Consider the following 144,179-nt stretch of genomic DNA (forward strand, 5'->3'; position numbering starts at 1 on the left):
TCCAGCAGTGCCAAACGCCAGGCCCAGTCAGGGTCCAGTTGCCAATTCTGAAGCTGTTCAAGGACAGTCGTCCTTCTGCATGGGGCTCCTTCCAGCCCGAAGCTGGCCTCCCTTCCTCCCTCTGCAGATCACTCTCCCATAGGCTTCTGGGATTTGCAGGCCACTAATTCATTTCTGCCTCTTTGCTTTTAGATTAAAATTACTCACAAGAACCAAGCGCCTATGATGATGGGGCCCCCCCAGAAGAGCAGCTTCTTTTCTCTGAGGAGGAAGAGCCGTTCAAAAGACTAGACACTATGCCCAATGCCAGTTCAACCAAGAGAGAAGACAAGAAACTGAAGCACACACATACACACATACACACCACACACACACACACATGCACACACACACACACACACTCTTCTCCAACCAGTGGAAGCCAAGCCACCCTTTAGCAAGAAGGCTTCACCCTGACATCCATTCTATTTCAACCATGGACACACTCCAACAGAGCCAGTGCCAGCAGGACATTGTGAATGGACTTAGAGCCCTCCAGGGTGCAGCTGGCTCCCACTTTCCCAGAAGACCTTGAGCGGGACTTTCTGAGACTGAAGGAGAAACCCCCCCTTTCTTTCCACCACCCCTGCAAGTTTCCCCGCCGCTCTCAAGGAGCAGGCTGCAGGTTTCCTGTCTAAGGGGAGATCGGATGTGGCCAAGGGAAAGAGCCTGTGTTCCAGGGGACGCTCACAAAGGTCCCTCTGTGAGGAGACAAAAACACCTCCAACTCTCAGATCGCAGCCCTTGGCAGGACTCAGCATACGCACGCTGGTTTCTTGGTTGTCCTTCGAGTGACAGCTTCTCCCGGAACTTGCTGAGGAGGCAGAAAGGCTGTGGAAAGCTGTGTTTCCCTTCTTGGTTCTGCGCACCCTCAGTGGGCACTGGTGATTTTCCTGAAGCCTTCTGCTGGCTGTGTGTTTGTTTAGAGCCGGCTCCAAGAGCCCCCAGAGCTGCCTACATAGCACACCTTAGATGTGGTATTTATTTTCTTAGTTCTGTGAACACCTGGGAGGGAAAGCAGAGAAACTGAGATTTATTTTTCAAATTGGTGTCATAATATTGTGTAAAAAGGGAAGAAAAAAAAAAAAAAACCACCCCCAGCTTCTTTCTTTTTCAAGCCACAGCGTGTTTCCTGTTTGAGTTCCAAGCCCTGGTGGCAGACTATTCCTGAAGGCAAAGAAGATGGGAGGGAAGGGCCTTTTGCTCAGGAGACCGGGAGACAAGGCGTCAGGCAGTTCCCTCCTGCCTCTGCAACGACCACTCCCCAAGCACGACCTGAAGGCCCTACTGAAGGTCTTAGGTGTGTGTACTTATATGTAGCATATATATATTTATATATACAAATATTTATTTACTGGTGGATTTTTCTGGATTGAAAAAAATATGCAGTACAAGAACAGAAAGTGGGAAAGAAAAAGAAGGCTCTGACTCCCCGTTTCTGCCATTTCATTGTCAAGGCACATTGCCTTGTGGTGATCATGAGATTTCAGGGAAATTAAAGTATCTCCTTATCATAAAGAGACTGAGAATTTCTATTCTGGATCCTCAAAACAACATGAAAGCTATGCTGGGCAGGATTTACTCTCCCACTTGTCAGATAAGGAAACTGAGTCTCGGAAAAGTTAAGAGACTTGTCCATGGTATCTTGGCTAATGTGGTTTGGGACTAGGTACCACTAAGAAGATATGTAACAGGGAAAAGAACCTACACATCTTGGAAAAGGGTCATTTCTGGTCACTGAGAAGCGATTCCATTTGGATCCAGGTTGCCAGAGAGGAATGAACGTGTGGCACATGTGTGGACGGGACAAGCCCACATGAGAGAATGAGGCCTCCCAATACTTCCCAGAGACTCTCTCTGGCCTGACCTGGTGAGAAGTTGGTCCAGGGTTGAAGGCAGTGGACAGATCTTCAAATTAAACTCTCCACATGTCATCTCATCATGGTCACCATAGTCTCTTAATCTAGAAACCCCTCTGGCTGCCCGGATGACCTCAGGACAGAGGCACCTCAGCAGGGAGCTGCCAGCCAGTGCCCAGAGGGGCCTCAGCAGAGTTCAGTGGGCTTCATTCAGCTGGCAACAGCATCACCGCCCTCCCCGAGGGCAAGTCTGTGGAGAGCTTTGTTGGTAAAAAGAAACATTCACCTCGCCACCTTTGCTCCTTCAGCCTCCACCCCCTCTGAGATTTCCGAAAAGGAAACCTGGACCCACTCGACATCACTCCACTGAGCTCCCTCTGATCTCCTAACACTGGGTCAGGAACTTTGCGCAAGGAAGGGAAAATTAAGATTGTGTGTACAAACTGATCCTAACTCTGAAAGAAGGAGTCATCTAGGACCGTCTAAGACAGAGATCTAGAACCATCCTGTTCAACCTAACAGTGCAGACCGCTGGGCAAGGGGAAAGCAGGCCACCTGAAGAATGTCCTGAATGATGGGCTCCTTGGGGATGGGACTAACAAGCTCAGAATGACAACAGGTACTATCCTGGAAGCCACTTGATTCTGAAATGAAGGCAGGTTCAGTTTGGGGTCACTGATTCTAAGACATCTGCAGAAATTCTTGAATGTGTTTCAGCCTCAGCCCCCCAAGATTGAGGCTGTTGAGGCATGGCACTATCAACAGGTGAAAGTGATTCTTAGAGACTCACAAGTCAGAGACTGGCCCCTGCCTGCCCACTGTGGTGCACAGGACTGGCAATGTTGCTTGAGAGACATGGCCCATGTCCTCCTTAAAGCCACAAAGTATAGCAAACATCAGTGGAATTGTACTTTCAATTTTGTAACCTCAGTAAGTCTGGTGGTGGTGTTTAATCTGACTTTGCAACTCATCCCTTAACTACTGGGACTGTGGTTTCTCACTGTGGAGTACCTCATCATAGTGCTCCTCACAGCAACCCCTGAGGTTGACAGAGAGGATATTATTAGCCCCATCTAAATAATGAGGAAAGCAAGGCTTACTGTAATTTAGTGACTTCTCAAAGTTAGGCAGTCAAGGGAGAATCCTCCCTTATTCCTCATCGCATTCTGATTCTGGCAGTGCCCCAGACATGTTCTCACCTGCCCCCACAGTTCTACCCCTCTAGCAGTAAAAAGAATGAAACAGGAAGTCTTCAATACATTATGTTGTCCCTGGACTAATGGGCTAGGCGTTGCATCTCGTTATGACTTGGTCTTTGTAGGTTTCCTCCAGTGAGTTGAGAATGGAGACAGACTTAGTAGAATGATTATATTTCAGGTCAGAGACCAGCTCCTCTCAAGAGAGTTCTTTCCACAGATGGAAAAGATATGTTAAAATTGCCAAATAAATTAGGAAATACTTGGCAGAATCTGGAAGAACCTCCAGACTGGCGTTACATAACATGCATATACATTATACATATGGACATTATATAAGGTGACATAGTACTTAATGTGCTGTATATATTATGTAAATTACATATTTGTGAGTAATCATGATAAATATAGAGACCCACTAATCACTTTTTTACACATACCCAGTGACAGATTAGGAAGTTACTTTGCCAGAGAGTCTTAAAACTTACTCTCTCCTGCTGCTTTGGTTCCAACTCCTGCCAAAAATAATTGCATCAACTTTTCCCATCTCTAGCCCCCTCTCCTCTTAGCCAAAACCCTCAGTCCTAGCTAGGCTGTACCTTCCATGGAACACTACCATGATTGAGATCCATAAAAATAGATTCTGGGGATGGGAAGGATCTAGACTCCCAGATTCCCTGTGTCACCGACCTACACCCCAAGGCTCCCAGGCAGGTGGATGTCTAATGCTGATATTAAAGGGAGAGAGAAGGGGAGAGGGGAGGAGTCTACCAACCCTCCAAGGAAGGAAACTTCAGTGTTCCTTGGCCACCAGTCCCAGGATCTGACCATAATCAATCAGGAAGTTATTTCAAAAGTCTAGTTTAAGTTTCTGCAGCATATCTGAAACCATAATTTCCTAAAATGTGTTTCACACAATACCAGTATCCATAAAATGCTCCATGAACAAAAGAGTTCTGTGGTCAAATACTAGATCCCCTTCTAGAAGAAATGGTGGGCTTTGATTTGTCTGTTGACGTCCATAGATTAGAAACACTGCCTTAAGCCCACCATTTCTTCTTTTTGTTCTCCGTGGAGATGGGAACATGGAAGTAACCATCCTCTGCAGCAATATTCCATAAAGTACTTTTCTAGGACAAGGAACTTCTCTTCTTAAGACACTCTTTCTAGTTTCTTCTGTGATTGTTTAACTACTTTTATGGTTCCCCTCTACGTGTCTTCAAGCAAGAATCAAGGATCTGGCCTCTTTGCTTCCTGAGTGGAGAAGGGATTGGGGAAAAATTAAGGGGAAAACAGGATAGCTGCCAGGGGCCAGATTTCATCTGTGTAGCTCTAGAGGACAGAACCAGGTCTAAAGAACACAGTTGTGGAAAGGATCGATGTTTATTCAGTTTAATAACCACTCTTGGAGCTAGCTGGCCGAATATGGACACAGCTCACTTGTGAGGGAGTGAACAGCCACCTCCTCTTATAGGAAGAGCCTTGACCTAGTTGAGGAGGAACAAGAGGTGATTGATCTACCTTGTTTAAAAGCTGTTGAAACTATTTTAGTAGGCATCAGTGTTAAATCAATAGGTCTAGTACTTCCTTTTGAGCAGCAAACCTCAGTGTCCATTGTTTTCTGGAAGAGTGAAAGATGACTCCCAGAGAGATTTCTGGATCCGAAAATAATATTCATAAAGTAGTTTTCTAAAGTACTTTGCTCCTTGTTCTAGAAAAGTACTTTCTGGTCTAACTGGTACTGACCAGTTAGACCACACTTGTACATGGTGGGATTGACCAGAATCATTGGCGCCCTCAAGGGCAGCTAGTGGTGGTGGTGACCTTTCCTTGGCAGCTCTGAAAGTTAAAGGAATGAGTTACAGTGTTAAGCCCAAAAGAGATTTTGCATTTCTGTTGGTGTTCGTATTAGCAGTTTGGAACTGCTCTCCTACTCACGAGTACCAGACCTGCATCCGACTTGCAATAAATAGCAAGGAAAAAGAAACTATCCTACATCTCAAATACCAGTCACGTTTTGCATAAAACAGGTGAACAGAATTGTGTAGGATTTCACATGGGGCCGTCATTTTTAGCGCACCTTAACGTTCCACCATACTCAAGTACATATTTTAAATTTCTACTATAGAAAGAAAACAGGAAAGGGAATTCTCATTTATGGCTTGCTGAGTACAGGGCACTGTGTCAAGGCCTTTTCATGTGCTATCCCATTTAATCCTCATGATCTGGGCATTTGGCTTATTTCACAGAAAAAGGAGTTAGTGTATAGAAAGGTGAAGTACCTTGTCCAAGGTCAAACAGATAGCAACTAGTAGAGCAAAGACTTGACATGGGTCTGTCTTACATCAGCATTTATGCTTTTTCTACTATGTTCTAATGCCTTTAACCTTCTTATCTCACTATTTCCAACCCTACCATCATCCTGGGTGAGATTACACAGCAGTGAAAAATTGATGTCCTACCTGGTCAACCTCTGTATTGGGGATGGGACTAACAAGCTCAGAATGACAACAGGTACTACTCATGTTCCTACTGAAGAACTTCCAGTGCTTGCTCATATGGAAACTCAACAGCCTCTATGGGCAGCTAGAACCCAAAACTTCACCCTTGCAATCAAACTGGCAGCCATCCCTTAATCCTCAATGTTTCAAATTCTAGCTGAATGAGAATCGTTTCCCAAGGCCCGCCTAATAGATTTTTCTATTCAACTCTGTGAGTGGGAGAGCAGCAAGCAGCCTTCTCAGACCTAAATGCCATGGTCAGCAGTGACTGGCCTGCACGGGGAAGGAGAGCTAGGGTTGTGGAAGGGAGCCTCCAGCAAGAAGGCTCTGCATGTGATCCTCATTAGTGATAGACGTGGGCTGGGCCATCTGTGTTCCACGGGAGAACAGAATGGCAGGCTGCCTTTCAGATGCCAAGAGATGCTATCTAATGGCAAGATCCAGAGAGCTCAAAAAGCAGAGAGGCATCTTTCCTCCTGAGCATCTCTGTGGGAAACCAGGGACACAGAAAACCATGGGGTTTTGGAAACTAGCCGCTTAACTTGCAGGGCATTTCACCCTTGCTACCACTTCATTCTTCATGTTCATGGTGGAAGCCAACCAGCAGAGCCCTGCAGCCTTACCTGCTAACTAAACTCCCTGAGATGGATCCCAAGCTGAACCTACGTTATCTTGGAATCTGTAGACACAATGGCAGGTGCATTATAGCAAGGCACCAGGGTTTGCGATTAAGCAATCCAAGTCTCCCAGGGGTCAGGAAACACTACAGGTAGAAGAGACCATTTAATTGGATGCTCAGTGAAGATTCTAGAGGAATAATCAAAAAACTTGGAGTACTCGTCTAAATGGGTCAAATTAGAAAATGCAATTTGGAAGCAAAGAGGATAACATCTAACCCAGTATCAAGCATGTAGCAGGTAATGAGTAAATACTTGTTGAATGAATGAATAGCTAAAATGGGTATCTGTCCTTCTACCCTGGAATGGGTAGGGGAAAGCGGGTAGAAGGGATTAAAGCTTTTTAACTAACAACTCAGAAACTTGAAACCACAGGATGTAGAGGGAGCTCATGAGGGCCTTTAACTACTCAGACATCTGTTGAGTGATGGATACAGCTAAATATGGATCATCAAAGGGCTTTCTAGGTCACATGGAGGGCAGCTTCATGATTCAGAAAATATGAAATTCAGCTTGGACAAAAAGACAGAAATATTTGCAGTCTACTTCTGAGAGTTCAGGTCAGAACTAACAAAACAAAAAAAGACAGCACAGAAGTGGAATTACAACACAGTAAGAGATCAGCATAATAAGATACAGACTCACGAGATGAAAAGAGATAGAGAACTGGGTTTTCTAGCAGGTTTATTTGGGCAAGGGAGATGAGCCTGAACACTCAGTCCAAAAACGGAAGAAAGGACTGAGAAATCCTTTTTTCTTAAAAACGCTTAACGTTGAGTTCATGGTAAAATGGAAATGTCCAGGCATTGATGAAACGGTTGTTAAATAACAGCTATCATTTATTGTCCAGTCCAAAGCCTATTGCTTTTATGACCACTTTTAAACTTCACCAGAACCTTATGAAGTCAGAGTTATACGGTTCCCCATTGGACAAGTGAGGAAACGGAGCAAATCTCATGGGGCAGATCTGGGATTCAGATCGGTCAGGATCTGCCTTTCAGAGCCCATGTTCGTGCCAGCAGTACCCTGGCTGAGGCCACTGAGCTTCAAGCTCAGTGACAGGGATTTACTACACCCAACCCCCCCCCCCGACCCCACCCCTGTGCATGATTACTTCCTTCTCAAAACGAAATCCAAGTCCCTCCCCTCCCCCTTCCACAGAGCCGGAGTGGGAAACGGCATTAGCTTGGGCGCAGTGGCACAGTGGCCAGAGCAGGTCTGGGCGGCAGCAAGTCCATATACGCCTTGCCCACCTCCCTTCTTAGGCCCTCTCTCCCAGGCACAGTGGGGCCGCCTCCTAAGACACCGATCAGAGAACAGAGCACCAACGTGAATACCTTGGTGTTCAGCCAGATCAGAGTATTCACAGAATATTAAAGATCGTATTAAAGGACACACAGAGACCACATCAAAGGTCCAGTGAAGTGAGGTCGGGCAGTCAAACATCAGAATTTAGTACCTCATATCTAAAGGTGGGAGGGAGACTTGAAGTGTCCTTTTAAAAATGTGTTGAGTGAATCATAATTTGGAGTAAAAAGACTGCTTCTAGAATAATGCAAAAAAACTTTTTCCCTTCCAAAAACAAATTATTTTTAAAATGGAATCTTCGCAAGAATTACAAGTGAGGGGCAATAAAAATGGTAATTTCTTTTTATGTTAGATAATACCAAAAAAAAGAATTTATAAATGTCACAATATAAGTGGCAATCCAGAGAAAGATTCCAGAAAGTCTACTGTGGAGGGACTAAACAACAGTACTTTCAAAGTAATTAATGAACTTTATTTTTCTTGTGCTTTCCTTTAAAGAAAAAAAAAAAAAAACTGGTACCAAGTGGTTACCAGAAAATGGCATGATCTTCAAGAAAAGAAAAATTTTCCTGGTGGATATTTCCTCTCTCCCCAACATCCTTGAGGTGAAAAGATTGAGAACTTTTGGTTGGTTGGTTGGCTTTTAACTTAGAGAACCATCCGTGCATGGAAGGTGTTAATGATAGAGGATGTCATTGAATTGCTGTGTGGGGTTTGCTGTCATCACACTGCTACCCCCAGGCATTAAGGTAATGATCATAAACTTAGGAGGACTAAGCAATTCCCACTCCCATCCACCCCATCAGCCTCCTGGAGCTCCCACCCCCAGTTACATACGCTTCCTGGAATTAGACCATCTGGGACTAATTTCTATTATGACAGTTTTCAAACATACAGAAAAGTAGAGCCATACGTATAATGAGAACCCATAGACCCATCACTTAGATTCAATAGTTGTTATCGTTTTGCCATATTTGCTTCATCTTTTTTTCTACTGGAATACTTTATAGATGTCATGACACCTCACACCAAAATATTACATATGCATCATTACAGGGGATCCCTTCTTAAGTGTTAAACGTTGTGTGTATCATCCATGTTGCTGAAGGAAGATTTGAGGGTGTTGTGCATCTGAGCTCAGTCATTTCTCAGCTGACTGAATGCAGTTGTCACAAGTAGATGTTAACCAGGACATTGCTGTGTCACTGATAGGAGAAAGTTTTGGGTGGAACCCAAGGAAGATCTTAGCTGTATTCAAAACATTCCTGATTGATCTGGAAAGAGGAAGGTAAACAGCACGTTAACTACATTCTCAAAAGACACTAAATCGGGGAGTGTTATAAGCACTGATGATGCCAGAGAGAAAACGCAAAGCACTTGGAGGAGTTAGAAATGTACCTGAAGGATGCGTGTTCTTATTTTTGAAATAAATATTGTTTAAAACAGTAGGAGTGGGCTTCCCTGGTGGCGCAGTGGTTGAGAGTCTGCCTGCCAATGCAGGGAACGCGGGTTCGTGCCCCGGTCCAGGAAGATCCCACATGCCGCGGAGCGGCTGGGCCCGTGAGCCACGGCCGCTGAGCCTGCGCGTCCGGAGCCTGTGCTCCGCAACGGGAGAGGCCACAACAGTGAGAGGCCCGCATACCGCAAAAAAAAAAAAAAAATACAGTAGGAGTTACAGGAAGACTAGGCCTAGTACTAGTTGGGACAAATAAAACAGTAATATCATATCTGCAGGTCCGTTTAAAAACCATATAAAAACCGATTCTGGTTATTGCCCCCACCACGTGAGGACGAGGAAGCTAGACTGGGGGAGGGGACCACCTTCTCCTTTCCTGACACTGCTGCCATGAGGAGTGAGAGTCGGTGTTGACTAAGACGGGAATGAAGATTGTTTTCATCCTCCTGCTAGTGGGAACATGTTTTCTTCCCAGAGCACCCACTCTTTTGAAGAACACAGTCTCTTCTGAGCTCCTTCATCCAGCCTAACCCCCGCACCCTGAAGCCCAGGACCCACTGATGGGCGTGAAAACACATGAGCTCCCTGGGGCTTGGAGAAGAGCTCTTGACAGGCCTTCCTGGAGACGACAGCGGGCCGGGTCTGCACACCCCTGCTGCCTCCTCTGGGCAACATGACTTGCCTTTTCTCTGTCTGCTCGGAACCAGAGGCCTGTCTATACTGCTGTTCATGAGTCATTTGGTAGCAGGGAAGAGGAAGCACAGGGTCCCCTCCTATATCCCAGTGCTCAAAATGGACACGGTCTCCTGAGGGGGAGTAACAGAGACAAAGTTCACTTGCATATGTTGAGTCCTCTTCCCGGTGGCGCTGCCCTTTCCTCGGCTCTTTTCCGTGATAAGCCCATCCTGCTTGGGATCTCAACAGAGGAGCAAAGAGAGAAATAAAATGGGATTGGAGGACAGAAGGCTTTTTTTTTTTAACATCTTTATTGGAGTATAACTGCTTTATAATGTATAACAGTTTCTGCTGTATAACAAAGTGAATCAGTTATACATATATCCCCATATCTCTTCCCTCTTGCGTCTCCCTCCCTCCCACCCTCCCTGTCCCACCCCTCTAGGTGGGCACAAAGCACCGAGCTGATCTCCCTGGACAGAAGCCTTCTTGATGACTTGAAGGATGCCAGCTCAAGTGTTCCTTCTGAGATGTTTGTGAGCAGGGTCTGGGGCAGAGGGAGAGAAAATAGATGGGAATTCCTGTCTTCCCCCAAAGGGATGAAAAGAAGGGGATTTATGGAAATCTGTCAGATGTCCCCAGAGGCAGGCCGTCTGCAGGAAATTGCTTATGCCTCCACATGACTTGGGAAGAACTCCCATCCTTGCCCAGCCTCCATGTTCTTGAGGGAGGAGAGAAACTTTTGGGAACTGCACTCTGGAGACTCAGAGACACGAGAGGAGACAGAGAAAGCAAGGGAGGGCCAGGAGCCCAACCTCCAAATCCAGTGGATGTTTCACATGGCTCCCACGAGGAGGAGGGAAGATTTTAGGTCAGGGTTTGGTTCCTCTGTGGCCATCAAGGAAAAGAAAGGGACGGGGAGGGCCTCCGGCAGTAACGCGCTCCACGGGGCTGCCTCAGTTACTCCAGGCCCTCCAGGCCCGGTTAGCCGGAGGCAAAGCCAGAGAAGGCCGGGTCCTCAGCCTGTCTCCTTCAGAGCTTCACAGGCCACGACCCAAGGGCATCTCCTCCCCACGCAGCCTCAGGCAGGGAAGAGCACTCTCCTACCTCTGCTCAGCTCTGCACTGCTCCTCTCGTGGGCCGGTTCCCTTTCCTACCCCGACACCAGTTAGCAGCAGGGACTTGGGCAAGTCAAATTATATCTCAGGTTTTCCACCTGTAAAATGGAGCTAGAGGACTCCCCTGGTGGCGCAGTGGTTGGGAGTCTGCCTGCCGATGCAGGGGACACGGGTTCGTGCCCCGGTCTGGGAAGATCCCACATGCCGCGGAGCGGCTGGGCCCGTGAGCCATGGCCGCTGGGCCTGCGCGTCCAGAGCCTGTGCTCTGCAACGGGAGAGGCCACAGCAGTGAGAGGCCCGCGTATCACAAAAAAAAAAATGGGTCTAGAGAGGATGGTTAATGCATCTATTCATGTATTCATCAATAAGAAGTTTGTGATTAAACAATGTCTATTTGCTAAGCAGGTACTTAACCTCTTAACATGCTTCAGTGCAGTTCTCTTATTTTTCTCCACTTTTTCCCATCACATTCTGCTTTTCTCAACCTCCACCCACCCCCAGGGTCCGCTGCTTCTACTTTTTCTTCTTCCTTTTATCCTCATGATGTTTCTCTTCATTTTTCCCCCCGTGATTCTATTTTTAGAGTGTTTCTACATGAAATCAGAGGGTCAGAGGGATCATAGGAGATACCTACCCACTTTGTTATCTCCAGGCAAGTCTGTGCTTAAAAGATCAGAGGACATAGTCCAGAGCCCAGTCTCAGGATGCATTTCAGCGTCTCACAGCTTCTCTCGTCCTCAATGTCTCACTTACCCCCTGTTCAATACTACACTCCTTTTCCTCTTTACCTTTTGAGTCACATCTCAGCTGTAAAGCACCTTTGTGGGGACAGAACTGTTGGGACGTTTAACCCAAAATGACATAGTTCAACATCCTAGACCATAAGTATATTAGTTTCAGTGTAAAAACAACAGAATCAGGAACAAGAAAGGACAAGAGGCCATGGCAGTTAAGAGGGTTTGAATTCTATAAAAATCAACAAAAAGAGAACAAATAAGCAAAATCCCACAAGCATAACCCTTCTGGAGTCACAATTTGATAGACTATCTCAATTGATCTGAAAAGTCCATTGAACAGGGAGTTGTGGAATCATAGGCCCCTCTTGCTGGAAAAGCCCTTCCTTAGATATCGTTGAGTCCAACCTTTCACACCAAGTTGGTAGCCCGCGTGGCATAATGTTTGTGCTCTGCTGATGGTCGTTGAATAATAGGTGGTGGTCATTCAGCCTTGGTTCCTATGTCACCATATACAGAATTCCTCTCCAAAGCCATTTCCCCAGGCCCTTAGGTAGGGAGCAGGCCAGGTCAATGCTTGGACAGGGCCTGGTGCCCCAGAATGTGCCCCTTTTGATCTATTTGAACCTGCCAAGGTAGCTTGTGGTCTTGATAGAGGCCATGTGCTCTAATGGGCAGGTCACCTGACAAGGAAGCAGATTTCAAAACCTGCAGCATCTTTTTTTTTCCTTCTCCAGATGGCAAGAGGCAGGAGATTCAACTAAAGAGAAGAGGATCTGACAGCAGGTTGCTGACCCAGCGTACAGCACAGCTGCCCTCTCCTGTAGAATGGGAAGAAGTCACCTTGTGTGCCTCTCTGTACCGTCATCCTCAATGCTCGGTAGAGACCTCAGAGGAAGGATTATTGTTAGCAAGTAACCATCATTCAAGAAGCCACCACCTGTTAAGGAGGTTCTGATGGATGCTTTTCTCTCTCTGCAGAAAACAAGACTCTTCTATCTTGGAAAAATCTGGCAAATGTTCCATCGAGGCTGCTGAGGAAGGAAGCTATGGTGGTTTGAAGGAAGAAGCCCTGCCTGGGAAACAAGAGCAACACGGGGAGGGGGCTGCAGTCCTGTCTCAGCCATGTGGCCTTGGACATGTCCTGTAGCATTCTGGGACCTCTCTTTCTCCATCTATCACACAAGGGGGGCTCTGAAGACCTTCCCATTTCACCAATCTTGCCTTCACCTGGAGTAAACGCTGCCATCCTTGTTCTCGTGGGTCTTCCACCGGCCCCAAGGCTCCCCTCAGCCCTGCTGACCCCAGAGGGCTACTCCTAGCCCCTCAGCTGAGAATCTACTTTCCTTCCCTTTTGAGGATTGATAGTGCTCAGAAATCAGCTGATTTGGGGGACCAACATGGAAAAGAAACACTACAAGGAAACTCTTTGATAAGCCCTCCACCTATACAGACATTTACGCACACACACACACAAATACAGACACACATACCCAATCGGTGAAGTGTAAACCTTTTCCCTTCTGTGTATCAGACCTCTTTTACCCTTTCTAATTGCCAGTGTATTCGGAGAAAATTCAGTTCCACCAACAGAAAAGCACTGCTTCCTCTTAGGGAACTTAGCCAAACCTCCGTGTTTGGGGGTGACTCTGGGCTCAGGTTGAATGAAGCTAAAGGTTCTAACACCCCTCAACTGCAGCCCCTAAATGCAGACTCTACCAGCTGAGACTGAAGCAGCAACTAGCCAGACAGTGCCAGGGCCCAGATCCCTCCCTCCAGGCTCGTCCACCTCCACTGCCCACACGCCCACCCATAGATATGTTGTTCCGTAATGGTGGGTGCCTGCTCCAGCCTGCCTGTCTGCCTGCCTAGAGTGCCGTGGACTTGTTCTGTAGTGTACGGTGTGTGTGTATGTCTGACTCTGTGGTTTACTGCAAATAAAAATGGTAGCAGATGGCTGGCCTCTGACCTCCTGGTGGGTTGTTTTTCATGCCGTGGCTTGAGAAATCAGGATTGTCTGGTCAGCCAAGAGCACTGGAGCTGTGCATGTTTCTCTAGACTATTCTGTAGCCTCTCTACAGTTGCCCACTGCTGGGGGAGCCGGGTACCACTGATATGCCAAGACAGGGAAGAAGGGAAACTCTATTGCCACTTTCCTGAGATTGAAGGAGGGGGAGAGGAAGCCAGAAATTCTATTAAAGAAGCACCTGCTAAACGTTTTATGTACACAATGTCACTGACATCTGAAGAGTCCCTTATGAAGTGGTTAGCATTTTATAGATTAGGAAACGATGCAGAAAAAGGGATGCACTTGCTCAACAAGTAACACAATAAGTATCCTAGTTCTGTCTCTCTCATACCCCCAGATTCAGGTTCTTGCCTCTAAACTAGTCTTTCTCCAAGTGTGGCCCACGGACTGCTTACCATCAGAAACGTTTGGGAGTCCAGATTCCTGCACACCACTCAGATCTCCTGAATCACGATCTCTGAGAGTAGGACCCTGAGACTTGACATTTATAACGTGGGACTGTTGATAGATCCCTGTGCCTCCGAAAGCTGGAGAACCTTTGTACCACACCTGCTAGAGGGCAGGACCACTCGGAGGAGCCTGCAGAAGAGCACGCTTAGACAGAAGAGACCAGGAGAGGAAGCTGGTCTGCAATGAAAGGGCGAAGGGGAAGCGAGGCCGTGGACTCCACATCAGAGTTGGCTGCCCCTCGCCCCAGAACTCAGACCCCAAGAACAAGTCCCTCAGCTGGTCTCCAGGTGGAGGCTGTCCTGAGCCAAGGGTCCAAGGTCACACCTGGATGCAGCTGGGCAAGGAGGTTCGGGTCCAACACAGCAGCCTCGGGGACTGGGCACTGCCCGGGGCAGCAGTCCCCGAGGATGGAGCCGAGGACGCTTGTCAGCTGCTCACCGCAGGCTCCTGCTGCCTTCTCAGCCCCCATCTCCCCGCCCAGCCTGGCCTCACTGGCCACTCCCCAGGGTTTGAAGAGCCATTGCTGTCTGCTCTCCAGGCTCTTCCTGCCACGAAAGCCCTGGAACTCACACCTGGAACCCTCAGTCTTCTCCATGTCCCTGCTGTCATCCTCGGGGCTGGGCATGGACTCCAACCTCAGGGAACCTACGCAAAATGTTACTCACTCCTACCCATTCCCTCCCCCTTCCACCTGGATCTACCGAGTTCTATTTTGTGCCTCTTGAGTCTAGATGGAGGTTTCTGAAATGTTGGTTAGGATGTTTGAGGCAGGGCCACTGTGAGACAGATGCATAATTGCTACTTGGGGGCAGAAGGAAATGCTGGAAATAGCTTAGCTGCCCATTCAGCTGGGGAGATTCAGCTATCACCCTCCCAGCTGAAACACTAACTATGCATGAAAAATATTTTCCTCAAGAAAACGGCTTTTCTAGAGGCAAGAATTCAAGAAAACCCCTCTTGGACAGAATTTCATGTTACCAAATCAGCAAAACACTGAAATTATGAATCTGGAAAGTTGTTTATGATACTGAATTCTTATAGTGAGAGTTTCCTTGAATCTCTGTAGCTAACAAAAGAATTGGGTAAACGAGGAAAATGCTGGTGCATTCAAGAACAAAGGCCTTAAGCAGTTGTGTTTGTGTTTTAAACAATAGTGAAGAGTGAGCCATTTGCTGTTAACATTTACAAGATTTTCTAACACAGGGGACCATGTTCCGGCTCCTTCCCCCACGTAACAGGTTACTGTGTGCCCTTAAAAGTAACAAAACTGACTTTGTTTTAAGATGTTCTTCCCTCCTACTTTCCATTAAACCAGACTATCACATATTATTCAGAAATATTTCTGAATCTAAAACTCTAAAGCCATTCACAGGGCGGGGGACAAAAAGTCAAAAGGCAGCAAAAAATGGTGATGGAAGCAGCAAAGAAAGATCCGCGAGATCAGAAGGACATGGTCATGGTTTCAGAATGGGAGGGCTCCCAGAGGGCACTTAGCCCTTCCTCCAGCCAGAGCCAGATTCCCCAGCACTGCATCTGTCTGTGCACACCCACATCTGCTTGAAGATTTCCGCTGATGGGCAGCCCACCACCTTCCCAGGAAGCCCATTTGGGAGTGGTTTTCTGAGCCTTAGATAGGCTCCTCTTGCACCCAAATCCGCCGGCCATTCACTCCCATCGTTGGGCCCTGACTTGGCCACTAGCGACACAAAACAAATCTCTCCTCTCTTCTCCAGGACAGCTTTCAGATATTTGGAAACAGCTCCCTTGTCCTAACTCTTTATTTTTTTTCCCTCCAGACTAAACATCCTCTAAATCCTTGAATCATCCCTTATATGTCATGACTCCCAGACCCTAAGCTATTCTTGCAACTTTCTGGGGAGCGACTGACAATAGTTCGCCAAGGTCCCTCTTAAACTGTGATTCCCAGAACTGAACACAGCACAGAAACAGGTGGACAAGTGCAGAGCTGCATCCTCGCTCTGGATGCCACGTTAGCTTTCTTTGGCACCTGTATCACCCTGCTAATTCATCCTGCTCTCACAGCAGACATCTCCTATCCTCTAATGAGTGCTAATAATGACCATGGGTGTGGTGCTTCACAGATCACAAAGTCCTTTCAGAAACATGGTCTCTTTTACTCCTCACTACAGCCCAGTGAAGTTGATTAAAGATGAGGAAACTATGGTTTTTCCAAAGCCATATGGCCAGGCTCAAGCCAAATCCAGGCTCCTCTAAACACACCCATGTTGTCTTCTCTCTTGAACCTCTGTTAAGGCCAAGAAAGTCTCCCTGGCTTCATTTGTTAATGTCTATTCAAAATCTCTCTTTTTTTTTTTTCTGTTCCACTTTGTCCTGTTAATTTCTTCCCTTCCTTTATCCTATCTCCATCTTTTGACTCCCATTTCTGCCACCCCTGACATTAAAGGGAAGACACCAAGTCAGAGAGAGAAGGCAGCAGAAGAGGACGAAGTGCCAAACAGGGAGAGCCTTTGGGAGGGAGGAGCTGGAAGGGAGCATCTCAGAGAAGAATGGGTAATGTGGGGTGGCAGATGCATGTTGAACAGGGATATTGGGAGAGTGGGTTCCCGGTCCCACCCAGCTTGGCTGGCTCTGTTACCCAAGGCCAGCCACCTAGCCTCTCAAAGCCTCACTTTCTGAGAAGCAAGCATCTCCGTGAGACTAGTCAATTCCCAAGACCTTTCCTGGTTTTATGAATCTAATAGGTAAAAAAGACCTTATCGTTAATCCAACAGTTCCTCTTTTCTTTCAACTCAGTGAAGATATTGAACATCAGACTCAACATATCGCACAGGACTTTCCTCTGCTAAAATAAAGAAAAGCAAAGATGGCTTGGGGTCATGGCAATAAGCAACATTTATTTCATCTGATTGCCAGCCCTGGTTTTTACTGGGGGGAGGGGAGAGAAGGATTACAACAGCTACCTCTCAAGAAGTAGGACCCAAAGACTAAGGAATCCTCAAGGGGGCTGAACTAGAGGCTCTGGAGCTGTCGCCTGACACCCTCTTCACATCAGAGGACTGAGGGTCCCACAATGAACATCCCTCTCCACAGTGGCCACTTAGATGATGTGGAAAAGGAAAGAAACTCCTACTTGTTAAGCAACTCTTGTGTGCCTTCCTGGGGCAGTCACGTGATAAGTGTTCTTAGATTGTTGCACTAAGGAAATATCATCCCATGTCTTTATTCTTCCAGAGTGGAGCCGTTCAATCGAAATATAATGTGAGCCACATCTGTAAGTTTAAATTTCCTAATAGGCACGTAAAAGGAGTAAAGAGGAACAGGTGAAATTCACTTTAATCAAATATTTTATTTAGCTCAGCATATCCCAAATATTGGGTTGGCCAAAAAGTTTGTTCGGGTTTTTCATGTTATAGAAAACCTGAACGGACTTTTTGGCCAGCCCAATATTATCATTTCAACCTGTACTCAATACAAAAATTATTCATGAGTTACTTAACATTATTTTTTTCATACTAAGTCTTCAAAATCCAGCATTTATTTTACATTGGCAGCACTAGCCTGGGGTCAGTGGCTACCAGGTTGGACAGAGAAGCTCCCATAGCATCTTGTGCCTCCCCATCACAGCACTTCTCAAACTACATCGCAATTGCCTGTTTCATGGTCTGCACTATCCATCAGACTGGAACTCTGAGAGGCTAGGGATTGTGAAGTTAACTGATATGTTCCCAGCTCAGTGTTTAACATGAATATAACAGGCCCTTGAATATTTGCCAAGGAAGGAAGGAATACAAGCTCACATACCCAATCAGTACAGGGAAGAGCTTGGGTCTGAAACCATGTCCATCTGATGACAAAATGCACCATCACCTCACTATATCAGGCTGCCACCTAAACTTCAGGAAGCGTTATAAAGAGAGCGTGGTCTTTTATGCCCAACAGACAGGTTCAAGCTTCAGCTAGGAGACCAGTGATGGGGAACTCACTACAGAAGTTACCAGAGTGATTTTGCGCTAGTGACCTTAGTTCTCTTAGCCCTAATTTTCTCATCTCTAAAATGAGGATGATGGTATTTACCTCTCAGAGAACTATGAAGAGGACACATATCTTGCAAATATTACACTTTCTATAAATGTTACTTTCTTTTCCTTGTCTAATTAAATGGAAATAAAACATTCTTATCTGGCCAAGGTTTAATCATGCAGCAGCTTTGACCCTATCTAGAAAGGGGAAAGTAATGAAAAGCAAACCAAAATTTGAGAAAGGGAGCCAGCTCCTACCATCTGCCTCCTTGTTTGTTCTTTAAAAAGCTCCACAAAATGCAGATCCTAGCCCAGGCAGCCCGTGAATTGTGAGGGTGCTAGAGATCCCCTTGCTCTGCTGGCAGGTAGCTACACACTGCCTGATTTCTAACCTTTGCCTCCGGGATCCTAGCATTTAACCCTCCTCTGCCCCGAGCCCAGTAGAATCCACCGTCGCTATCCTGAGGTCTCGCGAGACTGGAAACCGTAAGAAGCACCCGCGGTGCAGCAGTGCAGGTTGAGAAGGGGCCCGGTGAACGCTCGGAGATTCAGTCAGGAGGCCTGACTTCTAGCTGGGGTCCGACCTTCAGGGAAGGAAAAGACTCCTTTAACCCAAGATCCTAGCAGGAGCTTAGGACGAAGGACAGTTGGTGTGTGCCAACTGGTCATTGTCTTGATCAGAAAGCATTTATCAAAACTAAACCCTCCCTCCTAGCGTAGTTCCTACCACCCACCCTCCCCTGGCACATGCCCCCCAGAGCTGTCCCATCTCCGTGGCTCCGTCCTCTGCCTGCCGGGCCCTCCTCCTTCTCCCCATCTGCACTTGCCAGTAGACCTTCCCTCTCTCAGCCCTACCACGACCGAGGACAACGCACGCACATGCGCGCGCACGCACACACACACACACACACACACACACACACCCCTCACCATACACATATACCCGACCCATCTTTTTTCTACCCACCCCACTTTGCCTAAAAGTCTTTCCTACCTCATTTCTACCACCAGCATGATCAACACGCACACATGCACACACGCATACATAACACCTCCACTACCACACACTCACACCCACATTCACTACCACAACTTACTACGGACATAGGCTTACTCCCGTTAACATGCACGCACACACACACACATACACACACAGAGGCACATACACATCACAACCTTCCGCTTGTCCTCCCACCCTTACACATATACACACACAATAATCACCCGCCTCAGAGCATTTGATCTCCTGAGTTCTGAAGACTTTTATCTTTCTCACCTAGATTAGAGTCATTCATATACAAACACCTCTTATCTCCTCTACTTGACTATGAGCCCTTGAGGACAGAATCCGTTTCTCTTTTTATTTCTGTAACCAGCACAGTGCTTGGTTCATGGGTGGGACTCACTGATTATTTCTGAATGAATCGAGGAATCAATATGGGTCTCTGTGGCCTAAGTGAGCCAATAGGGGAGAACCAACTGTGTAGGCCCTGGGGGCTGGGGGGGCTGTCTTTGGTGGCCGGTCCTGCCTGATCCTGTTCCGCTGCTTCAATTTCATTCCAAGGGAAATATTTGCTCTGGGAACAAATAAAATGTGAATATGTTCTAATCTGTTGCAAAGATACACAGAGCCTTCAGCCTGACGCTTAGCTCTCTGAGGGCACTTCAGAGAACTGTAAAAATAAAATGTCCAGGGTGGGAGCAGGAAAAGCGTAACTCTTTCCTCCTGAGAGAGAAGAGCAGATGAAGCCAGGATGGTAAGTTCCCCCTGGAATATCTCTAAATAAAACCTCCTGGGGCCTGTCAGCATCCCATACATGACAGGTGATCAAGATTTTCTTTCCTATCATTCTACAGATTCAGAAGTGCCTGGGATCTGAAAACACACCAACACACTCCCATCAGAAATCTTTACTTGATGTCCATGGTGAGCTAATGGAGAAATCTACCTCCCAGGAATGCGTGGGAGTTGAACCAAACTTTCTCCAGCTCCCTGGCCCACTGAAGCTAGCCTTCCGCCCACCCAAGCATCACATGCCCTGTATCTGTGTGCCTACGTTTTAGCAAACATGCAGCACGGTTGGAGAAGTCAGAAATATAAAAATTCCCAGTGGCAGAAAATTCGGAAGAGATCTTTGTATTTTGTTTGTTTCCTACTAAGGAATTCTTAGAAGTTCAGAACCTTCCATAATAAGCTGTCATCGGATACAGTTGTTTCCGAATAAGGCCTCAGCTTTGATTGCAGGGTTTTAAAGTGTCTGAGGGAAGAATGCAATGTTTCAGCGTTCTCTTAGCCCAGCCCTGTCCCCCACCAGGCTGGGGGGTGCGGGCGTGGGAAGCACAGCGTTGAACTATCAGTTATGGAAACCCAGTGTGTGCAAATTAAACCATTTATTAAACGCCTGAAGAGAGATCGCTTAAGATCCCTGCAGTGGATTCTGAAAATATAACCCAGGACTCCCCCTTCATTTCCGTATCCTGTTAAGCGTGAGTCTTCTGGGTTGGGCTGTCCTGAGGACAGGCACATCTATTTAGAATTCTGGGTCAAGAACATGCCTTAGCAACTCCTCAGGGCTCAGCCTCAGCCACCACTTCCTTCCCCTTACTTGGTGTTCAGTTCCTCTCAACAAACTGCAGGTGAGCCATGACGGTGTCCTCATCCACCTCAGTTTGTAAGTGAGGAATCTGAGGCTCAGAGAGGCCAAGCAACTTGCCCTGAGATAGCTCAGCTCGAGTCAGAATTCTGATTTGCTGACCCCAAAGCTCCTTCCCCGGGGACCGCTTCACCAAGGGAACCGGCCTGCACAGAAGACAATGTCTGCCTATTCCTACCAGTTTTTATTCAAAGCAACTGCTACTCTCTACTCATTAGATCCTCTATCTTTTAACACATGTAATTTAAAAGCCAAGCAATACTAACCCAATCAATTCAAATGACTTTTTGAAAACCTCTATGTTTCCTTTGAAAACTGTCTTTTAGATTCCCCCATTACCAAGTGGAACTGCAAGACCTCCCTGATGTTGATAACACCCCTGTGCTCTGAGTTTTATTGCCTCTCCCAGGAGCCAGATGGATGCCTCTGGCCCAGCCCTTCCTTTGCCTGACAGCTGTCATTCACAATGGGAGGGAGCCTTTGACCCTCATCTGAGATAGGCAACAAAGTATGGCCAGATTTCCAACAGTCACACCTATACTCACACACACACACACACACACACAATGTTCATGGTAGTGTTGTTTCTAACCTCAAAAAATTGGAAACAGCCTAATATCCAACAGCAGGGAAACAAGTAAATGATGTTATAGCCATAAGAAGGTACATTAGGCAAAACTTAAAAATGGAATTTATGAAGAATGTTTAATGCCCTGGGGGACATGTCTATGATATCATGCTAGGTAAAATGCAAAGTTATGTTAAAAAAAATCTCCATTATGAAAAACAGTGCACCCCCCACCAAAAAAAGACGGAAAAAATATGTTTAAATGTCAACAGTATTCATTTCTAGAATTATGGGTATCTGTTCATTTATTTTTAATTGTTTTTTGTATTTTCCTAATTGTACACAATGGGTATATAATGACTTTATAATCTGTAATGTTTTAAAAACTTTTCAAAGATGAAATTCCCAGTTTGGGTGAATTAAGAAAACTCATTTAAAAAATTAAAAACAATTTGAGGGAAACTACTAAGAAAACGAGTATTAAATATCCAAAATTTCTCTGATTGGAATTAGGCCATAAATTAAAAAAAATTTTAAGTATCATGATAGATACGCATGACTGCCTGTTGAAAAGAACAAATTCTACTTCTGATCCCCACTCCCTTAACAAGTAATAATGTACCAAGTCTTTAAAAATAACAAATGTAACAGTGTGCAGGATTCTGTTACATGTCAACGGTGGACTTGGGTGGAAAACAGCTTGAATTGACCTCTACCATTCATGGTCAGGCTTGATGAAGGGCCCCTGGAAGAAATCCCTGGTGTGGGGGGGGTGGGCAGGGAGGCAGGGGGAGGAGCAAACACGAGCCTCCTCCCCAACCTGGCGTGTGCTTAATCACTTACTCACTGAAGGGATTTAGACCTCCTTTCTTCCTCCTCTCTGCCAGCCAGCAGAGGCAGAAAGCAGCAGCAGAAGGGTGTGCTGGGCTGATGCCAGTCATTCTGAGGCACTCAGAGCACCAGCAGCCCATAGACAGCCTTCCCCATCCTTCCTGTGGACTCCGTCCTGTTTATTTGCACTTTGGAGTGATCTGGCCCTGGACAAGAAGGCATCTAACAGATGCTTTTCCGATCCCCCTATCTCTTCATCTGAAAGCTGCATGATTTTCCTCTCACCTCTCTGCTCTGATGCTTCAAGCCACCCTTCACCCATTTGATTTGTCTTCTGCAGATTTCCCCTCTCCACTTGCCCCTCCCCTACTCCAGAACTACTTACCTTGGCTCCCTCTTGCTCAAGGAATCAGATCCAGATTCCTCAGATCACCAACACACAGTCCCTACCCAACTCCCTCCAAACTCACCCTCCTCTGCCCTCCACCTCCCCCACCCTCCCTACCACCCACCCCTGCATCCAGCCCAGCTCTCCGGTATGGCAGGCTGCATTTCAGTGGCCCTCAGAAGTCCCATCCAATGGAAAGAAATGTTCCTTTACTAAAATGGAATAATGGAGTCTTGTCCAAATTGTGCTCAAAGATACAATTTTCCCCAACGTTAAGTTTTCTCCCATCAACTTTTGTTAAACCTTTGGCACCAGCAGCTCTGCCTAGCGCTAGTGAGAGCCTACAGATGGCAAAGCAAAAAAACAAGTCCCTGGTGAAAATTCATGGAAAAGCCTCAGGAAGAGCCCATCACGTGTCTTCAACAGCTTGTTTATTTCACAGACATGTGCTCATGCTTGTGGTTTTATATGTACATGTAAAATAAATTACCATTTTCTACTAATAAAATTGTTATTGGTTCATGTGATAGAATTATATACCACATGCTTTTGTGGTAGTATTTTTAATGATTTTTTATTTTTTGAATTTTATTTATTTTTTTATACAGCAGGTTCTTATTAGTTATCCATTTTATACACATCAGTGTATACATGTCAATCCCAATCACCCAATTCATCACACCACCACCACCCCTGCCCCCACCGTTTTCCCCCTTTGGTGTCCGTACGTTTGTTCTCTACATCTGTGTCTCAGTTTCTGCCCTGCAAACCAGTTCATCTGTACCATTTTTCTAGGTGTGGTAGTCTTTAAAAAAAAAAAAAAATCTTCGTGGTCTGCTAAGAAAATTATGATTGCTATGAGCCAGGACACCTGGGTGACTTTACAAACCATTGCTTCAGACACATGACACCCGTTTTCCGCCAACATATCACACACTCAGGCACATTTGTGCCTTTATCACCCTGTTCCGCCTATGATCTCTAAACCCCTCTGCATTCCGCAAGGTCCCATTCAAACAGCACAGCCTTCATGAAGGCTTTCTGCCCTCTGTCCTGCGATACAACCCGGCTCCTTTAGTTCCTCCAGAAATCAATGAAGAAGAAACACTAGACATCACAGAAAAGTAGTTAAGAAGAAAGCACTAAGTGAAATCTACAAGGGAGGAAATAATACATTGAGAAGTAAAATGTTGGGAACTCTTCAATTTACCAGGGTTGGTGGAGGCGGATACTGAAAGAATCAGTAGGGGTCATGAAAGGTTAGCACCTAGTGGCTGCAGTCATACAGAGAAGAGAGGAGGGAGAAGATGTATTATGTTTTTACTCTATGCCAGACATTCCGTTATGTGCTTTTTGAATATTGTATTTATTCCTCCTCGGAAACCTTAAGGTTTGCATTATCATCTCTATTCTACAAATGATAAGACTGAGTCTCAGAGAGATTGAATTTGCCCAAATTCACCCACTGAGCAAGTGGCAGCGCCATAAGGGAAGTCCAGGTTCACTGCCCACACCTACTAGGCACTGGATATCGTCACTCAGGCTGTCACTGAACAATCCAACAGCTCTGTGAGGCAGGAGTTGTGATTCCCGTTTTTCGAGTAGGAGACTGATGTGCAGAGAAGTGAAATGGGCTGCCAACAGTCACGTAGTTATGATACCGACCAGGGTTCTTGGCCTTCCGCAATCAAGAGAAATTGACTAGAGTCCTTCCGCAATCAAGAGAAATTGACTAGAGTCCGGACAAGAAATTCCGGCAAGGCTCTATTGGGGTCCCTGCTGCAGCAGAGGGGAAGCAAAAACAAGTAATCGGTTCCCTTGCTCACTCCACAAGGGGGTTGGCGAGCTGGTCCCTTATATGGGGCGAGGGTAGGGGTGGGTCCAGGGGTCGGGCCAGAGGGGGGGCTTAGGTGATCTGCCCACCCCTTTGGTGGTGTTGAGTGCAGGGGGCATGCACAGTATGCTGCTTTTGCTCCTGACACCCTGTTTTTGCTTCCAGATCTACAGAAGCGGCAGTTGGGGTCTTTTTGGTCTTTTTGTATCTTGTGTGAAGAATTTGCCCCAACTGTGCGTGCACGCTGTTATCTTTAGTCCCTTATGGTTTCTTTGTATTTTGTTGCTCGAGGAGACATTTGTCCAGGTGCAAGCACTGCAGCAGAGGGTCCCAGATCCCAGCCTGTGTCAGTAGTGATGGAGGTGAGCTAAGAAGTGGGCGTTTGGCTTCATGTTCAACCTTGATTCACCACACAAGGAGTGCAGATGTAACTTAGTAACTGCAAGAGAAGGCTGTGAATCTGGGAAGCAGGGGGAGGTAGTTTAACCCACTGAAGATCTTTGAATAAATCAAGAACTGGTTCCAGAAGGGAGGCTATAGAGCTATTACCATATTACCATATGGATTACCTCGTTACCATTTACATTTGCAAGGTGTACACATAGTTGTAAATGAATGCTGCCTGCATTCCAGTCAGGATGCGTGGGTTGGAAAGGATAAAACATGGATCCCGTAATGAGAAAGTACATCTTGTCATTGAAACCAGTTTAACATATAGGGAGGAAGAGGAAGACCATATTTAGCTTTTATATCCTATTGTGGCTGAGACAACCTTGTCAGGACAAACCCTGAGGTCAGTTTCTTGGTTCAAGATGAACATTCCTAGGTGGGAAGGTCCAGCTGAAACCCAGATAAATATCCGAAGCAATTAGGTTATGGAGAAAGGAGCAACAAGAGTGAGGAAAGGGGCTTCCCTGGTGGCGCAGTGGTTGAGAGTCCGCCTGCCGATGCAGGGGACACGGGTTCGTGCCCCGGTCCGGGAAGATCCCACATGCCGCAGAGTGGCTGGGCCCGTGAGCCATGGCCGCTGAGCCTGCGCGTCCGGAGCCTGTGCTCCGCAACGGAAGAGGCCACAACAGTGAGCGGCCTGCGTACCGCAAAAAAAAAAAAAAGAGTGAGGAAAGATTTCAAAGGTAGTTCAAGTCAAAGGGCACATGAACTCCTCCCAACCAGGATGCTACCTGATGAAGAAAATTCCTCAGTGGTCAGACTGAAATGTTGATCTTTCTTGCCTGCCTGAAGGATATGGTCTAGGTGCCCTGGAGTCTATCCCAGAAAGCTGGCCACACTTAGGAGGAGCAGGCAGGCCCAAGGAGAAACAGAAAGCTGTTCAAGATTGCCAGCCCAATGGGCAAGGGGGCACCTATCGGGGAGGATGTGGGTTGAACAAGTCGATGAGGAGGCTGAACCCCTCCTTCTGAACAAGGCCTGGATTTCCAAAATGCAAATGGGAGATTGGGGTGTTCTGGTGCGGTATGAATTGCTCTGGGTTGCTAAGGGCCGTGATGAGGCTGTAGGGTCCCACCAAGTTCCATGCCACCCCAGATCTGGCTGAAATGAAAGGCAGTGTCCCAGGGCCCAGGTGTTGCTGCTAAGAAAATGTAGCACCTCTCTCAGCCCACAACCTGAGCTATGGCAGAGCCCAGGTCACATGCTTCTCAGTCCTTGCCTACCAGGTGGGCAGGCCGAAGCAGGCCATACAGAAAAACAAATCCACCAAGAAAGGGTAACCCAGCCACCCCCTTTCTCGAGCAGAGGGTTTGCTGTTCAGTAGAAATCACTTGCATTCTCACATGTTCATTCATCCTTTGGTGACCTCTTGCTAAGTGCCAGGTGCTATGTTTGGGGCTGGGTAATTCAGACAGGCGTCCAAAGGGTCCCTATTAGAGGAATTTGTCCCATGGGTGACTCGACACATGAACAATGTGATATATGCTGTAATGGAGGGCAATACAGAGGTATGATGTTGGAAGCAGTCTTCGTGTGCCTTTTGGTTGATATCTGTAAGCATCTATGAGGTGTATCCCATGATTCTAAAGTGTGAATGATCGCCGCTCGAATGACTATATAAGACGCCTGACACCCTGTCCCCAAGTATCCATTCTAGCCCCCTCTCAGTCACATCTCCTTCCAGCCGGACCCTCCAGGGACCGCAAGGCCTCGCTGTGTGTGAACACTATTCTCTGCCTGGAAGGCCCTTCCCTCCTCACTCTGCCCAGCAAAGTCCTAGTAATTAATCACTCAAGGGTTGGCCCAAATGTCAAGCCTCTTTGGTGCCTTCCTTGACCCGAACAGGATGTACTCACTGCTCCTTCGTTTGTACTCCCAGAACCCATTTACAGGCCTCGGTTACGACACCTGTAAACATTGTATAATAGCTATTTGTTCCTGTGCCTTTCACCCACCTCCCACCAGACGGGGAGCTCTTCTCGGACAAGCCCCACGCCGAGGACACCGGCCACTCAACAAATGTTTTTGGACGTGGAAATGAAATTTACAGCTGTGTAAACTCCCGTGCGTCTTACCTTAATGAGGTAAGGGCCTATTAAAAGTGATAGCCCAGCCTAGTCTAACAGGTGGGAAGGGCCGTTTGCCTTTCATGGCCAAACACTCTCATCCACTTATTACCTGGCCTCTACAGTGCTATGGGTGGCGGGAGCAAGGGCAGGGGGCAGAAAAACAGTGTGGCAAAGTCCAATTTGTGTTTTTTTAAAGGCTATAATGCATATACTTAGATATGATTGTCTAGGCAGTAGAACATATTGAGAAACTGTTAATAGTGCATGATTCTGAAGAATGGGTAGGGCTAGGAGGTGATGTGGGGTGTTTATTTTCCATTCTGTACCTTTCTGTGATCTTGAGATTTTTGTCATGAGTCTCTGCCACTTTTCAAAGAAATAAGACAAGAAAATGAATTCTGTGACTATATCTTAAGTGAACAATGAAAATCAGGTTGCAGTTTACCAAAGGACATATACTAGAGTCTCACTAGAGTGTTCAAAGCAACGTCATTAATAATAGCAAAAAACTGGAAACTGCCCAAATGTCCATTAACAATTAAATGGAAAAATCAGTTGTAATATATTCATACAGTGGGACACTGTACAGCGAAGAGAATAAACAAAACACAAGTACACACTACAAAATGGATGAGTCTTCCAAACATAATGTTGAAGAAGCCAGTTACAAAAGAGTATGTACTGTATGCTTCCATCTGTATAATATACAAAGCCAGGCAAAATTGATCTGTGATGCTGGAAGCCCAGATGGTGACTGCCCTTGTAGAGCCGGGGGACGGGCAGTCACTAGACTAGAGGAGGGGATGAGGGGTCCTTTGAGGGCGTGAGCTGAAAATGTTCTGTAATCTGGATGCTAGATGCACAGAGGAGCTTGCTTTGTGAGAATTCATCAAGCTCCACACTTATGATTTGTTTACTTTCCAGTATGTATGTTGTACTTCAGTAAAAAGTAAACAAACACGCGAAATAAGCCACAAATGAGATGCCTGAGCATTCGCTTACATCAAGCGGATAATCCCTCTTAGGAGTCAGATGCCGAACTTCTAGCCTCCTAGATACCCAGCGATGGCCCAGCAGCGGGAGATGGCCTCTAAACCATGGTCCCTGATGGTTTTACGAGCACCGAGGCAGAGCCTGACTGCAGAGCACCCGGCACCTCTGTGCTGCCGAGCAGCCAGAGCTTTCCTGGGACGAGAGGCTGTGCTCAAAGTCTACCTTTCCGGCCAAGTAGTTTGGCTTTTTAATGGGCGAGAAGGCAAAAAAGGGAGAGGAACAGGGGTGCGGAGAGGTTTTCCGGTGGGCTCTGGTTTAAATGGAAGCTGCCCTACGTCCCAGAGTTTGGGGGCCAGAGACAGACTATTCGCAAGAATCTAGGTGGGGAAAGGTTGGCAGAAGCCACCTACTTGTTTTAAACACACTGATTGTTTGGCTTCAGGTGGCAATAGGCGGGAAGACTGCCGCAGGGTGAACGGGCGGGCTGGACGCCCCATCTGAAGCCTTGTGATAGAATCCACACGGGTGGAGCATTTCACCTGAGGGCTCTATTACCAGTTGGGCAGAGTTGATCTTCCCTTTGTCCAACTCCAAATAAATACAGCCCCCTTGACAGGCCTGACAGAGTCCGAGCCGGGGTGGGCACTCAAAAGCCAAGCCAATAGCTGAAAGAGCCACCACCCGCTCTCCAGCTGCCACCGTGAAGCGGGCCCGTGAGAGAATGCACCTCCCAGCCCTACCATCCCCTCAGCCTGCTCGCCCAGTAGGATGGTGGGGCAACGCCACAAGCCTTTCACAGCTGGAGGAGGGCAAGTTCTAGGTTACCCTGCTACTCAGATTTCAGGGGCTCAAATCTGAGCACATCCAAGCAAGGGTTAACCCCTGGCCATAGGAAACTCTCCACTAACGGCACAGAAGGAAGCAAAAAGAGGACTCCAAAAGGTCAAAATAGATTTTGTCAAGTCTACACATTCAAGTTCATCCACTTCCTCATCGGAGGGGCCCTTTAGCTCTCACTCAGAACCCGTGGACGCCCGTTTCAAACTCCCTTGGTTTGTTGATTTCCAAGCACGTGGTACTCGGAGGCAGAAAATCCCAGCGAACATGAAGGGCTGCTGGAAAAGCGTGTTCTTAATGTATTGAGAAGCTCCGCTTGACAACCTACTATGGAAAAGGAGCCGGAAAACTCTAAAGATCAGACATGGGATCCCCCAGAAGCCCAGCAACCTGAGGCTCTTTCATGCAGGGACCCTTCACGGGCCTCAGAGGTAGAGCAGGATGCTGATGGGTGACGTGCTCAAGGAACAGGCAGCTCTGTTCTGCATGGCCGGACCCAAGGTCTAGAAGGCTCGGGAGAGGCTGCAGAGTCACCAGGGAGCAGTAAAGATCCTGTTCTGGAGCTGGACTCCTTTCTGAAGGCAATAAGAAGCCATGGGAAGTTTCCAAAGATTTTCACCCTACGGTTCTGGTAAGTGTTGGGGCTTAAGGAAGAAATTCCTCAGCAGTCAGGAATCTATAACATGTGTCCCCAAGTTTTCTTGATAGTGGATGTTTTATAAAATCTAAGAATTGAGAATTAGGAGAAAGAGGTAGGAGAGGGGGTGTCCTCAAGCTCAGGAAATGAGCCGGGAAAGAATGAGGCCCCACTAGGCCAGTGGGTCACAGGGTCAACCTATTGGATCAGAGGCTTGGCTTGTTCCTTCCTGACTGTGAAGCCTCAGACATGGTTTTTTAAATCTCACTTTGACCCTCTGTTTTCACATCTGCAAACTGGGTATTATCACCACCTCCAAGAAGGAATGGGAGCACTAAATGACAATGTATGTGAAGTGTCTTAGCACAGAGCCTGGCATCTAGGGGATGCTCAGTACAGGTAATTTCTAGTCTCTTTCTGACATGGCTCTAATGAAGACAAATTCGAGCTGGCCCAAGATAATTATTCAGAAATCTGCCTGGATTTGCTGGAGCACGTTCCCAAGGAAGCACAGTGACTCTCAGGGGAATGGCAAGGAAGCAGCCAGAGCCCCAAAGGCAAGATGAGGGAAACCGACAGAGTTGGAAGATGGCTGGAGCTAAGACTTCATAGTAAAGTGTTTCGGAGCAAGGACTCTGTACAAGATCTGCGATGGGCTCCTGACTCCAACTCTTACTGGCTATGCGATCTTCAGCAAGTTACCTAACTTCTCTGTGCCTCAGTTTCATCATGCATGAAATAGGGATAATAATGGTATCTACATCACAGGGTTGTTAGGAGAATCAAGGGGGTTAGTATAGGCAAAGCCCCTAAATGGCCTGGTACAGTAACATGACTTTTTGGGGTCAGCTACTGTCACTAAGCACACACACCTTCTCTGGAGCTGAGACAGCCCAGCAGAGTGGTTACTGGCAGGACTCTGGAGGGGGTCCCGGGGGTACAGTCTCCCTCTGACTGTGTGCTAGCCATGTAGCGATTTATGTAACCTCCCTGCACCTAACCTTCCTCATCTGTGAGAAGTGTAGGTGATAATAATAGTACCTCCCTCAGAGGGCTGTTGTTGGGACTAAACGTGCTAATACATGTGAAGTGTTTGGAAAAGCGTCTGGCTCATATTAAGCACTCAGTAAATGTCAGCTATTATTACTCCCTGACTACAAAGAACCCTGAAGACAATATGGCACCTATTCGTTTAAAGAGACGTTGAATCGAAAAGATTTTCTTTTCTTGCCTCAGTTTTTAGGGTATTTATATCTGAATTTTACAAAGGAAGGTGTGCCAACCAGATAGAATCCTTTATCCCTTGAAGACAAGAAAAACGCTGCTGCACCTCTTTGACGCAGTCCTCGAGTCCCTTCCCCTGTATTATACAAGAATGGGAAAGGACCACCCCCGCCAGGGTCATGTAGCCCACACCCTCACCTCCAGACAGGGCCACACTCCCTGCAGCATTTCGATCAGAGGAAGGGGAGGCACTGTCCCACTGTGAGAGAGACCAAGATCACCATGCTGCCACATTTCCCACTGCCATCTTGGTGATAGCTCAAGGCAGGGTTACCTGAGTTATACTTTAACTTGCTTTTGGGGTTTTAGGGGGAGACTTTAAAAGCAGTCCTCTAAAGGGAAACAGAAGCTTTCAGGTTGGGGGCAAGGGACTTGTTTTTCTATCCTTCTGTGTTATTCCTCTGAAAACACATTGCAAATCGAAGAACAAGGGGCTAGTTATCCTACTGTGATTGAGTTTTGCTGTTGCCAGAGAACAAAGGCTAGATTGACATGAGATGAACGTTCCAGAGGGCTGGTCTCTCTTTTTGTTATCTTTTCCAGTCCCGTTTCTCTCCTGAAGGAGAGGGAATGGTACATCAGAACAGAGGCTGGACAAATCCTCCAATGTAAGTAATGTTCTTAGGAGGAAAGACTCGGTGTACTAAACAAAGAACTTCTAAATACCGACCCTTAACTCTTTTTAAAGGCAAAGATAATTCAAGAAGACGAGGAGTGGGATGGGGATGGGAGCGGGGGAGGTAAGTCACTAAGAAGGAGAAGCAGAAGAAAAGAAGGAAGAGGTGTAGGAAAAAAAAACATCATAAACACTTAACAGTAAGGAACAAACTCTGGGCCCAGGCATCAGTCTGGCAAGGTAGTTCATCATGAGTTACACCCTCACATTTCACAGCAGAGGCAAGGTGCCTGGGCCCAGGGCCTGAACCCCTGTCCAACACGAGTCATATTCTCAGAGCTGGAGCAATCCTGAGTTCATCTACGCCACCCAGTGCAGTAGTATCTCTGCACTAAATTTTTCTGCATAAATACCTCTTGTGACAGGAGGCTCATTACCAGCAGCAGTATTCCTTTTGGGGCCACTCCAAACATTCCAAAGTTCTTCCGAACCCGATACTGAGCTAAAAATCTGCCTCCCTGTGACTTCAACCAGTTCTGCCCTCTACCATTTGGGGTTCAAATGATATTTCCTGGTGGCTTCCTGAGCAACAAAGGCACATGCTAAGTCGGCCACTTATGGGCTCTGGAGCCTGCCTGCCTTAGTGCTTATCCAGGTTCAGAAACCTACAAGCTGTGCAACTACTGGCAAGTTACTTAATCTCTCTGTGCCTCTGTTTCTTGTCTATAAAGTGCAGATATTAACAGTGGAGACCACTTCAGTTCTATTCTTATGAGGACTAGATGAGATAATCTGTAGAGAATTGTGCCTGGCATGAACAGGTTATACATTAAGTAAACTTCAGCCGTTGAAATGGTACAATAGATGGTGGGCTCCTCCAAGACAAAGACTGGATCTTACTCATCTCTGTAACTTTTTTGCTGAGCACAGGGTTTGGCCGAGTATTGAGCACAAAATAAATGTTTACCGAATGACTAAATAATTAATTGGCAAGAGCTTTACTCTGATGTAAATCCCTCTATGATCTGGTGTGTGTGACAATCTTCTCATAAAAACCCCTCCCTCAACTCCTCCCCTCCCCCCAACTAAGCTGCTATTTATTACTACTTAATCCAGAAATATCAGCTTTTCTTCCCAAGGTGGGATGGAGAGCCTTGGCTCAAGGCAAAGGTCATCCAAGTCACACCCCAGGCCTCAAGTTCAACCCCATGGAGGAAGTCGCTGTGAAGTGTCCTGCACTGTTTCCCTATAGCCAGTGTGATGATGCACCAAGGTTTATGTGGCCCCATGGGCTGCAGGCCTACCAGGCTGAGGCCTGAAGACAGATTGAAGCGAAGAGGAATTCAAAACCTCTTCTGGAGAAACTAGATCAGAGAGCAGGATGAGATGGGATGAGGTGGGGCAGGATGGGGGCAGACAAGCTGGGGAGGAGGAGGACTGGGAGCTAATCTGGGCCCTGAGTCTAGCCAGGGAGACAGCCCTCAGCAACACACTGGGAGCACAACTGGGCTAGGGCTGTACTCTAGCCGCCAAACAGAAATGGCACTACCTGGAGAGGCACTAAGGGAAAACTCCACTGGAGCTGGGGTAGGTAGCAAATTGCTCTCCTAGGAAATTAAATATCATGGAACTGCTTGTTAAAAGTTCAGAGCGCTTTCCCACCCACCCGCTCATGCCCACCCCACTCTCTTGCAAAGTCTCATGCGTGGTCAGCACTGGGCCTCCGAACTCCCGGTTTCCTTTGGTGAATTCCAACATTTCTTGGCTATAAACGACAGACCAAGAACCCATAAGTGGAAGCAGAAAAGAAAGTGGGCAAATTTTTCCTTAAATTTTTTTTCCCAGAAAGCCACACTGCATTCCCCATGGTGGTGGTGTGAGGCAGCCCCAGAGTTGCCTGGGGCTCCCTTTTCTAGGCGCACTCCCCTGATACTTGGCGTCTTTCTTCCCCACCGCCGGCACACGGGGGTGAACGGCAGGGCACACGAACAGAACGAGAACGTAAGAGCTCCCTCACAAGCCCCAGCATCCCGGGGGAGAGCACAGAGCTGCCCCACGGCCTTGCAGGAGGGGGCAGAGGGGGCGGAGAGGGGAGAGGACTGCTGATTTGTTTCCTGGAACACCCTGTTAAGAATCTCAGCAATTGCAGTTAGTGCCCAGTCGTTTGGCAAGCGGAGCAGCTTCTCGTCGTTCCCAGCTGCACGGGATCTAATTCGCAAACACACCATCTTGCATTCAACACTTAAATGGAAAACAGCAGCCCCGGGAGGGAGGCAGGCGATCTAACTCTGCAAGCCCGTTTCGGAGGGCTTTATGTTTCTATTTCTAGGTCTGCGGACTGGTTGGTGCAGTCCTCGGAGAGGATTTCTTTGAGCGCCGACCCTCCCTCATCTCGGATCCAAAACCCACTCTGGCGGTTATAAACCGCAATTAGACGTGGGGAGAAAACGGGATTTGGTTGGGCCTTGGCCGGCCAGTATAAAATAGTAACTAAAATCTGTTTGAGAGCTCAGATTTTAAAGGGAGATGCTGCTAATTCTTCCCCCACTGGAAACCTAATTAAAGGAAATTAAGGCCTCTCTTAAAGGTAACTAAGATTAGAGCGCTTGGTTTCCGTTTTCTGTGTTTCTATGGGCCGAACGCCCAGGTCGGTCAGCGAGTTTCTCTCCGGGTGGAATGACGGATTCCTGTCGCCCGAATTCTAAAATGATAAATTCGCTTGGTGCTGCAGCTGCAAACGACTGGCGCCCAGCGGCCCAGTCCTGGCAGTGGTGTTGCTGGGGCGGGGGGGCGGGGAGAGAAGTAGCGGTGAATGGGGAAAGGAAAAGAGCCAAGCCTCGGTAAAAAGTTGGGAGAGCTGCAGGGAAGGAAGTAACTGCGGCTCCTCGAGGCCCTCGGCCCCTTTAAGTTCTTCACTGACTCAGCTAAGCTTCCCCCTCAGGTCGCGTTTTTTATGAATGAAAAACGTCCTTACATTCATTATATAAACAAGCCTGTGCTGATTGGCCAATGGGCCCCGGTGCATAAATTATGTAAAACAGACCCCTGAGAGGTGGGGAAGGACGCGCTGTTGACCAATGGGGACCGGAGTTGATGGGGCGGCTTGGCTGGATTTGCCCGCAGACAGGGTAAACAAGAGGTGATGGACAGCCGCTGGAGCGGCCTCGGGCCAATGGGAACGCTACTGGGCTATAGCCGCGGGCCAATAGCAGAGGGCGGAGCGGCAGGCCGCTGGGGGCCGGGCCAGCGCTCCAGCCTGGTTGGCAGCTGCGGCGCAGAGTCCAGCGGCTGGTGCGCGGAGCGGTTCAACGTCCCCGTAGCGGTTCGGCCCAGCCATTAGCCTAGGCGCCCAGGCCCGGTGCGCGCGTGCGTGAGCGCGCCTGCGCCCCGGGGCCGCTGCAAGGGGAGGAGAGCCGCTGCCTCAGGTGAGGGGGCGTCGAGGAGACAAGGGGGCTTAGCAGGGGGTGTCCAGGAAGGGTCCAGCCGGCGAGAGTTCACTGGCTGATTCAGAATCCTCAGAGTCTGGGTGCACTTTCTATTGGGGTTGGGTCCCCTTCCCTCCCGAGGCTGACCACCCCCTCCTCCCGCGGCCAGGTCCGGTTCGGTTCCTGGGAGGCGTCGGGCGGGGGCGGCTAACGGTTCCGGAGCTAGCGGAGAGCGGGTTTCCGCACGTCGCGGGGGAGGCGAGCGGGAGCGCGAGGTGCGGAGGCTCCCGGGTGGAGATGGAGGGGCGGGGAGTTGCGGGCTTTAGTCTCTGGAGACCTGAGAGCCCCGAGGGGACTTGGAGGCTCGCGAGAAGAGGCACTCGGCAGATCTTTGCAGGGGGGAGGAGAGGGCTGAAGCAGCGTAGGGGGAATGTTTGAGAGTGATGCACCCCCACCCCAGCACCTGGAGGGGTTAAGTGACATAGGCATGTGCAGCCTCCGGGGTTGGGGGTCGGCCAGGAACTTATGAAGGCCTTGCAAGTTTCAGGATGTGGAAAGCGGACACCCAATCCCCCCACTCCCACCTCCAGCAGACTGAGGGCGTCAGGCTGCATGGCGATTCTCGAGAAATAGGAGAGCATCAGAACCGAGGCCTGGGGATGGTGGAAAAGAAAAAAAATGGGTGCGGAGGGCGGGGGATGGAGAGATGCTGGAGCCTCGCGCTGGATTTGGGATCTGACCGCATTTTCAGAGGGGAGGGGACCTCTGGGGGATCCGAAATCCTGATTGTGGAGGGGTGCCAAAGAGAGATGTTTGGAAGGGTGTTTTTTTTGGGGGGGGGGCCGATTGGAGGCGGTTGGTAGCGCCTGGCGCCGCAGCTCGTTTTTATGAATGTGGGTGACTTTATGAATGAAGTGGGTTTCTTTCGTTGGCTCGCCGCTCCCTGCGGCTTTTTTTCTTTCCCTTTTTGTGAATGAAGCATTGAGCTTTCTTCCTAGGACGCTGGGGTGAGGGGCCTGCGTCGGAGGCTGGGCGAGCTTTGGGAGTGGGGGCGGGGGCGCATCTGAAGGAGTTTTCTTGAATGGAGAAGGCTGGGAATTGGGTGGAAGTGTGTCTTGTTTTGTGAATGGGGCCCAGTGAGAGGGATCCAGTTACAGCCTTTACCTGATGTGGCTGCCGCGGCTCTCTCTCATTCATAAAACCGGGCCCGCTGCGCGCCGCGGGGGAGGGGCCTCGATCGCGCCGCTGCGCTGTGTTAAAGTTTTTCCTGGGGGCCCCGGGAAGGGGGGGGGGCACAAAGGAAGTGGTTTAAACTCCTGGATGAACTCGAGCCTTCCCTTCAGGCTTTAAAAAAAATTAACACTTTGAACACGATTTTTCTAGCCCTTGAACTTTGAGAGCTGCGTTAAAGATCCTTGATCCCTCTTTTGGGTTCGCTCCTTTCTTTCATTTAATTTTTTTAAAGGTATTTTTGCTTTTCATGGTGAAGTATTTTTGCAACGTATTTCATCATGAGACTGAAAATATCTCCCCCTCCGATCTCCTACCCGTTGTCCCCTTATCCCGATAGACATTTACAGAATTTCTAAGGCCACGATTTATTTTATCTGACAGATTTTTGAAGGCTGCAGAGAACTCATTTTCTTGCCCCTCAGCTCACTGCTGATGCGCCTCAGATTTTGTTTACCGTTTGGTGACATGGGAAAGAAGCTTTATTCTGAACGTTTTAGCGCTGTTTGGAAGGCACGCAGGCAGGCTAGCCGAAGTGTTTTTCTAGGAAGTTATGAAGTGTGCAGTTTTGTCCCTCTCCCTCTTTCTCTTTGACTTGGAAAATATCTTATTACTTGGACCAAAGTGCTGAGAGGAGGCTGGCCGTGAAGGGTTTCCTCGTATCCTGCTAACTTACAAAAATTGGATATGTTTCACACAGTGTGAAAAACAAATTGGATGGAATTGCCCACTGAGAAAAAGTTCCCTATCTAAAATTTGTATACAAGTTAAAGAAAAGATTTATCCTGAAGTGTTTCACATTGCTTAGAGCTGGGATGAGTGAAATGAATGTTTCCCCCATTTTGTTGACTTAACTGCGTTTTTGTTTGAAGAATAAAACAGTGTTCGGGAAAATGGCACTTTCCTAAAATTGTTAGTTTATACCTCTCAAATTAGAAAAAGTTCCTCCTCTCCATTCTGACCCCCAACCTCCCTTCCTAGCCCCAACACTTGACAGTGCTGAAACAAGTTTAATTTTATTTTTTGGTCATATTTGAGAAAAAATGATTTCATTGTAATAAACTCATTTTTCTTTCCATGGATCTTTTGCTTTTAATGCTTTTTAAAGATCTGTGGTAGAGATGCATTTAAAATATGTACAGTGGAATTCAGTTAACTTTATGTGTTACTTTTCATAGCTACTTTATTCTTTAAGAAGTTGGAGATATCACAGACATCTCTGTAAGTTGCCACAGAGTCGGTGACATTTACAGACACTCCAGCTGTTTGGACAGAAGGTTTAAGTTTTAATAAAAAGCTGTGTGTGAAGTTAGGTATACCACTGATCGTTGTATTCCTGGAACTATTTTTAGTGTTTTACCACTGACCTACAAAATACTTTTAGAAACAGTATGTATGTCAGATTCTTAATTGCAAATAATTTGGAATGCTTAAACCCAGTTTTTCTCCTTCCTGTCACTGTACTGTCAAAAATTAAATTATGTCTAAAAAAAAAAACCCTAACACTACAAACGCCCTGGGGAATATTCTTATGGAGAGAATCTTGAAATCGCCCTTTTTAATGAAAATAAGGTCTTTTTTTTTTTTTTTTTGGTAGGGGACAGGTAGTAGTAAACCTATAGTTTTAATGATTAAATAAAAAGAGAGAGAAAAAGATTAAAAGACTGACTAGGTGAATGGATTTGGCACTAAGTACACCATGAATCTTTGATGCCCTTAATCAAGCCCAGCGTTAGTCTGTAAAGCTTACACCTTGAAGTGGGCTTTAATTACCTCAGAGAAAGGTAGTGATTTTGCACAGGCCCTAAAAGGACAAGCAATATAAAATTACTTCATTTCTCTTTCTTCCCCCCTCTCGGTTAAAATCTCCCAAATTCGTATTACAGGAGGACCCCTTTCCCCCCAGAAATTACTCAATGCTGAGACCTTCCAAACTGACATTAGAGACATTGGAAGCACCATGGATGGTTTTTATGATCAACAAGTCCCTTTTATGGTCCCAGGGGTAAGTTTATGTGGCTTTTGGTTTGTTTTGTCTTCCCTCTTCGAACATGAGTCTTCTCCTTATTGGTTTATGGCACAACCCCCTTTGGACCCCTTTATTACACTTGAGTCTTCACTGTCTGTTGGCCTCTTTCAGAAATCTCGGTCAGAGGAGAGTAGAGGGCGGCCTGTGATTGACAGAAAGAGGAAGTTTTTGGACACAGATCTGGCTCATGATTCTGAAGGTAGTGAAGCTTTCCCCTCTGTTGTGGCTTGTTCACATGGCTCCCTGCAAAAGCTGCATGCAGCCAGCTCTTCCCTCTTCTCCCTAGCAGAAGAATTCTCCTCATTCTGGTGTCTTCTGTTTTAAATTCCAGAGTTGTTTCAGGATCTCAGTCAACTTCAAGAGGCTTGGTTAGCTGAAGGCAAGTTTCTTGGCTGTCCTATTTTCCACATAAAACATTTTACTGTGCTTTTTAATAAAACTTAAAGGTCTAAAATAAAAATCTCTTTTCCAGCACAAGTTCCTGATGACGAACAGTTTGTCCCAGATTTTCAGTCTGATAACTGTAAGTACCTTTCTGGTGGTGGCACATGTGTTCTAAAATTTTTTGGTCTTGGATCATCCAAGTCTAGAATACTCTTTCCAGTTGTAGCCAGCATATTTGGACAGTGGAATGTGTTTGGTTTCTTTTAATAATTCAAAGTTAATCCCCCTCCGAATTTGTTTCATTCCTTATGGAAATTATTTCTAAAGTGCTTTTACTGTATTGCAGGTGAGATTTACTGAACATGATTTTATCTTAAAATGTCTTTTTGCCTAAGAATTTTGCAAGGCTTCAAGATCCAAATGATTAATTAATTGAAATATATAAGTTGTTGGACCAAGCATCCATAAATCAGTCATCCTTTTACAGTGGTTTTTTGGGGTTTGTTTTATAAATTAAATCCTTGATGCAAATCATGAGCCTGACTTTTTTTTTCTTTTAAAGGTGCAGAAAATAGTTAATGGAAGATTCCAGTTAATTGTTGCTTCACCAAACATGTTGTCAATTTTGTTTCTAGTTCAAAGTTGACAAAAGGTGGTCACAGAGTGACCTGATTTACATTTATTTTTCATGTAGTTGTCAGGACTTTATCATTCAGAGAAGAGTAAAAACTTTCTTAAAATGGTCTTTAAGTGCTCATATCACTGAGATAACAAATGCAGTGGGAGCTCAAAAGGCGGCTCTTGGTGCTGGCACAGGCACAGTTCGCATTACACTGGTCTTTTGGGGCTGTCCTCAACAGGTCTGGGAGATTTTATGGTCCAGGAAGCGCTATCAAGGACAAAGCTGGCTGATGAAATTTGAGCAGCACAGGGCAGCTCTAGAGAGCATTAGTTACTGGCGAATGAGCAGGTTTAAGAGAGGCCTGGAGAAAAATGCTGCCTCTCTTGAGAGTTGCATCATAGAGAAATTTGTGTCTTAGTCATAGTTTATAATAGCAAGCACCTGAGCCAGGCAAGGATTCGATTTCTCATTTTGCACCAACACATTCTTCCCAGCTTTGTTTTATCTCGTGTGTGTGTGTGTGTGTGTGTAAAATGCCACGGGGAGAGAGCATATCTTTTGGTGAAAGTAAAAGTTGGGTGTTCTAAATCAATAAATGAAAGACCAGAGGTACCAGCTAATCTTTAATGATAGGCCTCGTATTCAAGGTACAGTGCTGGGAAACTTTGAAAGGGAACAAACTGTAACCCACAGATGCATGGTTACCTTAGCTTTGTCACAGCTTGCTGTGAATGCTTTCGATAGGAGAGTAAATGCCTGTTAATTATTGCCCTCTGATTGCTTTCAAGTGACTGCGAAGCTTGCCACTAAAAGACTAAATAAAGATAACCTAAATTGTGTGTGTGTGTGTGTGTGTGTGTGTGTTTGTGTTTGCAAGATAAAAGACAGGATTTGTAATCCTACTTTGTTCCGTGCTGACAATTTGGCCCAGCCTTTCCGGTTCTTGCTCAGAGCAGCATAAACTGCAGTCTGGGAGGTGGCTTTCTTGGCAGAGGTAATGCTTTTATGACACTTGTTTCTCTGTAACCCAAAAGAGTTAAAAGGAAGGTGAGATGACTGCATTCAGGTTGATTTCATGTGCTGAATCAAAGGTATGTTCTTTAGAGAAAGATGTTAGCAAACAGGATTTATATTTGGAGAGATATTTATCTGCAGGAAGAAGCTAAAGTGAAGGAATCAATAAATGTGTTTTGGCTCCTTAGAAATAATTCCTGCTCAGCAAATAGAATGTGCTAACTTCTTTAATTAAAGTGCCATACCTAAAATGGAGCTGCTTTGGGAGATGTTTCTGCTTACCAAGTGTGATGTGTTTCTTACTTTGTTTGCTTTTTGCTTTAACTTCTTAAGGTTGAGCTTTTCTGTCTTTTAAGGATAAAGCAGATGGTTGAGTAGCCTCAAAAAGTCTCTTAATAATTCTTTCCCCCTCTCTGACTCTTATTTCTGGAGGTGGAGCTTCAAGAAGGATAGATTCAAATAGAGGTTAGGCAGGAACACAAATGTGGGGAGGTGTATCCTTGAGCCATTTATCCTTGCTGTTACATGTGTAACTGCTTTGACTGCAGTTGAGACAGGCAGTGTGGACTCATGGGAGCTGGCAGAGCCCAGGGCTGGGCAGACTCTCTCTGAGTGCATCTCACAACCTCCTGCTGAGGATCAGCTTCCACTCCAGTCACCTTCTGGAAGAGCCCATGATTGTTCCAGGGGAGGGGGAGAAGCTCATTTAAATTTAATGAAATCTTATGAACTGGTTTGAATCACCCGATCAATGAACTATAAACCAAACTCACACTTGCTAGGTAAAGCAAACCTCTTCCTTAGGGTAGCAGAAACGTTTGTGTCTTCAAATATTCTTCTGTGGCCTGCCACAAGTAGTAGTCTACCTTTCCTGTTGCTGGTGATTTAATTTTCCATCTTGTATGTGTGAGAGTTTTTGTGTGTGTGAGAGAGAGAAAAAGAAATACCAAGTAATGTGGGCAACGTTTTATTTTAGAACGTCAGGTTTGAAGATTATGGCTTACCTTTTTTTGATAAACACTGTAAGCTCAACTTCTAAAGAGATTATATTTTGTAAATTTTCTAGATTTGGGTTCCTATCCATAGGCATCCATCTATAAGTGATTTAAATAAATGAAACCACTGTTCTTATAAGTCTTATAGAAATGCCCAGCCTACTTCTGGTTGTATAGATTTCCCCTTACATCACAAATTCAGACATTAGTAAAGTATCCCCCACCTGGAAACTCCTAAAGGTCACATTCAAGGGAATAGAAGGTTTAAGCTATAGACATAGGGGTTCTGCCAATGCTGTCCATCGTCCCTTGATCCTGATGAATAATCCTGAAGATCCCACATTGTTTGAGCTAGAGGTCCCTTGTAGAGATGGTCTTGCCTAACCCTTTCATTTTACTAAAGGGTCTCGCCTAACCCTTTCATTTTACTTATGACAAGGTCCGGATAGCTGGGGAGACTGACTAGTGATTGGGGGCAAGTGGGAGGGGTTAAGTGAAATGAGGGGGGAAAATGTATAAAATCATATCCTTGAAGAAGCTCTCACAAAGCTGCAGAGCCAGGGAGCACTGTCACGCTCAGGGCTGCTCAGGGCTCTCCCTCATTATTCCAGATACCTGGACCTGGCCCTCAAGAAGGCCTGGGAGAGTGCTGGCTGCCCAGTCTAACCCACAGTTCTCTTCATTCTACAATCCCAAGAAACCAATTCAATATCTTGGTGCTTTGAGTTTTTTCATGTAGGATTTGGAAGAAAGAGAAGTTATAAAACGGAAAAATTACGAAACAGACATGTTTTCTAGAAGACATTAGTGTGTATACAGATAAAACTACGAATATGTATCTGTATATTATAAATGTGTGTGTAGCTACATGTGCCTTAACACACAGAACTACCAAACCACAGAATCTGGGTCAGCAGATAGATGTGTACTACACATTTTTACTACACATTTTCACAGAATTAGCTGCAAATCAAAACCATGGATAAGAATGGAACTCAAAGTGCTTAGATTTGGGGCAGGGGTGGGCATCTTAGGGTAATTACTAGATTTTAGTATATATAAATGGTTTTTTTTAAATGCAGGTTTCAGTTCTGATTTTTAAAAATCTCACTCATTTGTTTGAATTGAGACTGTTTTATCTGTCGGCATTTTGAATAACTAAAATATTTTATGCTGGGGAGAAGGTGTGGTAAAATCTTATTTTAAAAGATGGTCTCTGTACCAAATATAATTTGAAGAATTGTTTTAAAATCTGAATGACCTTATTTTACCCTGGAAGTGTTCTTTTTAGATCTGTGCTTCAAAAAGAATGGACCGACTGGAGGAAGTAAGGGTAATTTCCTAAGGACTGGCTAATTAACTGATAAAAATCGACATTTCATAAATACATTGCAATAGATGACTGGGGAAATAGGATTAACTGTTATGGCAGCCCTTGAGCCTAAAATACATTGATCTTAATCCTGTTTCTATATGATATTCATCTGGTTTTTTTGTTTGTTTGTTTACTGCATAGGCGGTTGATATGGTAGAGGGAGTGCTTTCCTTTGGGGAGAGGGCACATGATTTTGGCCCCAGACATGATGTAGCAAAACTGTACATTTACTTGCTCTCTGTGTCCTTGGGCCATTTCTATATGAAAGGAGCATCCTAAAGTCTTTTTGTTATAGAAGGTAAGAGAGAAAACAGTAGGCACTTTAAAAATAAGACGCTTGAGGGAATCAAGACTATCATTTTATCCTTATCCAGAGCCGGTAGCTCTGAAGGTAGGGAGAAGAAACAAGCATGCTAAAGCAAGAGGATGAAAACTGGAGGTTATTTGACTCCAAGTTTTACAAACTTTTCAAAGCCTTTGTTAGCTATCCCACTCACCACCTTACCACTGAGAAGGGACTAAATGATTTGAAATCCTTCCTGTTTTGATAGCCTCCAAGATCCCTAAGATGCTGGACTCCTAAGGACCCAAGACCTAGTGTTCCCATTTATCAAACAGAGCCATATGTTTACACGAAATCTCTTTTCATCTGACTTTAATTCAGTTAGGCTTATTAAAAACAATAGATTTTTTTTCTCTTCCTCTTCTATGTCTCTCTGCTCTCAGTCCTCTAATAAAACCCAGTATCCTTTCCAATCATTTGTGTTTGGCGCAAAAGACTTGGAATGGGGAATTACATCTGCGTCTGCCGGGTACTGGGCAGATCACTTTTGTAGATTCCAGAGGTAACAAAATCCTGGCATCAATCAAGAAATTACAGTCTAGCCCTTGTTTTTCAGCATTCTTCGGCTTTATAAGATGAAGACATGGGTAGACTGGTAAAGCTGAGGATTTGTACTATCTACCATTTCAACCATCTAGTAGTATCATTGTTTTAATTTCAATCCTAGAAAAAAATATAACCTGGTGGGGTAGGTGGGGTGTGTAATTCTCTACCCAGAGACTCTTCCCTCCACGTGTTTCTGCAGTTTTCATGGTGGTAAAGCACATCCGGGCCCAGAGGCTGACAGCCCCCTCTCGGGCACATGGCTGCCCTTGAGGCAGCTTGGGCCCCATCTGTGCCCTGGCACACAGTGCTTCTCCGCTTGGAATCCAGGGAGCTCAGAGTCTTGTCATGTTGCAGCTCCCAGCTCTTGGACAAGTGCCAGGCATGTTGATGCCAGTACCGGATTAGGTTTCTTTTTTAAAAATTCATTTTGTGAACTCATCAAGCTCATTTAACAGAGGCTTTGGTCGTCAGTTTCTATCATTGTCCCATCCCTCTAAGAGGCTCAGCTTAAAATAAAGGAGAGACAAGACACTAAGCCCCGAGTGTGTCAGTGGGTGGATGCCCGCACAGGGGTGTGTGTGTGTGTAATCACAAGGTAAGCACACCTTTGGGCTTGGCAGGTAAATGACAGATGTTAGCAACTCAGATGTTAGAGCCCCCTCATGAAGGAGGCTCCCCTGCCTAACAGAAAGAAACATCTAGAGGAAAGTTGCAGCCAAGGGTGAAGATTCCAGGGAGCTGGATAAGGTCTAGCTATTAAAAGGCCAGGAGTTTTGAGCCTGATCTGCAGAGCACTCCAGGCATTGAATGGAGAGCCTGTAGTTACAAAGATGCAGAGAAGTGCTTCCGGTCACTATCTGAGTTCACTGGCTGTGGGAATGGGGGCAGGGGGCAGGCAGTGAGAAGAGGTCCACATAAGACATTTGAAAATAGTCCAATATGTTTCGAAAAAGAAGGAAAACCCATGTGCTAAAATTTATCTTTCCTAAAGTAGTATATTCTTCCTTGAAATAAAGTCTAGTTGTCACACTGGCTTCATAAGATCTCCCTTAGGGTGATAATTGAAGGCCTGAGAAGAATAGAAACCCAACCAGTTTTTAGCCTTGTACTTTGCGTTGTCCTTGGAGTAGATTTCACTCCCACCCCCCGCCCCCAGATCTCCTGCCCTTCTCTTTTGATGTCTCCTGAGCATGCCCGGTGGGTATTATAAACTTTTCAGGCCGGATGCAAAGCCAGGAAAAGGAACTGTGAAACTGTTCATAATAGGTAGCTCGACCCCTCCCCCTCTGCAGCCAGAATCTAGTAGTGGGTGTCTCCAGAGACCCATTCCCTTGGGGAGGAAGCCAGGTGGCTCCCGATACAGCTATTGGCAATGAATGGAAAAGCAAGGAGTCTGGAAAGGCTGGCTTCCATAGGGAGCTGTCCTCTAATGCAAACCAGTTCGTCCCTGAGGGCAGGAGAAATACCGCTGAAGTCAGTTTCTCTCAGCTGGTAGCTACAGTCAGAGTCTGAAGTGGGCCGCACAAGACAGATTTCTTTTGCCAGAGGGCACTTGCCGACCTCACTTGGAGCTGACTTGCACACCCTTGCGGATTTCAGCCAGCGTCTTGGCCATCTGAATCTTAGGGAGTGCAGAGCACGCCTGCAGGGTCTGAATTTCTTACATAAACACAGCGCGCTGGGCGAGCAGGCGTCCCTGCGGCGACAGCTGGTCTCTGCCCCGTCGGCCCCAGCGAGCTGAGCGGCTGAGTCCCCCCCACCCCCACCCCGGCCTGAATGGAGCATTCCAAATTGGTTGTGAATGGAGGGCCGGGCTCCCTTGCAGACTTTTTCAATGAATAACCAGACCCCATTGTGCAGGCTGTGGAAAAACAACCAACTCAAACAACACTGGGACTGTTAGAAATATGCTGGTGATTGGCAGTTTGGAGAACCTCCAAAATTAGTTTCCTTTGGCTTCCCTGTTGCTCCCTGTTCTCCAAGCCTGGGCTTAATGGGGTTTGAGTTTTCTTTTACGTGCTGACTTTAACCCTCCAACTGCCAGGCTGGGGGGCCTGGGCTTAGGCAAAGGGCTGCTACTGACCCATGGGCCTGCCCCCCGCCTTGCTTTGTCTCCCATTTTAGACTGTAGCTGTCTAAAGGGAGTGATAATAGGAGAGGGTGGTTTAGCTTCCCTGGAGAGAGAGGTGTTGAGACTTGATCTGAGGATATTACCCTTTTATCTCTTGGTTCCCGTGGGGCTGTGGCTTTATCTCCCCACTGAAGAGTCCTGCCTGCTCTTCTACTCCAGTCTTTACTAGGCCTGAAGAATGGGTGTTTTTCTGCTATAGCACTTTTACTTAACATTTTAACATGGGAGGGGCCTAGCTGTAATTTCTCGACTCCTTGGCCTTCTCTCTCCCATTTAATTTCCCACTGTGGTCAGATACCTGTCATTTTAAAATGACCCTTCCCAGACTGGTCCTCAGCTCTGGGGGAGCCTCACTATGGCAGCAACCCTCCCATGGGGTACTCATCAAATGCCTTTTCTCCTCAACATCCCAGGAAGTACCAGAAAGAACCCAGCCTCTGAGGAGCCCCAACACCAGAGTGGCCTCCTCACCCCCAAACTAGGCCAGGTTCTAGGGGTACACTTGCCTCAGTATCGCCCACCCTAAACATCTTCCAACCTCTTGGCTAACAGCTCACAGACATACCCCCCCTCCTTCCCCACCTCAAAGGGCTGTGTGGGCTAGACCAGGGCTGTATGATAAGCATAAAAAGGACAATCCGTTAAAAAAACAAAACTTAATAGTAATGATCCGGTGCCATTTCCTCAGGGTTTTAAATTAAGAGTTCTTCTTAGTCCCTGCTCGTCATCCTCACCACCTAACAAGGCTGTTTGCATTTGTGCTTTTGCTGTAAGGATTTTTTTTTTTTCCTGTAATGTTTCCTTTGCTGTAAATTGGTCTTGCAAGAGTGTCTTCCCTTCCCTATTAAAAAAAGAACAGGCCTGGGCAGATTGTCCTTTTGTGAGAGAGTTTGAAACCTCTCAGGAGGTAACCCTAGATATGGGTTGTGTAAGAGGATGCTGGTACTCGTGCTTCTCCAGAGGGGCTGAGGAGGACTTGGCTTACATAAACACTTCTCAGCTGAGTGCCTGGAAATGCTTTGTAATTGCCTGAAAGGGCACTTAACGAGGGTCTTTTATACTTTTCCCATAGAAAAGGTAGAATAGAAGAGGGGGGATGTCTCTTCTACTTGGCTGCGCACAGTAAAGATCAGATCCTGGAAGTCCTACCCCAAGTTTCCTAATCTGAATTTTAATAGAGAATAATTCAGTAGGGATAATGTCACTGTGCTGAGGGTACCTCAGCAGAGTCAGAACATTTCTGCTTCTCCTCAGCTTTGTTCTCTTTCCTTTCCTTCCCCACCAGCCTGGGATCTTATTTCTTGGGGAATAAAGAGAAAACAGCAGCGTAGGGCTTTAATGTATTCTGTATTTTGACATATTAAACAAGGTCCCTGCTTTCCAATTTCCATTCCTGTCGAAACAAGCAAACAGTTTCTCTTAGGCTCTAAGTGTGTCCAAAAGCAGAGAACCCGTCATGTGTTTCTTCACGTCTGCCTGAGCAGTAGCATGGTGCTCTGTGCGCAGCCGACACTTGGGGAGTGTGTTTTGCACACCACGGCTCTCTGTTCTGTTCCCTCCCCGCCCTGTTGCTCAGCAGGCCCCAACGCCAGCCTCCAGCCTGTAGGGAAGTAAGTTTGTAATGTGAGTTCTGAAAGCCCCTGGGATGACCTTAGTGATAGATAGAAAAATACTAGCTAGGGCTATTTCTCATTTTCTGATTCCTCTCTCAAACACATACACTAGCCAGGTCTACCCAGGCTGCATCTAGACTTTGTGTGGCTAATGCTGTTCTCCAGTAAAACTGTATGTGTGAGGGGACAAGTCACAGTTTAGGTACCCTTGACACACTTGGTGCGTTTCTGCTTTTAGGAACGTTGGGGTTATAAATAGAAGGGAATGGTTCTCTCCTACGAGAAGCCTATTTCTCTAGGGTTTGAGTTTTCTCCCGTCAGACTTTTAAGATGAACTTTAAACTTGAAGGTAAAATTTTCCACCGTGATTAAATCCCACTTCAAATATTCTTGATGCTTTAATGCCAGTTTAGATGAAAATCAAATAAACTGGGAATAAATTATAGAAGGGGTGTAAGGTTTGGTCTTGCATTTTTTTCCATTCAGGAGGAATGCGCTGTTTCCTCCTTTCCTGATGGTGTGTTCCGCTGTGAGCAGCCCTTCGTGGTAGAATTTGCTGTGGCTGACGGAAAGCCCACAGTGGGGGGAGCCAGCCTTTCACCTCTAACCGAACCCGAGTTGGGAGAACAGGGCCCTATTTAGGCCTCTCTCTCAATGGTAAAAGTTAAGCAAATAAGTTGTCTATCATATTAGTTTCTCTGTGGCCTAGAGTTTTGGGATGTGACACTGATGCAATTAGAAATATTCATTCTGTATAAAATATTTTCATGGCAGAGCCCCATATTATAATACACAAGCCCTACCTCAGTCAGAGTTGGGCCAGATCTTTTCTAAGCTCCTTTTTCTCCCTTTCATTTCTAACTCTTATATTCAAGGCCTCTGGGTTTCCATTTTTGGAATTCTAAAATAACAATCCTAAATTGTTAGGATGAATGAGTCCCTGAAAGAAAATGAACTGCACAAATCCAAGCTGTTTCAAGAATAATACTAAAGTGTGGAGAGAGTGTGAACTTGAAGTAAATCTGAAACTAGTTCATCTGGGTCAAAAAAAAAACACCCCAAAACCTCTCTACTACCATTGGCATTAAATTATCTTCCTTATTTGAGAAACCAGTTTTCTATTTAGAAATGACTGTTTGAAAGATGCAGTTTCAATGAGAGGCAGCTGTTCCGTGATAGGCCCTCTTTCTGACCTGCAGTTCCCCTCTGAGTCAGGACATTCCTGATTTAGTACATTCAGCCAAGGTGGGTTCCTCTTACTAACATGACCACTTCTTTTGGGAGGAGAAAGAAAGCATTAATACAAAGAATCTTTTTCCTTCTATTTTAGCCAGACTTAGAATAGAGGCCCTTAAAAAAAATCGCCTGTCATTATTGTTAGTACCGGTAGAGGTGAAGAAAGGATAAGGCCAATGTCCTATAAATTCCATTTAGCAACTGTTCTTCCTAGTTGATGACCAAGGACATGACCAGCCAACCTCTTTACCCTGGCAAACTTGCCACTGGGCCATAGGTCCCCCTTGAGGACTCTTTGGCCCCTAAGCCCTCCCTGTGTATAGGCCCATCATCCTGACCTCTTCCCAGCACCTGCCCAGCCTTTCCAGCCCCTTGTTGCAGAAGAGGCAAATAGATGGCCTTGAGGACCACTTCTCTTCCTAGCCAAAGCTATCCTCGCTCTGTCTGCGCTTTAGGACCTGGGCATCACCCTTGTCTCGGGTCACGTTTTCTCCTCTCCGGAGGCAGAGTAAAGAGGTAGGGGAAGCCTGGAGCACCCCCTGGAGGCTAGAGTGCCGCCCACATTTTGAGTGGTCAGCCTGGGTGGTACTGTTCTACCTTTTGGCTTGCAATTGTACATTATACAGTGACCTGCCAAACTGATTTCCATGGGCAAAATTTAGTTTTTCATCTTCTGCCCAATAGTATTTCAGCTGGTGATTTGATTTTGAGATACCGTGTCCTGGTTGTGCCACCAGTGGCTGCCATTGCTGGAAGAGGCAGTGGAAGAGGGGGCAGGGGAGGGAGGAAACTTTTTGTGGGATGATACCATGGAGCTGGGCCTAGCAGAAGCAAACCTCCAAATCACCCACCTCCCCTCCCCATTCTATGAAGTTACTAGATAATATAAACATTCTAGTTCATATAAGGCCCCAGCAGTGTAAGAATGCCCCCAATAAAGCCCTTTCCTATAAAGTATAACCCCCTTGTCCAGTCAGTCCCTCTTTTCCACAGAGAAATTTAAATCCCTTTTTTAAGTGTAAAACCACCATTTTCATCTCTTCCTGCTTTTACCCTAGCCAGAAGGGCTTTGTTTGGGGGTCTAAAGAAAGCTACAACCTCGGGCCCCCTTAAGCTGGAGCTTTGGCTTCTTCGGAGCTGGATTTCTCCATTGTTGAATCTATCTGGTGTCATATATTCCACATTCCAGGGAGCAGTAAGAGCATAAAATACCATAACACCAGGCCCATCCAAACAAAATTTAGCAACATTTCACTTTCCAGAGCCAGTGTGAACACTGCAGCTTCTTGTCATCGAAGCACCAATCTCACATACAGCCAGCCTTTCCCCCCTGAGAAAGCAGCATTCTACAAGCCCAATACTTGATCTGGGGCACAACCTAGACCCATGTTGCTCTTGTCAGCTCGAGTCCATAACAGAGATTTAGGGTCATCCTAGGTAAACAAAATGGAAGAGAGGCCTACAGAGCATGGCCTCATGGTTTTAACTTGTTCATGGTATCAATTCTGTTGTCTAATTTACAACCCAGGTGGGAGACATTCTATCAGTAACTCTAATTCCTGTCTCCTGGGAGAAATTCCACTGCCTTTGCAGGTGACCTCTCAGAAGTTTCAGATACCACTCTCTACTAATGCTATTTATACCTTTTCAAAGTTGGGCCAGTTTTTTTTTAAGCTCCTTTTCCTCCCTTTAATTTCTAAACTCTTGTATTCAAGACCTCTTGGTTTCCATTTTCAGAATTCTGAAGTGATCTTCTCATGTCCCTGCTAACAGTTTGTCTGCCACTCCATTTGTGCATTGAGAGGGGTCTCTCTGGAAACAGTCTCCATACCACCTTTTAAAAAATTTTTTATTTTATATTGGAGCATAGTTGATTAACAGTGCTGTATTAGTTTAAGGTATACAGCAGAGTGATTCAGTTGTACATATACATGCATCTATTCTTTTTCAAATTCTTTTCCCATTTAGGCTGTTACAGAGTATTGAGCAGAGTTCCCTGTGCTATATAGTAGGTCCTTATTGGATATCCATTTTAAATATAGCAGTGTGTACATGTCAATCCCAATCATCTTTCAAGTAAGTGCCTATCATTTTTTATAGGAACTCGCCAAAAAATATTCCTGGGCTTGCATCCCCCAAAGTTTCCAGCTGTAGAATTCCAAATACTTGATATAACCTCATTTACTCTTATGAGTAAGAAAGGTGTTTTCTTCCCTCGCCTCTTTTCCTACTGTAGCAAGACCTGGCTCTAGTTTTGTAGGTTATTATTTCACTCTGGTATTACCCAGCCATCTTCATGCAGGGTCATCAAGATTTGAATCTCGCTCTTGGGCTGGTCCTGTTCCAATACCAATGTAATTATAACCCTATTTGTTGGATCTGACGGTCTTTTCCCATAGTCCATGTCATGATAAGTTCAAAGGCTTTTTTCTTGAGCTGATTATGTTACCCCAAGTTTCTAGCTGTAAATCATGAAAAACAGAGTGGGTTTTTTTGTCCACACACCAATTCCTGAAGCCTCTCTTCTGCTGACTGTAGGTTTTTCCCACTGCTTGGGAGAAATCTGATTCCTGGAGCCAGGTGTTCCAGGAACTAGTTTTATCAGTTCCTAATTTGGCTCCTACCTTATTTATTGTACGGAAGATGATACTGGCCATCCATATAGAGAAGACTTCTTTAATTGTTAATTGATGAATTCTGCTACTTCCTGGTTGATCTTACGTCCTGGGGCCCTGAAATATATCACCAGGGTGATAGTCAGTCCTTTGGTCCTTACTGAGAAACAGGACAAGTAAGGAAAGAATAAGCTGGAAAAATCAACATATCCCCCCACCACCATGATTAGTCTCCAATCTAAAACCCTGAATACTATCCCTGTTACTCATCACCATAAACCTTGTAGTTCTATTTGATTTCTTAGACTATGTGAATTTATTAGTGTGATGAAAACAGAAGTTACTTTAAATAAAATCTTGAATACTGCCACTGTGACAATTGTGAAGAGATCTTTCCCTATACCTACTGATACCAGATTCTATCCCAGAACAGAAGCCTTGCTTTCTCCACGTAGGACTTTGCCCAGGACAAATGCAGCTATTCTTGCCATTTGAGATTCAGAATGAACCTGCCCTGAAATCTCAGCCCCTGTATGTGGTATGCTCACCCAGATGTTGGCTGTACCAGATGTTTATCATATTTCCCATGAGTTATGTGGAAAGCCTGTTTCCGTACCAGAGTCCTGCTGCCATTCTTGATTCCCAAAATGTAAATGCACAGGGGATTCTCCAGACCAACAGGCTTGAACACAATTTAGGTCTCCAGCTCCACACTCCTTTCTGATCTCTTAGCCTAATAAGCTAGGTTGGACCAGTTGTAGCTCCCAGAAACTCTTGTGCCTTTTTCCTCAAGGCTCAGGGCACCAAAAGTCCAGGCAACCCATTTCAAGCTTCCTCTCCTGGCCCTGGCCCTGCTCAGGCTTTATGGGCAGAAGGAGCCAAACCAGGTACTTGGAGGGAAGAATGAAGGAGAACCTCGAGGAAGAGAACTTTAATTCCTTTTAATTCTGCCAGCCTTCACAGCTTGATGATGGCTGCATTGTGCCCTTCTGAGGACTCGGGATGAAATCTAATGAGTTGTTCATCTGTTCCGGTAGTGTTCTAAATCTGTTGTGCATATACATTCACAAGGAGTGGACATTCTCCATTTTTTTTTTCCAAAAATGCTTTGTGATCTTGAGTTGAGCTTATGTTTTAGTTCCTGTTATATGTGTATTAATATGTATATGGAACTACTGACCAATTTTACTTTTGTTAATATTTTGTACTTGTGTAATTGCTGTCTTTTTACCCAGGCCATAGTAGAGGTGGCACTGGGCAGTAGTCATGGTGATAGCAGTGGCAGTTTTCATTTTGCCCTCTCTTGGGTGTTCCCTTCTCCTTTCTAAGTGGGCCAGGGCCAAAAACATATTTGAGAATCACTGGCTTAGATGTTAAGAGTATGACGACATTTGTCCTTGTGTAATTTTAGATTCCCAGGGCTGTATTATCCAAACATGGTAAAGGTACGGTATAAACAGGGCAGTCTCCTTCCAGTTTAGTAATAGGCTAGGGGTGACTTCCGTCGTGTGTAAATGCATGGTTTTGAAGTTCTTAGCACGTCTACTGACCTGTTAGTCAACCATAAGATAATTTTTTTCTCCAAGTATCTTGGAGGAGATGAGATATAATAGCTGTTTTATCGATTTATTTTTAAAACATATTGCTACATTTACTTCATTTCTCTGTGTATAGATATTTTTTTTTCCAAGTTATTGGAAAGTAAGTTGCAGGCATTATGACATTTCACCCCCAGATACTTTAGCGTGCATCTCCGAAGGACATTCTTCTACATAGTCAAGAAAATTAACTTTTATTCAGTATTCCCCAGCTGTCTTTTATAACTGATATTGACATTGTTATTGATATAGGATTTGATTAAGAATCATACATTATGTTTATTGTTATGCCTCTTTTATCTTCAATCTATAACAATCTGCCTACCTTGCCGCCTCCCCCCAATAACACTGACCTTTTTTAAGAAATGAAATTGAGTTATTTGTAATGAGGTGGATGGACCTAGAGTCTGTTATACAGAGTGAAGTAAGTCAGAAAGAGAAAAACAAATATCGTATGCTAACACATATATATGGAATCTAAAAAAAAAAAAAAAAAAACGGTACTGGGCTTCCCTGGTGGCGCAGTGGTTGAGAGTCCGCCTGCCGATGCAGGGGACACGGGTTCGTGCCCCGGTCCGGGAAGAGCCCACATGCCACGGAGCGGCTAGGCCCGTGAGCCATGGCCACTGAGCCTGCGCGTCCGAAGCCTGTGCTCTGCAATGGGAGAGGCCACAACAGTGAGAGGTCCGCGTACCGGGAAAAAAAAAAACAAAAACGGTACTGATGAACCTAGTTGCAGGGCAGGAATAAAGAGGTAGACATAGAAAATGGACTTGAGGAGGTGGGGTGGGAGGGCAAAGCTGGGGCGAAGTGAGAGTAGCGTCGACATATATACACTACCGAATGTAAAATAGTTGGCTGGTGGGAAGCAGCCGCATAGCACAGGGAGGTCTGCTCCGTGCTTTGCGATGACCTAGAGGCGGGTAGGATAGGGAGGATGGGAGGGAGGCTCAAGAGGAAGGGGATATGGGGACGTGTATGCCTATGCCTGATTCGCTTTGTTGTGCAACAGAAACTAACACAGTACTGTGAAGCAATTATACTCCAATACAGATTAAAAAAATAAAAACTGACTTTTTTTGAAGGGTCCTGGCCAGTTGTTTTGTAGTTGTTGACTTTTTTAGGGTACATTTTTAAAGGATATGTAGAAATGCAAACAACATACAGAAATGCTGACCTTAGGCCTGGAAATTCCCTGTGTTTTGGGTTTTCTCACCTCTCATATCCATGTTATAATGTTGACCTCTAAACACTGGTAGAAGAACAGAGTGAGTCAGATGGAGAGAGACTGTGCATGTTTACTTAGTTACATGCGTGTTTAGTTCCTGGAGAGAACTAAGCATGCATATAACTAAGTAAATGAATCCCTCAAAAGGAGAGGGCTTTTGAGGGATTCATTACAATTTTTTAGCAAAGCTTACTAAATAGTTGATTTTACTATTTATGGATGATTTTTTGCTGTATTCAATTTTTGAATTTACGTTTACAAAGGTTAGCTGTATCAGATATTAAAGAAAATGGCACAGTCCCCCGTATCTCCACCAATTCTGCTTTTAGTACTTGTGCCCCTTAACTAAATTTGATAACATTTCAAATTTTTATTTTTGGAAACTGTCTCCAGGCAGAATCAATGTTAACCATCCATTCAAACGGGTTTGAGCATGTCTCTTATTTGGTTTAGAAATCTAAAAGGCATCTCCTTTTCCAGATACTTTTTTTATGTGCCAGAACCTGTCCACTTATCTCATCTCCCTTAAACCTCTTTGGTTCCCAGAACAGGGTATTATCTCCTGTCCTTGTCATTTGCTATAGCAATTGCAAAGAATATTGAGATTAGGAATATATTTTATGCTTGAAATGAATTTCTAATCTACTCAGGCCTAAAATAAAGACATATTTCTGACCCCTTCTAGTAGTATGGTAGAACTTAAAGTAAGCCTCAGCCTGCCTACCCCTTTTTTCTTACTCACTAGCTATCTATGCTTTGTCTCAGAATTTGTCCAAAACAGGCCAGCACTAAGGAAAGGTAGCAGTATGTTGGAAAGTAAGCCTTTTGGTTTTGTTGTGCACAGAACTCAAGGGACACTGCACCTGGTGACTTAAAGCCCTCTGGTCTTTGCCAACTGGGTACCCTGACAAGTTAAGAGTCATCAGGGGAGAAGAGGCCACACCTGCTCCTTCCAGACGGCTTTTGCATTTCTGTTTTGCCAGTGTCATTTTTAAGTTCATATGTCCCTCTGCCCTCTTTCCTTGAGTTCTACTGACAGCCACAGTCAAAGAGCAGTACAGGCAGGTGTCTCGGGCTTCCCCCCACCATCATTCTTTTTTTTTTTTTTGCGGTACGCGGGCCTCTCACTGCCGTGGCCTCTCCCGTTGCGGAGCACAGGCTCCAGACGCGCAGGCTCAGTGGCCATGGCTCACGGGCCCAGCCACTCCGCGGCATGTGGGATCTTCCCGGACCGGGGCACGAACCCGCGTCCCCTGCATCGGCAGGCGGACTCTCAACCACTGCGCCACCAGGGAAACCCCACCACCATCATTCTTGAACTAAACAGTATGTATTCCATACTATGGAGGGAAATGAAGCAGGATGGTAGTGGCCTAAGACAGGAACAGTGACCCAAAGCTGGTGGCACAGGGAGTAGTAAGCTTAGGAATGGACCTTCCCTTTAGGATTATGGCTCTGGAATCCTGAGAAGTCTCTCAGCCATGACTGTGTACATCCACACCACATTTGTTCATGAGTGCTGTGAGCGGCTCTGGAGACACGGGCTGGCCACCTGGGACATAGCCTCATGGACATGCCATTTGGAGGCAGGTGTTGGTGCTCTGGTCAACCTTCCATGTATGGTAAGAAGATCGTCCGTGTCAATCGTGACCAAATAAGGTCCTATCCTGAGGTCATGCCTGCACAGCTGATTTGGGAAAGATGAGTCTGTTCCAGATGCAAGTAATGAAACTGAAGAAGGTGGAGAGGAAAACCCCAAAACAAAACCAGAACAGCGGCACCCAACAGAAAGCAGGCAGAGCCTGTGTGTGATGCAGGAGAAGTAGGATGGTCTTAGTCTCTCTCCCGCGCAGACCGCAGTATAACTGACTGGCAATTTCTTTAACACTCAGTGACTACATAAACGCTGTATGTATTCACAACAAAGGCTGTGGCGAATTGAAATTTTGATGATCACGAAACACCAAAGGAAAGGCTTATTATTAAACAAGGTGGTTTTTGTCTTTCTGAAAAAAATTCCTTTTGACTCAAACTGTCGTGCATCATAACATTCAACAAAAGTGTTTTCCTTTGTTTTGATCCTCTGTGCTGTAATAGTGAAGTTCACTGCCAGCACTGGCATGGGGTAGCTGCCTTGGACAGAATCCACAGGCCTGTACTTGTGGGCAGGAAACAGATTTTGTCAGCAGAGGGAATTATTATTTCTCTTGAATGGACTAGTTTGTCTATTTTTTTTTTCTATTTTGAAACAGTTGGGTTATATCTTTGAAAGACTGCTTCTACACCATCACAGAAGGAAGATTTTCTAAAGTTTGAGAAATCTTAGTATTAACTCAGTGATGCTATTTGACCAGGACAGGGCTGTGTTTTTTTTTTTAAATAGGAACAATTGAAATAACACATAGCAATCATAAGAGTACAGCTTGATAAATTTTCATACTGTATAAGCCTTTAGATCAAGACCTAGAACTTATCAAAATACAAGGAGACTCCATGTGCTCCCTGAACAGGCACCACCCCCAGACTCAGGAGTAACCTCCATCCTGACTTTAAACACTGTAGAGTAATTTTGTTTCCTTCTGAATGTTATTGTAAATGGGCTCATGTAGTGTCTGGCTTTTTTTGTTGTGTCTGGCTTTTATTTATGAGCCCGTGTTGTTAAGTGTGATTGTAATTTCTTCATTCTTATTTCTGTGTAGTATTGAAATTTTGTTTGAGATTACATTGAGCCTATACATAAATTTGGGAAGAACTGATATCTTTACAGTATCAACCTTCCACCCTATGAACATAATATATTCTTCATTTATTGAGAGTTCTTTGATTTTCCTCAGGGTTTTATAGTTTTCAGTTTAGATATCTTGCATGTCTTTTATTAGGTGTGTTCCTAGGTATTTGATGTTATCTGTTGCTATTGTAAATGTATTTTTTGAATGTCACATTGTTTTAGTTACTGTGTATATAAATCGTTCTTTTTATGTATTGGTCTTATAGCCAATGATCTTGGTAAATTAGCTTATTGATTATTATACTTTGTGGATTCTTTAACATTTTCTGTGTACCCAACCAGGCCATCTGTGAATAATGAGAGTTATATTTTTCTTTCTAATCTTTTTGCCTTTTATTCATTTTTCTTAACTTACTGCACTGGCTAGGATCAGGCTTGATTTTTGATCACTGTGTCAGATAGAAAAATATTCCAAGGAGTTCCCTAGTAAGAAAAGCAACTGTGAAGTTAAGTTGATTGATCTGTGAACATCGTATCTAAATTTTAGATGGTATTATGATGGTCTACAAAGCAGCACATTGTACTTTGTAATGCATACCCACAGATATGGACTTAGATCTTGTCAGCCAGCCACCTTGTCTTTCCTACCCTTGACAAGCAGAGACTCTCATATATTTGTGCATGGATCCTTAACAAAGTTTCTTATAGTCAAATAGGGGTCCAGACAGCTCACTCAAAGTGTTCTTGCCTCAGAGGTGGCATTAAGAGGGAATGTCAAGAAGCAGTTTCAGGAGGGGTGGGGCATTTGGGGTGCGAGATGGTATCCATGGCAACAGTGTGGCATCTGGCTGATCAGTGACTGGCTGTAGAAGATGCCAGGCCTTCCAAAGTGCCTGCAGCTATCTGAATGAGAAGATTTTGATCAGCAGGATATAGAAGGGAGAATGAGATCTTCTAGATGAAATACTAGGTTGGGAGGCAAGGACTGTAAGAAGTAGAGGCCACTGGAGTCAAGAGATGTTAGTTGCCAGTAGGAGTGAGGCAGGGATCCTGGGTATTTTGGTGGCCTAGAGATGGGGAAGGTGTAAGCCCTTGAGTGGATTCAGGTGTATCAGGTGTGCCTCCAGCTGGCGAGTGCAGAGTAAACATGAGGACACAGACCCTGATAATTGGCAAATAGTATTCCTTCATCTTCTTCTCTGGTGTTGTCTTCTTTCTCGACCTCTTTCTGTATTTCTTTTAATCCCTTTTTGATGTAATCTTTTTCTCTCAGATTCCCTCTGGGAAGCAATGTGATGGAATGACTAACAACTGTTTGGGACAGTATCCTGATCACTTATAGCTATGAGACTGTGGCGGATTACTTACCTTTTGATTCTTGATCTTCTCATCTCTAAAATGGAGAAAGTGAAAGTAGCTTTCTCACTGGGTTGGGAAGATTGAATAAAATAATGTATATAAAAAAACTGGTCAAAGCCAATGATAAGGGATCTGTCTGGCTGCCTCTCTCTTGGTCTACCTGGTTCTTTTCCAGAGGTGTTAGTTCTTATCCATTGTTCCTTTGTTCTAGAGCACTTTCTCTCAACCAGATGTAATGTGGTATTTTTGTTGTTTTCATTGAAAACAAAGTCTATGTCCTCTATTTTTGATGTACAAAGTGGGTGAGTGCAGTATCTCCCATTGCTGTCAATGTGGTAGATCACTGAAATGACAGTGGGGAGCTCTTGCCTCCTTTCCCCTCCAATATCAGAAGCTCCAAGACCTTGAGCAATTCCTTTAACTCCTCTGGGCCTCAGGGTCCTTATCTATAAATGTAAGGGCCTGAATTAAGTGGATCGTGAGGCCCCAGTCCAACTCTAATTACACCTGTGGGAAGATGCTGAAAGTCAGACCTCTCACTAAATTATGCATGCCCTGAAGAAAGGACTGCCATGTCTGTTTTGTTTACTGTCGTATCCCCAACACCTTCAGGATGCCTGACCCATGGAAGATGTTCAATGAATGAATGATTGGATGAATGAATGAAAGAAATTTTTACAACAAGGAAGGCGGCCCACGTTTGCCAGGAATTGTTCTCAGGGCACTGTTGGCTTTATGGGCCCATCTTCTATAACTGAGCTTAAACTCAAATTTTCTAACTGTAGAAAATGTTTATCAACTCAAATAGTCAAGTAGCATCTCTTTTCAAACTTCCTAAGGAGTTCATGCTCCTCTTTGTTTTTGTTTTTGCGTGTCGTTTTTTGCGGTATGCGGGCCTCTCACTGTTGTGGCCTCTCCCGTTGCGGAGCACAGACTCCGGACGCGCAGGCTCAGCGGCCATGGCTCACGGGCCCAGCCGCTCCGCGGCATGTGGGATCTTCCCGGACCGGGGCACGAACCCGTGTCCCCTGCATCGGCAGGCGGACTCTGAACCACTGCGCCACCAGGGAAGCTCTATGCTTCTCTTTTAATTGCAATTCATTGCCGTGCTTTATAGTCCTCAGTCTCTGTCATCGTTTAGTAAGTTGCCCATGCGAAGGTAAATACTCTGTTTTTGAAAGCACAGTGTATAATTACACAACATCATAGCACCATCTGCAAGGTGCTGTGCCATTTTCTTTATTTCTGAAGGCAGCATCACATATCTCATTTTACAAAGAGGGAACAGGCTGAAAGCAAGGAGCATTCCTTGGACTTCTAAGTTCCTGCTTAAAATACACGACTAGCTCTGACTAGTGCATACCACCGTCAGGCACCTTCATACATCCTCTGGCCCAGCAGTCCCTTTGGAGACCAAGCCTTCGTCATAACCCCTCACAGGGCCCCTACTGGCTTTCCTGTCAGTGATCTGTGAAACTTCTAATTCTCGCTCCTGCTCTGTACCACTCTCCTCTCCCTCCTTCGAATGGTTGATTCCTGAGGGAAAGAATATTTATGACTAACATCGTGTCTAGCCTTGAAGGGTAAATGTGGTCCCTGCCTTCAGGGTTAAGAACTAATTGGAAATATAACCCATTCAATCACTTATTATCGTAGTTGATTCAGGCTGCTATAGTACCACAGACTGGGGAGCTAACAAACAACAGAAATTTATTTCTCACTGTTCTGGAGGCTGGAAGTTTGAGATCATGATGCCAGCATGGTTGGGTGAGGGCTCGCCTCCAGGTCACAGACTTGTGTCCTCAGATAGCTGTGCCCTTGTGACCTAATCACCTCCCCAAAGCCCCTCCCCCTAATATCACATAGGGCATTAGGATTTCAGCATATGAATCTTGGGGGTCACAAACATTCGGACCGTAGCACTCATCAGCTATTTCTTGAGCTCCTCCTTTGGTTAGAGAACATAAGATTCCAGGTATAGGACAGTTTGGTGTGGTGGAAGATACCATACAATCAAAAGCCAAAACGGTGTAGTACACACTAAGATACTGTGTAGATTTGAGGGAATCAGGACATCCAGTTAGCCAAAAGCTTAGATTCTCTTTCCAAATGGGTAAATACTGTTCCTGAAGACATTATGAAAGTTTGCTTTCTGGGAAGCTTTGGTTTACCCTCTGGTGTTAGTCCTGTCAGCAGAGCTGGTAACTTTTATAACAATATTGTGAAAATGTCAAAACATTTCTAAAACCTGAAGTGAGAAAATTGAATCATGCCATAACTTGTTTACTCTCCAAACTTCGGTAAAACAGTGATTATAAATGATTTTCTTTAGATAAAGTCAGAAAAGTACTTTCCAGGACATGTAACTTCTGTTTACGCTGGGGCATCATCACCTTCCCTCATTACCTTGCCAAAACTTTTATGGCAGAAGACTGGTAAGAGGAGAAGCAATGACACAGGGGCAGTGCCGTGAACCACCAGAGCATCCACTGCTTTGGAGAAATGGTTTTCTGTGTCAAGTCGTCGATTCTCCCTTCTCGTTTACTAACAACATTCTAACAACAACAAGCTTAGCCATTTTCTGTGTCTGAATGTCTGAAAACATTTGATAGCAATTGAGGGTTGGCTGCCATGATGTCACCATCAAAAAATCACAAGAGAGACTCTAATGACTTCTAAATATAATCTGCCAGTTCTGAACTTACTTTGCATGTTCGGGAAAAGCAGTTGGCATTATGTAGGAAAGGAATAATGAAAACCTGCCCTTGCCAGTCAGTCCCTGGCAGGACTTTGCTTTATAAACTTGTCATCTGTGATCTAGTCCTCAGTCTCATTTGTTCACTTCTGAGTCCAGAATTCAGGGGTTGGAGGAGGCACCTGAGAAACCAGTTGGTGGGAAGATTGTTCAGTCTTACCAGACAGGAAAGGGATGATCCTTTAGCTAATTCTCCCTAATAGAATCACTAAGAGAACCAATCTCCTGGAAGATGGCTTAGAAGTAAAGATTGAATGGAACGGAAAACTTTAGTGGATCACCAGAGCACTAAGCTCTGTTAGCTATTTAATGAGAATTTGGATCCAGTGGAGAACAGCTGGCAGGAAAGCTTAACTCGTTCCCCTCCCTCTCCTTCCCAGATGCTGGACAGAGAGTAGCAATGCTAGCCCGTAGCTAGAAGACAACCCTTACGATGCAGCATCTTTAGAGTTTGCCCTTCTACTTTGGGTAAAACGCCCTGTCTAAAATGAGTTAGCTCCTAGATACGGCAGAAAAGACAAAACTGGTTGGGTTTTGCCACTGCATGTAGGTCACCTTGGTTTGAAAAACTCTTACTCCTCTGCCCTCTCAGAATCACGTATGGAATGTGCAGTCGACTTCTAAACATAAAGCAACAGCTCTGTATGCTATCAATCTACGAAAAGTAATTGGCACCATCTGTGAAAGGATTGGTTATGAGAGCCTGCCCTTCGTGGCCGGGTACTAGGAGACGCATGGAGCTGACACGAGCACAGAGGTTTCCAGGCCTCCTCCTGGAGAAGTATGCAGTTAACCTCTCCTCGGTTGTGGTTTGGTCCATCGTTGTATTCCTTTGCTTTTAAAAATTTTGAAATGCCCCTAAAGTTGCATATTTCTTACTCAGAGCTAATATTTAGTTGCTTGAGGAAGGACTTTGAAAAATCATGTGTTTTTTTGAAAGTCGTATATTTAATTTGTATATATGCCTCTGTATTTTGCCACAGGAATTTTAAGCCTTTGATAAGCTAACGTGTAATGTCTACCAGCATCTTTTTGGTGGTGTTTTGTCCTTTTCAGAAACAAAATTGTTCTTATCTGCAATCCTTGTTGTTCTATCACACCTGCATTTTTCTTGAAGAACCATCACCTACAGGTTATTTAAGGGCCTCAGAGCTGCTAGGAAGCAGACCCAACACCAAAGAAAGTTTGGTGAAAACAGACTTGGCTAATGTAAAGTGTCAGATGATTTCTGACTTTAAAGAACGTTTCATTGGTTTTAGATGGTAGGCTCTGTGTTAAGGGTTGGGCTTTCTCTGGCATGTGATTTGACACGAGTTCCAAGAACAATCAGCTAGTATAGGGTTTGCAGAAGGAAGCATTGTGCTCCTTGTTAATCAGCTGTCCTCTGTTCCTCCCTCATCCCTCTTCTGATTTTAGTGGTGCTTCATGCCCCACCTCCAACCAAGATCAAACGGGAGCTGCACAGCCCCTCCTCTGAGCTGTCGTCCTGTAGCCATGAACAGGCTCTCGGTGCTAATTATGGAGAAAAGTGCCTCTACAACTATTGGTAAGTGGAGCCAGAGGAAGGCTGGCCAGGAAGTGGCCGGCACGCTGATTGCTTACAGTATTACTCAGCAGATGCTCAGCGCAGCGCACCCCATCTTTCGTGGCAGTGTAATGATCCTCTGGGTGTAGCCAGTCCAAATGTGGCTTTGTCTGCACGTAAAATGCAGAACTGTTAAATCGGCTCTCGGGGGGGACTGAGTTCATGGGGTACTGAGCCCTCCTAAGGGAAAGAACCTTGAATGCTGGGATATTTGATCTGTGGCTTCGAGGGAGGGAATATATGCTTCTCCATGTCTATCATATGTTAATGTGAACTTTAAGCACCAAAGAAGTAATCTTCAAATCAGAATATATGAAAAAGTCCCCATGCTTGTGCCCTTTACTTAAGAATATCCAGGCCCCAGGAATGAAGCTTTAATTTTAAATCATTCTTTGCTCTGGAAGATAAACACAGGCCTGCCTGAAAGGGGGAGGAGAAGAGTTGTTAAGTGATGTTACAGCAGAAATTCATCTTCAATAAAGATTCTCATTCCTGGGAACCCTGGAATTCTTGGAGAGGGGGCCAGAAAACTCCTCCCAAGGCATACTTTCTCCCCTCATCTATCCACCCCTGCCCACGCATACATGGAGAGTTCTTTTAGAAAAGGGGAAAAAGGAAACCGGAAGCAGAGGCTAAAATTATCTTTGAGAAGAATCACTAGAAGTGTTAAACAAGTCCCTGTGACGCAGTGTGTTTGTCACTTTGCAGAGGTACAAATATTCCCTCGGGCTGCCAGCAATTTAACTATGTTAATGCTGTCATTTCCTGGCAACCGTGGGCTGCAAGCTGGACCTGGTGACCATGCTAATGGCTTCATTGCAGCTAAATGGTTCCTTCTCTTTTTCTGTTTACAGTGCCTATGATAGGAAGCCTCCCTCTGGGTTCAAGCCATTAACCCCTCCTACCACCCCCCTGTCGCCTACCCATCAGAATCCCCTATTTCCCCCACCTCAGGCAACTCTGCCAACCTCGGCACATGCCCCTGCAGCTGGCCCAGTACCAGGTGTGGGCCCCACCCCCAGCCCTCATTCACTTCCAGAACCTGGACCACAGCAGCAAACCTTTGCGGTCCCCCGGCCGCCACATCAGCCCCTGCAGATGCCAAAGATGATACCTGAAAACCAGTATCCATCAGAACAGAGGTGGGTGCATATCTGGGCTTCCTTTACTGCCTCCTTCCCCCTCCCCTTTACCTCCCAGGGAGCGGGGAAGCAGTTAGTCATATTTACCAGGTACCTATAAAGATCTCATTCCATTGAGGCATCTTGTGATGTTACTACTAATAATATGAATAGGACCTGTTTCTATATCACCCTGTACCTGAGGTACTGCACATGGGTTATAGACATTACAACATCCTTGTGAAGTAGGTAGGGGAGAGGTAGCTGGTTCTCTCCCCATGGCAGAGGCAGAGGAAGAGGGGCCTCCTCAGGATGCACGGCCCGTTGACCATGGCTCCTCATTGGATGCTGCCTGCTAGAATTGCACTTTGGTTTATGCTACCCATAAATATTTCATTACCATTTTACTTACATATTCGGGAAGATTGCTGAGTTATAGGAGGTATTATTACTCATTTGATTTTTAACACATTTTTACAGTAGGGGATTACCCAAGGACCTTATTTATAATTTTTCACTTTTGAGATAGAGATCTCAACTTCACTCCAGGTAGTTCTACATTCTTAATAAGGAAATTGAGGCATCAGGAATAACTTGTCCGAAGTCATTCATTCTCAGAAAAACTAAGATGTAAAAGGAATCTACTCTGCAAACACCAAACTTAACCTCTTAGGTCCCAGTCTTCAAAGTCCATTATCTGCAGTATTCTAGAACTTTGGATGCTTGTCACCTTCCTTTATACAGGATATTCTGCGGACCTGTCTTTTTTTTATTTCAAGTCCCTCTGGGATGAGGAGATAACATAGGGGGTAGTTGTCTCTGGTTACCAAGGGCTGCCAGGTGATGACCATTGTTTGTCCTTTCTGTCTTTCTTGCTCTGCATAGGTGGGTGTGGGGGAGGAGGACAGGAGAGGAAGGATGTATGAGTGTTTCTTCCCCCGGCTTGGTCCAACCCAGATGCCTGCCGGTATTTAATTGGAGGTCTCTTTCTTTATTTCTAGATGAAATTCAGAAAAGTAAGCGCTCTTGTCTGGTTCCAATTCCCTTCCCCCTTTGCTGTGAAAGTCACCATAAAGAACTATATAACTTGTCTGGTTAGTGTTTATTCACCTGCTGAAGCCAGGGGGCCACAAACGCCAGTGATATACTAGGCCTGAGGGGAGAGTGTTGACTGGGGGCTGGCTCAGTGGTGGGCCTTGGTTTCCACAGGGAGCTCATCTGAAGGAGGCAGCTACCATGAAGCTTTTGCTAGTTCTTGCCTTGTATTAATAGTCTTATAGTTTTTCAAAATTTGGATTTTTATGTAGAAATTCCAGGTTTGTTTGAGGTTTTTTTGTTTTGTTTTAAGCTGGCAACTAACTCAAATTTAAAACAGCAGTAACACTCTGCAGACTAAACAAAACCTCTCTGTGGGCAGAATCACCCTTAGGCCTGCAAGCTTGTGAACTTGAGCCTGGATGCCATTTTTATTTCAATAATTTTTCTGGTTTTATGTTTTTAAACAGTATCTTTCTGATTTCCTGCAGGGATTATTAATTGAAGAGGAGGGTTGGGGTGGGGTATATGTTTGGTATTTGAAATAATTAGCAAACTTTATCTTTATTACACCATATAGAAAGGAAAATTACTTCGTGTTGAGTCTGTTTTATTCCTGTTTCCTCCCAATCTCTGTTTCTTATCCAGGGACCTGTGTAAATAGATGGTGTCAATGGCTAACTAAACTGGGGGAGAAATCCCCTAGTTCTGCTGTGGTTATTCATCCCCTTGCAGCCCTGGCAGGCAGGGAGCCTTAGTCTCAGTGATGAAGTAGGTTTGCCTCCTCCCAAAAGGAGGACATTTGATCCCTGAGATTTGAGTGTCTGTCCTCAGGTGTCCAAAGGCAGGAGCCAGAAAGTAGGTATTTCTTTTGGGGGGGTGATTGATTCCTCCCTGAAATCTGCTTGTCCACCTTGCACTCACTTCACCTTACCCTCTGCCTTTAGGAATGGTGGGTCTGAAATAAAAAGACCTCACACACACGGGAGTGATAGAGATCCTTGAGAGAATTGGGGTGAAGGGCAGGCGCCTGGAGAGGTGAAATACAAGCAAGACTGGGTGCTTAGGCTTCTACCCCAGACCACTATAGTCTCCAAGCTGAGGGTGCAGGAGTCCCCATGGGGGGCTATTAATAATGCAGATTTCTTGCTCTACCCCAGAGATGGAGTTGTGGTTCTGGGGCAGGACCTGGAAATATTATTGTCACACTTTGGGACATCATGGTGCCACCCTCTCTTCTACCCCCACACCTACTCCAACACATTTTTTTTCTTTTTAAGCAGCAAGTACCCAATACTCTGAATTTTGTTCTTATTGCCCTTGTCTGTCATTAATGAGATTTGATATCTGTGTGATGCAGAATACATCAAAAACATGACAATTGATTTTGCTTGTAGATACTGGATAGCGTGCAGAAAATGAGACAAACTAAAATCCCTAGTCTGATTTTGTAAAAGTAATAGGAGTTGTAGTCATGTATGATTACAAGCTTAATAATTACATATTCAATAACTCATGCCTGCCTGAAAGTGGGGCAGATTAGTTTGTAACTGTAGCTTGTTCTTTGCTGACTTTTAATTTAAATTAGAGGGAATATTGCTTCAAAACTAACCCCATAACAAAAATGTGACATTTTGCAGGATAGAAGGAAATAATAGTCTTATTTGAGCTTTTTTTTTTTAACAGCTCTGTAACCAAGGCAGAGTTAAAAAAAAAAACAACCCATTTTACAGATAAGGAAAAAAAAAATCAGACCTCAGAGCATCTAAAGGACTTCCTAAAGGACACATAGCCAAATACAGGGTCCTACATTTAGAAGCCAAAACATTAACATATAAGTACACCATTTTGGTTATGCTTGCAGGAGGGAGGTTGCTAACAATCTACTGAAAGCTGAGTAAGGGACCTTGAGAAATCCATTTCGACCTTGAATTTTATCCATCTCTTTATCTCCTAAACTACCAGAACTTTATCCATCTCTTAAACTACAAAATCCTACTTAATTCCCACATCACTTATCTAAGCCCACATTGTAACACCTATATTTTCTGTTTTGCTCACCAGAGTGCCTTATTTCTTCAGTTGAATAGAGCAAACTCTTTCAGGTTTAAAAAATCATGACTTAGACCCCTTTCTTTAGACCACATTTAGCTCAGTATCTTGTCTTCAATGTTTATTGATAGCGATTGTTTGCTAAGATTATACTTTAAGCAAGTAAAATATAATCCAATCAAGAGTACATTCTTAATGTTTTGTATAATCTTAGTATATAATTCTTTACAACTCAAAATTCGTTTTTAGAAGATAAATACTGTGTTGGAAAGCCGTGATTTTAAAGTTCGTTATTTCCTCCCCTCAAGGAGGAGAAAAAAAAAACATGTAATTTGGCATGTTCAGACATGTTCCATTTATCCTTAAAGAGCAGCTGCTCCTTGAAGAGGAGAAGTGCTTCTCATGCAGCTTTTCCACTCTCACAGGAGTTTTCACTGTGCTGTTTACGAGGTTTACATGTGCTGGGTGGAGGAACTTAGAAAATATTCCTATGTTATGCCCATAGTCCTGGCCAGATACGTTTTCATCTTTACTATTCCATTTGTCATTCCATCTCAAGTTGAGTCCCCACAATTCAACTGAAGAGGCTCCACTAAGAAAAGCATCATCTAAGAATTTTGGAATACACTGCTGTCGCACTTACATGGCATCAAGAAGCAAAAACTCAAGAAAAGACAAAATTTAAGGAGATACCCCTGATGGTGGAAAAATCCTCTGCTTCTTGATGCTTCCTAAGGGCATCAGTATCGCAATAGGCTATCACACTGAAATCGATAGTCAGAACCGAGTCCCCAGAGTCATCAAGAAAGGGTCTGTTGTGTGCCACACAATCTAAAGGAGTGAATGGCCTGGTTGAGAAGGTTCCCTCAGTGGTTATGATCGAAACTTCATAGCTTAAAGGATGAGCCTACATTTTCTAGAATTGTGATTTAATAGAAAACTATTCCCTAAAGATGCTAGATTAAGAGATGTAATATATGCAAGTTTTTCTCTTGCTTCCACTTCCTCTCTTAAAGTCCATCCCTAATAAATTGCTATTCATTTTTGTCCTTCATATTTCGTAGTTTTTAGAGAGGGAAGAACTTGACAGTGAGTCACACCTGTGGCCTGGCTGACGCATGCCTCTCTATGCACTCCTGTTAACAGCGTGTTATGTGTGGCAGCACAAATTCACTTTAGGATCCAAAACTGAGTTTCATAGATGCTTAATGGAACCTTCTTTGACGGACTGAATAATGTACTTCTAATGGTTCGAGTATGGGGTGGTTTTTTTGGTTCTGAATCTTAAAAGGGCTTGTTTTCTGCATTTCCCCATGTTTACTATATAGGTTTTGGGGGGGGGTTGCTTTTGGTTTTGTTTTTTCTTTTTTACCTTTTATCAAGCTGAAGAAAATTTCCTTCTTTCCCTAGTGTACTGACTTGTCCTCTCACCGTTGTGGCCTCTCCCGTTGCGGAGCACAGGCTCTGGACGCGCAGGCTCAGCGGCCATGGCTCACGGGCCCAGCCGCTCTGTGGCATGTGGGACCTTCCCGGACCGGGGCACGAACCCGTGTCCCCTGCATCGGCAGGTGGACTCTCAACCACTGTGCCACCAGGGAAGCCCCTGTACTGACATTTTTTAATATGACTACATACTGAGTCTTATCAAACACTTTTTCTGCCTCTATTGAGAGGATCAAACAAATTTTCTCCTTTAATTTTTCAATGTTATGAATTACATTGAGTTATATGAAGCCAACCTCATATACTTGTGATAAGGCAAAATTATTTGTTATGTATTATCATTTATACATTGCTGGGCTAGGTTTTCCAGCATATATTTAGGACTTCTGCATTTGTATTTATGATTGAGAATAATGTATACTTTCTTTTTCTTATATTGTCCTTGTTGGGTTTTAGCATTGAGGTTATACTCACCAAATGAGTAGAGGGTATTCTCCTTTCTACATATTCCAGAATAGCTCGTGTGAATTTGGGGGTTTTCATTCCTTGAATTTTTGGAAGAATTTATCAGTAAAACCATTTGGGCCTGATGTTTTCTTTGTGGGAAGATTTTTTAATTACTGGTTGCTTCAGTGTCTTCACCTTTTATGGTCTTGCTCTGGGGATTCCTATTTAATTGAGTGAACTTAATAATTTTTCTAGGAATTTTTCTGTTTTACGAGTTTTAAAATTAATTGGCATAAAGCTGTTAGTAATGTTCTTTTAACAACCTCTATAGCATCTGTTTATCCATTTTTCATTGTTGATGCTATTTATCTAGACCTTCTTAGTCTTAGCAGATTATATCACTCATCTTTTCAACAAATCATCTCTGGCTTTGCTCATTCTTTCTGTTGGATGTTTTCTATTTCATTGATTTGTGCTCCTACTAAAATGTTTTACTCTATTTTCTTTGCTTATTCTGTTTTTTCCAACTTCTTTGGTTGGATGATTTGCTCATTAATTTTTTTAGCTTTCTTTATGCTATAACCATATAACCAAATAAAGGTTCTCCTAAGGCTGGGGTGACCATACATTCAGTTTTTCCTGGGTCACTTATGGTTTATGAAAGTAATTGCTAATAGCTTCCCTTTTCACTCCTCAAAATATCATGGTTGGGACAATCAATTATTTGATCTCCCTTTCCAAGTCCTGCTTTAGCTGTATCCCACAGGGTCTGATTTGTGGCATTTAAAAAATTCAGTTCCAAGTGTTTTCTATTATTTCTTCAATCCTGGAGTTCTTAGAATATATATTTCTTGATTTCTAAACATATAGGAGTTTTCTAGCTGCCTGGACTATATGACTGTTATTTAAATGTCAGAAAGAGGGTATTTAAAAACAATTATAGAAACAATTGTACAAATAGTATAGGCCAATGGCTCTGGAGTTGGACAGACTAACAGCCTAAGATTGAATCCCAGCTCTGCTACTTCCTATCTAAGAATTTTGGAATACACTGCTCTCTCACTTACGTCTCTCCTATCTGTGTGACCTCAGGCAGGCAGTTAACTTTTCTAAGCTTTGGTTTCTTCATCTGAAAATGGGAAAATACTAGATCATTGGGTGAATTAGATGAAGTCACATTGGCACAGGGAAAGTACTCAATAAATGTTTCCATGACAATTTTATTTCAAAAATCACTTTTATGGGGCTTCCCTGGTGGCGCAGTGGTTGAGAGTCCGCCTGCCGATGCAGGGGACACGGGTTCGTGCCCCGGTCCGGGAAGATCCCACATGCCGCGGAGCGGCTGGGCCCGTGAGCCATGGCCGCTGAGCCTGCGCGTCCAGAGCCTGTGCTCCGCAACGGGAGGGGCCACAACAGTGAGAGGCCCACGTACCGCAAAAGAAAAAAAAAAAAAATCACTTTTATGTTCCATAAAGAAAACTATCCTAAAGGAATCTTCCTTAAATGATGTAGATACTACAACAGAAACTTTAGTTGGTTCACTGTTTCATATTAAGTTTTAAAAATGTAAACCTCCCTGTATCTCTAAATCTTTTCATCATTAGACTTACTAATGTTGTACACGTAAAACTAATACTTTCACCATCTAATCTCCTGGTAACATCTTGTATTTACATCACCTTTTTTCTTCCATGTTAGATCTTGAGAAATCAGACAAATATCTAGGCCTTTAAAGGACATATTTTGTTCGTCATCTCTTTATGTTTTACCATAGTTTAGATAGGCCAATTTGAGTTTAGGCCAATTTGAGTTTAAGCAATGCCAACAGGCCTCACAGAGTCCTGAGAGCTGTTTCAGAGTTCTTTGGTGGGCTTTTTAGGGACAATGTGTGGGTTTTGTTTTGCAGCAGTACCTGGCTCTTGGTATATGTCAGGAAAATCAATATTATGTGAAGTTAGGTGGTACGTTACCACCGGAATAAAAGTCAGCATTCTCTTTCTGAGACAGGAGGGTGAGTAGGCAGCTATGAGACTCTTACTTTGTGTGGAGGAAAGTCTTCTCCCAGTTCCTTAAGATCTTCCCTTACATTTGCATACCTTCTGAATTTAGCTTACTGTGGGGGTCAGGGTGGCATGGGGAGTTGATGGGGACATTTGAAGGTAACATAAAATCAAGAACTCAGCAGTGTGCTGGGCCCTGTCTCACACAGCATCTTATGTAATCTTTACGACAGATCTTTGGGACAAGTAACCCGACTGTCCTTATTTTCCTGATGAGCAAACTGAGGCTTAGAGCATTTACATAACTAACCCAAGGTCACACAGCTAGTAAGGGGTAGAGATTGGATTTCAACCCAATGTGTTCTGACTTCGCAGCCAGAGCCTCTTACCCAGCTATGCTGCTTCTCTATTTTCTATCTTCTCTTAGCTTTAACGGAAATATTAAGTACGCGGTGGTGGTTTCTTAGCCAGTTTTCTGTATCATCTCTCGGCTAGCCTCTGAACTGTCACTCTACTTCACCTGGCACCCATAGCCAGCCACTGTGTAGCCTTCGTTGAATCCACACTTTTCTCCTTTTTTCTCTAAGGATTGTGTTTACTCTATGTGTTGGCAGCAGAAACCGAAAAGGAAATGCAGAAAAAGCATCTAACGGTTTTCATAATGTAAACCAAATGTTGGTAGCGTGGGTGAGCTCTTGGGAGGAAAGGCGCTATATAAATCTGACAAATAAATAAATAACTGATTCTTTAAATAAACTGGCACTGAAAAAAGCCTTAATCTGTAACCTATTGAATTTAGGCTTGCTCAGTAGTCAGAAGTCTCCTTTTGCTCACCAACTGTGAGCTCACTATGGTTTGAAATCTGTTGGGATCACGGGGTGAGGGGGTGGTGGAAGGGAGGAGTGGTTATCAGGAGGAAGAAAGAGGTCTGTTAGGAACCAAGCCACCCCTCCATTGAAAATGATTGCCTGCCTCAGTAAACAAGAGGCATCTCTGTCATAGCTGTGCTATGTATACAACACATTCTTAGATACTTCAGAAGGATTGCAGAAAGGGGAAGGGGGTTCAACTGAAGGTCAGTGAGTAAAGTTCACAGAATGTATTTGAGGACAAGAACTGAATTACTTTACTAATCTCTGCAAATAAAAGCCATTATCGGCAGCAAGCTCTGAGAGAATCTTTCTTCCAAATATGTTGGTTTTGTGACCTACCCTTAAGCTCCCCTTTGCCACTCCCGCTCCCTCAAAACAAACTAGGACAAAACAATCCGTTATAGAATCTGTTCTGCAGATCCCAGGCCTGTAAGCTTCATGCATCCTTAAAGTTATGCTGGGGGAGGGGATGAGGGTTTCTGGCTGGTGCCCACCTGGAAGTACCTTTTCCTGAGGGGGCCATAGCAGGCCAACTCTAGAGTTTCATTCTGGAAAGTGAGAAGATGAGCGCTGAGCGGAAGTGCAGTGATTGGGCCTGCCAGCTGCACAGGCTCTGGTTACAGAACTGAGCGGTTTGGTGCCGTCTCAGAGCCATCAAGGAAGTGATTTGTGGAGGTTGCTTTGGAAGGTGCTAGGAAGGTTGCAGAGCGGGGAAGGGAGAGAACATGGAAAGTGGGTGCCCTCGTTACTGTTCCTGCTAGCATAAACTTTGGGTACTTTATTTTAAAAAGCCCTAAAGAGTATCTTCACTTTCTTTTCTGCCCACTTCTTCAGAATTTGCGTTAAAAAAAAATCAGGTGCAGCATGCTTCTGGTGCCTGTATTCTAAATGTCAAGCCTAAACCCAAGTTTCATATTTACACTTCAAAGACCACAGAAGGGTTTCCTTAAATAACAGCAACCTTGAAAATTGCGCTCCTGGTGACAATCCACTGTAATGCATTCAGTGCCCACTGAACCTTACAGAGTTCATAAAACTTGTTTAAATAATTGGCCAGGCAGATTCTGATGCTTTTGGTGTCTGGGAGAAAAGGATAAATATATATAAAATAGTTTGGTGATCTTCATGTTATAAAATGGTCTTGTGGTGCTGCTTTTAGTAAGATAGTAAAGACTCACAGAGTGAGCCATGCTATACCCTGATCTAAACAGTGTTTTATCTGCACACAAATCTCTTCAGTTTAAGATTTTAAGTCTTGATGTTCTAGGAATCTATTGGCCACCTGTTGTCACAGATTGATTCTGATCAAATTCAAATTATTTGATTAAAACTATTAATAGGATCAAACTAAAAGTAGAGAGTAAGACCTTAATATTAAGGGTTACATTGTTGACTTTTAAAACTTACTTTTTTGATTACTAATGAAGTTAAACTTTTTGTCTATGACCATTTACATCCCTTCTTTAGTGATTTCCCCGTTTATGTTCTTTACCCATTTTTTCTGTTGGCGTGTCCATCTTTTATTGATTTTTTAAAAGCCCTTTATATCAACAGTATTAACATTACTGTATCTGTTAGAGATTTTTCCTCAGTTTGTTTAATTTGGGGCCTTGTTTCTGGTATTTTCTGACTATTTTAGATTTCTTTCCCCCAGTTTATCGTTTTTCTTTAGGTTTCTTGTGTTTATTGACTTACAGAAATTTATACAAGGAGATATATCCATATTTATCTTCATGATTTCTGCTGTTGGTATGATGTATTGAAAGGTTTTTCCTCACTCCAAGATATGTTTTCACATATATTTACTATCGTGGTTTCACATTGAAATCTTTATATGAAAATTTTGGCATGTGGTATAAAACAGGGATCTTTTTCCCCTCTTATTTGAAATGCTAACCTTAACAAGTAGCATATTCTGGAATGTGCTTGACAGTTTGTGACTTCTCATTGGATTCCTTAGACATGCCTATCTTTCATTCTTTGTATTTCTGTTATTGTGGCTTTATAATATTTGTCAGTCTAATAGATCATTCTTTCTTAATCTTTTAAAGTTTAGAATCATTTTGTCAAGTTGGTTGGGAAGGAATTGCTTTTACAGAATAATTTTCAGTGAGTGAACACCTTCCAGGTTCTAAATATTTTCTTTCATTAGATCAGTTGCTTAGAAAATAGTTTTAAGATTTTATTCTTGTATAGCCTACACATTTCCTGATTTTTCCTAGGGATTTTATGGCTTTGATTGCTATTACATATAGGCTTTTTTTTTTTTTAACTACGTTTTCTAACTGGTTAACTTCTGGTTAAATACTCCTCTGTCTTTAAAAATTAATTCTGTCTACAGGTTAGAAAATGAATGAACCAGTGAACAAACATAACATGTTAGTGATATTTGCAAATAATTGGTTTTATATATTCAGATACGTAATCTGGCCCAACTATACACATAGACTGTGCATGAAATAAAAATGCATGGAAAATAAGATGCTACCATGTCATTCATTGTTTTATTTATTTATTTATTTTGGCCAGTCCCTGACTCAGGAGGTTTGAAATGTGTGATATAATTTTGGGAAGAGGGTAAGATGTCCAGAAATAAGCATTAATAAGTACTTTGCAAATAATTCCATTAATCTGGACTTCTAATCCTCAGTGCTATATCACAGTAGGTGTTCATCCTGTTCTTACTTAACAATGTAACTACTACTTTCTTCTTGCAGATTTCAGAGACAACTGTCTGAACCCTGCCACCCCTTCCCTCCTCAGTCAGGAGTTCCTGGAGATAATCGCCCCAATTACCACCGGCAAATGTCAGAACCTATCGTCCCTGCACCCCCCCCACCCCCTCAGGGATTCAAACAAGAATACCATGACCCACTCTATGAACATGGGGTCCCAGGCATGCCGGGCCCCCCAGCACATGGATTCCAGTCACCAATGGGAATCAAGCAGGAACCCCGGGATTACTGCGTTGATTCAGGTAAACATAAAATCATGCCGTTCCTTTCTTCAGTCTCTCATTCATCTGTCAGGTTGTTACTGTCTTCTGTGTGCAGGGCTTTGGGGAGTAGTTTTATAAAATTGGCCCTCAAAGAACTTAGGAGCTAGTAAAGCAAACATGTCTATGCGTAACTGAATACAAAACAAAACAGAAAAGCCCTGCAGATGGTAGGAAGAGCAGTAGGCATTCAGAAGTGGTGCACAGTACATCTGAGTCCAAGCCTGAAGATTGCCGCCATCCAGTCTTGGTGATGTCCTTTCTTAAGACCGGTTATCTTTCGAGTCACTGGACACAGGGGATGTTATTTCTGCATTTTAGGCCTGCCTCTAGTTTTGTGGCTTTCTTTTTGAATACAGTGACCCATTAAACTCCCAATACAAATATAAGAGAGTCCACATGTAGGATGGGATTCTTTCTATTCTTGAAATGAGTGGTGTTCTGAGAAATTGCCTGGTCCGTCATGGCTGTATAGGGTGCTGGGTACGCCATGGAAAATTTGTCCTGTTAGTTGCTTCAGAGGAGTCGCTGCTCTGTTGCAGTACTTTCATCTGGGAAAATTCCTGTGTCCTTCAGCTGTTGCCAGTGTACACAGGGAGAGGTATAACATGTTAGAACACGTATGGTTTGCTTTTGGGTTACCTCTTATCTAGAAACTTAAACGTAAAGAAGTTTAAGCTGGCCTTGGGAGTCCTCTCCACCCTCACCCGAACACTCATTCACTGACTACATATCTTATAGGCCAGGCTTATTAAATGAGATCATTATGGGAAAGGAGAGTGGGAATTTTGCAGCTTGCACATTTAGAAACTCTTTTCTCTTCTTCATTTACCCTTATTTTAAAAAGGACACTTTTTTGCTCCTTTTTTTTTGCAGTTGGTGCTAAAGGAATTTGAGGGTGGTGGGTCAGTTATCAACCTTTCCTGTGCGTGCTTTCCTTGAAGATCCTGGGGAGGGGGTGGGGCAGTATGTACTCAGTGGCTTTTGCAAATGGAATAGGATATAGAATTTTCTCTTGGCCTTCCGAGATAATACATAGATTGCTCAATTCAGGCAGAAATTGCTTATGGGAAAGCCTGGGGAGGTAGGCAGAAGGGAGACATCTGTTGGTTTATGATGGAAAAATTACCAAGTATAGGTATCGATAGCTTATAAAATGTCCACTGGCATTCCTCCTGAAGGCTCTGATGTATTTTTCTCAGGAGCAGGCATGACTGGCAGCATTTTCCCTTTGGGACTGACATTTTAATCAGTCCTATGAGTCTTTCACCCCATCCCACTCCCTTAAAGCAAGACACCCAGCAGATGTTACTGTATCTACAGTGCTTTGATCTGAGAGGTGTTCCCAGGGTGAAGCCTCATCCCACATGGGCACAGCTCAGCTCACTGTCTTTTGTCTCGATGGACACCTTGATAACATGGTGTCTGAAGAAGAGATCGCTTCAGCATGGGTTCCATTCTAACAGTAATAACGTGGGAGAAATGGGCTTGCCAAGCTGCAGTTCCTCACTCCTGCCCATTCTTGTCCTAGCTTCATCACTTCCCATCCCCTCATCTCTTTGACCTAAAAATACTCTCACTTCTTGGAGCAGAAATGGATATGACCATCAGCAGTAAAGGAGAGCAAACTGGGGAAGCTCTAAAGTGACCTTCCTGCCCCTCCAAACCCCAAAGCCCCTGAGTCGGGACAGGCAGAAGGCCACGCTGGCCTTTTGAAAGCCATTTTCTTTTTCTGCCGTTAACTCTTTCACGAGGTTTGACGTTAACTAGTTTCTAAAATGAGCAAGTTGTGAGAGTATTTTTTCCTCCCAGTTCTCTTGATTGCGAGTCGAGTCCTCCGTTCAGATGGTGGTACATAGTGTTTCCCACGCTGCTTACTAGAGTGGTACCCCTTTTCCAAGACAAGGCCAAAAAGACATGACCTTGGAGCAGGAGAAGGTTTAGGGGCTTTCCTGCAGTGCTGCAGTTGGACCGATGTGCTGATTCAGCTGCAGAGGCTGACAGGAGTGTGTGTGTCTGTTTCTCTTTCAGAAGTGCCTAACTGCCAGTCGTCCTACATGAGAGGGGGCTACTTCTCCAGTAGCCATGAAGGTAAGTAGCTCTTTAAAAGATAATAATATTCAAGGAAGCTTAAAGTTGCACAGTTTCCGGGCTAAGATGTGAGATTGTAGTTTAAACCTTCCTTAGCTTGTGAACACGAGAGTTCACTTATCGTGATCCCCAGCTATCTCGCACACAGGGTTTGAGGCATGCTCTTGACCTGTGAGGGCTGCCATCCTTTTCCATAGTAATGACCCTAACTTTTAAGAGGAAAACACGAACCCGTCTGGTTTCCACCCTTCCATACAAGGAGGTTATGTATACATAGCTGTAGATAACACTATCACCTAAACTGGCACTTAGGAACTATGTCACGACTTGAGATGGTACCTTCAAGAGTTCTCTTCTGAACGCTGAAACAGGGAAGGATTTCTCTCTTAGAACACATTCCCCAGAAGTATGTCCTGTTTTCTGTCCTATACATCTCTCCATAAATACCTAGAGCAGTGTGATTCCCCAAACCTACAGCATCAGTCAGCTTCACCTGGGACTTGTTGGAAAAGCAGATACTCAGGGCCCACCCCAGACCTGCTGAATCAGAGTGTCCAGGGGAGGGGCCCAGCACTGTGTTCCAACAAGCCCTCCAGGCAATTGTGACGCGCGCTGACCTGAGAACTACAACTGCAGAGTCATGAGGCTCAGCTTGGGCTGCACATTAGAATCCCCTGGGGAACTGTTGAAACTTCTGATGTCCAGGCTTCACCCAGAGCAATTAAATCAGAGAGTCTCAGGTAGGACTCAGGCGTTAGTAGTTTGTAAAGCTTCCTGGGTGATTCTCATGTGTCCCAGGGTGACAACCACTGTTCTAGAGTTTTAGAGAAAGGTTGAAAGAGCCGGTAAGATAGCACTGTGAAGCATTGGCTGGTTATTGTGAGTGATTGGTTCACAAGAGTGGTCTCTATGGGTGGCTGCCTCCCACTGACTTGGTTAGAGGGGAGACCCAGTGTGGCTGCCACGGGCACCCGGGGATATTCTGAGTGTCCAGCCCTGGGAAGGAAGGGCAGTCTACTGGACCTCTGGCCGTGATCGGCACAGCTGTGTGGGGCTCTCTTCCAGGTTCCCGAATGTTTCTATAGCAGCAGTTAATGTCTGCAGCAGGCGAACTAGAAGGGAGTGAGGGAAGAGAGGGAGGAAAACACTTTGCATGATTACATCATTTAGAAAGGAGCATGCTCTTAAAGGAAATATTTTTAGTAAGGCATCGGGCTGCTTGCTACACACAGAATATCTGCGAGCTTGTGTTTTTCCCCCACTTCTTCCCTGACCCCATACACATTGAAGAAATTAGTTTCAAAGAGATCTGCATGCTTAATTGCTCTCAACTACCCTGACATGGTTTTTCTCTCCTCCTTATACGGGCTTGACCACAGATGCCCGTGAAATAGTGAGACAAGTGTTTCTGATTGGCATCTGTGATTACTAAGACAGCCATCCTGCCTTAGCGTTCACCTGGAATCTTTGCATACTGTTTGGAATCTTTCATTTCCACTTTGTCCCTCAAACAGGTTCTTCCTTCCTGCCACCTTTATTTGAGTGATTAGATGGTTGTGGCCACAACTGATGTAACTGCTGTGCAAATTCAACTGACTTAAATTTCACTTAAACCAACAGCATCTTCCAGATGTTTTAGAGAACCACACGTGGCAATGACTAGAAAGCACGAAGTACACCAAAACGATACTCATGGGCAGGGCTTCATCTGATTAGTTTGAAAAACCAAACCTAGAATTTAATCTAGATTTACATTTTTCTCCCTATATACTGTGAACTGTGAATGTATTTTCTTTACCTTAGAGGAATAAAAGCTCTAAAAATAAAATGGCAATTTTGACATGTGTGTAAACTTTGTAGTTTATTTATAATGACTTTATAATAAGGCTGTTAAAACATCACTGGAATAGCAAAATCCATGTGGAAAGTCAGGAAATACGTAGCTTCCTGGTAGCCAAGGCAAAAAGCATGAAGCATGATGGATTATGTAATTCTTGTTAATATAAAGTATAATAGTTTGTCATAAGTCAGTTTCCTAGTACCAACTTGGAAAATAAATTATAGGAGTCCCTGAATCCCTAACTTAAAAGTTAGTATTGCATTCTTAAATCTTTTAATGGAAACTATAGATTCCCTCGTATTTATTCAAATATTTATTGAGCACTTATGTACCAGGTGCTATAAGGAGGCTAAGATATTCAGGATATGTCCTTTTACTAAAGGAATTTAGAATCCATGACAATATAAGAAAAAGCTCTCATATTATCCAGTTAATCTCTTAATAGCACTTATCACAATGTACAAGTACTTACTGTCTTAATTTCTTACAATTATCATGTATTGCACACTTATGTACCAGGAGCTATTCTTAGCTCTCTATTGTAAAGATAAATCGGTCAATGGAACAGAATATGTATCAACTCATTAAATTCTCACAAGCCTATAAGTTGGGAATTATTATCTTCCCCAGTCTTCAGATGAGGAAATTAACTTGAGAGAAATTAATTAACTTGTTCGAGGTCACACAGTTAACCTAGGTCTATCAGTCTGGCTCCAGGGCCCACACTTTCCACACTACACCATGTCTCTTTTTTCCCTACTTTGTTGTCTGTCTCCACCAGTTGGGATGCAAGCTCCACGAGAGCAAGCACGGAGTCTGTATTCTTCTATCTACCCCCTTCTAGCACAGTGCCTGGCATAAATATTTATTGGAGTAAATACTAAATAAAATATACTTCCTTTGTAGTTAAGCAGAGAAATAATGCTTGGAGCTGAGGAAACAAAAATGAGTAATACAGAACCTTAAAACAGTCTGTTTCCTCCAGGTTGGGCAGTGTTTTCCCAACCCCAGGCCTCTTTAAAATTGTGCTGATCCTGCCAAGGAGAACTTGACCCGGGCTGATTGTGAAGAAAAAGAACAGATTCTTTCTTGGCACCTTTACCCAGGGATTTTAAGTCAGAGCAAATCCCTCTCAAAATCTAATGCTAGCCCTTCACTGCAGAGCAGCCTCCTCTGCCCTCCCCCTACCACGTACCTGACACTCATACGACTGGACCCCACGCCAGACGAACTGATCAGAGAACCAAGCACAGGGAGTACCACTGAGCAGACAGGAGCTCCTGGTGCTTCCTCTTGAGAAGTGTGCGGGTAGAGGAGAGTATGCAGGAGCACTCGCCCCCTGGAACAGGCTGGACCGCAGCCAAGGGTGTGGTCCCATCACTCCTGTCTACTAACTGGCTTTGGCTTGAGCCGCTGGCCTTGTCAGGGTGCCTGGTGACCTGGTGGTCAGCGTTGAATGCATATTAAGGGTTGGTGGGTTTAGGATGCCAGGCCATCCTTCTTGACACCTTCCACTTTTTGCCCTGCCGTCCTTTCATTTCCACTTACATGTGTTGTTGGACCAGTCAATTCCCCTTTGTTTCCTTGTCTATACAGTGAATAAGTTTTATTGACAGAAGGTCTCTTCAGATTCCTTCCACAGTGTCTGGAGGTGATAATACCTCCAACTTTTTGAAATTATTGCTTGTCACAATCCTGCACAGGCCCAAGCCTTTACTCATTTGGCATTGTTCTCTACCCTCCAAGCTTTTTCATGACTGAATGAGGTGTGTGGGCAGCCTAGACAAGCAGTAAGAAAGGTTGAGATTAATATTTGCTAAAAGGAAAACGGCTAGGCCACTTATAGATCAACCAAATCCACCCGGTGAGGCCAACTGAAATAGATGAGATGTCTTTTCAGATACAAAGGCTTAGTCACGGACACACTGATCCATGCAGACCTTGTAAGCAAGATGCAAAGGAACGTACAGGTGACTCAGCGCCTCCCTAGAGTCTCAGCTCTGATAGCAGGAACTGATGCTGCTCTGACTGAAGCGCAGGTGATTGCATCAGAACAGAACGTCTAAGTCCTGGTGAAGTTGAAGTTCCCTCCAAAATTCAGTCTGGCATAGATAGAGCACTTCATCAGGCTGAGGACCTGAAATGGTAGAATCCTATCTTAGTCCTTAAATCCAGAGTTTTCAGAGAACACAATTTGTTAAGCAACATGTTCTTTCTAAATTCTTCTTCAGGTTTTTCATATGAGAAGGATCCCCGGTTGTACTTTGACGACACCTGTGTTGTTCCTGAGAGACTGGAAGGTAAGTAGCCACATCCAGTTTGTTGGGAAGCTGGAAGGTTCAAGATGTCAGAGTACGTTCATCGGTCTTGATGCCAAATTAGTGTTTGCCCAAATCAGCTGAGAAACTTGAGACTAAAGTACCACATATGTGTCTTTGTCTCAAGCAGGCAAAGTCAAACAAGAGCCCACCATGTATCGGGAGGGGCCCCCTTACCAGAGGCGAGGTTCCCTTCAGCTGTGGCAGTTCCTGGTTACCCTTCTTGACGACCCAGCCAATGCCCACTTCATTGCCTGGACAGGCCGAGGCATGGAGTTCAAGCTGATAGAACCGGAGGAGGTAAGCGCTGGAAGATGGGATCAGGTGATTTGATTTGTTGATGTTTGTTCCTGTTCTCCACTGAGCCTTTTTACGGTGTTAAATATGCTCTTCCTTCTCATTCAGATTCTAGCCTGGCCAATGGGCTTGGCAGTGCCTTTTCTATTAATAGGACAACTTACAATTCACAGACAGGCAGAGTTCTCCACTGCAGAATATATAAAATGTATTAGTAGCACTTCTGCAAACTCTGGGGAGGGAGGCCATGAAGACTTACATTCTAATAGGGTCTGCTCTCTCTGTTGGAAAGTCTTTTTCAAGTGTTCTTTCAGTGATACCAACTTGTTTTGGTGTCAACCCTCATATGTCATAGCCTTATACCAGAGGTTACATGAACAGATTTTAAGACATTTTGGTAATATATTATAGGTTGCAACTACCCCACTGTGTATTTCAAATGGCTCTAACCTAGAGAAATAAAATTATCAGAGATGGGTCAATCTTAGGAAGTTAGATTTTTTTTTTTTAAATGTAGTATCACAATGGTTGAGAGAGGACACAAACCTTCATTATTTTGTTAATAGAAAGAAGAAACATTGTTACTGTCTGTTTGCCCAGACTCTTGACAGAAAGGCCAATGGACAGAACCAATACCATTTCTTCAAAAGGGGGAGGACATCATGGAACTCCTCCTTTCCTGAATATTGCAAAGTAAATTAAATCAGGCTCTGAGTTTGGCATATTTCAAAAGGGGTTGTTTTATGTTTGTTGGTTTTGGTTTTATGGCCACGCCACACGGCTTATGGGATCGTAGTTCCCTCAGCAGTGAGCGCTCGGAATCCTAACCCCTGGACCGCCAGGGAATTCCCAAAGGGGTTGATTTGATTTCTATTTGATTTAGAATCTAGAGAGATTATAAATAGAAAAGAAATAACTTCCCTGAAAATACGACATATGTTTCTTTTGGTAGCATATACTTAGGTGTTACATATTAAACCAGCAGAGCAAAATGTATCTTTGAGTTGGGTGTGATTGGAATGGGACCAATGCTCTCGGAAGGAGTTTGAACAGGGACTGCAGTTGTAGATGTTGTTCCATCAATTCCAGGGCTCACTTTAGCACACCAGGGGGACAGGTGGGTATGGGGGTTAACAGCAGGAGATTTGGAAGAAGAAAATAGCCTGAAAGTTAAGATGAGCAAAGGAGAATGTGTGGATTGGAGACTGAAGGAGAATCCTGACTGATAGGAGAGGAAGGCAGGCTTCATTAAAGGCAGTTAGAGAAGATATATGTATGGTGTTCCCGATCTTGCATCATTCACCAAAAAATAGAAATATGTCAACACCTCATATTGTAAACGGTTTCTGTTAAGAGTCAGTCTACTTTCAAAGCCAGAGTTTGGTACTGCCGTGTTTTCCTAAGGGTGTCTTTTTGGCTAAGTCGTGTTTAGAAGTGGAGCTGTGTTTGTGGCTTCCAGCCACACTGGAGAGCATCCGCCCTGCATTCTTTTCCTCATAACGTGGCCTGGTTTATGTGAGGCTTGAGGAAAGCATGTCGCCCAGACTCACTAAGGCTTTTTGAAAGTCAGTCTGTCATGTGGGCAGCCCTTATTGATTTATCTCATTGCAAACAGGAGCTTTTATTACTTTATTGCCACTGCCTCTGGCCTAAGCACAGGCTGTATAGCTGCAGGTAAACCTGGTTATTGAAAGCTGTTATAAAGCTTTATTGAATCTGCTGCTCTCCTACCAGTGGTAAAGAAAATGATGAACAGATGGCCAAGGGCCCCGGCTTTCTTAATAACGAAGCTAATACTAAGCCAGAATGCTCACATAAATGCCAAGCAGCCAAGTCACAGGGGAGGCCTGTGGTGGCCTTGAGCCTCCCTCAGCTGGTTGGACAGCTTTGTTTCTTCGGGAAGTACTTCTTTCCGCCGCACCTTGAAATCCCCGAGCATCCCATGAACTCCGAATATTCCATTCTCTTAACCCAGGATCAGCTCTGTTACACATGTGCACTTTGGCCTCGGGACATGCAGCATTTGAATTTTTTCGCTCTCTAATCCTTGTATAACTTGGTGGGCCCTACTCTTGTTACTGTCAGGAAGATACCAACTCCTCGAAAAAGCTGTAAGAAGTTGTCATGGGGGAAGCTTGAAGGGTGAAGCGGCGGAGGAAGCTGTTTGGGCCGTAATTGTAGGCAGCTGTGTGGCTGAGTAGTGCACTCTGGGTAATTATCCATAATATCCATTACACTGTGCATGGAAATTGTGGTTTTGGAACTGCTTTTGGCAGGCCTCCTAATCAAATGTCTTTTGATTGTCATCCAGCTTAGCACCCTCTCAATTATGACTGACTCGGCTTTAATCTGGAGCCATTTTAACTGTGAATCTGCATTAATGAATATTTTGGGGGGTAGGGTTGTTTGTTGAACATGTGGCAGATAACTGATGCCGTGGGGAGGTTTAAAAGGACGGGCTGCTAGAAAGAGCCGCTCCCTGCGCTGCGGCTGCTCTCTCTTAAAAAGGGAGGAAGAGACGTGAGGTTTTCTTGTTTGTTTGTTTTTAAAACTCCTTCGGCCTCCGTCCTCAAGATGCATGCTATCAAAGTAACGAATGTGAAAGATGAAAGAAAGGAGGAGCTTGTAGCTAGCTATTGCCTGCTCCCCTCCCCCAAGAAATGGGACAGCCCTAATTCCCAGCTGCTCTGCAGTTGTACTGCATCATGATTACTGCAGAAGGAGCAGCCCTGGTGAGGGCTACTGAATCAGAGGGCCCTGGCCCAAGAGGATGAGTCAGTAACTATGGCTACCCGAGCTGCTTTGAAGTCTGTGCATATATAAAACCTCTCTCCAGCAAGCTACTGCACATGCACGTGACAGCAAAGAGAGGTCACGGCTGAAGTTGAAAAATATTCACGAATTGTTTTCCACCGCTGACTATAGTAAAATGATGAGGCTGGGCTTCTTTTAAGGGTCCCTGCATCACTTGTGTCTGACAGCAGTTCAAGTACAGTTTCATGGTGTCGTTTCTTCTGAACAGGTAAAAGGACACGTATTGACTTAACAGGTTCTTTCTTACCCCTATTTCTGTTGGTTTAAAAATAGAAATTGGTTAAAAATAGAAGTTGGTTAAAAATTGAAATTGGTTAAAAACTGGTTAAAAACAGAAATTGATTAAAAATTGGTTTTATCTTCTCGGGACCTCCCTGGCGGTCCAGTAGTTAAGGCTCCACGCTTCCACTGCAAGGGACACCATTTGATCCCTGGTCGGGGAACTAAGATTCTGCATGCTGCTTGGTGCAGCCAAAAATAATAATAGTAAAATAAAATGTTTGTCTTCTTTAACCAGGCTATGTATTTTTGGTTCATTTTGTCTTTTGGGCCATTTCAAAGGGTGCAATGTGGAGAAAGGGGGAGAGCCAGGGATAATCGTGTGTGCCGTGGGGCACAAAGCAAACGAATGGAAATTTAACTTTCACACAGTGTCTTGCAAGGCAGAGTGGAATCGTGGCTATTGAATTACTGTAATATAATTAGGACAGATGCATTCTTCCTTACTTACCAGATTATTTTTGGTATTTATTAAAGGTCATCTTAGAATCCTGAATTCAGAAGATGTTGTTTTCATTCTGTCCCAAATACTTTTAAAGAATACTTCAAGTGAAATGTGGTTTTATGATCCACCTTTTCCACTTGCAGTCTCCCTACTTCTCATCCCATGTTTTTCATCTTTTTTTTTTTAATAAAAAGGAATGTAGTTATTTTGGTTTTTTAAGTTTCTAAAACTGACCCAAAATGTTCAAAACATGATCCCTGGTTTGCATACATTTAAAGAACTCATGTTTCCAAGGTTATTCTTCTCTTACCTCGACAGTCATCCTTATAAGTAGGATTTGGGATGTTGAGATACTTGAGAACAGAAATTGCTTGGCTGTCCTGCTGAACTCCACTAGGAAGTTTTCTTGCTATAAGGTCTCTTTGCCCAAACCTCCAATTACACCCCCCCATCACTGCACCTCAGAGGTGGACCAAGTTGGATATAATGCACTTCAGAACTGTTTGGGAAGCCCTGTTAATTTTTCATTAAGTGGATAATGGTGCTACATGTTTTAATGTCCATTCTGCAAGTCTGCTGGGAGCAGGGGATTGGATGGCAGCAGGCTGAAATGATCCGATTCCCCTTTACTCCATGAGCTGCTATAAGTAAACATCTACCAGCCCCTCTCCAATCTTATTAGAATTGAACTTTTGCTCTGCTGGCCCATTAGCAACTCACCAGTGTGTTTCTAATGTTTCAGGAATGACCATTCTAATTATTCCTTATTGACTGCTACAGAAACCATAGCACTTAATGGCAACATGCTAATGGTCTATGGGTATTGGTCGATAATTCATATGTGGAGAAACAGTAGAGAGCCTGCTTCCTCTGGGATGCTAGCCGAGCCCTCTGCAATCTTAAAGTGCTAGGATTTTTCCACCTCTAGGTCTCACCTCTTAGCATTTGACTGAATCATCACCTTTGCTGAATGTTTGGTCTTGAGGGAATTCAGTGCTTTTCCTTCCAGGTCAGAGAAATGGGTCACTGACCAAAGCAGTCAGGTTCTAGAACTGGCTCTCCTGGGATTGGGAGGAAACCACTAAGCCCAGGGAATGAGTTTCCATTGCTCTCCTGTCTCTTTAGGTCGCTCGGCGTTGGGGCATTCAGAAGAACCGGCCAGCCATGAACTACGACAAGCTCAGCCGATCTCTACGCTATTACTATGAAAAGGGCATCATGCAGAAGGTGAGCGATTACTAGAGACGCTTAGACCACTCTGACCACTCTCAAAGAAAATGTCAAGGGCTTCTGAAATAAAACTGTATGTGATGACTGGGAGGACATGTTAGCCTCGTAAGTAATTCTGTGATAGGAAAAACATCTCGGAAAAACTTAAGTTAAATGAGATAATAAGGAGCACCTTTAATGCTGTTGGGTACGTGAAAGCCAACGGTTGTGTATGGAAGACACTGTAGGAAAATTAGGCTCCTCTGCTTTAAACTGTCTCTACTTACAAAAACATCCAGACATTTAGGCCAACTATTATATCCATAAAGGAGCAAGTGAGGGAATCGACTTGAAGGTCTCCCCTCCCATGAGAGCTTAGGCGAAGTCTTTAGTTGAAACACCGAGACCTCCAAATATGTTGGTTTAATACTCCCAAAAGTGTTAGGGCAGTAAAAAAAAAAAAAAAAAATCGTATTTCTCTTTTAGAACCTTAGAAACTGGAACTCAAGTTAAAAACGCAAGGTTTGCAAAACGGCAGAATCACCTGGTAGCAGGTAGCAGAAAAAAGTGTAATTTTGAGGAAGCCAATACAAAATCCTTATTGCGATAGGTGGTGAAGATCCACAATCTTAAAATCCTGTGGATAGGCAGAAGATGAGAATGGAAAATCTTTGATTGGTTTTTCTTAGCCATCAGATTTTATACTGTACCGTTGCCCAGATTCTAGCATTTACACATTTAAGCAGTCTACCTGGTAGATGCCAAGATGTACTCAGAAGTATATGGTCATTGCTGCTGAGAACTTGTCTACGCTGAAGCCAGGCTTATCTTTCTCAGAGGCAGGTGGTAATATGACCCCATATTCCTCTCATCTCCTTAAAAAATACTAAAACAGCTTTTCATGGATGGTCTTCTGGATAAGATCCAGACTTTTTAATGCTTCATACAGGCTCAAGGCACCATTAAACCCTCATTTCCTCACTTGTACTTGGCTGCTTTCACTAGCACAGCCATCTTTCTCTTAATATATTTGTTTACCGAACAATACATATCACATTCATGTAAGTTACCAAGCATACTTTGAAATGAAAAAATACCTATTAAACTACCGTCCTACCGAAGAACACTCCTAACGCCTTCATTGCCTGGCCAGCCCCTACTTGTTTTCTCAGTAAATCACCTCTTTACTCCAAGAATCTGAAGTTCTCAGGCTGAGTTACATGGTCCCTCTTCTGCTTCTGAGAGCACCTGGGCTCATCTCCATCACTTCCCCTACTGTCTGTATTGTAAGTTACTCCCTGGCTTGTCAGTATCTGCTACAGGAGTATCAGCTCCTTTGGGGCAGGAGTGAGGGTTTGACTTCAGTGCTTGTCACAGAGTGAATAGATAGATACTCTAGGATGGGTGGTCACCCCACCCAACTTCCGCCCTTTTTTAAAGGGTTAAATTCAGTGGGGTTTTAATACGTGCACAGGGTACTGCAGCCGTCACCACAATCGGTTTGAGAACATTTTATCACCTTAAAAAGAAACTCTGAACCCATTATCAGTCACTGCCTTTTCCCCCTCAAACTTCACACACACTCTCTCCCCTTTTAGTTTTAACATTATCAGGTAGAATCCTAAACTCAGGAAGGAGGGCCATTACTCCTTTGCTGTTCCCAACTCCAGATCCAGTCTGAGGGAATGTAATCAAGACACAGTTAACTTGAACTAATGGCAACGAGTTGTCCCTATGAACTTGTTCCTAGGTTTTCTAAGGAAGTAGGAGAGAATTTTCTGAGAATAAAACAGGCAAAAAGTACAGGAAGGCACAGGAATGAGACTTGGGGGGCTCAGATCCAGTACTGCATTTATGCTTTAAGGAAAGTCAACCTTCCAAAGCCTGTTTCCAGTAAAAATGTAGATAATAGTCCCTAATCTAATCTCAAAGGGTAATATATGTGAAAACATTCTAGAAATAGTAATGTGCTATCCAGTGTAAGAGATCATTGTTATATTTATTACATGACCCATGAGTAAATGAGAACTAAATAAAAGAGGAGTGGTAGCATGCCCGTCTTGGGAGGGACTCAGAAAAGCAGTAGTCCCATACCCTCGGTTTTTGAAAGGGAAGATTGAGGTTGAGAGGTTGAGACTTGTTAGCGACTGAGCCAAGGCTGGGAGCCAGCCACTCCTGGCTTATGAGCTGGTATCATTGCCACTATGTCCTCCTACTTCCCTCTTCCACATACGTGAGCTGACTCTTGGGCCGGGGAAGGAGAGATTTAACAACCCAAATAGGGATGATTGATTGTATACATCTGCCACCCTTAATCAAGACCATTTGGTTCTTGTAATATTATAATGCATAAAATTCATATAAAGGTAGTCATCAGTTCCTTCAGTGTAGCAGAACCATGGAATGAGTAATGTAAAACTGCAGGTAAGTCAAAACAGTTCTGTTTGGTTTTGGAACAAACTTAAAATTCCCACACAGCTCTCTGAATTCCTAGCCCTTCAGAGCAAAGCTGTCCTGGGAAAACTGTAAACTTTGGAGGGAACTGAACACATGGTCTGACTCCTGCATCTTTCAATCCTTATATCTTGTAATATCAGGCACCAACCTCAGCATAACCATTGTTTCTAGGCTGTGAGTATAACACAGTGAGGATTTTCTTTTAAAAGAACCTAATATGAGTTTGAAATTCAGATATTCTTTTCAACTGCTAAGCTGTGGTGTCAACAAAACACTTGGCAGGTAACAGGTTCCCACAGTTTATCAAAATAAATCTGAATGATTTGGATAATCAGCTACCAATGAGCCTCTTGGTCCCTGGCTCCCTGAGAGCTTGGTGACTTACAAATATCTCATCCTTCCCTTGGTGCCCTGGCCCCGGCCCACGCCCTGTTCCAGCTGGGCCTCATAAGGTGTGTTTTCTCTCTTCAGGTGGCTGGGGAACGATACGTCTACAAGTTTGTCTGCGACCCCGATGCCCTTTTCTCCATGGCCTTCCCCGACAACCAACGTCCGTTCCTGAAAGCGGAGTCTGAGTGCCACCTCAGCGAGGAGGACACCCTGCCACTGACCCACTTTGAAGACAACCCTGCTTACCTCCTGGATGTGGACCGCTGCAGCAGCCTCCCCTATGCCGAAGGCTTTGCTTACTAAGTTTCCGAGCAGCTGAGCGGCCAAACCCTAGAGCTAGCAGTTCCCATTCAGGCAAACGAGGGCAGTGGTTTTGTTTGTGTTTCTGGCTGTTCCCAAAGCTTGCCCTTTGAGTATTATCTGGAGAACCCAAGCTGTCTCTGGATCGGCACCCTTAAAGACAGATACCTTGGCAGGGGAGTGGGAACAGGGAGGGGCAGAAAACCACCAAAAGGCTGGTGCCTCAACTCTGAACCTGACAAGGTTTCTGGGAAAGCAATTGAAATGGAGCCTCCTTCCCATGGACAATATATGCAAGGCAATACCTTGTTCAGGTTGGTACCCACAAACCAGGACAGAGTGTGTGACAATCTGCATTGATCATGGACTACTAAATGCCTTTACGTAGAAGGGCTCTGATTTGCACAATTTATTGAAAAAGATGTCACAAACCCATAGAAGAGGAGGTAGGCAAAGTTGGGGAGGCTCAAACCATGAAGGGTTACAAATATATCTTAAAACTCAGAGAGCCCTTCCAGCTTAATCTGAAATGTTTCCTCTTGGTCTGGAAAGAAGGGGAAAAAGGATGAACAGCTGTTACCCACTCCATGGTTCTCAAATAATAAACCATTGCTACCCTTGGGAACCTTCTGGCCATGTGGTCACCAAGTAGAGCAAGCCCCCTTTCTCTTCCCAGTCACATGGCTGTGTGTGTGGATGGCTTTAATTTTAGGAGAAGGGTGATTAACACTTTTGACAGTATTTTGTTTTGCTTTGATTCGGGGGATTGTTTTGTTTTGGTGGTTGTTTTGGAAAAACAGTTTATAAACTGATTTTTGTAGTTTTGGTATTTAAAGCAAAAAAAAACAAACCTTTTGGTAACTGTGCACTGCGCCCTTTAAACAGGGCAGTGCCAACTTATGAAGACGCTGCAGCTTGAAAGGGGCTTTGCTGGGGGTGTCCCCTTAGCCGAGTACAAGCCCTCTTTTATTGCCTGCTTTGTGCTTTCTGCACCAGACAGCCTGATGGAACATTTGCACCTGAGTTGTACATTTTTGAGGTGTGCAGGGCAGCCTGGACACACCATTTAGATTCTATGTGTATAGTCCCCCACGTTCCCTCACATGCCCTCTCTGGAAAGCATATGTACATAATACATGTCATGTCCATTTGAAACCTGGTCACCTGGTGAAAACCCCAGGTAGGGATTCTTCCCTGGGTATGACTGATGACAATTTCCATATCAGTTTGTTTTGTTTTCCTTTTTCTTTAATTTTTGGACTTGAAACCCTGCATATGATTCAATAGGGTTTGAGACTTATGTGCGACACTGACAGGTAAAGCAGTACTAGCATCTTAGTTTCCTGCCACTTTAAAAAAGGTTTTCTCCGATTGCTGTATTATATTGGGAAAGTTTTAAATAACCCAGCTAAAGCTATATGAAAGTTAAGCTCAAAGTAGTGGAAAAAGAATTAGAAAGTGGTAGCACCTTGCTGCCTGCTGATAGGATTCTGTGCTTCCCCTGACACCTAGCACACAAAGAATGACTATGCTACTCTTCATATGCGAAGGACAGTGCTTTGAGTTGTTTCTCTATTGATGGAACCGCTCTGTAGTCTCAAACAGTCCCCCTGGTGACCAGGAGCACATTTGTGAAGAGGGTCACAGAGATAAGGGGTGCATTTTATAGCTATGGAAATACAAGATTTTCCTCTCTTGGAAGCTAATTAGCCCACAAAGGTATTGAACCTGTAGCTTGGGCCTTAATTAGCGTTGTATTCTAATCAAAGGACTTTCCAAACCGGTATTTATAGCTTTCTAACCTACACATAGTCTATACATAGATGCATATTTTACCCCCAGCTGGCTAGAGGTTAATTTGTTGTAAATGCTGTATAGGATTTGTTTTTTCCTTTCTTTACTTATCCGGGTTTGGGTTTTGTTGGGTTTTTTTTTTTTTTTTTTGATGGATTTATGCTGTCTTAGCAAGTACTGAAAAGAATCCTCTGTAGCCTGAGCTCCCCTCCCCTGCTGTAGCCACGTGGCCTGTGCTGTCTCGGGACACAGGATGGCAGCATCACCGTTGCTTTCCCATCGGATTCATGCACCTCCCTGATGGTTTTGTTTCTTTGTTCTTGTTTTTGCTTCTTTCCAGAGTGTGGAAAGTCTACAGTGCAGAAAGGCTTTAACCTGCCAGTTGATTTGAAATACTTTCCCCTGCGCAGGGCCGTTTGCATCCTGCCAAGCTGCGTTATATTCTGTACTGTGTACAATAAAGAAGTTTGCTTTCAGTTTACCAAGTGCCTGAAACCCGCCTCTTTCTTGCCCTCAGTGGTCTAATCTTGAAGCAAGCAGAAGCCACCTGGCATCTTTCTTTCCCCCTCTCAGCTGTTTAGCCTTAAGACTGTGGAAGTTGATAGTTTGTGTACAACTGCCCCATCGCCTCATCTCTTAAGTGTACAACTGCCCCATCGCCTCATCTCTTAAGCTCTGACCAAACATTTGACCCAAGAGAGTAGGAGAGTAGAAAGCAGAGCGGGTTTCGCAGCCAATGGTGAGCAGACACCACCCCCTCTCCTTGAACCCACCTACTTGCCAACTTTCAGTCAACTTTTTTTTTTTTTTTTTGCGGTACGCGGGCCTCTCACTGTTGAGGCCTCTCTGTTGCGGAGCACAGGCTCCGGACACGCAGGCCCAGTGGCCACGGCTCACGGGCCCAGCCACTCCGAGGCAAGTGGTATCTTCCCAGACCGGGGCACGAACCCGTGTCCCCTGCATCGGCAGGCGGACTCTCAACCACTGCACCACCAGGGAAGCCCTTAGTCTTCTTTTTTTTAAAGCATAGCTCACGCTTGGGCCCTGGGTTGCATGTAAAAGATCACTAACTAGGCTAGGACTTTCGAGTTCCAAGATACATCCAGCTCAACCCCCTAGATGGATTCTCGGAAAACCAGACAGAAGTTAAGACCACCCATTCCCTAGTTTTCCCTCCCAAAAGGTTTGACCTTAAGGAGTAGAAATTTTCCTAATAGTTCCCTCAAAAACAACAACTTAGGAAGGCTTATGGCTGTTTGTTTATTCTAGCCATAGAGCAATAAAAACCTTTCTTCCGAGTTTGAACCATGTTACCGAACCAGGTTCATTCTATCACCCAGCAAGCCAAAATGCTGAGACACCGAGGTTTGCAGCAGAAAGAGGGCCTAATAGGAAAGCAGCAAAGAGAGGAAACAAGAAATCAAGTCTGAAAACTGCCTCCTACAAGGCAAGGGGCGGGGATATTTATAGGTTTAGGAATCAAGCGTCAGGGCCGACTGAGGCATGGGGAGCATGGGAAAGGTGATTGGAAAAAGGTGCGGGAATCGAGGTTCTGCAATAGGCTATTATAGGCCTCTGCACATCTTGAGGGTGGAGTTTTCAGCCCGGTGTCGAAAGGTCACCCAGCGGACACCGCGCATGCCCAGTTGGAGGGTCCGTGCTCCTGTCCAGTCTTAACCAGCCCAGCTCCAACTAGATACACACAGCTGACTCCAAGTTCCCGAAAATATCTCAGGCAAACATTGTTTAGGCCACGTGCTCCTTGGAGGACATGGCAGGTCTTAAAACAATGTTGATTAGAGAATGCAGGTGAAATGAATTTAACTCATGATTTCGGGAATATACATATCACTTGGGAAAAGTTTGCAGGGCTCTCTGCAGTATTAGGCCTTTTAGTGTTCTCATTTCACCCTTTTTCTGCACCTTAATTTGGGCTTTTCAAGACTCCTGTTACAGTAGAGAAATGAGTAGATCTTTTTTTCAAGCCTATAACAGAAGGCTTTCTGTGAATTTATCTGCTATATTTCTTTCACTGTTTTACAAGCCCTAAGTGTAGAAACATCTGAGCCTGAATTGGTGCACAGCCGCTTGAATCGAAGCTTGTGAGGAATGAATGTCTGCCACATAAACCCATTGGCTTCGACAGATTAAGAGATGCTTGGGGAGAAGGCAAGGGAGCCAGGACAAAGCAAGCTCTGCCACTCAGCTTCACCATGATAAGACTTTGACAATCAGCTCCCTATTATTCATGGGCTCATTATCCCCCTGGGCCCATATCCAAATCGTTAACCTAATGCAGGAGGTCACCAAACACTGGGCCTCCCTTCTCCTGTTGGGCACTAGGATAAGAAAGCCCAGAAAATGTGAAGTTTACTCTTCATCGAGGTCCCCGTTCTCGAGCCAAGTCAAGGAAACAATGCTTTTTCAGTTGTTAGATGACAAAGAAGTAGTGTGAGGGCAAAAGAATGCGGTTTTGAGAGCCAGAGTATGTGCAGAATCTAAATTGTAGTGCAGCTGGGACAAATGTAAACTAATGTGGGAGAAAAACACTCACGTACCCAGACAGTTGGAAACCTTGGAGAGACAGTCCGTTGCCCGGTGGTACAGGTGGCTGGGGCTTAGTGTGTGGCTTCTAAAACACAAGCAAAAGGAAAAGAAGCTGGAAAATCATCAGTTTTATCGCATATACAATGTAAGCATTGATCTTATTCAGCACAAGTGTATTTAACTTAGCGGGATGGGGGTGAAAGAGGCACACAGACAAGCCACTGTGTCCTTCTGATCCCAGCAAAGACACCAGTGTCCCATTCGGAAGGGGCCCCTTGAATGACCAGCCTTTACTTAGCTCCTCCAATTTAAGAGCTGGCTCTACACCCAGGCCTTGTTGACCTTGGCAGTGGACCTCAGATAGCTAACGTTTGGATAGCACTTCACAGTTTACACAGTACATTTTCATCTGCATTATCTTTTTGGCAGACTTTCTTAAATGGTAACACTTTGCTGAAATTGAATCTGAAAATATTCACGGCTGTTAGCCTCCAAAATTACTTTTTTGGAATGTTCTCAGTGGCTACTGTGGAAAGAGGACTGGACACTGGGAGGTGGAACATTGGGGCTCTGGCCCCAGTTCAGGGATTGATTGGATTTGACTAGATGATCTCAGAGGGCCATCCTGGCCTAACCTCCTACATCAGTGAGGGCACTGATGAATTGTTACTTCCCAAATCTCTTAGGAAGTAAAGGAGAAAGGAGTTCCTTGGAAATTCAGAGGGTGTGTGTGTGTGTGTGTGTGTGTGTGTGTGTGTGAGAGTGTGTAGGCAGATTTAACAGTTAACATCATTCTCACCTTTGAGCAAGCTCTGAAGATTGCTCAGTCCCACCATTAAAGGCATGTTTGTTGATTCCCTAAGCATCCACAGAGCACCTACTAGATGCCAGACACTGCTGGATACTGAAAATAGAGATTTAGGATGGCATTTTCAAATAAATCCCTGTTCTTGACCTTGTAAATGTTTAAATGCTCTACTCTCCAGCTCCTACTTCAACACTACTGGCATTGTCTTAGTCTGACCACATTGACCAGAGGCCAAGGAGGCTGGGGCATTTATCTACCAGTTAATTCCCCTACTGCTTGAGGATCAACCCCAGGGAGGCTAACACTCCAATGTACTTCCTACCAGGAAGAAAAGAAGAGCAGGTATCAGTGTGCTGGGCACTGCTGGCAGGAGACCTGGAGTAGACATCATGGTGTTCGCTATGACCACCTTGAACACTAGCAGGGCTCTCCTGCGTGACCTGGCTTCTTTGTCTCCATACTTAAGGTGGGTGATTCTTTGCTTCCATCATTCCATTAACAAACATATATCAAACATCTATTGTTTGTGAGACACCATGATAGACGCTTCCGCAGGGGTTGGGGAGAGGGACCTCACAGTGAAACCCACCCTCCCCTTAGCTCACAGGCTAGTGGGAGAAACATTTGTCTGCATGAAACCAGAATACAAGTTATAGCATACTGAGTATTACTCACCCAATGAATAGTGCCTGTTCTATGCCAGGTACTGCTCTAGGATCAGTGGAGGGGAAAAAATAGATATAAATCTTTGCTGAGGATCTTACATCTGGGGAAGGGAGCAAAAAAACAAATGAAACAAATAAATGATAGTATTCATTAGATGATGTTAAGTACCACGGAGAAAAATTAAGCAGGAAAGGGATATGCTGAGTGATGGGGATGGGGGTTGCAATTTTAAATAGGAGGGTCAGGGAAGACCTCACATTTGAGCAAAGACTTGACAATAAATACAGAAGTAGCCAGATGGTTATCTGAAGGAAAAACATGTAGCCAGAGGAAAGAGCAAGGCCGTGAGACTTTGAATATGCTTGGACTATTTATGGAATAGCAAGGCCTGTGACAATGGGTCAGAGGGAGTGAGACAGGGCACAGTAAGAGAGAAAGTCAGAAAAGTAACTGGGGACGTATCATCTAGGGCCCTGTAGGTTTTTTAAGGACGCTGGCATTTACTCTGTCAGTGTTTAGCTGTTAGAGGTCTTGAGCAGAGAAGTGACATAATCTGATTTATATTTCAAAGGATCACTGGCTGCTGAGTTGAAATCAATTGCAGGGGAGTAAGGGAGGAAGCAAGACCAAGGAGTAGACTATTGCAGTAATCCAGGTGGGGCGAGATGGTAGTCTGGACCAGGGCATGAGGAGGTCATATTCCAGATATATTTTTAGGTAGAGCCAATAGGTTTTGGATTGTAGAGTGAGAGGAAGAAAGGAGTCAGTTCCGACTCCAAGGTTTTTGGCCTGAGTACAGGGAAGCGTGAGGTTGCCATTTACTGAGATAGAAAAGCCTGAGGAAGACAAATGGAGGGTGGGAGTAGGGGAAGAAGAGGCACTGTGTTTTAGACAAAATAACTTTGAGATGCCTGTTAGAAATCCAAATGGTAATGTCGACTTGGATATACAAGTCTGGAGTTTAGGGGAGAGATCCAGGCTGGAGAGAGAAATTAGGAGTCATCAGTATGTAAGAGAGTATTTAAAGCTGAGACTGGATGAGATCACTAAGGGAATAGGTCTAGGGAGAAAAAAGAAAGCCCTGAGACACTCCAAGATTAAGAGGTTGGGGAGATGAAGAACAGAGGAGACTGCAAAAGAGTGTCTGGTGAAGTAGGGGTAACCAGGAGGATATTTCCAGGAGACAGATCAACAGGTGCTTCTGATGTGTCAAGTAGGGTGAGGATGGGCACTGAGTTGGCAACAGTGGAGGTCACGGGTAACTCGCACAAGCCATTTCCATGGAGTGAGAGAGATAATAGATAGAACTGATTGATACTACTGGAATCCAAGGGAGGTTTGTGTTTACTCTCAGCTGGGGACAGGGATCAGAGAAAGCTCCATGGATTCCAAAATCCTGGGTTTGAGTTCAGCCCAGTCTCTCTCACTAAGCCCTTCCATTCTCAGATTCTCAAAATCTGAGAGAGGCTTAGGAATCCCGGCCAGGTGACCCGCCCAGAAGGTATAGGGTGAGCCATTTGAGGATAAAGAAGAGGTGAGGATGCTGTTAACCAACACCTTTCCCATCCCTATGAGATTCTCTTCTTGTTTTGTGCTCTTAAATTTCTTTTTTTGAAATGTTAAGTGTTTTTTAAATAACTTTTTTTCATATTACACGATTAGCATATGTTCTTTGTAGAAAAACAGAAAAAGACATAGCCCAAATTTAAAACTACTCTGAAAACTCAACATGGAGATCACAGTTAACACTTTACTTCATTTCAGATGTCTTTTCTCTGTACTGTTATTCAAATGTGGTTATACTATATATTGTACGTAGTTTTGAAATTTATTTTTTAACAATATATTTTGAACATCTTTCCATATCATGAAATATTCTCCTACAATACCTGCCTGCATGCTATCCCAAAGTACGTATGTAATGTGACATATTTAAGCAGTCCCCTTTACTGGAGGTTAAGGCACCACAAATATATATACAAAACCAAGCCAAGTGATCTTCATCCCCCAAAATCAAATAAACAAAAAATAACAATTTGGGCTTTTCCTAGTGCTTCTAATTAGCAGCCAACTCCTATTAATTTTACCATCTAAATATTTCTCAGACCCATCTCCGTCATCACTGCCATAACCAATTCGCCATCATCTCTCACCTGGGCTGTTGCAATCACCACCTAACAGGTCTCACCACGTCCACTCTTATCCCACTCCCACCCCTTCTCCACATTGTAGTCAGAGTGATTCTTTTTTAAGCTGAAGTCATTCCCCTTCTTGAGACTTTAATGATACCCACTGGAACACCTAAAATTTAAAAAGACTAACAACACTAAATGTTGGCAAGGATGCAACGCTTGTGGGACTATAAAACAGTACAACCACTCTGGAAAACTGTTTGACAATTTCTCTTTTTTCTAGAAATAAGTAATATTTTGAGTTTTTAAAATACTTTTCTGAACACACATTTCCGGTATCTGGTACAGTGAACCAAATGTCCATTTTTGTGTAACTCATGAAGTAGTGGTTTCATCTATGCCATCTCCCTCGCCAAAGTATTAAAACCATTTGACATTGTTCTTCTAAGTCTTCACAACAGCCCTGTGAGGTAGGTGGTATTGGCCCCATTCTACAGATGGGGAGGTCTAGGCACAGAAAGTTTTAGTGGCTCCTCGAAAGCCACATGGCGTGACAGTGTGGCAGTGCTCCAGTGTTTGGCAATTTCTTATCAAAGTAAATACATATACTCTATGATCCAGCAATTTCAATTTTAAGTATTTATGCATGAGAGAGATAAACATGTGTTCACAAAAAGACCTCTGCAAGAACATTTATATAAGCTTTATTCACACTAGCCACCAAAACAACCCAAATGTCCATCAACAGGAGATCAGATAAACAAGGTGTGGTAACCATAGAACAGAATACTACTCAGCAATAAAAAAAAGAATGAACTATGGCGATAAAGATCAGAAAGTGGTAGCAAGGGTTGGGTAGGCATTTTATTTTACATTAGTTATTCCTCAAAAAAATACATATAGTCATTTCTTGGGATAAAACCAAAATCCTTAACTTGGCCTTACAAGGTAAGTCCTTGCCTATCTCTTCAGCTTCACCCTGCACAGTTCTCTCCCTTATTTGTTCCAGTGCCCCTGGCCGCCTTCTGGTGTCTCAACTGTACGTTGCTCCCACCCTGAGACAAACTGTTCCCTGGACCTGAAATGTTACACTGCCTCCAAGTCCATCCCTAACCTCCAACCAGCTCAACCTCCACACATACTTTAATCCCAATTCCGAGGTCTCCGCAGGTGAAGACAATCTACTAATCCAGCAAATAAGTGAATAATTTTTTTAAATTAATTTACTATTTTTTATTTTTAGTTGCATTGGGTCTTCCTTGCTGCACGCAGGCTTTCTCTAGTTGTGGCGAGCCTGTGCACTCTTCCTTGCGGTGCACGGGCTTCAGTAGTTGTGGCACGTGGGCTCAGTAGTTGTGGTTTGTGGACTCTAGAGTGCAGGCTCAGTAGTCATGGTGCACGGGCTTACTTGCTCCGCAGCAGGTGGGATCTTCCTGGACCAGGGCTCGAACCCGTGTCCCCTTCATTGGCAGGCAGATTCTTAACCACTGTGCCACCAGGGAAGTCCTAAGTGAATAATTTTAATTGCCTGACCTTCCTAGATATGTTCTTTTCTACCATTGTATACTTTTTCAGCACTCACTATCTTTTTTTCATAGCACGTCTCATAATTCTGAATTATTCACTTATTTGAAAGGTTAGTTGATTGTCTTCCCCAATAGACTATAAATTCCATGAAGGCAGGACCATGTCTCTTTTGCTACTGCTTTCTCTCCAACACAGAGTAGATGATTGTAAAATATCTATTGAACAAGTAAATACAGTAATATGCATCTTTATTCATATATGACTTTCAGGATAAATTCCTAGAGGATAGATTGTTTGGGCAAAGTGTAGGCACATTTTAAGGTTATTTATGTGAACTGCAAAAGACCCACCAAAAAGATTGTATTAATTTGTACCTGTATCAGTAGGGGACTACCTGGTTCTTACAACCTCTGTCTACACTGGGCATTATTTACATTTACACATCTATTTACCATTCCTGTCTCGTCTTTCTTTATTCAAATGTTATTTATTGAGCACCTGTTACATACCATGTACCAAGGTGGATGAATTAGATCAGTAGTTTTCACATTTCTTGCTTACATACCCTCTAAAAGAATTTTGAAAAACAAGGCACCCTTTAGCACTATTTTAAGTTAACATTTAATATTTTCCATCACATTGTTAAAAGTTGAAAAGTATATAATTTCCAATATATTGCAAATTATGACATTTTAAACTATAATTATTCCAATTTAACAACGGATTCTATATACACCAGCAATGAAATTACCACCATCACTAAATTATCACCATTAACTATCACCAAAATACAGAATCTCTTCCTTAACAGAATTTTGTCATTCCTTTTTATTCTTGAATCCATATTTCCATGTGTTCCCACCCCCCAAATTTTATCCCAATATATTTTTATGCTTGGAAGTCTTTATCCTGCTTTTATATCTTACTTATCATATTTGTACACAACAAATTATTTTAAATAATTTCCTTTGATGATAAGGCTTTACAAGTTAAATATTATTCTGTATTGAGAGATTATTATAACTATTAGTTCATAATTGATCAAGACAACATAAATATATAGCCAAATCTGATGTATAATTATGAAACAGAAAAAGTAAAAATTTATCAGAAATAAATCTCTCAATGATCTCATCAGAATGGGAGTGTTGTTTTTTCCATTTGTTCATTGCAAGAATGAGATAGGGTTTAGCATCAATTCTATTCCTGATTTTCAATTTCAAGTAAGTGCTAAGAAATATCATGTGACAGAGTGCTAGCAGTCCACCAAAGTCATTTTTCTTCTTCTCTCTTGGTAATAAGATTGCAGCCAGATATCTGGCTGGACTACATTCCCCAGCATCCCTTGTAGTTGGCGGTGCCGGTTGTCAATTTATTGCCTCTCAGCTCAAATTCGTCCTTTTTGTTTGCTCTGTGAAATGGATCTGGGCCCTTTAAACATCTTTCTTTTGCTAGATGGCACTGAAGCTTTGTCAGTAGAGGGCACTGGTGTGACATTAAAGGAGAAGAGGGTTTACTTCCTAGATCCTGTGTGCAGACTGCTGATGGTGGCCACAGCTTCTCCAGTGTCCAGCTACTGCAGTGCACAGCAGTCAGCTTCCAGCAGTTTTCTCTGGCACCACTTATCTTGGGTGATTTTGTAGCAGAGTGCCTCTGCCCCCTGCCATGCTCATAGCTTCTCCAGTGCCTGTGAGGGCTCCTGCAATGCACAGTAGCCAGCAGCACCCAGCAACGAACAGCTACCCTGGCATCATACCCTCCCAGGCAGTTTTGTAGCAAAGTGCCTTGAGCAGTTTTCTGTGGCATCCAAAAGGGTGGATTTCCATCAAGTTCCACCAGCCAGACATTCCTCTGCCTTTCAATGAGCCATAGCCATGACGTCTACTGCAGTTTTACATTGTCCAAGCCCTGCACATTCCAAAAAAGGCTTGGCCTTTGCCTGGCTCCTGGGAATTAACCTCTAACTCCTTGGAATATTCTGCTTGAGAAGGGTAACTTCGTTTAACTAGGACCTTGGGCCATGCTGGCAGTCTACGCTAACAATGTGATTTATGTGGAGAGTGAGGGGAGGCCTTGGACCTCACAGTATCAACTGACCTCTGGAAGGGCTGGAGACTGAGTAAGTAAGGTCACACATGTGGGCAGTAAGCCTTGGACAGCAAGGCTCAGGTGAGGTTCCCTCATTGGCAGTACTTTATAAATGTTTTCACACATCGTTGCTGGGAGAATTAAATGCTGTCCATATGACTCCACTGGGAGAGGACAAGTGGAAGCTTGCATCTGGTCTCCCCTGGACTCTGCCCTAGTGCCTTTTTCCTTGCTGACTTTAATCTATATACTTTCACTCTCATAAACCATAACCCTGAGTACAACAGGTTTTCTGAGTTCTTTGAGTCCTTCTCACAAATCATTGAACCTGAGTGTGACTTCGAGGGCCCTCAAATACACCTCGCCAACAAGGGTGACTCAGCCCTGAGGGTGGAGAAGGAGGGATGCTTCCGTGGGCACCCTATCTCAGCTCTGTGAGTAGTATCTGTTCTTTATCTGCTATTGCTTTACTTCTGAACTGCCAATCTCTTGTTATTCCAATCTCCTGTTACAGTTAATAGATTCTTCCTATTCAGATTACTTCATGGTTTCTCTCGACTGGACCCAGATAGTTACGGTCGTCATGTCACTTTGTTCTCACTGAGGGACAATAACGTGTGCTGTTTCTGGGCTAGGGCTATTAAGAAAGCATGTGTACTTCCTCCATGCTCTCCTCCAGCTGGAGAAGCCAGGGTCTCTGATTCACCACATGCAGAACGCCTGCCAATTAAGAAATAACATTGGTGATGTTTGAACCATGTTTGAGTCCATTTGTAACAGCAGTTTAACCTACCCCAACCAATCTACCTTGTTCACTTAAACAAGTACTTAGGAATGGAAGGAGTTGGAAGGAGTTGTGTGTATGTGTTTTTTAATAGAAATGCCATTCCATTCTTGGAAGTCTTTTCAAGTTATATGCCAAAATTCACATACTGATCTTTCATCAGAAATTATTTTAAATGATCTATAAACTAACAGCTCCTTAGGTCTATTGACAACAATTTAACTTACAAAAGTAAAAGTTACCAGTTACTAGAATCTAATCATTTTCTCAATTTCTGATGAGTATACCAAAAAAGCTTTACCAAGACTTAGCTACCAAATGCCTCTACATCAGTGGTTTTCAAAGTGTGGATTTCAGACAAGCTGCATTAGCATCATCTGGCAACTTGTTAGAAATGCAAAGTTTCAGGCCCCACCCCAGGCCTGCTGAATCAGAAACTCTGGGGGTGAGACCAGTGGTCTGTGTTTTTACCAGCAAGACCTCCAGGTGTTTCTGATGCATGCTCAAGTTTGAGAATCACTGCTGCCCATTATGTCTGTAATTCTTTCACCTGGACTTGTACTTATAGTACTTATGGGAAACTGATAGTTTCCAAAAGTTGAAATATGGATTTCAACGTATCTTTGCCATTTGTTTTAGGTATCTGTTAGTGCACAACACTATTACCACAAACACAGTGGCTTAACATAGCACACATTTATTTTCTCCCAATTTCTGCGGGTCAGGAGTCCAGGCATGACTTAACTGGCTCTTCTACTTCAGGGTCTCCCACGGTTGCAATCAAGGTGTCAGCTGGGACAGCAGTCTCATCTGAGACACTACGGGGACAGGATCCACTTCTAAATTCACGTGGTTGTTGGCAGCATTTAGTTCTTTGTTGTCTGCCAGCTAGGGGCCACCCTCAGCTCCTTGCCACACGGGTCTTCCCAGCATGGCCACTTGCTTCTTCAACACAAGGGAAAGAGTCTCTCCTAACAAAACTGGTGCTACAACCTCATCTAACATAATCACATTAACACAATCACTCAATCCCATCATCTTTGCTGTATTCTCTTGGTCAGAAGCAATCCCAAGGTCCCACACCCACTCAAGGGGCGGGGGGGGGGGGGGGGGGAGGATGACACACAGGCAGGAATCCTAGGAAACAGGGATCATGGGTGCCACTTCATACTCTGCCATATTACTCAATATTTTTAGTTTAAATGCTTTTGTTTTATCGCATGCTTTACCTCTATTTTATCAAAACTTCAGAGGTTCCATTTAGATCATTCAGTACTAAACATTCTGAAAAATGTTTACTAGGACACCTCTGGCAAAGCTGGGCCTCATGTTCAAACCTATCAGCCAAACCTGACTATGTACTACTTTTTGTCAGAGTCTGATGTCATTTTTCAAATCAAATAAATGTGTTAGGAAAAATTTTAAGAAACAATATAAAAGCTTGGAATAATATATTTTGTAGCACATAATGTAAGAAAGATTACTAAAAGCAGTCAGGTCAAAATCAAACCAATGCAGAGCAAATATAATTAATCATATTGGAGTTATCAAAACAAGATGATAATGGTAGTATTCATTATCTTCTAATTACCCAGTGTGATATGTGGCTAAAGTGATCAATTATTATTAACGGGATGACTATTACTGAAGGCAAGTAATGTGTACTTCACACTTCAGTAAATGTGTGTTTGTGTGAATATTGTGGAATATTCTAGTGGAAAGCTTTTGGGGATAATGCAATAAAATAATGCATTAAAAAGCCAAAAAATATTCCACTCTAGTGGAAAGCTTTTGGGGATAATGCAATAAAATAATGCATTAAAAAGCCAAAATAGCTCCATTTATTTCATTAGACATTATGATTAAATTTCCCATGTATTTAATTAAAAAGAAAGGTATATATGTTGCAAAACTAACTAGTCTGGCACCTAGCATATAATTTTACTTTTTGTTAATAGGAGCTGGAAAATCTTATGATAAGCTGAAATAAAATGAGTATTGACTATAATCGTAATGCACATTTCACAATATGATTTGCCAAAATAGGTTTTAACTATTTAATCGAATGATGCACACCAAATTTGCAAGCACGTGAGATTTTTATATAGAATACATTTTTGTGTGCTTCTATGAAAGGTACTTTATTTCCTTTGCAAATTTGTTTTTTTATTTCAAGTCTATGAAAAGCTGTAAGAATCATATAATGAACACATGTGAATATTTAAGTTCATCTGTCCTCCTACCTATGTATGTACTTTTCAATGAAAAGTGAAAAGTGCAAGCTCTTGAGTGAAAGGACATTCTCTGAGCCTATTGTCTAGTAGGAAGTCTCACAAGCTGAATTTGATGATTTCTCATGATTGCGTTCAGGTTAAACATTTTTGACAGGACTGCTACTTAATGTGTTATTGTGTGCTTCCTAGCGCATCACCTCAAGAGGCACGTGATGTCAATTTGCCCTGATGTAACTGATGCTGAGTTCGGTCACTTGGTTAACTCAGAGATACCAAAAAGTACTTTTTCCTTACTCATAATTAATAAGCAGCCCATTCCTCAGCTAAATTTCGCCTAATTGTTTTATCATCCTCTGAAAATCTTGCCTGAATAAATAAATATACCCATTGGCCATTGTCCAATGTTGATTTTCTGGCATGCCTTGAACGATGAGTAGATCCAGAAAACTTTGCAGATACATTTTAAAAAATTAGCATCCTTAATCTGCATTGCTTCAGTTGTTAGAGAGGCTACTCCTTCCCGTTAGTGAGTGTTGAGAATAGGAATGAGTGTTGACGATAGCTGAAAAGAATTCCCTCTTTCTTAGGTCAGGTCCCCCAGAAGTAGAGCCTGAGATTGGGATTTGCACAAGTGACTTATTGGGAAGTATTCTCAGGAGAGGAGGAGTAAAGGCAGTAGGAAAGGGCATGGGAGAAAGCTAAGCAAGAATGCTCTAGAACACAGTCTCACTTTGAGAAAAGAGAATTGGCCTTTTTTTATGCCACGCCCACCAGTCAGTCATTAGCAGCGTTTGGGGTGGCCAGGGGGCATAGCCTCCATGGTGGGAGGCCTCCTATTTGGTCAAGAATGATTCTCTGAAGAAGGGGGTAGCCAAAAACAGTTACCAGCCAACACTCACAGCAACATTCAAATTCAAAATGTTTTTAAACATTGAGCTAACTAAACAAAAGTTATCTGAAAACAAATTTCCTCTAATTTATGAACCTTAGAACAGATAAATAGGTCAATGGAACAGATTAGAGGGATATGCTCATATCAGAATTTTATATATGATAAAAAACATTATTTCAAGTTAGCAGATTTTTTTTCATTTAGAGGGTCTTCTGTTAGCAAGTGAAAACTCCAGCTGTATATGTGTAAATTGGCTCAGATCACTGACAAGTCCAGGGGTAAGACACAGTTGGATCCAGAGGCTCAGGTAATTTCATCAGTACCTAGTCTCCATCACACACACTCTGCTTTTCATTGGGTTAGTTTCATTCTTGGGCTACACATGGTGGTAGTCCCTGAAAGCCCAGGCTTGCACTTTTACAGCTTCAAGTCCAACAGTAAAAGAATATCTCTTCTGAAATAATACCAATAAGAGTCTTAATGCTGAGTCATCTTGACTCTGATCGTCTTAGCTTGGGTCATGCCCCAGCCCTGAACCAATAACCATGGCCAGGGAAATGATACCAAGGTTGATTTATATACCCAACCCTGGAGCAGGAGCTAGCGTCAGTTCCAAACAAATCGTATGGACTGAAAGGTGGTTCCCCGAGGAAAATCGAGGGCCTGTTATTAAAAGAAGAGTCAAAGGACTCTGGGCAGGAGGCAGATAAAACAGATGTTTCCTATAAACTGATTATTCAGTAAAGATGCTTAGACATCTGATAAGCCATCTGAAAAGACTAAGGTTGGGGAGTGAAGGGAGGCACCTACTTACTCTTTACATCAAAATAAATTCCAGATGATTTAAAAAAATTTTTACGTAAAAAACAAAACCACAAAACTACTGGAAGAAAGCATGACTAAATAATTTTAAAAGCTGAGAGTAAAGATAGCCTATTTAAGCATGACCCAAAACACAGAAACCATAGTGGATAATATTGATAAAATTTGACCACGTAAAACCTTAAAAGCTTTTGTACATCAAAAATATCATACTGAATGAGATAAGAAAGATCCACAATGAAGATATAATAGTTATGAAAATCTATACACCAAGTAATATAACAGCCATTACATACCATAAATTATAAAAGATACAAGAAGAAATAGACACAAACACATTAGTAGGAAAATTTACCTCTCTCAGTGATGACAGGTCAAGTGGATAAACAATGATAGATAAGATCATATATATACATAATTATTAGTAAGGAAGTCTGATAGATAAAATTTCAACTCTGTGCCCTGAAAAAAAAGAATACTTTCTCCAGCCCCCGCAAGGGCCCATGAAACATTCACAAAACTCAACTAAGTGTTAGGCTGTAAGAAAGCATTCTCAGATCAATGTATAATAAAACCAGTAACAATAAGAAAATCAGAAAATAAAGACACTTCCACCTTCAGAAAATAAAAAGAATGTTAAAGTTCTGTCTTAACATTTCTTAGGCTTAAGGGAGAATAACAACTAAGTGTGTAATCTATCTAGAAACAATAATAATGAAAACAACATATCAGAACCTAGAGTTAAAGCAATGTGCAGAGGAGATTCCATACCTTTATTTGTACTGATAGAGAAGATAGAAGAGAAATTAATTTAAGCATATGACTCCAAAATTATAAAAAGAACAACAAAATAAAGAATAGAAAAGTAGAAAGAAAAAGAAAAAACCAATGTGTTAGGAAACTGAAAATAGTAGAAATAAGAATAAATCAAGATGAAATGAATAAAAGAAAAAAATAATAAAGTAGCTTAAAATTTAACCGATCTTATCAAGAAAAAAGTGTTTGGCACATAGAATGACCTCCTGAAGATGTCCACACTCTAATCCCTATAACCTGTGAATATGTTACCTTCCATGGCAAAAGGAACTTTGCAGATGTGATTGGGGTGAAGGACATGAGGATGGGGGGAGTTTCCTGCGTTATCCAGGTGGATTCAACCTAACCCATGAGTCCTTAAAATCAGAGAACCTTTCTTGGTTGAGGCCAGAGAGAGAGGTAACAATGGGTGATGGGTCAGAGAGACATGTGAGACTTTGTCCTGCCATTACTGGCTTGAAGATGGAAAGAGGAGACCATAAGCCAAGGAATGCAGGCAGCCGCTAGAAACTGGAAAATGCAAAGAATCTGCTTCTCTCCTAGAGCCTCCAGAAAGGAACACAGCCCTGTGGACGTCCTGATTTTTAGCCTGATGACGCCCACGTTGGACTTCTGACCTACTGAAATATAAGATAATAAGCCACTATATTTGTGGTAATTTGTTACAGCAGAAAAACAACAACAACAACAAAACTGATACAATGAGAAAGTGAAACTTCACAAAATAAGAAATGACAAGGGAGAAATCAACCAAGCATTAGAGAAAATTTAAAAATCATGAAACTAATTTGTTAATTCTATGCAGATAACTTTGGAAACCTGAATGAAATGAATACATTTCTAGGAGAATACAATTCTCTAAAATCAACCTCAGAACAGATATAAGATAAAAATAGACCAATTTCCAGAAAAGGAGGTGAGAAATTTATCAGAGAGCTACTCCCTCAAAAAGCAGCACACTCACAGAATTTCACAGGGAATTTTTACCAGCCGTTCGAGTTGATAATGCCAATGTTATTTAAACTGTTCCACAGCTTAGGAAAAAAAAAAGAAACCTTGTAAATGTTTTTCATAATAAGAATATAATATCGATACACATAAATAACAAACTGAATACACAAAAGATATAAATAAATCTAATTTATAAATATGGGTGCAAAAATCATAAATAAAATATTAACAAATAGACCCAGCAGCAGTTTTTTTTTTTAATTTTTAATTAATTAATTAATTATTTTTGGCTGTATTGGGTCTTCGTTTCTGTGCAAGGGCTTTCTCTATTGCGGCCACTCTTCACCACGGTGCGCAGGCCTCTCACTGTCGCGGACTCTCTTGTTGCGGAGCACAGGCTCCAGACGCACAGGCTCCAGACGTGCAGGCTCAGTAGTTGTGGCTCACGGGTCCAGTTGCTCCGCGGCATGTGGGATCTTCCCAGACCAGGGCTTGAACCTGTGTCCCCTGCATTGGCAGGCAGATTCTCAACCACTGCGCCACCAGGGAAGCCCCCAGCAGCAGTTTTAAAAAAATAATAATAAAGCCTGGGACTTCCCTGGTGGCACAGTGGTTAAGAATCCGCCTGCCAATGCAGGGGACACGGGTTCGAACCCTGGTCCGGGAAGATCCCACATGCTGCCACAGAGCAGCTAAGCCCGTGCACCACAACTAGAGCCTGTGCTCTAGAGCCTGTGTGCCACAACTGCTGAGCTCACATACCACAACTACTGAAGCCCATGTGTCTAGAGCCCATGCTCCACAACAAGAGAAGCCACCACAATGAGAAGCCTGCACACCGCAATGAAGGGTAGCCCCCGCTCGCCACAGCTAGAGAGAGCCCACGTGCAGCAACGAAGACCCAATGCAGCCAAAAATTAATTAATTAATTAATTGATTTAAAAAATAATAATAAAGCCTATGTGAGTTTTACTCTGTGAATGCATGGATGGTTCAATACTAGCAAATCTATCAGTATAATTTATATTAATAGACCTAAGAGGAAAAATAATATGATAGACACTGAAAAGGTATTTGACAAAAGTAAAAGAGCATGCATTTAAATCACTAATAAATGTAGAAGGAATGAAGGAATTAGAAAATCATCATTTGGCAACCATTATGGTAATATAATTAATTCAAGCTAAGAATCATCAGTGGGTGCTAAAATTAGTATGTGAAAAGTTTGAGGGCTAACAGGATATTTGCAAAGTCTCAGGGTATCTCCCCAAAGATACTTACTAATTACAATAGAAAAAGTAGAAACTTTAGAGTGGAAAAACCTGTTAACACCACCAAGGGATGAACATTGATATCACCGATAATAGGACAAATCAACATCCTGTGCCTCTTGGTCTGATGCACTGAGAAAACACAGCATCACTTCTGTGGTATTCCTCCCAAAGAAGTATAACCTTATTCAAATCATAAGGAAACGTCAGACAAACTTAAATTGAGGGATTTCCTACAAAAACAACCAAACCAAAAACAAACAAACCAACAAAAACCCCTGGCCACTACAGTTTTTAAAATGTCAGTGTCATGAAACACAAAGAAAAAACTGAGGAACTGTTCGATTTAAACAAAAAAACAAAAAACAAAAAAACTTCTAAAGAAGCATGACAGATGAATGCGAAGCATGATCCAGAATTTTCCTTTGCTATAAAGGACATTATTGGGACAGTGGGTAAATCTGAATACATTCTGCAGATTAAATAATATGTTAATATTAATTTTCTTATTTTGATAATTGTACTTATATTTATAGAAAATTAAGTATTTAAGGGTAAAGGAGCATCCTATGTGCAACAGTTCAAGAAAATATATATAAGAATAAATCCATGTGTTAGAAAACACATTGGCAAAATAGTGGAAATAAGAAGAAATCAAAGACATAATGAAAGAAAGGGAAAAATAAAATATTTATAAATATAAACATGTGTATGCATTTATATTAAATTAGAGAGAGGAAGCAAATATAAAATGCAAACATTTGGGAAATCTGGGTGAAGAGTATGTGGGAATTCTTTGTACTATTTTTGTAATTCTTAAACAGCTTTGATTGTGATGAGGAAAGAGAGAGAAGTTGGTCAAAGGTTGGGGGTTTTTGGAGGGTTGTTTTTTTTTTTTTTTTGGTTTTTTGAATGACAGAAACTTGAGCATACTTAAATACCAATGGGAAGATGTCGGTGGAGGGGACAGCATGAAGAATGGGGGAGAGAGAGCAAGAGGGTGAGAAAGAGAAAAAATGAAAGGGAATAGAGAAAATGAGGAAATGACTGTGACTGTGAAAATAATACACCTTCCATACATGTAGAATACATGTAGAATGCAGAACGGTTTATATAAATACAAACACAAATCACTCATGCTGTTAAGACCTAACCACCAAGGCTCACTGATGGAGGCATTTCAGGTGCAGGCAGGCTAAGGGGAGGCCGGGAGCACAGAGGCATGCAGGAGACTCCAGAGGGCCTCTAGGCCTACTCCCTCATTTCTTAGATGAGGAAACTAAGGCTTGGAGACATGAAGTTCTTTAGATTACAGAGTTAGTTAATGTCAAACATCATTTTCTAACCCCCAATTCAATGTTTTATAGGACCTATCACTGAAGTTGTCAACCAGGGGAGGTACTGTCCCCTTGAAGCCATAGCAGATGTGTAGGAGCCTTTTTGATTGTCATAAGACAAGGGGATGCTACTGCCATTTAATGGATGGGGAACAGATGTTAAACTTGCTACAGTGGCCAGGAAGACCTGAACAATGAAAAGATCACTGTCCAAAACACCAAATGCCCTTCTGTCAGGAAAACTTCCAGGAGATGTGCCTAGAAATCTGACTTCTGGGATCAAGGTCCAGCCCACCATTACTGAGCTATGTGACTGGGCAAGTCACCAATCCTTCTCATTCATCTTGAAAATGAGCATTTTATACCTGATGGAAATTCACATCCTTCAGTCTTTGACTTGCCCAAATTCTGTCATCACATGTGCTTGGCCCCTCAGAGAAGGCCAACAGTGGCCATGAGCTGATTCTGCCAATGACACACAGGTATAGGCAGAGTAAATCCCAAAACCCTCCACTTTGTAACCTCCTTGGGCTGGGCTGGTTCACAGATTCACTAAGCTAGGCATCTAGCATCTTAGATGGTAACTGTGCTCTTGTTTGTAAAACTCTTTTTAGGTACAAAGCATTTTCACCTGCATGATTTCATTCAATCCTCCCATTAACCTCTTGACATCATTATTTCTACAACTCCACTTTTATAAATGAGAGAAACTAGATTCAGAATACAAATGATTTGCCTGAGATAACTAGGTCAGTAATTGAAAGATGGAGCTGGGACGAAGCCTTGTCTCCTGAGGCCAAATTCAGAGCTCTTTTCAGGTCCACTCCCCACTGCCCCCCATTGCCTTGTGGACAAGTGCCAGCCTTGGACCCTCTCCCTTTGGTCAGGCTGGGCAACAACCTCTCTTCTCCATCCTCCTTCTCTCAGACCAGATCAGAAATCAACTAAAGAACAAACAAGAGGACCACAGGCTTGTTCTCAGCTTCCTTACAAAACAGCTTTCTGACACCAGCAATGGGATGCACAGCTGATTTGAAAGGTAGTCAGCTCTGTAACTAGGGGTGTTTAAGGAGACATTGGAGGACTCTCCAGCAAAGATGTGGTAGAGGAAATTCCTGATTTGCAAACTAAAAAGGTCTCTGAGGTCCCTCCAAATTTGAAGCAGAGGCCTCTGTGCTTAGGAAGACAGCATGGTTCAGAAGCTGGCTGGGCAAAGACCCAGGCTGTGGAATAGAGACAAGTCTGGAGAAGGAGAGAAAGAAAAAAATCTGAGAGAGACTGTGAAGACGAAAGCAGATCCTTATCTTCCAAGAAAGAGCCTGGAGCCCCAACAGGGATGGGGAGACAAACTGGGTTGATGCCTAAGGAGAAAGCTAGGGGAAATGTCAGTATTTCTCAAATAGTCTTGCCCAGAAAATGTGTCCACAAACACCCAGCCAGACATCACTGCCTACAACTCAGGCAACACAGACCAGAAACAGAGGAGCAATCTCCTGAGAGAAAAGCACTTGAATTGAGTTAAAAATATATTAAATTCACAATCAATCAAAAATGCTAACAGCTCAGGGAATATCTTTGGATTAGACTTCTTGCATTTCCCTGAGAATAAGTGGTAAGGGATTTTTTTTTAAAGCATCACCTGAATCAACATGCAGGGGTGGAGGGTGGGGAGGACAGGCCTTCAGTGGGAAATCTGCATTTCATCTTTCAGCTGGAGCCATGTTTTGAATGCAATTCTAGGAGGAGTTCTGGGGACTACTGCTTTTCTTATAATGGAAACCAGGTCCAGAATGTATCTTGGCCGACTAAAGTAATAAACAGTTTCAGGTGAAAAAAGAATTCACATTTACAGTATACTACAGAATGCCCTTTTCCCAAAATCCTTTAGGAATCTCGTTCAAGTCCTCTTTTCAACCAAGGGTACAAAGACTTTAATAAGTTTAGAAGAAATGGTTTTAAAATAACTCCTTTTCTTACACTTGTAAAACACTGAGAAAATACAGATGTACCAAGAGAAGAGAATAAACATTACATGTTTCTCCACCACCCAAAAATATGCATTTTGGTATGTTTACTAGATTTTTTAAATTTTAGGTTTTTGAATAGTTCAAAATCAAAGTGGTATTAAAAAGATATTCCTTAAGAAGTGTTGTCTCCACCCCTCCTCCCTCTATCATTTTTCTCTCCCACTCCCACCCTCTTAGGTGAACACTTTTGGCCGTTTGTGTATCCTTCTGTTGTTCCTTAATGAAGATACAAATACAAGCATAAATTCTTATTTTACACCTTTCTTACTGTAAAAGGCAGCATATTACATGCACTGCATCTAGCATTTTGCACTTGACAATATATCCTAGTTCAAGTTTTTTCATGTGTTTATGCAAACATTTTAGTTTTTTACTAAAATGGAATCATACTTTTGTAATTTGCTTTTTTCACTTAAGAATTTTTATGGAAATGTTTGCATATCATCAAATATTCTACAGCATGATTTTTAAGGGCTCTGACGTCAGGAAAAAGCCCTGGTTTACTAATATGGCTATTTTTTGCCTCTCCCAGGATAATCTCTAGAATAATAAAGAAAAATGCTCTGGCCCCTGGAGTCAAGAGGCTTATGGATGTGTTCCAGCTCAACCAGTTACCAGCTGTGTGCACAGAGGTAAGACTGAGGCTGTGAACATCGGTTACCAACACTCACTCCTTCTCACCCACAATAATGCCATCCTGGCCTCTAACCCAGGCATGTAGTGAAGATTAAATGAGACGATGCATAGGAAAAGACTATTCAATGTGAGGCAACAAGGTTTTAAAATATTAATATAGTTACACTGTATACACATGCATACACCCGTGCCTGCACAAGTATCAGCATTTTTTTTTTTTTTTGCGGTACGTGGGCCTCTCACTGTTGTGGCCTCTCCCGTTGCGGAGCACAGGCTCCGGACGCACAGGCCCAGCGGCCATGGCTCACGGGCCCAGCCGCTCCGCGGCATGTGGGATCTTCCCGGACCGGGGCACAAACCCGTGTCCCCTGCATCGGCAGGCGGACTCTCAACCACTGTGCCACCAAAGAAGCCCAGTATCAGCATTTTAATAAGGAACTCTTTCAGTTACTATCTTATGTTTTTTCAATAAACATGTTTTGCCAAAATGTGAGTCTTCGAAAAACATTTTTCTTTTTACATATTTAATGTATATGCATTATAGAGAAATTAGGGGGGAAAAGGAGAAAATTGAAATAATCTGTAATTTATTTATAAAAATCCTTCCAAATTTTTCATACATAGACATTCATGAATGCATGTGTACACACACACAGACACACACACACACATAATTTACAAAACTGGGCTCATGTTGTTTATTTTGTTTTGTAATCTCCTCTTCCCCCTCAATAATATACTATAACTACTGTTTCATATTACCAAATATAACTTTATTGTTATTATTAGCTACTTTGAATTCTATTGTATTAATGAATATACCACACTTTGTCTAACCAATCCACTTTTCCTGGAAATTTAGATTCTTTTCAGATTTTTATTATTATATATGATGCTATACTGGACAACTTTATAGCCAAATATTCACATTCATTGAAGAAGTCAATTTAGAACAAGTGTTGCATGTTTTTTTTTATTCACTGAACAACTGTTCTTGAGCACCTACTATTCACTGTAAACTGTCAAGGTGCTAGAGTTACAAAGATGAATCTGGCACAGGAACTGTTACTCTAGGAAAGGATACTGAAAGAATCACAATTACATTTTTGGCCTCATTGAATCCCCTACATGTCCTGATGTCCCTGGCAGGCCCTTTCACAACCCTGTCTTACTAATACAGCCACGCTACTCCCTTACCAGAAATGACCCTTTCTCTGCCTGGCATACTTCTACTCATATGTCAAGACCCAATCCAAATATCCCTTTCTCTATGAAGCCTTCCCTGACCCCTCAAGAAAGAATAAGTCTCTCCTGAAGAATTTTATGGCCCCAGAGCTCCTGTTGCATTCCATTGCTAATCATCCGTGTACCTCCCTATCTTATCACTTTCTCTGCAGTGTAAGTTCCTTGGAGTTGAAGACTTTGTCTTACTTATTATTTCCAGCTATGCCCAGCAAGATGCCTAACACATAGGCAGTGTTGTCACTGTATGTTTATTGAATGAATCACTAGTACCATGTGCTTAGTAAAATAACAAATACAACAACTGAAGTTACATTATTGGCAAAGCAAGGATCTTATCTTAACAAAGGCCTGTGGTCAGCAACCTGTTTAAGGGAAGGCTCAGCTGTCCTGGCCCATGGGATGGCCAGGTTTTCCCATGTATGTATTTCGGCATTCTTTTTCTTGACACCGGACTGTTGAAGATCTAGACTTCATTCCTAAGTGTCTTGGCTCGCTTATGCAGCCAAGGGGCACCATGGGCTCACCAGGTCTAAAATTTTTATAATTAGGGGAATGTTTAAAAAGAAAAATATGCAAAATTATGAATATCAAATTAGGTATAAAAATTATATCAACCAAGGAAAGAAATCACAAGTTACAAATTTTAAAATCTGACCAACATCACAAAATCTGTAACTGCCTCACACACCTCTGTAATACTTTTTTTAAACTTTGAATTTTATGTTATTTATTTTTTATACAGCAGGTTCTTATTATTTATCTATTTTATACATATTAGTGTATATATGTCAATCCCAATCTCCCAATTCCTCCCACCACCAACCCTGCCGCTTTCCCCCCTTGCTGTCCATACGTTTGTTCTCTACGTCTGTGTCTCTATTTCTGCCTTGCAAAGCAGTTCATTTGTACCATTTTTCTAGGTTCCACATATATGAGTTAATATACCATATTTGTTTTTCTCTTTCTGACTTACTTCACTCTATATGACAGTCTCTAGATCCATCCACGTCTCTACAAACGACCCAATTTCGTTCCTTCTTACGGCTGAACAATATTCCATTGTGTATATGTACCACATGTTCTTTATCCATTCTGTTGATGGGCATTTAGGTTGCTTCCATGACCTGGCTATTGTAAATAGTGCTGCAATGAACATTGGGGTGCATGTGTCTTTTTGAATTATGGTTTTCTCTGGGTATATGCCCAGTAGTGGGATTGCAGGGTCATATGGTAATTCTATTTTTAGTTTTTTAAGGAACCTCCATACTGTTCTCCATAGTGACTGTATCAATTTATATTCCCACCAACAGTGCAAGAGGGTTCCCTTTTCTCCACATCCTCTCCAGCATTTGTTGTTTGTAGATTTTCTGATGATGCCCATTCTAACTGGTGTGAGGTGATACCTCGTAGTTTTGATTTGCATTTCTCTAATAATTAGTGATGGTGAGCAGCTTTTCATGTGCTTTTTGGCCATCTGTATGTCTTCTTTGGAGAAATGTCTATTTAGGTCTTCTGCCCATTTTTGGATTGGGTTGTTTGTTTCTTTGATATTGAGCTGCATGAGCTGTTTATATATTTTGGAGATTAATCCTTTGTCCATTGATTCGTTTGCAAATATTTTCTCCCATTCCAAGGGTTGTCTTTTCGGCTTGTTTGTAGTTTCCTGCTGTGCAAAAGCTTTTAAGTTTCATTAGGTCCCATTTGTTTATTTTTGTTTTTATTTCCATTACTGTAGGAGGTGGACCAAAAAAGATCTTGCTGTGATTTAGGTCAAAGAGCGTTCTTCATATGTTTTCCTCTAAGAGTTTTATAGTGTCCAGTCTTACATTTAGGTCTTTAACCCATTTTGAGTTTATTTCTGTGTATGGTGTTAGGCAGTGTTCTAATTTCATTCTTTTCCATGTAGCTGTCCAGTTTTCCCAGCACCACTTATTGAAGAGGCTGTCTTTTCTCCATTGTATATCCTTGCATCCTTTGTCATAGATTAGTTGACCATAGGTGTGTGGGTTTATCTCTGGGCTTTCTATCCTGTTCCATTGATATATATTTCTGTTTTTGTGCCAGTACCATATTGTCTTGATTACTGTAGCTTTGTAGTATAGTCAGAAGTCAGGGAGGCTGATTCCTCCAGCTCTGTTTTTTTCCCTCAAGACTGTTTTGGCTATTCGGGGTCTTTTGTGTCTCCATACAAATTTTATGATTTTTTGTTCTAGTTCTGTAAAAAAAAAAAGCCACTGGTAATTTGATAGGGATTGCATTGAATCTGTAGATTGCTTTGGGTAGTATGGTCATTTTCACAATATTGAGTCTTCCAATCCAAGAACATGGTATATCTCTCCATCTGTTTGTGTCATCTTTGATTTCTTTCATCAGTGTCTTATAGTTTTCTGAGTACAGGTCTTTTACCTCCTTAGGTAGGTTTATTCCTAGGTATTTTATTCTTTCTGTTGCAATGGTAAATGGCACTGTTTCCTTAATTTCTCTTGCTGATCTTTCGTTGTTAGTGTATAGGAATGCAAGAGATTTCGGTGCATTAATTTTGTATCCTGCACTTTACTAGATTCATTGATTAGCTCTAGTAGTTTTCTGGTGGCATCTTTAGGATTGTCTATGTATAGTATGTCATCTGCAAAGAGTGACAGCTTTACTTCTTCTTTTCCAATTTGTATTCCTTTTATTTCTTTTTCTTCTCTGATTGCTGTGGCTAGGACTTCCAAAACTGTGTTGAATAATAGTGGTGAGAGTGGACATCCTTATCTTGTTCCTGATCTTAGAGGAAATGCTTTCAGTTTTTCAGCATTGAGAATGATGTTTGCTGTGGGTTTGTCATAGATGGCCTTTATTATGTTGAGGTAGGTTCCCTCTATGCTCACTTTCTGGAGAGTTTTTACCATAAATGGGCATTGAATTTTGTCAAAAGCTTTTTCTGCATCTATTAAGATGATCATATGGTTTTTATTCTTCAATTTGTTACTATGGTGTATCACATTGATTGATTTGCGTATATTGAAGAATCATTGCATCACTGGGGTAAATCCCATTTGATCATGGTTTATGATCCTTTTAATGTGTTGTTGGATTCTGTTTGCTAGTATTTTGTTAGGGATTTTTGCATCTATATTCATCAATGATATTGGTATGTAATTTTCTTTTTCTGTAGTACCTTTGTCTGGTTTTGGTATCAGGGTGATGGTGGCCTCATAGAATGAGTTTGGGAGTGTTCCTTCCTCTGAGATTTTTTGGAAGAGTTTGAGAAGGACGGGTGTTAGCTCTTCTCTAAATGTTTGATAGAATTCACCTGTGAAGCCATCTGGTCCTGGACTTCTGTTTGTTGGAAGATTTTTAATCACAGTTTCAATTTCATTACTTGTGATTGGTCTGTTCATATTTTCTATTTCTTCCTGGTTTAGTCTTGGAAGGCTATACCTTTCTAAGAATTTCTCCATTTCTTCCAGGTTGTCCATTTTATTGGCATAGAGTTGCTTGTAGTAGTCTCTTAGGATGCTTTGTATTTCTGCAGTGTCTGTTGTAACTTCTCCTTTTTCATTTCTAATTTTATTGATGTGAGTCCTCTCCCTCTTTTTCTTGATGAGTCTGGCTAAAGGTTGATCAATTTTGTTTACCTTCTCAGAGAACCAGCTTTTAGCTTTATTCATCTTTGCTATTGTTTTCTTTGTTTCTATTTCATTTATTTCTGCTCTGATTTTATGATTTCTTTCCTTCTACTAACTTTGGGTTTTGTTTGTTCTTATTTCTCTAGTTCCTTTAAGTGTAATGTTAGATTGTTTATTTGAGATTTTTCTTGTTTCTTGCGGTAGGATTGTATTGCTATAAACTTTCCTCTTAGAACAGTTTTTGCTGCCTCCCATAGATTTTGGGTCATCATGTTTTCATTGTCATTTGTCCCTAGGTTTTTTTTTGATTTCCTCTGATTTCTTCAGTGATATCTTGGTTATTTAGTAGCATATTGTTTAGCCTCCATGTGTTTGTGTTTTTTACGTTATTTCCCCTGTAATTCATTTCTAATCTCATAGCATTGTGGTCAGAAAAGATGCTTGATATGATTTCAATTTTCTTAAATTTACTGAGGCTTCATTTGTGACCCAAGATGTGATCTATTCTGGAGAATGTTCCATGTGCACTTGAGAAGAAAGTGTTTTTGGATGGAATGTCCTATAAATATCAATAAAATCTATCTGGTCTACTGTGTCGTTTAAAGCTTGTGTTTCCTTATTAATTTTCTGTCTGGATGATCTGTCCATTGGTGTAAGTGAGGTGTTAAAGTACCCCACTATTATTGTGTTACCATCAATTTCCTCTTTTATCGCTGTTAGCAGTTGCCTTATGTATTGAGGTGCTCCTAAGTTGGGTGCATATATATTTATAATTGTTATATTTTCTTCTTGGATTCATCCTTTGATCATTATGTAGTGTCCTTCCTTGTCTCTTGTAACATTCTTTATTTTAAAGTCTATTTTATCTGATATGAGTATTGCTACTCCAGCTTTCTTTTGATTTCCATTTGCATGTAATATCTTTTTCTATCCCTTCACTTTCAGTCTGTATGTGTCCCTAGGTCTGAAGTGGGTCTCTTGTAGACAGCATATATATGGGTCTTGTTTTTGTATCCATTCAGTGAGCCTGTATCTTTTGGGTGGAGCATTTAATCCATTTATGTTTAAGGTAATTATCGATATGTATGTTCCTATTACCATTCTCTTAATTGTTATGGATTTGTTTTTTGTAGGTCCTTTTCTTCTCTTGTGTCTCCCACTTAGAGAAGTTCCTTTAGCATTTGTTGTAGAGCTGGTTTGGTAGTGCTGAATTCTCTTAGCTTTTGCTTGTCTGTAAAGCTTTTGATTTCTCCATCGAATCTGAATGAGATCCTTGCCGGGTAGAGTCATCTTGGTTGTAGGTTCTTCCCTTTCATCACTTTAAATATATCATGGCACTCCCTTCTGGCTTGTAGAGTTTCTGCTGAGAAATCAGCTGTTAACCTTATGGGAGTTGCCTTGTATGTTTTTTGTCATTTTTCCCTTGCTGCTTTCAATAATTTTTCTTTGTCTTTAATTTTTTTCAATTTGATTACTATGTGTCTTGGCATGTTTCTCCTTGGGTTTATCCTGCCTGGGACTCTCTGTGCTTCCTGGACTTGGGTGGCTATTTCCTTTCCCATGTTAGGGAAGTTTTCGACTATAATCTCTTCAAATATTTTCTTGGGTCCTTTCTCTCTCTCTTTTCCTTCTGGGACCCCTATAATGCGAATATTGTTGCATTTAATGTTGTCCCAGAGGTCTCTTAGGCTCTCTTCATTTCTTTTCATTCTTTTTTCTTTATTCTGTTCCACAGCAGTGAATTCCACCATTCTGTCTTCCAGGTCACTTATCCGTTCTTCTCCCTCAGTTATTCTGCTATTGATTCCTTCTAGTGTATTTTTCATTTCATTTATTGTATTGTTCATCTCTGTTTGTTTGTTCTTTAATTCTTCTAGGTGTTTGTTCCTTAATTCTTCTAGGACTTTGTTAAACATTTCTTGCATCTTCTCCATCTTTGCCTCCATTCTTTTTCTGTGGTCCTGAATCATCTTCACTATTATTATTCTGAATTATTTTTCTGGAAGGTTGCCTATCTCCACTTCCTTTAGTTGTTTTTCTGGGGTTTAATCTTGTTCCTTCATCTGGTACAAAGTCCTCTGCCTTTTCATTTTGTCTATCGTTCTGTGAATGTGGTTTTCCTTCCACAGGCTGCAGAACTGTAGTTCTTCTTGCTTCTGCTGTCTGCCCTCTGGTGGATGAGGCTATCTAAGAGGCTTGCGCAAGCTTCCTGATGGGAGGGACTGGTGGTGGGTAGAGCTGGCTGGTGCTCTGGTGGGTAGAGCTGGCTGGTACTCTGGTGGGCAGAGCTGAGTAAAACTTTAATCCGCTTGTCTTCTGATGGGTGGGGCTGGGTTCCCTCCTTGTTGGTTGTTTGACCTGAGGCAACCCAACACTGGAGCCTACCCAGCTCTTTGGTGAGGCTAATGGCAGACTCTGGGACGGCTCACACCAAGGAGTACTTCCCAGAATCTCTGCTGTCAGTGTCCTTGTCCCCATGGTGAGCCAAAGCCACCCCCTGCCTCTGCAGGAGATCCTTCAACACTAGCAGGTAGGTCTGGTTCAGTCTCCTATGGGGTCACTGCTCCTTCCCCTGGGTCCCGATGTGCACACTACTTTGTGTGTATGCCCTCCAAGAGTGGAGTCTCTGTTTCCCCCAGTCCTGTCGAAGTCCTGCAATCAAATCCCACTAGCCTTCAAAGTCTGATTCTCTAGGAATTCTTCCTCCCACTGCCAGACCCCCAGGTTGGGAAGTCTGACGTGGGGCTCAGAACCTTCACTCCAGTGGGTGGGCTTCTGTGGTATAATTTTCTCTAGTTTGTGAGTCACCCACCCAGCAGTTATGAGATTTGATTTTATTGTGATTGTGCCCCTCCTACTGTCTCTTTGCAGCTTCTCCTTTGTCTTTGGATGTGGGGTATCTTTTTTGGTGAGTTCCAGTGTCTTCCTTTCAATGACTGTTCAGCACTTAGTTGTGATTTCGGTGCTCTCACAAGAGGGAGTGAACACACATCCTTCTACTCCGCAATCTTGAACCAATCTCCCTGTAATACTTTTTAAAGTTTTTAATTATTCTGAGAAAAATATACATTAACCCGAAATTAAGGAGTACACAAGAACAATTCAAATACACTTTAAATGGCTACAATCTGGCAGGAAATATGCATGATGAGCCTGTAGCAAGTTGTTATGCCAGAGAGTAAAGAAGTACTAAAAAAAAAGATGGTCATCTATAAGAGCCGACAGGAAAAGCTCCCAATGGCCAAAGCTGGAACAATTTGAGTAAAAAAAATAAATAAAGGAGTGTTGGATTATAACCTAAAGTATAAAATATATATCCAGAGTCCATATTGATATAAATAAATGATTGAATAAATAGAAAGGAAGGAAGGGGGGGGGGAGGGAGAGAGGAAGAAAGAAAGGGAGGAAGGGAGGAAGGAAAGTAAGAACAGAGAAAAGAGAGAGAAATCTTCCAAGTAGAAGAATTCCAAATAATTTATGTAGATAACACTCCCTCAAGCAAGGTTACCTAACTACCCATCCCTTAAGGGTGGGCTGCACATAGCAATTCCTTTCCAAAGAACACAGTAGGAAAAGGGCAGGGATGGAAAGAGTAACCATACAGTGGAGGAATGTAACAAACACTACTTCAGCCAGTTGATCTCGGTCAACATTAACAGTGATAAGTCATGTTGATAGTACATACCCTTGATATGATGTGATGAGAATGACACTTTACCTCTGTGGCTTTCCTCCCCCAGACTCATAACCCCAACCTAACCATGAGAAAAACAGACAAATTCCAATAGAGGGGAATCCTATAAAAATCTGACCCGTACTCCTCAAAACTGGTCAAAGCCTTCAAAAGGAGGAAAATTTGAGAAAATATCACAACATTGAAGAGTGTTAAGGCTACATGACAACTAATGTAGTGTGTCATGGATGGGATCCTGAAACAGAAAAAGGACATTAGGTAAAAACTAAGGAAATCTGAATAAAGTATGAACTTTAGTTAATGATAATGTATCAATACTGGTTCATTAATTATAATAAATATACCTTACTCGTGTAAAAAATTAATAGTAGGGGAAAACTGGGTACAAGGTATGTGGGAACTCTGTACTGTCTTAACAACTTTCCTGTAAATCTAAAACTGTTCTAAAAAATAAAGTCTAGTAGGAAAAATGGCTATAGTGTTGTATTGAACTCCATAAATGTGTAATTAAATTATTCTTAAACTTAAATTATACTTATTAATCAACATGTGTTGGAGTTTTATCATGAGAACGCTTGTTCTTAGGCCATCTTGCTGCATCAGGAGAAATTTTCCAGTTTTTTTTGTCTACAACAACCAGACTTAATAGTAAATGACAAGTTTCCATATCCTACCTGGAAGTATATATTTAAAAATTAACAGATAAAAATGAGGGTCTGGAGCCCAGTAAACTGGCCCTCATCTCCCCAACCGGCCACGGCATCCAAGGGACTGCCCACGGCTCCAAGGAGTAAGTTTGATCATTCGTTCAACAAATATTTGTGTTGCTAGGGGATACAGTCGTAAACAAGAGAGACAAGACCTCTGCCTTAAGCAAGAGGTGGCCTGAAACCCTGGGCTGGTCCTCAATCATGGCTGGACTTTAGAATCACCTGGGGAGTATTTTTTTTAATGCCAATGCCTTGGCTTCTCCCCAGCATCTCCGACGGTGGGACCCAGGAGTGTGTATGCTTTAAAAGCTCCACCAAGAGACTCCAAAGTATAACCAGGATTGAGAAACGTTGACTAAACGATCTAAGAACAACCTGCTCTAAAATGAGTGTTCTGTGATATTAGTCGTCATGGAAAAAGGAGGAGAAAAGGGCTGAAGTCCAGACCCTGGGAGTGTCCCCTCCCCCTGAGGGAGTCCGGGGGAGAAAAGGAGCGGGGGTGGCAGAGGTTCCTCAGCTGAAAGCAAGACTGGCGCTGGGAGAAGTGGGGGCGGGGCGGAGCCGAGGAGCAGTGGTGCGTAGCAGCCCACGCATTTGCTCGTTTTAGAACAAATCAGCTCTTCTCAGACATATATACTGAAGAAGCCTCCTCCTGGAATTTTCCAGACAGAGCTGAGGACTACTCCCAGCATAAAAGCATCAAGCCTGGATTTGGCTTATCTTGGTAGGTACGAAGAATATCAAGACTGGAAGGTCCTTAAGGGGGCGCCATTCTCCCTCTCCCACCCCCGCCCCCGCCCCGACATGCACACATGTCAATACTGTTAGTGCCACAAGCTGTATGTCTCACAGCAAGTTTTCCTGGTGCATCCTAACATACCATGTAGATATTTGATCTGCCTTTTGGCATTTTTGCCACCGCAACCAAGTACTCTGTTTAAGGAAAAGCCTAGAAAACATGTCTGAGGGATAAAGAACGGGAAGACCCGGTGGCCTAGAGTTAAACAACTTCGCATGTCCTTAAAAACTTATAGGGAAGGTGTGACTCTCCCCACTTTACAGAGGAGGAAACTGTGCCTTAAAGAGTCAGATGTCTTCTCCAGGGTCGTTTAACACCGGATAAGCTAGGATTTACTTCATCTGCACAACGACTCTATGAGGGAGGTATTATCATCCCTGTTTTCAGATGAGGAAACAGAGGTAGGAAGATGGTGGGCAGCTGCGTTAGACATTCACGTTGGTCTCCTACTCCAAGGTCAGTGCTCGGGGGTGTCAAGCTGCCTGTTGATCTGGGAGGCACTGTGCTCTCCCACCCACCCGGTCCACACCAGGAGGGGCTCTGGAGAGCTCGCTGTACTATCTTTGCAATTTTTCTGAAAATGTAAACATATTCCAAAACAAGTTAATTTTAAAACAGCAAATATTCAGTCTTATTGCTCTCAAACGTTTTGCATGCAGGAAACAAGATAAAATTGTTTTCAAATATTAGTTTTTTTCATTTTTACCCATTTTCAATACCTATTTCTATATATGTTTTATAATGTCCATAAGATACCAATACAGTAGCACATATCCAAGTTGTATTCATTTATTGGAGCTGCTATAACAAAGTACCACAAATTGCATAGCTTGAAACAACAGAAATTTATTGTCTCACAGTTCTGAATGCTGGAAGTGTGAAGTCAAGGCATGGGCAGGGCCATGCTGTCTTTAAAGGCTGGAGGGGAGAACCTGTTCCATGACTTTTCTCTTTGCCTCTGGTGTCTCCTCTTTGGTGGTCTTCGGCTTCTAGACGCATACCTCCAATCTCTGCCTCCTTTGTCACATGGCCTTTTCCCTGTGTGTCTCTCTCTCTGTATCTTCTCTTCTTATAAGAACACCAGTCATATTGGATTATGGGCCCACCCTACTACTACATGAGCTTAGCTTAACTTACATCTTTTTTTTTTTTTTTTTAAATGTATTTATTTGGCTGCGTTGGGTCTTTCGTTGCTGCACGCAGGCTTTCTCTAGTTGCAGCGAGCGGGGGCTACTCTTTGCTGTGGAGCACGGGCTTCTCATTGCAGTGGCTTCTATTTGTTGTGGAGTACGAACTCTAGGCTTCAGTAGTTGTGGCACTCGGGCTCTAGAGCACAGGCTCAGTAGTTGTGGCGCACAGGCTTATTTGCTCTGTGGCAGGTGGGATCTTTCCGGACCAGGGCTCAAACCCGTGTCGCCTGCATTGGCAGGAGGATTCTTTTTTTTTTATTAACATCTTTATTGGAGTATAATTGCTTTACAATGGTGTGTTATTTTCTGCTTTATAACAAAGTGAATCAGCTATACGTATACATATATCCCCATATCCCCTCTCTCTTGCATCTCCCTCCCACCCTCCCTATCCCAGCCCTCTAGGTGGTCACAAACCACCTAGCTGATCTCCCTGTGCTATGCGGCTGCTTCCCACTAGCTATCTATTTTACGTTTGGTAGTGTATATATGTCCATGCCACTCTCTCACTTTGTCACAGCTTACCCTTCCCCCTCCCCATATCCTCAAGTCCATTCTCTAGTAGGTCTGTGTCTTTATTCCTGTCTTACCCCTATGTTCTTCATGACATTTTTTTTTTTTAGATTCCATATATATGTGTTAGCATATGGTATTTGTTTTTCTCCTTCTGACTTACTTCACTCTGTATGACAGACTCTAGGTCCATCCACCTCACTACAAATAACTCAATTTCATTTCTTTTTATGGCTGAGTAATATTCCATTGCATATATGTGCCACATCTTCTTTATCCATTCATCTGTTGATGGACACTTAGTTGCTTCCATGTCCTGGCTATTGTAAATAGAGCTGCAATGAACATTCTGGTACATGACTCTTTTTGAATTATGGTTTTCTCAGGGTATATGCCCAGTAGTGGGATTGCTGGGTCGTATGGTAGTTCTATTTGTAGTTTTTTAAGGAACCTCCATACTGTTCTCCATAGTGGCTGTATCAATTTACATTCCCACCAATAGTGCAAGAGTGTTCCCTTGGCAGGAGGATTCTTAACCACTGCGCCACCAGGGAAGTCCCTTAACTTATATCTTAACTACATCTGCAACAACCCTATTTCCAAATAAGGTCAAATTCTGAGGCTCTAGGAGAGACATGAATTTCGGCAGACGTTAGCCAATCCAATATAGTCTGCCCTCTGGCCTCTCCAAATTCACATCTGTCCCATGTACAAAATATATTCACCTGATCCCAACATCCCCAAAAGTTATAAGTCATTCTAGCATCTAAGTCCAATATCTCATCTAAATATCATCAATTCAAAAAGTCAAAAATTTCATCATCTAAATCACTTATGGGTGAGACTTGGAATACGGTACCTCCTGGAGCAAAATTCCTCTCTATCTGTGGACTTGTGAAACCAGAAAACAAGTTATGTCCTTCCAAAATACAACGGTGGGTCAGGCATGGGATGGATAGTCCCAGTCTAAAAGGAGAAAGAGGAAGGGAAAAAGGGGCTCACGGGCCCCAAGCAAGCCTGAAACCCAGTGCACAAGTCTAGGTGATGGCCTAGGTATACTAATCTAGTCTTGCTATTTTTACATTTGTTTAAAATTTTCCAAAATTAAAAAAAAAATAAAGGGAAAAGAAGCTCCTTTTTTCCTGCTATTAAAAAGTGCAGGCTTATTGCAGCAAAAAAAAAAAAATACAACCAAGCAAACAATAAATAAATCACTCCTAATTCCATGACCCAGAAGTAATCCACTGTTAACATTTGGTATGTTTCCACATATACATCGAATTTATTTTTCATATTTTACCACTTTTCTACATTGTATCTGTGCTACACTTGTGAGAAAAGGAAAATGATATTTGTTACATATAGGATCTAACTACTTTGGCCAAGCAGTCTGTGACCCATGCCACGTATTTCCTAGCCGTTGTTACAAATAGCCTTGTTGGAAGAGGTGGTTGCAATTTCAGGTGATATCCAGCCACCAGCCACCAGCCACCGATCACCGCTAATGAGATCTGTTGGGATGGGGAAGATTTCTTGGAATGAAAAGTTACCTTTTTCAGATCAAAGTCCTGGGTTTTTTAAGCTTTCAGTACAGTGGCTTGCATTCTTTCTTTTCTTCTCTGGCTGACTATGATGGAGGCTCTAAAGAAATTAAACTCTGAAATATATCATCACAAAATATTGTGGAGGGAGAGGATCACAGAAATAATTCTTTGAGCTAAGGTATCTACAGCTGTCAGAATCTGTAGAGCTGTTTATTTTTGTTTTCAAGTATCGACTAAACTTCTAGGACTGTGCCTCAATTCTGGGAGGGATATTACTCCGACAAATAAATGTAAATTAAAAAGAAATATCCCTACCCTGACTAGACACAAACTAGGATTGGATTAAACTGGTTGATAATACAATGTGGAAAATTATTCAAGACACCTCATAAAATTCCATCTGCATATTTGTATCTCCAAACACTCAATAAATTCCCTGTTTTGAGTTAGGGTTTGGTAATAACACTGAAGTTCAACTATTTAATAAAATGTTTTATTTTTCTTTAAAAATAAATAAAATCACAGTTAAATGTAACAATCCCAGCAACCTAGCATCAATCACCTCCCTTCCGTCAGACCATGCACCCTTCACCCACAACTGTTTTTATTAACTGGGATACCATCCACCTCTGGGTAACTTTATGAAACATGTTTTGGCTTGGAGCACAGAAAATCCACTTAGACATTAATAGTGGAGCTGCAAGTTATGTGATTCATTCACAAGAGTAACAACAGTGCGCTGTGATTTTTTTTTCCAGCATTTTTCCCTTAATTTTATTGGCTAATAAAATCCAAACACTGGAAACTTTTGCCCAGAAAGTGGCGCCAAAGGAAATCATCTCCCCAACCAGACCCCCAGGGACTCTCCACATAGGACCTGAGTCTTGGGTGAGGCCCCAGGGGAGAGAGGGAGACCCGCGCTCCCACAGATAGGCCTCCCCAAGGGTCAGCCAGAGGTTTGCCTTCTGCCTTCCTGACTGAAGGAGGAAAACTCGGGACTCCCTCTGGTTCTAGAAATTCAAAAGGGCAGTATCAAATTCAAAAGGGCTATGGAGCATTCCTTCAATTCTTTCACTCAAACATTCTTTTTCTTCCAAACCTCAACAAGCAATTTTGAGCAAATATTATGTAACAGATTCTATCTAAGGTGTTGGGCATATAGAAAGGAGCTCACAGTTTAATAGGAGAGAGAGACATGTAAACCAGTAATTGCAGCACAACCTGGTAGGTACCAGAATGAGATAGAAAGAAAGTACACAGAAGCTCAGGGTGAATTTGGCACACACTCAGTTAAACTAAGATTTAAAAAGGAAAACACCTGGCCAGTATAACTGTTTGTAAAAGTGATTATCAAAGGGCTATTTTTTATACTATATAAAAGTGGGTAAAATATATATAAGAACATCACCTCAACCGCATTAGACAAATGGGAACGGACAAAAATAGGCAATTAACACAACAATAAAAACAAAAGTAAGGAACAAGCAGTTTGAAAAGATCCTCTATTTTATTAGTCTTCAGAGACACAAAAACTAAAACAAAAATGTATAAAATCCAATTCTCAGAAGTCTACAGAAAGATTGAAACTTCATTTAATCCAGTAGCAATGCAAATGTATATAAACTTCTTGGAAGACAGTTGGGCAATATGACACAAGTCAAAATAATAACTATATTTTTAAAACCAAGGCTCTCAATTCCACAGAATTTATCCTAAGGAAATAATTGTAATGAAGGAAAAAACTATATGTATAAAGATGTTTGTCACTGTTACTTGTAGCGTTATTACATATTATTGTCACTGTTATTTACCTTAGGGATAAACTGGTTATAACATACATACCTAATGTAAGGGAACTGTTTCAGTAGAGTACACAAAATAATGATAAAGGCTCTGTAGTAACATGAGAAATGGTTTACTTCTTGATATAAAATTTAATAAAAGGAAAACACTGTATATAATAATAAATATAACTCCAGCCTCCAGATCCAGCTAGACTCCAGCATCAAAAACCCTCAGCTAAAACAGGTTTCAAAATGGTTTAGGAAACTTGCAGATAGATTACCCCATAGTCAGAGTTAATGAGCCCTTCTCTTTTATGCTTCTTTCTTCCTTAGCCACCTCCCACTCTTGTCATCCCCTGCTTGCTTTATTCCATTTTAAGATTCTTTTTTACCTCTCTGTCTCCCTCCCTTTGAGGGTAAAAACTATATCCTAGTCGTTTTTGTAACCACCTACCCCTTCTCCAGCCACCAACAAATTCAATAAAGTCATGATTGTCTAATTTACTTAACAATGTACACACGTGTACGAGAGAGAAGGCAGAGAAACGACAATCATTTTGTTAGGCTGGTGGAACTGAGCATTTAAAATTTTTTCTTTTATATTTTGTTTTACCACTTTTTTTTTTAATGATAGAACCCCAATTTCCTGGGCGGGGTTTCACTGTGCTATCTGAAATCAGGCTCTAGACATTTATGTCCCATATGAGCAAGCAAGCTTGTCTGGAAAAATAAGTTGATAAACAAGCCAAGACATTTCTGATAAAAAGTAAGGAAGGGGCCTATTTCTGTAGAGATGATAACTTCTTTAAAGCTACAGTGATCATGTGACTGAGAAAGACGTCAGCGATCTGGGCACCTATCTGAGTGTGACTGTAGTTGTATCATCACTGGAATAGGCCTGACTTTAAGACACACACAGAGCACGTACATCTAAGTGTGCAGTAGTGCTGGACGCCAACACACTTCACTGTGAGCCTTGATGAGGCTGAAGGGCCAAGCTTGGCAGAGTACTGTAGGACAGACCTTGGACATGACTCAAGTTCATAGAGAGGCATCATTTATTTCCTTTTTCCTCTTGTCAGTAATTCTCCAAAATGCTCCAGTTTTATGATATGGCTTTTAAAGGAATTAGACTTGAATAGCACAAAATTGTATAATTATGTTAGAATTCAATTGCAATTACTAACAGATCCAAGTCTGCCACATCATTATTAAGTAATAATGATGATGTTGATAATAATGATAGCTAACATCTGTAGTCTGGTTACCATGTGCCAAATACGGTGCCAAACAATTGGGAAGATGATTAGGCCTACCAGACTGATGGTTCATGTGTGCCACTCTTTAGCATAAATAAAATTCTAGGAAATTCAGGTGAGCCACAGTTTGGAGGCAGATGAGTCACATTCGGGTCCCAGAACACATATTGGATGCATAGGCCCTAGAGAGGTGCCCACATCCCCACAGGCAACAATGGGAAGGAGCTGAATTACCGAGGTTCTCTTCAGACAAGGCATGCACTTTCTAGTTCACCATAGTCCCCACAGCTCCCTATTGGGCTGACACCCAGCCTCCTTCTTTCATTTACATAGTTTACCTATCTCCTGTGCATTTCATTTTTCAATCCCTCCATTTAGATATTATGACTGCAAGTCAGGCATCGGCCACAAAATGGTACAATGCTTTTAGGTAGACATAAAGCTAAAAGGGACACTAACAATCGTATAGCCTGATTGTTTTTCCACACTTTTTATAGTAGTGAAGTATTTTTTCTAACGAAGTCTTGCACAAAGACCTGATCTCTAAAACAGGGGCTGTTCTGGCTGAGGGTGGGGAAAACCCCAAGAAAGAGCCAACCTGCTTGGTTACTTTTATTCCCTACCTTTCTCCCCTGTACCCTTGGAGGGCCGCTTAACACTTTAGGGGTGCTGGCAACAGTCCAGCCTCCTCGTTACGAAGCAGAGGGCACAAATAAGTGAAGCCACCTGTCCTCAGTCACACAGCTAGTTAGTGGTAGAGACCCCAGGTCTCTGTTAAATGATTCATGGTTTGACAGTTTCTTCCACTAAAAAGTTGTTGAGGGCTTCCCTGGTGGCGCAGTGGTTGGGGGTCCGCCTGCCGATGCAGGGGACACGGGTTCGTGCCCCGGTCCAGGAAGATCCTGCATGCCGCAGAGCGGCTGGGCCCGTGAGCCATGGCCGCTGAGCCTGCGCGTCCGGAGCCTGTGCTCCGCAACAGGAAAGGCCACAACAGTGAGAGGCCCGCGTACCGCAAAAATAAAAAAATAAAATTTTTAAAAAAGTTGTTGAATTTGAACAAAGTACAATGATGATTGAATAATAATTACCCATCTGCTTCTTTTTTTAAGCCTTCTTGTTACTCCATGTCACATACCAGCAGTTACCTTTATTAGCAAAGTTTTAAACTAAATAGTCAAGCATAGAATTGTGAAAGCACATGGTCTTAGAGCTGAAAGAAATATTGGAAGTTTTTTTCATCCCACCCCCTCATCTTACAGACCAGGAAAATGAGGAATTGCTTGAAACCAGTTCCTCCTCTTAAGTGTTCCAAGTTACCATCCTGTTCAGTATATCCAGGACTGTTATATCTTGACTTGATGGTAGAAGCCAGAACTTTCTATTTTAACCAGCTTCTCTACGAAAATAATGAAGTTAAGATATAAAGTTGTGATTTCTTTCTCTTTGTAATTTTCTTCAATCTTTGAAACACACTCTTCCCAGCTGGGCATTCAAGTATCTCTTTACTCCAGAAAACGCATTTACAAACTCATGGGAAGATTGTTTCAGACTGAACTTTTCCAAGAGAATTCGAGTCACACTATCTGTGGTCAAAGGGCTTTTATTTTTAAATTTCCAATTCAGCACATTGTAGACCAGTAATTTTAAAATACAATAAAATTCAATTAATAGACAAGAGAAATTTTTGACTCACAAAATACAAACTTTTTATTATTAGATGCTAAGCATAAAATTAGTCTATCAAATTTCTATAACAGTTTCTAAATGCCTACTTTCTATTCCTGTACTCACCCCATCATGAACCAGTAACAAATATTTCATGGACACGTCTTGGAGCTACTTTGAGGAGCTCCAGAGTAAATCACCATCCAAGTGTTGCCGGATACAGGGCATGTCAGTAAGGCTGCTCATGTGAACCAGGTACTGCTCCCCATCTTTTAATCCCAGCCCCAGTCAGCCACTTTGAGAATGTGGCTATGGCCCTCAAGGGTCTGCGTCGTGGTCTCTGTGCGCCTCAGGGGGAAAGACAAGCACACAACCTTCTGATTGCATCACCTGGGACAGAGTAGGGCAGGGTTCAGGTCATGGCAGGCTTCCAAAATGGACTAAGGAATCTGGGGATTTCATCACAAAAGCGATGGGAAGCTAACACACTCGAGTCATATTTGGGTATAAGAAAGATAGTTTTGCCTGCAATGTGGAGCATGGTTTAGAGGGAAACGAAACCGATTAGAAGGCTTCTGCAGTCGTTTCAGGAAGAGTTGATATGGCCTGAACTCAGGTAGTAGCAGTAAGGTTTCAAGAGCAATTTAGGGACTTGGTTATTGATTGAATGTAGGTGATGAAGGGCAGGTGTAACTGAGCAGGACGCCATGGGGCCTTCCCAGGGCAGACCCCTCCCCAGATTGTCTTCTTTAGCTCTTCTCTGAAGTACCTAAATAATAGTATCTGATACACATTTCCTGAGTTGTTTTACAGCTGCGAAAACTCCCACCAAAAGGAAGACGTAAACTTCTTGATGACCATGAACACTTAGCTCCCAGGCCTATGGGAACCTGAGGATTGATAATGTTAACCCCTGTGACACCGCCCTGTTACCAATCAGAGAATTGTGCACAAGCTGATCACATACCCTGGGACTTCCCTCCCTCATCTTGCCTTTAAACATGCTTTGCTAAAACCCATCAGAGAGTTTGAGCGTTTTGAGCACTAGCTGCCCTGGACTCCTTGCTTGGTGCCCTGCAATAAATGCTGCACTTTCCTTTACCACAACCCGGGGTCAGTAGATCGGCTTTACTGCGCACGGGCGAGCAGACCCAAGTTTGGTTCCGTAACACGGAGAGAAGTCAAAAATGACACTCAGGCTTTGGCTTGAATGACCTGATGGCTGGTGGTGCTATTCACTAAGATGGGAAGCCCAGAAGGAGGAGGGTGTTGAAAACAATGAGTTCAGCTCCTGACAGCCTGTGTGGGAGATTTCCTGACCCTCTGCTATGGCTCCTGGTGGTCACTAAACTGAAATGCCCTACACTTATATTCAGTAATCAAATCTCAACCATAAAAAGGCTTTGCGACCATAAAAGAGCTTATTAAGAACGTTGGAGCAACATGGGAAACATTTATTAAGTAATGTTAGGTAAAGTTTAAAAAAATACAAATTAAAACAACGTAAAGTTCTTCCCCTATTAAACTGGCAAAAAAAATTTTTTTTAATTAAAATGCCCAAAGCTGGCAAGGATGTGGGAAAACTGGCACTCTTACACATTACTGGTGGCAGTATAAATTGGTACAAACCTTTTAAAAGAAATTTGGCAAAATGCATCAAGAACCATAAAAGAGTTTGTATCCTGTGATCCTGTAATTCCACTTCTGGAAATCTATTCCAAGGAAATAACTCAAAATGTGGGAGAAAGCGCTTCATACGTAGAGATGTTTACCACAGCAGAAACTGGAAAGAACCAAAATGTCTAATAACAGGAGACTGGTTAAATAAGTTATGATAAATTTCTTTGTTGACCTCTTGTACATAATGAAACTGTTCAGTAATGAAGATGAATGCTTGTGCTATAATGTAAAGTATATACGTATAAAATATATCTGCTATTATCCCAATTATGTAAATAATTTCCGTAGGAAAAAATACTAGAAGAAAATGATCATAATGATTGGGTTAGGGTGGTGAATCCATGGATGACTTCTAAAGTTTTTTTAAATGCATTTCCTCAAAGCTATTGTAAATGGTCAAAATGTTTATATAATAGAAACCATAGTGTACTAGGAATAAAACTGCTAAGTGAGAAAAGCAAAATAGAAAATTTTTGTGTTAGTACAAAAAAAAGAATATGTATGCTTCCTCATGAACCAAGAATGAAAAAGACCATAGGTAAAAGCAAACAGTTGATTTGTTTGGGCGAAGGATTTTTAAAATTCTTTATTGTAACTACAGTATGATTTGTGAACTTATATTCATTTCAACCAATCTAACCAATCTTCAAGATTCATCTCAAGGACCTCCTCTTTTCTTAAGGCTTTCCTCATCTTCTGATCAAACATTATTGTTTCTTCTTTGAACCACCATGGTGTTTGGTTTTAGTCGTTGTGTGATTGTGGCCCAGTAGTTCTCAAACTTGTATGTGCATCAAAACACCTGGTGGTCATTGCTGGGCCTCACCCCCAGAGTTTCTGATTCAGCAGATCTGTGTGAAGTCTAAGACTTTGCATTTCTGACAATTTCCCTGGGATGCGCATACTGCTAGTCTGGGGACCACACTTTGAGAAACCTTGTAGGAGTAGATGCAGATGTAATAGCATCCCCACCCCCAGGAGCATTGCCTATTCTATTCCTAACTCAACCCCTACCCCAGACTGATTAATCCAAGACTAGAGACAATTCACACAAGCTGTGCCCTTCAGACTATATCATGCCCCTGGGTACAGAATTGGTACAAAGGGCAAACCAGCTGCTCATGCCAGACCAATCAGAACCCTCCACCATGATTTTTCAAACATAGAACCATTTAGATGTATGTGTGGAGCCTTCCTACAGTGGAGTATAGCCAGCATTGGAAAGAAACCCAGATGAAATACAGAGTCTCAAAGGTGTTTGTCTGAGCCTATACTAATTTGGACACTTTTAGCTGAAAGTAGTAGACATTGAACTCAAACCATGAACAAAATAAATATCAAAATTTTAAAAATTGTCTCGTATAACCTAATATAAGGTGGGCTCTAGGACTGTCTGATCCAGTCACAGAACAATTTCACCAAAACCTGGGTTTTTTCCATCCCTCTGCTCTTACTACTTGGATATTATGATTGGCATAGACTAATCATGGGGGTAGAAGATTAAAGAATGTAATGTAAAGTTAGACAGGCAAAAGCAGTGAGTACAGCCAGCACAGCCTCAAGCTATGTCATGGCGTCATTCACAAAGATCTCCACAGAACCCAGGAGCTCTCCTTCTAGAAAATTTATTGTTCAACTCTTCCTTTGATCCTGTGACCCCTACCCCAGTACACTTCCACTTATTATTAGGTTTGTTTTTGGTATTGTTTTTGCTTTATTTGCCTTGGGTTGCTGTTCATTCCAATCAGATCACTAACTATTATCTAAGTCAACCTTGGAGTATCTCATTTTTTGTCACCAGTTTCCATTCACCCTCTAGGTAACCATAGCCCTATTCCCCTCTCCAACTTGCAAGCCTATGGCTTCACCTGGGGTCCTACCTTTGGCTCAAAGATGGAGCATGTAACCTAGACAGAAGCTCATCAGCACGCCATCTCTTCTCCCTGACCTTCCATGGGTAGAGAAATGGGCATGTTTCCTGTTTATAGCCAGTGATGCATTATGAGGCTTTTGCTAGGAATCCTGGTAAGGAAATTTTCCCCTATTTTCCATTAGACATGAGCCAGATAGGTAGCCCCAGTAGCTGCTAGGAACCATCTTGCGACCATAAGGGTAAAGCCTGTCTGAGAAGGGAGTCAACCCAGAAAGAGAAAAACTGGACCCTGAGCCCCTCGCCCCTGTTGTGCCTACTCTTTCTCTTTGCTTAAGTCAGATGGAAGCAGCATTTTCATCACTTACAAACAAAAATGTCCTAACTGATAAATCCTCTTCCCCACTCCTCCAGCTGCAATTAGATCGTGTGAGAGCAGAGACTGGATCTTATCTGCAGTTGTGTTCCTGGCAGCCGTATTAGTGCGAGACACACAGCAGGTACTGAAGGAGAGTTTCTTGGATGGGCTTGAGGCTGCCTTCACAAGACATTTCTAATAGAATCCCAGGGCTCAGAGTAACTAGAAGAGCCTTTTTCCCTTCCCTGGGCAGGTACTAATGCAAGGCTAGGACCCTTCCTGAGTCATCAACAGAGATGCACAGGTTTTAGTCACAAGGGAAGCTACAGTGTGGGTTATGACTGCGTGGTCAACTTGGAGGCTCCAGTTGGAACAGTAGAGGCCAGTTTCACCAATCTCATCGCTCCACTACCACCCAAAGTAGACCCTGAAATGCAGAGCTTTACACAAGAGCTGTTTATTTTGCAGCTAAGCAAGAGGCGCTGCTTATATATTTTGCGTGAGGGCCGAATGTTAAACCTGAGCTCCAGGACCCCAGGACTGCCATGCACCTAAAAAAAGGTAGTTTCTTCCATTTAAGCCAGACTCCTGTTGTTTCCCAGAACCTGTCAGGATTCCCACTTTCCAACAGACCTGCATGCTGGCAGAGCCTGAAGCTAAGAGCAGAGAGAATTATTGGAACAAGCTTGATCTCTCTTGGATGTCAATGAACAATCTCACAGCCCTCTCCTTTGGGCTCTGACCTAAGACTCTCCCAGCCTGTTTGCAAGAGGCTAAAGGCCTCTCAGTTTCCAACATCTCCATGACCCATCTGAAATACACAACACCCGAAGAACTTAACTTTCTAAAAACACACTAGCCTGGAAGGAAGAGCTCAGCCTCTTCTTTCGGGGAAGGACGTTTAGGTGACTATTCTTGAGATAGCAGAACAGCAAGCTTTGTCCTCAGCATCTTAGCACTGTGGGGCCCTGGGTTGCTTTAATTCCTGCCTTTGCTGCTAGGAGACGGGTCAGCTTGATCATACCAATATGGTAATTGAGAAGATGAGAACAGAAGTGATGAACCTGCGGCACTTTTGCTGGTTGGTATTACAGCTGATTGAACCCCAGGGCCCCTGTGTCCCACTTCTGCAGATCCCACTGTTAGCAGGAGATGATCAGAATATACAAGTCTCACCATTTAGACCCTCTGTGACCTGGACACTTTTCTCTCTTCAGCCCCATCTCTCCCTATGACCCCATGGTCCATACTCTAGTGACACTTTTCTTTATTTCATTAAAGTATAATTGATTTACAGTATTGTGTTAGTTTCAGGTACACAGCAAAGTGATTTGTTTATACACATATATTCTTTTTTTTCAATTCTTTTCTTATAATTAGTTCATTGTAAGATATTGAATATAGTTCCCTGTGCTGTAACAGTAAATCCTTGTTGTTTATTTTATATATGGTAGCGTGCATCTGTTAATCTCATACTCCTAATTTATCCCCTCCCCCCCGCTTTGGTAAGCATAAATTTGTTCTCTATGTCTGTGAGACTGTTTCTGTTTTGTAAATCAGTTCATTTGTACTATTTTTTAGATTCCACATATAAGTGATATCATGTAATATTTGTCTTTGTCTGACTTACTTCATTTAGTATGATAATCTCTAGGTCCGTCCATGTTGGCATTATTTCATTCTTTTTATGGCTGAGTAATATTCCATTGTGTATATATATATATATATATATATATATATATATATATACCACATCTTCTTTATCCACTCATCTGTCGATGGACACTTAGGTTGCTTCCATGTTTTGGCTATTACAATAGTGTTCATAGTGCTGCTATGAACATTGGGGTGCATGTATCTTTTCGAATTAACCTTCTTGGAGTTGACCACTTAAAGCAAGTTGCATCACTGTTCCATGCCTTTCCTCATGCTGTTCCTCTGCCCAGATTGTCCTCCAACCTCTATCCTATTCAGATCTCTATGCATCCAAAACTCTCATCTTTCAAAGTCCAGCTCAAATGCCTTCATCTTCTCTGTCAATATCTCTCTCCTTCTTCATCTGACCCCTTTCCCCACCCTACCAGTAATCTGCAGTCCTGAATGCTCATGGTAGCTTGAGGCTGTGTTATTTAGACTCACAGTCTTTGCCTAACTCCTATACATTCTTTAATGTTCAGTCCAGGTATCACCTCCTTTAAGAAGCCTATCCTGATGCTCCAAGGCTTGACTGAGCGCCCCATCAAGCTTCTGCCTGGTCTTGAAATTATGTGTGTGTCTCTCCCCCACTATCCGTGAGGACCCCCATGGCAGGGACAGAGTCACAGTCATGTGCGTGTGCCCAGAGTCCAACACAGGGTTTGCAACATAATGGGGATCAGTTCCAGGAGCTTAACTGGGCTGGAGTACCTGTCAGCTGGGACACCGTCTTGGAGACAGACACATTCTCAGTGAGCAGTAACCCAGGGTCAACGAGAAGGCATTTACCCAGTAAACGGCACTGCTCCGGCGATGTGAGCCTGACACAGCCAAAAACTCAGTCTGCTGCTCTGGCTCCTCCCTGGCATCGTGGGAGTTTGTCCCATCAGCTTTCAAAAATTCAAATAAAGTAGCATACGCTGAACAAGGCACTAGGTGGGGGTGCGGGAGACATAAACAAGGCTTAGTCCAGTCTCAAGGTCACCTAGTGGCACACACGAACAAGTGCAGTACACAGGTCTGCAGTACACAGCAGAGATGAGGTGGCATCAGCTCTGCCTGCAGGAGCTGAGAAAGGCTTTGCAGAAGGAGGCGTCTTTGAACTGGGTCCTGGAGGCTGAGGGGGGAATCCAGGCAAAGCTGGGAACTAGGGTAGAGCCATCCAGGCAGAGGCGCCAGCCCAGGCAAAAGGCTGGAAGGCTGGAAGGTACGGTACTGGCAAGTCGGTGGGATATAGCACATATGTACCTGGCTGGTGTAGGTAGAGGCTCCGTGGAGGATGAGGGATGAGATGAGGACAGGGGGTGGTTTGGGGCCTGCGTGGGGGAAGGAAAGGGGCCTTGAGCACTCACCTAAAGGTGAGGCTTTTGTTTGATAAGCACTGGGGGGGCTTGACTGTTTTTAAGCAGAGGACTAGAAACTGGCAGCCGTGTTTAGAGTGAACAAGAGGGACAAGGAGGCGTATTAGAAAGTATCGCTGTTGTTGGTAAGGATGACGAGGACGAGGACAGGGGCTGTGCTAGAGAAGGAGAGGAAGGGATGGTTTAAGAGATGTCATGGGGGTGGAATCACAAGGAACCAGGCCCGTTCAGCATCCTGAATCCTTCCAAATCCTTTCTACACACCTACCCCCTCAGACCCCCACTCCCAGCTTCCCAGCATCCTTCTTCCCTCCTTGGCTGTTAGATTCTAAGGCAAGGAGATTCCAAATGCTGACTACATCTTCCTTGGCCCATCTCAGCTTTTGGCAAATAAACTGGTGTCGTTCCCCAGAAAGCTTTTCTCGAACTTCGTAAAGTTAGCAAAGAGGAGAAGTGTTAACAGTATATCTGTTGAGTCTCAAATTCTAAACCCAGCCCTAACACTAACCCAGCTTTTTCACTCCCTGAAGCTCTGCCAAAATCAAAAGAGAAGGTCTGTGCCAGGCACAAGTAATTTCAGCTGAACAAGCACTCGGAGGGTCACAGAGCGCTGCTGTGCTCGCAAAACGCTCTGCTGCTTCAGAACGGGCTTTGGACAGCTGGTGGCGGTGCATGTGGGCGACATGGTCAAAAGGAGCATGAAAAGTATTTTTCTTTGGTAAATAAATATTCCACTGTTGATGCTGATTAAATCCGAAGCTCCAAGAAAACAGCTGCCTTTCATTTATTAAAAAGTAGAGGGAGAGAGGAGGCACGATTTTGGACGGCCTTCTTCTAGTGAGAGACAAAAACCATTTAGCCCCAGCAGCTGGAGAAAAGTCAAGGTTTGGGAGACAGGCAATGCACATTCTTGTGTGTCTAATCCTTTTAAAGCACTATTGCATTTAATCCCCACAGTCGTCCAATAAGGCTGATGGTATTGTGCCCATTCACAGATGAGAGAGCTGAGGTTTAGAAAGATGAAGTCATGTGCCTAAGGGAATATAAAAGCAAATGTTGTTATAATGAAGTGCAGGCTGTATAGAAATATTCTTACTTTGGGAAACACGAGGAAAAAGTGATGTCAGTTCCCTTACATTTGCATAGGATTCTCGAGTTTGCAAAGCACACTCACATAGTGTTCTCACGTCATATTCAGAAAGGCCCTGGGAGGAGGACAGTAATATTCCCATTGTAGAGAAGAGGGAACCAAGTGTCAGGGAGAAGAAGGGGGTCCACAGCTAGGAGCTGGGACATGAACACAGAACTGAGTAGAGACTCAGCTCTTTTTCCATAGAGGGAGGCTCTGTAAAAGATAAGGGGTTTGATAAGAAAGAGAAGGGCATTCCCAGGAGAGAGAGGACCAGGGGGAAAGCCCCAAGGGAGAATTTAGGGCATGAGGTAGAAAGTCCAAGACCCACAGAGTTACACTGACACGCAGTGGTGTTGTGGTCATGTGTCAGGCCTGGAGCCACACCACTGGGATTTGAACCCAGATTCTGCCATTTAGGCCACCCATGCCTCAGTTTCCTTATCTGTAACTGGTGATAGTAATAGCGCCTCCCTCATGGAAAACGCTGTGAAAGTGGACACGGGAGAAGCACTCAGAAGAGGGCCTGAGGCATATAGAATCATAATGAAGTTTTGCTATTGTGCTATTGTTATGACTGCTGCCGTCACTACTTCTGCCATCAGAGAGTCCTGGGGATAAGGCTGGGCTGAAGAGGGAGGGCTTAGGATCTCAAGGTGCAGAGTTTGAACCTTGTTTTTTCAGGCTGCTACAACAAAGTACCGTAGCCTGGATGGCTTATAAACAACAGAAATTTATTTCTCACAGTTCCGGAGGCTAGAAGTCTGAGATCAGGGTGCCAGCAGGGTCAGGCTTTGGTGAGAGCCCTCTTCTGGGTTGCAGACGGCTGTCTTCTCGTTGTGTCCTCACATAACAGAAATAGGGCAAGAGAGCTTTCTGGGGTCTCTTTTACAAAGGCAATAATCCCGTTCCTGAGGGCTCCACCCTCATGACCTAATCACCTCCCAAAGACCCCACCTCCTAATAATATCACATTGAGGGTTAGGGTTTCCACATATGAATTTTGAGGGGACATATTCAACCCAGCGCAAAATGCTCCTGAAGGAGCAAAAGTAATAGGAGGCCAATTGTAGTTAAAACAGGGTAAAAAGTGTTGTTTTAGGAGGATGAGTCTGGCAGGAGTGCGCAGGCCTCCCTGACACCTTTCCCCATCTGGACTAGGAGCCCCTCTGAGGACTTCTTTAGCAACCTGTCCATCACCGCACTCACCCCAAGGCACTGTAATTGCCTGACAATTACTTGCCTCCCCAAAGGGACCACATCTGTCTTACTCACTGGTAGATCTTGTGTCCAATACATTGTCTGGCACTTAGTGGGTGCTCAATAAATACTTTTCTGATGAGTGAATAATAAATGAATGTGGGATGATAGTTTGAAGAGGAAAGAGTCTAGGGGAGACCAGCCAATGGCAGATGCAAGAGTCAGATGCAAGATGCTGTCTTAGGATGGAGGCAGAGGGAGTAAGAAATGCAAGAGGCAAGTGGGAAAAAGGACAGACAGGGCTTTGTGAATGACAGACTATGGGAGTTTATGGGAAAGGAAGGGTCAATGTTGACCCCAATCCTGGACTCCTGGACACTGGCAATGGCCCTTTAGAAATGGGAAGAAAGCAAGGAGAAACTGGCTTGTAAGAGAAGATTTGCCCTTGCTGAGCTTCATAAAAGTTGCTGGTGAGGACTTCCCTGGTGGTGCAGTGGTTAAGAATCCGCCTGCCAATGCAGGAGACGCTGGTTCGAGCCCTGGTCTGGGAAGATCCCACATGCCGCAGAGCAACTAAGCCCCTGCACCACAACTACTGAGCCTGCGCTCTAGAGCCCTCGAGCCACAACTACTGAGCCCGTGCACCACAACTACTGAAGCCTATGTGCCTAGAGCCCGTGCTCTGCAACAAGAGAAGCCACCACAATGAGAAGCCCGCACACCACAATGAAGAGTAGCCCCCGCTCACTGCAACTAGAGAGAGCCCATGCGCAGCAACGAAGACCCGAGGCAGCCAAAAAAAAAAAACAAAAAAAACGTTGCTCGTGAGGAAAATGGAGTAATACAGTACTGTTGTGAGAGGGACTGGCTGGAGATGGGAATTTGGGAAGAACCCGTTTGGTAACCCTCAATGAGTGCCTCTTCCCTGGGAAAGGAGTGAGCACCAGGAGGCAGGCGGGATGGACAGTCAGAGGAGGCTTAGAGCAGAGAGGAACAGGTAGATGGCAATAAGGCGCTTGGATGTAACGTCATTCCCAGCCTGTCAGTTTTGCCTCAGGCAGCCCCATCCACCTGATGGAGCTGGCTTTCCAGCCAACCCGTGGCCCTGCTCCGACATTGACCTCCACCCTACCTCCTCACACTGCCCATCCTTGCTCTTCCCTTCCCTTGGGTGGTCATTCCACCTTTTCCCTGCTTCACAAAGGAAAACATAAACAAAATACAAGCAAGAAGATGGCACATTCGCCAAGTGTCCTAAGAACAGAAAGGCAGCTCTTAGCTCTTGGGGAGCACTTACTCCCCTCTTCCTTTCTTCCTCAATCCGTACTTTGCCCAAGACCTGCCAATGGAAGAATGACATCAGAAAGGAAGGCCATTTCATATCAGAAAGCCAACTTAGCTTAAAGTGAAGCGCAAAAAGAACAACCATTTCATTTTTGTTTTGTTTTCTTGAAACATTTTATTACAGTCATGGCTACTGCGAACCCACAACTTCTCATTTCTTCACTTCTGCAGGAAAACTGCAGCTGCTGGGGCTCAAGAGAGTGGAAGCACAGAGCCATTTCTGCATGTTTCTGCCTCCCCCTGGTAGGTAGATAATCAGGGAAAAGAAAACTAATGCTCGTCTCACTATGGGACAATGGGGAAAATCTACTTTGGAATCAAATAATCTTTTTTTTATTGAAGTGTAGTTGATTTACAATATTGTGTTAGTTTCAGGTGTACAGCAAAGAGATTCAGTCATAATCATTTTTTTCAGATTACTTTCCATTATAGGTTATTATAATATATTGATTATGGTTCCCTGTGCTATACAATAAATTCTTGTCGCTTACCTATTTTATGCACAGTAGTTTGTACATGTTAATCCCATACTCCTAATTTATCCCTCCACTCCCTCCGTTTCCCCTTTGGTAACCATAAGTTTTTTTCCTATGGCTGTGAGTCTGTTTCTGTTTTGTGTATAGATTCATTTGTATTATTTTTTAGATTCCACATGAGTGATATCAAATAATATTTGTCTTTCTCTGTCTGACTTACTTCACTTAGTGTGATATCCTCTAAGTCTATCCATGTTGCTGCAAATGGAAATATTTCATTCTTTTTTTAATGGCTGAGTAATATTCCATTGTGTACATATGCCATATCTTCTTAAGCCAATCAGCTGTTGATGTGCACTTGGGTTGTTTTCATGTCTTGGCTATTGTAAATAGTGCTGTTATGAACATGGGGATGCATGTATCTTTTTGAATTAGTGTTTTCATTTTTCCTGGCTATATACCCAGGAGTGGGATTACTGGATCATATGCTAATTCTTTTTTTATTTTTTTAAGGAACCTCCACACTGTTCTCCACAGTGGCTGCACCAATTTACATTCCCACCAGTAGTGTAGGAGGGTTCCCTTTCCTCCACACCCTCTCCAGCATTTATTATTTGTACACTTTTTGATGATAGCCATTCTGATTGGTGTGAGGTGATAGCTCATTGTAGTTTTGATTTGCATTTCTCTAATAATTAGTGATGTTGAGCAGCTTTTCATGTGCCTCTTGGCCATCTGTATGTCTTCTTTGGAGAAATGTCTATTTAGGTCTTCTACCCATTTTTTGATTGGGTTGTTTGGTTTGTTTTTTTTTGATATTGAGGTGTATGAGCTATTTGTATATTTTGGATATTAACCCCTTGTTGGCTGCATCATTTGCAAATATTTTCTCCCATTCTGTACATTGTCTTTTCATTTTATTAATGATTTCCTTTGCCGTGCAAAAGCTTTTAAGTTTGAGGAGGTCCCATTTGTTTATTTTTACTTTTATTTCTTTTGCCTTGGGAGACCCATCTAAGAAAATATTGCTAAGATTTATGTCAGAGAATGTTTTACCTATATTCTCTCCTAGGAGTTTTATGGTGTCATGTCTTGTATTTCGGTCTTTAAACCATCTTGAGTGTATTTCTGTAGATCGTATGAGGGTGTGTTCTAATTTCATTGATTTACACATAGCTGTCCAGATTTCCCAACACCACTTGCTGAAGAGACTGTCTTTTCAGTCATTGTATGTTCTTGCCTCCTTCCTTGTAGATTAATTGACCAAAGGTGAGTGAGTCCGGAGTCAAATAATCTTGGGTGTGCTCTGTAACTACTGGCCGACTCATTACCTCACAGAGCTGGTCCCCTCATTGATCAAATACAGCTGATAGGGCTTCCCTGGTGGCACAGTGGTTGAGAGTCCGCCTGCCGATGCAGGGGACACAGGTTCGTGCCCTGGTCCGGGAAGATCCCACATGCCCCGGAGCGGCTGGGCCCGTGAGCCATGGCCGCTGAGCCTGCGCGTCCGGAGCCTGTGCTCCACAACGGGAGAGGCCACAACAGCGAGAGGCCCGCGTACCGCAAAAAAAAAACAAACAAAAAAACCCCACAGCTGATAATGACTCTAACCTCCCAAGATGATATGATGAGGAGGTAACATAGTCAAGTACTTTGCTCCATGTAGGTGCTCCCTGAAGACCTACTCCTGGTGGTCCTCGATGTTTCTCACAGGAACCTCCCAGCCTCTGCTATCTGCAGGCCTCTAGGGGATCCACAGAGGAGGGATGAACTAGGGGCCCACTCCCAAGGGAGCTTTTCTTTCTTTTTTTTTTTTTTTTTTTGAGCAAAGACCTGGAGAAGCTCTGGCAATAAAATCCCCCCTTTCCATGCTACTGCTCCTCATTCTTGAGGGGCACTGAAGGGCAAAGGTCTGACTTTTTTTTCCAATATATTTATTTATTTATTTATGGCTGCGTTGGGTCTCTGTTGCTGCACGTGGGCTTTCTCTAGTTGCGGTGAGCGGGGGCTACTCTTCATTGTGGTGCACGGGCTTCTCATTGTGGTGGCTTCTCTTGTTGTGGAGCACAGGCTCTAGGAGTGCAGGCTTCAGTAGTTGTGGCTCACGGGCTCAGTAGTTGTGGCTCACGGGCTTCAGTAGTTGTGGCTCGTGAGCTCTAGAGCACAGGCTCAGTAGTTGTGGTGCACGGGCTTAGTTGCTCCTTGGCATGTGGGACCAGGACCAGGGCTCGAACCCGTGTCCCCTGCATTGGCAGGCGGATTCTTAACCACTGCGCCACCAGGGAAGTCCCCAAGGGAGCTTTACACCTAGTGATTTCCAAGAATTTTCACTTTATTACACATTTTTTCAGGCTTCAGCCTGACTTGACTAAAATGTAAAAAACGTCACATATTTGGGTGGCCAGAGCAGCATGCCTTCCTTCCTAGGCTTATCACATTCTGTCAGCCCAAGTTGAACACCATCTCCAAACAAATGTCTATTTCTGGCCAAACGAAGGCCCCAGAAAAGACTGAACTGTCTACCTCATCAATGGTGCACTTGCTTGGAAAATATCCAAGCATGTTGGAGTCCCGGCCAGCCAAAAGCACCCAAGCCACTTTGGGAGAGAGCTGGCGGAAGTGAGGGCTCTGATTTTCATGTTAAATCCCCATTTGGCCTTGGAAATGTTAAAAATAAACTTTCACCTGCATCTGATTTTCCTCTTTGTCACTGCAACCATTGTCTGTTTGAACAAAGAGGTAGCAAGAGCCTCTTTGAGCAGTTCACAGAGTTCAAGCCAGGGCCCAAATTGGAAGGACACAGATGTTAATGAACAAGGGGACCAAGCAAGAGTGCTACTGGGAATGGAAAAACTTCCCCAGAATTGTCAGGCCCCATGCTGCTCTGCCAGCAGCCCCACCTGGCTCTCGGGAGAAAGACCCGGGAGCTGCCTGTGCCTTTCCCCTGCCTGCAACTTGATGTTAGAACAAGATTCTGGTGAGTCATTCATTACTCTCTTTCATCCCACTTGCTTTCATTTTGGAGGCACCCATCAGATTTGGGGGTGGGCGGCCTGGTTAAAATAAGATATGAAATCACAAATTAGGACTACACTGTTTATTGGTTCCCTTGGAAGCAATATGTTGTTATAAAAAGAGCCTGGGCTTGGGAACTGGATAAACCTGGGTTCAATTTCTTTCATTTTCAGTTGTGTGACCTTGGGCAAATTACTTCTCTGAGCTTAGGTTTGCTTCTCTATAAAACAGGCATTAAAGCATTGGTTAAAGCAATGCTAGCAGCTGTGATAAACACACCCA

At 43.4% G+C, this 144,179-nt stretch overlaps 2 protein-coding genes across 6 annotated transcripts in view; both read left to right on the forward strand.

The window, feature by feature from the left end:
* The window catches only part of DGKG (diacylglycerol kinase gamma), a 161,357-nt gene extending 160,999 nt beyond the window's left edge, over positions 1 to 358 (forward strand). For all 4 annotated transcript variants that reach the window (XM_029214535.1, XM_029214536.1, XM_029214537.1 and 1 more), the window contains one exon: positions 193 to 358. In XM_029214535.1, coding sequence (XP_029070368.1) covers positions 193 to 291 — 99 coding nt within the window. In that variant the 3' untranslated portion in view covers positions 292 to 358. The remainder of the gene's footprint in view (positions 1 to 192) is intronic.
* Positions 359 to 34,480: 34,122 nt separating this feature from the next.
* On the forward strand, positions 34,481 to 90,695 carry ETV5 (ETS variant 5). 2 transcript variants are annotated; one of them, XM_029215464.1, is made up of 13 exons: positions 34,481 to 34,629; positions 37,746 to 37,864; positions 38,000 to 38,087; positions 38,220 to 38,267; positions 38,361 to 38,411; positions 61,847 to 61,976; positions 62,870 to 63,157; positions 73,703 to 73,962; positions 76,012 to 76,071; positions 80,143 to 80,211; positions 80,360 to 80,529; positions 85,190 to 85,291; positions 88,202 to 90,695. In XM_029215464.1, the coding sequence occupies exons 2-13, from the start codon at positions 37,820 to 37,822 to the stop codon at positions 88,421 to 88,423; spliced, it is 1,533 nt and encodes a 510-aa protein (XP_029071297.1). In that variant the 5' UTR covers positions 34,481 to 34,629; positions 37,746 to 37,819; the 3' UTR covers positions 88,424 to 90,695. The 2 variants fall into 2 exon arrangements, with proteins under 2 accessions (XP_029071297.1, XP_029071296.1); XM_029215463.1 differs by having other exon boundaries at positions 34,501 to 34,629; positions 80,357 to 80,529.
* Positions 90,696 to 144,179: the final 53,484 nt, after the last annotated feature.

The sequence above is a fragment of the Monodon monoceros genome, unplaced genomic scaffold (assembly GCF_005190385.1).
Source record: "Monodon monoceros isolate NGI ecotype Baffin Bay Population unplaced genomic scaffold, NGI_Narwhal_1 Super_Scaffold_11, whole genome shotgun sequence".
Taxonomy (NCBI): Eukaryota; Metazoa; Chordata; class Mammalia; order Artiodactyla; family Monodontidae; genus Monodon; species Monodon monoceros.

What these genes read in the sequence shown, in the direction of transcription:
- ETV5 (XM_029215463.1), top strand. Translation starts at nt 37,820, where the DNA reads ATGGATGGTTTTTATGATCAACAAGTCCCTTTTATGGTCCCAGGG. An exon ending in CTTCTCCAGTAGCCATGAAG is followed by an intron (nt 76,072 to 80,142) that starts GTAAGTAGCTCT and finishes ATTCTTCTTCAG; the next exon opens with GTTTTTCATATGAGAAGGAT. An exon ending in TGTTCCTGAGAGACTGGAAG is followed by an intron (nt 80,212 to 80,356) that starts GTAAGTAGCCAC and finishes CTTTGTCTCAAG; the next exon opens with CAGGCAAAGTCAAACAAGAG.